General features: G+C 38.0%; 5 protein-coding genes and 1 long non-coding RNA gene across 10 annotated transcripts; 5 read left to right on the top strand and 1 right to left on the bottom strand.

Moving 5' to 3' along the window:
- The first annotated feature begins 408 nt into the window (after positions 1-408).
- On the top strand, positions 409-34,600 carry LOC145463209 (ATP-dependent chromatin remodeler CHD1-like). 2 transcript variants are annotated; one of them, XM_081446952.1, is made up of 34 exons: positions 409-494; positions 1,179-1,380; positions 9,608-9,824; positions 10,294-10,380; positions 11,336-11,433; positions 12,238-12,552; positions 12,798-13,160; positions 13,424-13,524; positions 14,369-14,907; positions 15,602-15,691; positions 16,050-16,240; positions 17,202-17,343; positions 17,851-17,903; positions 18,699-18,852; positions 19,379-19,531; positions 19,923-19,994; positions 21,232-21,381; positions 23,697-23,848; positions 24,990-25,086; positions 25,828-25,923; positions 26,447-26,641; positions 27,125-27,324; positions 27,443-27,484; positions 27,840-27,982; positions 28,964-29,090; positions 29,344-29,494; positions 29,777-29,893; positions 30,244-30,501; positions 31,341-31,526; positions 32,292-32,390; positions 32,693-32,772; positions 32,890-32,995; positions 33,310-33,623; positions 33,734-34,600. In XM_081446952.1, the coding sequence occupies exons 2-34, from the start codon at positions 1,187-1,189 to the stop codon at positions 34,110-34,112; spliced, it is 5,661 nt and encodes a 1,886-aa protein (XP_081303078.1). In that variant the 5' UTR covers positions 409-494; positions 1,179-1,186; the 3' UTR covers positions 34,113-34,600. The 2 variants fall into 2 exon arrangements, with proteins under 2 accessions (XP_081303078.1, XP_081303069.1); XM_081446943.1 differs by having other exon boundaries at positions 459-1,380.
- Positions 34,601-35,010: 410 nt separating this feature from the next.
- LOC145463224 (uncharacterized) lies at positions 35,011-45,108 on the top strand. Its single transcript, XM_081446962.1, has 9 exons — positions 35,011-35,825; positions 37,372-37,603; positions 38,521-38,690; positions 39,040-39,126; positions 39,602-39,649; positions 39,801-39,859; positions 40,011-40,079; positions 40,503-40,681; positions 42,598-45,108. Exons 1-9 carry the CDS (start codon positions 35,706-35,708, stop codon positions 42,804-42,806), a joined length of 1,173 nt encoding a protein of 390 aa, XP_081303088.1. The 5' UTR covers positions 35,011-35,705; the 3' UTR covers positions 42,807-45,108.
- Positions 45,109-48,514: 3,406 nt separating this feature from the next.
- On the top strand, positions 48,515-52,831 carry LOC145463234 (uncharacterized). Of its 3 annotated transcripts, none has more exons than XR_014041307.1 (4): positions 48,515-48,636; positions 49,850-49,909; positions 51,085-51,201; positions 51,998-52,831. It is a non-coding gene; the product is annotated as an uncharacterized LOC145463234 (long non-coding RNA). The 3 variants fall into 3 exon arrangements; XR_014041306.1 differs by lacking the exon at positions 48,515-48,636 and adding an exon at positions 48,748-49,115; XR_014041305.1 differs by lacking the exon at positions 48,515-48,636 and adding an exon at positions 49,127-49,740.
- A 5,509-nt stretch (positions 52,832-58,340) lies between these two features.
- LOC145463093 (uncharacterized) lies at positions 58,341-70,570 on the bottom strand. 2 transcript variants are annotated; one of them, XM_081446812.1, is made up of 5 exons: positions 69,419-70,570; positions 65,157-65,259; positions 64,663-64,719; positions 64,449-64,515; positions 58,341-62,806 (listed from the first exon to the last, which is right to left on the bottom strand). In XM_081446812.1, the coding sequence occupies exons 3-5, from the start codon at positions 64,688-64,690 to the stop codon at positions 62,530-62,532; spliced, it is 372 nt and encodes a 123-aa protein (XP_081302938.1). In that variant the 5' UTR covers positions 64,691-64,719; positions 65,157-65,259; positions 69,419-70,570; the 3' UTR covers positions 58,341-62,529. The 2 variants fall into 2 exon arrangements, with proteins under 2 accessions (XP_081302938.1, XP_081302935.1); XM_081446809.1 differs by having other exon boundaries at positions 64,663-64,734; positions 65,168-65,259.
- Positions 70,571-75,762: 5,192 nt separating this feature from the next.
- Positions 75,763-83,667, top strand: LOC145463084 (apoptosis regulator R1-like). Its single transcript, XM_081446801.1, has 2 exons — positions 75,763-76,389; positions 81,264-83,667. Exons 1-2 carry the CDS (start codon positions 75,943-75,945, stop codon positions 81,387-81,389), a joined length of 573 nt encoding a protein of 190 aa, XP_081302927.1. The 5' UTR covers positions 75,763-75,942; the 3' UTR covers positions 81,390-83,667.
- Positions 83,668-92,481: 8,814 nt separating this feature from the next.
- Positions 92,482-95,654, top strand: LOC145484721 (forkhead box protein B1-like). Its single transcript, XM_081463352.1, has one exon. It carries the CDS (start codon positions 92,869-92,871, stop codon positions 93,667-93,669), a length of 801 nt encoding a protein of 266 aa, XP_081319478.1. The 5' UTR covers positions 92,482-92,868; the 3' UTR covers positions 93,670-95,654.
- The last annotated feature ends 18,083 nt before the right edge of the window (positions 95,655-113,737 follow it).

Below are 113,737 nucleotides of genomic sequence, written 5' to 3'. Positions count from 1 at the left end.
TCCACACTGGGAGTGGATTCTTCGGTTCCTTTGACGCACCATGATACCAGAGATCTTGGATTGATCTGTTTAGTAAAGAAACGCAAAATCTGTTTTCGGATTCTTTCAGATTTAAGAATCCAATCTTGGATTTTCTTAAAGAAACGCACCCTTAGCATACAAAGGCCAAAGATTTCAGGTTGTTTTCGGGCTGGTAACACATGTGTCCCAAAAACTGGCAAGGATTTGAATCTAGACATCAGATTTCTTTGTGTGTATTTTTTCCTTGATGTGCACTCGCATAAAAATATGAAATAATGCAAATGCACTGAACTGAAGGAAATGAAAACGAGAACAATGACAAGAAAACTCATGCGATTGGCGCAAAACCATGTGATGGCAAAGCCGACATGCGCAAATGGATGGCAGCCCAGAATGCATTGCGTCGGCAGACAAAGACAAGCAGCGAGCAGGGAGCGGCACGTTTACCAAGATGGAGTCAGAGAGGGAACAAAGTAAGCGATTTGCTCGTGATAAATTCTTATTTTTGTGCTGTTGATCACGTTATTACATAAATGTTTTACTCTATCAAGTTTCTGTGTTGTTTAAGTCAAGTCTTAGCGGTGTAGAGGGAGTGTTAAGTCGCGTGGATCGAGCCTAATTTTGTCGTGGTTTTTTCATAGTCTTTCGTTTCTGGCCTTCGGTAGCCATCTTTTCCTTCCCCCACGATCCCGTTTTGAGGGCTGTTTTAAGGGAGAATTCGATTTTACGTTTGCTGATGTCGTTGTGTTGGTTTCATTGTTCGTAAATCACGCGGTATGCCCCAAGTAACATCTGTTCTCTTTTGTAGTTTTAGCCATCTTCCCGAAAGGTTTAATACAGTGAATTTTCGCTTCTTCGACAGTCCAGGCGTTGTAAGGGTATTCCCTGGTTCCTTTACCCCCCTTTTTGGGCAATGATGTCCTTCTCCAACCGTGGGCTCTTTGACATCAAAACACGTGTCCCTGAGATGAGCTCTTTGACCCATCTCTTAACAAATACAGCCTGGTTTCCATTTTGAACAATTTTCGAAGGCTCTCTCCTTCTTTTAGCTGTTTACTCTAAGCAATACCCCTTTTGAAACATGGGTACAGCCTCTCGATCCCAGCTCTGTGTTTGAAACCAGTTCACTGGAAAGGAGTGCTTCGAATTTTCCACAGCGAACTAAATGGCGGATAATGAGTCCGATAGCGACGAAGAAGTCGATATTCTTTCAAGTGTGGACGATCGAAGAAGGCCTGTGATGTTTGGAGAACATTTTACACACCATTTTCCTCAAGCTTCGTCCTTTTCGCTTGGACATATCGGAAGCCTTCGTGGAAGTACGGCAGTTTCGTTCCCTGATCAACAACACAACACGAGGTAAATTCCTCTTACAAATTAGATCCCATTTCAGCCGCCATATTTTCTTTGTCTTCCTGATCGAACTGTGCAACGTAGCATGTTTCTGTTCGAGCGAAGGTTCTGTAACTGAATTGTTGAATACTGGTGTGGCTCAAAGAAACAGCGGCATTTTGATGTCGAGGATTTCCGAGGGACGTGTGAAACTCAGTCCTGTTCAGGCTTGATCGGATTTTATATTTTTTTTTCACTTTCAATTCGTTGCGTGTCGCGAAGTGAAAAGCATTTGGCCAGGTTTTTAGGGCATTTTTCATTCGTGAAACATTTTCGCAATCTCTACACAATCCAGCCAACATTTTCCCTTCCTTTTGCCTTCTGTGTGTTCCCTCGCCAGTAGTTGAAATAAGTTTGTTTTCATGATTTTTTTCGCGTGAAATACATGTTCAAAACAACGCCCAGTTGGCTTCAGATTGTTTAATTTCAGGCTGTTGACTTTTTTTATTTCGTTGTATTGTGCCTTCGTCTCTTCGTCGTTCGAGTCAAGCTGAAGCGACCATGATTCATCAAAGGTAACCATAACTTGCTTTCACTGTTTCAGCTGAACCCATAGCTAGTACTTGCCATCATTTCGTTCTCAATCATTCGATATGTAGAAAGGATTTGTTGTCTTTCGATGTGGCAATTCTGAAGCCTTAGAAATCGACATGCTTGTTTCCTTGACCGTGTTGATTTCCTTATATCTTTGATGTTTATTTCTCGTGGGCGATTCCCATTGTCTGAAGGGGGATGTCTTCTCAAATCAACATTTTCCTTTTATGAAAAAAATTTATATATTTTCAAAGCTTTATATACTGTTTGGAAGTTGGATAAAATATATTTGCTTGGACCACTGAAGTGTATGGCGAAGACTGTGAAAAATAGTACTCGTTGCATTTCTCATATTTTTAATTTAATTACAAACACTGGAATTTGGGAATCGAAGGACGATTTTCCATCTAGCTTCTTTGTTTTGGGGATGTTGGCATTTGTTAGAGATATACACATTTTAGGATCCGAGAGCTTTATGTTCAGAGCAATTCTGTGTCTGCTTAACAAAGACTGTGTGGTGGTCAAAAGCTATTGAATATTTTTGTCATATATTTGTTGACCCGTGGAAAGAACCTTAGGCATAATTTGAAATATTTATGTTGTACAAATGTTCCACTGTTCTATTGACCTCTTCAAAGTAAGTTGAATAGTACCAAAATATTATTCTAAAAAATTGTAGCCAAAATTACCAAATAACAATGAATAAAATTTACTAGCTAAGACATCTAAGGTGGTGTCAAGCATGCAGGCATTTTGTATTTCCTGTTAATAATGTAATATTTTATGCTGGAAAATATAGCTTTGTTTGAAAGGAGAAAATTCATTTAGAAATTATGATCAATGGTGTATACAGTACAGATGACTTTTTTCTTCACACCCAATTAATCTAATTCAGTCTGGAAAACTTACAAAAATAATAATAAAGTCGTCATAGAGCTGCAGAAGTTTTGTTAGAGTTTTCAGCAGAGTCACAAGACATAAACAAATTTTGGTTCATTCCGTATTTGACAATAAATTTTTGAGAATTTTTCAGTCACATCATATGTTCAGCTGTGTTTTTCTCTTTACAGACCATTTGATTTGCTTTGAGTTTTATAGGCAGTGAAACTGTTTCGGTCAAATTGATGAGATTGAAATGTTACCAGCAATTGATATGTTGCCAGGAAATTAATTTTATTCTCTTAGCAAAGTATCTAGTAAGTCTTTTTTAGTGGCAATATAAGGAATTTTCTCTTGTTTCTTTTTCAACAACAGAAGGATACTAATTCGAAGTCGAGATTGAATTAATTATGGAAGCTACCCAAAGGCATTTGGCAAACACTGTAACAATCAATGGAATACCATAACTTTTTACTATGTCTTTTACTAAGCTGACCAGAAGTATCTTGCCCTCTTAAGAACAGTGTTTTCCCTAGTCCCTCACAAAAAAAAAAAATAGAAAGAAAGGAAAAAGAAAACGAAAAAAAAAAAAGAAAAGAAAAATAAAACAGTGTGGTGTTCAGGTCAGGTCAATAAATACTTCTGTTAATCAGACTCCACCAAAATAGCATGTAGACAGCCATATTTTTTCTTCATTTTAGCTTCAATCTTGTCTACATTAGACAACAGCAGACCTTGAGAAAACATCCACTAACAAATACCATTTACCAAAATACTTCAAACATTCTACATCTCCAAGGTTTGGAGACTACTGCCATTCCACAATGTGAGATTAAAAATACCAAGGTGCTCTCCGGATGATTGTACAAAACTGCAGTTAGACTGCAAAACCCAATTTTTTTTTCCGTGCTTTAAAATGAGCTGATCGAGAAAGATCATTTAAAGTGAAAAGTGAGGGAAGACCCAGACCCCCCCCCCCCTCAAACCCCCTCAAATGCTAAGAAAGGGTCATGTTTGCAACAAATATTAGTGGTACAAGATAACCAGCTAGTTTAAGGTGTTTGCCCAACGATAAACCTCGAAATGGTCAGAAACCATTGTCGTCATCATCATTATCATCAACCACTCCTCTCTCTTAAGGGGCATAAGGTTATCATGTTCTCAAATCAACACTCTGATTCCCCCCGTCCACCCTTCTCCCATCCACCGAGTGGTGGCAACAGCAATTGCATCAAAAATTGCCAGTAAAAATGGGCCTTTACTTAAATCTATTTGAGAGAAAACTATGGTGTACCTTTTTTTTCTAGCATATACTGTATGTACCGAAAAAACATCTGTACCCAGGTTTTTAACCAGAGTCCAAATACATTGGCAAGTTACATTTTATTAAGTGATGGTTGTGTTTTCACTAGGACAATTTTGGCTAGATAAAGTCGGAAAAGTCCGGAAATGCAGTGAAAACAGTTTGTCTCAAGTTTAGTGCGTTAAAAATGCACGCTGTTTTCACCAGAAAAAAGAAGCAATTATCTCGCCGATATGACCGGAAATTCACACCAAGTTATAGTACCTCGAGAGATGGTATAACTTGTCCCAGTAAATGCCACAGCCAATCACATTGTGCATAGTGACGGGCACCTGCAAAGAATTTGGCAATAATATTTACCAGACACTCGTATCGCGGTTCATTTTGCGAAACAGAACTTTAAGCGGCAGACGAGTTCAACACTCCTTCTCAATTATTTTGGTTTACCATTCCTATGGTCCCGCTAGATTCTCCAGTTCCTTGGCCAGGACACGGCGTCGCTCGACGTGTAGAACAAGTTCCTGCATTACAACATTTCGTCGCATCCTCTTCATTTCTGGGGACATAAACCGCATCCTCTGGGAAAAAAATGCCTTCTCGATCTCCTGCGCATAAATATAGCTAGAGTCAATACAAGAGAAGTCATCAAAAGTGCTTCCTCTCTCAGCCATTTTTGAAAGTTGTGCGGTTTTGTAATTTGAATCTTCTGAGTCAGCGGGTTAAATTCTTGGTTAAATTTCCAGTGAAAACAGATGTCATGTTTAACTAACAAATTTTTGTCTGTAAACAAACACCTAGAAAGAATGTTCAGCTAGTTAATTGGCCTAGTGAAAATGCTACCAATCACTCCACCCCTGGGCCAGTTATGTTTGGTAGACTTTGCCAGTGATAAACAGACCTGCCAACTCTCACGATTTTGCAATGAGTGTCACAATTTTTTCATCTTTTCTTATGGCCTCATGACAAGACTACCAATCCTGCGGTTTCTTGCGAAAAACTCTCAAATGAAATATAACCTCGTCAAATAAAAATGGAAAATTAACGGGGAAAGCTAGAGCCATAAAGTGGTAAACTAATAAAGGGGCACCTTGGATTTGTACTGTATTGTGTGATTTATGCTTGTGTTTACCGTTTTTTGGTGACAGAAATTAAAACGGATTCTGCGCAAAGTTTGAGCAATAAGTGCAAAAATTCTGTACTAATAATCTACTCAAAGCATGGTAACTTTTTGAATACTATTTAAAACATCTCGCTGTAATTCATTTCTCTAGGTGACCTCACAATTAAATCCCCAAGCTTGAGAAATTTAATGTCAAACCTCGTAAGAATGCTTAATGTGTGTGCTATTGTGTTTTCAACTAATGCGAAACGTCCGTTTTTATTGAAATATGGATAACTTCAAGTTCAATTTTCTCTCACGGGGTCAGCTTGAGAGCTTAAGTCTCGATAAGATCTTCTTACCTTTATTCAGAATATTACCATGCTGTGAGGGTTTTTTGGTAACTTTATTTTTGCCATTATTGCTCGAATATTCTTCAGAAATCATCTTAACCATTAACCAAATCTCTATTCCATGCTGAGTTTCCCAGTAGTCTTCACAAGTTCATTTGACATAAGCAATAGGCCATTTTACAGTTGCGTGCCTTGTTACCTGGCCTATGACTGGAAGCAAGGCTGGAGGTGACCTTGCTTTGATGCAGACCTCTCTGCTTTTCTGATGAAAATGCCAACTACAGTGGAACCCAGCCTTACGACCACCCCATTAATACGGCCACCTGGTTATTACGGCCACTTAATTCTGGCCTGAAAGAAAGCTCAGTCAGTCATTTTCTTATTTACAGACCCCCTTTAATATGACCACCCCATTAATACGGCCAGATTTTTGTGGCCCGTTGGTGTCCGGATTAATGGGGTTCCACTGTAGTTAGCATAAGAACAACTTATAATTAATTGCACATCAAAAACAGTGAGTTTTTTTTATTAAAACAAGGTCACCTACAGCCTCACTACCATTCAAAGGCTAGGACACTGAACAGACAACTGTAAAATGGTCTATAGCAATTGGATTAAACGGGTTGAACCTCCGGATCTTTTGTTCATGGGTCTCCCAATTTCCCTTTATCATGGGTTGGCAGGTCTGGATTTAAAGGTTAAGTCTAAAATGGGAGTGAAGGGTGAGAGCTAGGGGGTGAGCCTGAACACTACTGGTTAGCCTGAAGAGCACTCTGATTAGCCTGAATAATGCTCAGGTTAGTCTGTTTACAGTTAACTCTTAAATAATGGTAATGGTATCACCCCTCACCTGGCCTGGATTTTGGCCTGCTCATGATACGTGTAAATCCATTTCACCATAAATTAGTAATCAACTGAAAAACGAATGGCTGTTCACAATGTTTGGGAACAGTATCCTGTAGTATTCAAACATTGGGAAAAGAGAATGCACAAATGATTGTGTAGGGACACAGTCAGCTGGTGCACATACACATTAGATACCATTGTGCGGTTCCAGAAAATATCTATACTCCCCCCATAGAAGGGATTGGAATTTCCTGGGGGTGGGGGGTTCTGGAAGACCGAAAAATTTAAAGAAATGTATGAAACTTAACTGGAATTTCCAGAGAGCTGGGGAGGTGTTAGAAAAAATCCCTTCCCTAGGGGAGGTATAGATATTTTCTGGAACTACGCATTTCATAGCTAATTTGCATGTCACAGAGACACGACCCATACTGTTTTTAACCAAATCTGATAAAATAACATCACAAAATGAGCAAAAGCACACTCAAAAACAGGTTTTTCAGTAAACAATAGAAAATCAAGCAAAACACTGCAAAGATTGAAGCTGATTTCTAGATGTAGTTGACACGTATCTTTGATTTCAGGTTGAGGTGGACTTTTTCCAAAGTGAGAAAACCAGTGTCCAAAAAAGTGTCCCAAAGCTGACTGTGTCCCTTTAAGCCTGTACTTTCTTACAGGGTGTTGTCCATTTTCTAAAATACACACCTCAGTGTTTTGCCTGGCACTCAACTTTTTTGCCTCTGTTATGGGACTAGGAAAAATATAAGCGTTTTCAAGGTGCAAAGAAAACTAATTTTTGAGCTTAGCTTTCTGGCAAGGTGTAACATGATGCACTAGCCTGAAAGTTATTCTTACTAGCCCCCCCCCGCCCCCCCGCCCCCCCCCCCATCCAAAAAAAATTCTTACGAGCTTATCAAAATAATAATCTCTTTCTGCAGTACTACTGTGATTTGAATTTCTTTAACAATATAACCCCCCAAAAAGCTTTTTAAGCCTGTCTAGCAAGTAACGGACAGAATCTACTTGCCCAACTGTAAAATCCACCAACCGTGGGCTATCAAACATTACTTTTCTACATAATGTCTAATATGTTGGTGAACTGTAAGCAGTGAGGAATACTCCTGGTTAGCTTGAATAATGACTCCAGTTAGCCTCAAGGCACTGATTGGATGGTAGTTAGCTCATAACACTGGGATTCAAGTGTTACTGTTAACTAATGTATCATCTAGTACTTAAATCAAGGCTAACCAGAATGTTATTAAGTTTAGGCTAACTTAGATGCCTTTCAGGGTAACTTTGACTATTCAGCACTCTTTGCTATAATTCTCACTTTTCTGGTTTTCCGCAAAATTAAGAATTTTGTTGTTGTTGTTGAGGATGATGATGACAATTAGGGTTTTGGGGTCTTTGAGGCACTTTTCACAATTTATATTAAAACATTGACTAAAGTACCTATATATTATTATGTTATTTGCTGACTAGGAAGTCCGTATAGTGAAAAACTGACTGAGGTCTTGAAAATGCTGCCTGAGGCCACAGGCTAAGGGTAGCATTTTCAAGCCTGACGAGACAGTTTTTAACTATATTGACCGACCCTAAGCCGTTAAATAACTTGACATTTTTCCCTTTCTCTCAAATCACTTTTATAATATTATTGTTGACCTTTTCAATGCACACATCGTGCATGTATTACCGTGAATGTGGTCAGAGATAGGAAAATCCAGACTGCACTGAGAACTAATCAGATTGCAAGATTTGTTACTGTGTCCTCTTACAAACAATAAATGTATATATTTTTTCGCAGTTTTCCAGTGTTTGCAAGGAAAATCCTGTATTAGTCATCACACTCAAAAGTCCAGCCGGTATTTTACGTCAGTTACAGAACCTTCTAAAGTTTGGGCTTAAATCATGACCAGCAAGCTGTTGTTAAGTTGTTAAGATGTTAAGTGTTGCAAGCCAACGCTTAAGATAGTGTGTGGCACTTTACATGTACACATGATACAACATAAACACAGGACACAGTGCAGCTGATAATGCAATGAGACACAAAGTTGATCCAGGGCGGGGAACTCCCATCTGAAAAGGAAGGGTGCTTGTTGGATATTTTGAAAAGAACCCCTGAGAGGTAACAAAATCCTGTTCTGTGGGCGTGGATTGAAATTTTTTCATCCCTACAAGTCACCAATTCTAAAACAACGCACTAACTGACACTTCCGTAATTTTTACTAGTGACAAAGATGATTGCTTCAAATACCTTCTCGTTGATTTGCTTTATATATATATGGAAGTTCCCCCCCACCTCCCCCGGAGTTGATCATGTACTCTGACGTGAAGAGGTTTTATGGCAAGGTTTTGAATTTGGGTCATTTTATTGTTGTGTTAACTTTTTTGTAGGTCTTTAACATGCCAATCGTTTGCAATTGCAAAAAGTTGTAATAAATTAACTAATTCCCGTGAAAATAAGTAGCTATAATAACTACTAGTTAACTAGTTTTCTGAGCCAATCAAGGGACAAGTTGTTATGAGAATAGCGAGCATTTAGTATAAGACAAATCTTGTTAACTAAATTCCAGCCATTTTAATCCAATGTGAAAAGGTCCTTTCCATTAGAAAATGTCTGTGGAAGGAAGGTGACTTTTTGGGGTAAACTAAATTATTTGACCAATTGGACCAAAGACTTAATTTCGGACTGAATTTCAGACTCAGAAGACTTAATTCCAGTTAGTATTTAAATTCTAACTTCAGTTGGCTTCAAGGTTTAAAGAAATAAATCTAGCTTAATTTGAATTATTTCTTTAAGTTTTGGAGCCAACTGAATGAAGTTGCAGGAAGATTTATTAAAAAGTAATGTTGTAATGCTTTATTTAGTCCTATAATGTTCCGCATATGGTAAGTATATATTTTTTTTTGTTATACAAAATTGTGTCAATGTGTTGGCAAATGAGCGACATCCCATGTATTCTAATAATATGCTTTGTACAGCAATGTACAAAGCAATGTACAGGCTGAAGTTTCTCATGTCTTAAAAGCTTGTAGCATTAGAGAGTCAGAGATTCGATCGTAAAATTTCATATTGATGGTATAGCACTGTAGATTTGGCTTAATGTGTTAAATAGGTTACTGCTAAAAATAGTGAGGATTTCAATGACCTCAGTGAATTCTTGGACATGTGATCTTTGACAGACAGGACAGTGACTCTGGTTCTGAAGGTTCAGACAGCAGTCAGTCAGAATCTGAGTCTGATGATGATGGAAATGAACAGCATGAGATGCAGCGCCATCAGCCACCTCCATTATCACACTACCATCCAGCAAGCCAGATGTTGTCACCTGGACAACTGCAGCACACCTTTAACAACAATCCAACTACCCCAACGCAAAAGAAGAAGTTTGAAGAAAGGGTATGTATAAGATTATAAACATATGCAATCCATTCCACAATTGGTGCATGACATTTAATTTACAGACTGCAGACTGTAGAGTACTTTTAAGGCCTGAATAACACTCCAGTTAGCCTGGATGTCACTTAGGTGAGGAAGTTACTCTGTTTATGGTCAGCTCTTGGTTGTGGAAATGGGAAGAGGGTATTTGTTTACAGTTAGCTCTGATCTTGGTAATGGAAATGGGAATATGATATTTGTTTATGGTTGGCTCTAGATCTTGTTGATGGTAATGAGAATTCGAAATTACTGTTTGTGTAGTTGATAATTAGGCTGCAGTTTGCAAATGTCATACACCACTCCACAGCGACACCATAATTTTAATTAAGTATTGGAGCTCTGAGGATATACTTGCAATTATAGTAAAATATTTGGAAATATTTTTGCCTGCAGTTTTTTTTACACCCAACTTCTCTTTTGTTTGAAATAGTTTTGGGAAGAGGATCCAGAAACTTATGGAGTCAGAAGATCAGGAAGATCAAGAAAGGAACCAGAAAGATTTACTGTAATACAAGAGGTAGCAGTTTACCCTTGGTACAAGTTGGTATTTTCCTTTGTTCTCCTGTACATATAAGCAAAGGTTTTGTAATGCAGCACAAACAAGTAAAAAATTAGTGATAAAACGTCTTTCGCTTTTATCGTTCTGCTGTATGTTCAGATGTGTTGCAATGTAATATATAAAATGAAGGAAAATACGAAATTGTTTCAAGGGTAACGTTGAATCACAACATACACATAACTAGACTGGGTTTTGGCTAGTTCTTAGCCCTCAATATTTTGTTAAGGTTAATCTGTTGTTTAGAGTCATGTGGTCTGAGCAAAGAAAGCAAGGCTTTCCCTGGTTGTTTGTGACAGCTATGTCATTGAGTTAAATAAATACTTTATTTAAATCAATTATTGAACATTATTAAGAGGACTGCGAGAAAGCCATCACAAAGTAACCAGGCAAGGCTGGGTTGACTACATCTGTATTTCATACTAATAGATGAATTTTAGAACAAAGTAGGCTATTTCGTCATTACTAGTGCCTCAGCATTTAAGATTGGCATGACAATTTGCCTGTACCCATTTATAGAATATTGCTACTTTGAGTGACAAGAAGCACTGTGAGAATAAAAGGAAGAACACCACTCAATGTCCCCAGCTGTGCCTTGAATGTAGATGATTTGATCATTTGATATTATTGTAATTATTATCATGTTTGGTCTAACTACAGTTAACTAAAGATGGATTAATGATAGATGGGGTGGATCTATACCAGTTTCTACCATTTTGTAGAAATCAGTCAGATTTTTCAGAATTACTCAGGACCCATGCTAGAAATTTTCTAAAGGAGCATGGTCCCAGACTCCTCTAGACGCTTCAGCCTTTGAGACTCATTGTTTTGGAAATCAATCACCATAGATCCATGCCTGGATAGAAATGTTTCATAACCTCTCTAGTATTGATGTGTACCTTGTTTTGTTTTGTAGGGATCAGGAAGTGAGGATGGAGAGAGGAGTGAAGGAATGCCTAGAAAGAGGAAAGTGAGGTCCTCAGGAAGACAGAACAGAAGGATTTCATCCACAAGGTTAGAGGTTTGACGCTATACATTTATGGTAACTTATATTAATTTAGTGTGATAGCATAAATGATTGTTTGCTTGATGTTTGATAGTGCGTGTCAATATTAATATGTATAGTCTTGACCAGTGGCCTCTAGCTTCAAGGGCCATTAAAGCATGCAAGCAACTAGTAAATTGAATACAATAATGGCTAGGAAAAATAACTATTTTGAGGCGACCGTGTTGTGTGGTATATGGATAACATCTGTGGGATGTACATGTATTGCCCTTTCAAAGGTCCATTAAGAACATACGTTCTTACCTGAGGGAGATACCCTTACAATAATTAGACTTTCCTTGCTCTTTCTCTCTGTTCCTTCTTCCATTGCCCTCCACTCTTCCCATCTCTCCCTCTCTCTCCCACCCTGCCTCTCCCATGCTCCCTCTCTCCTCTCCTACCATCTTTTCTTCCTTTCCTTCCTTTTTCCTTCTTTCTCTCTCTCTCCCTTCCTTGCAACATTGCTTTCTTCCTTTCTCCGTCATTCCTTCTCTCCCTTACTCTTTCACTTCTTTCTTCCCCTTTCCTCCTTTGACCCTATCCCCTTCCACCCTCCTATAAGGTGCGAAAAAGGGAAACTTCTCCTGGTAGTTAAATTGAGCATTTACAGAAACCTTCATACTAACATTTAAGGTCAGGGCTAAAAGGGTAACTAAAGATATCTTAGTTTATGGTAAACTTTGGGCGTAAATGTTCTCTATTTGCCCTAGAAACATGCCATTGTAACAGGGATTGTATCTCACTTTTCTCTGCATCAAAATATCACATTTCAGTGAAGACTGGTCAGTGGCAGATGGCAATGGTAGTGAAAGTGAAAGTAGCGACAACTACACTCCTGAACAGGAGGTCAGGAACAGACCGAGACCTGTGCCACGCGCTAATGCAAGGGTGCCGCCAGTTGTACCCAAACCTAAGGATTTTGTTCCTCGCAAGAAAGCTCCTGCACCCTCGCCACAGAAAGTTCCCAGTAGGATAAAGAAGTTAGAGAGTGAGGAATCTGAAGAGGATGACGACAATGATTATGATGATGATGATGATGATGAAAACAGCAGGAACTCCGTCAGAAGAGCTGCAGTAACTATTTCAAGGTAGAAGAGCAATCTTGACTTTGCAATTGATAATGATAGCTAGCGGTGCAGAATCTGCATCACTAGTGTTCTTACTCAGAAACAATGTGAAAAATCATATTACTTCTTCAGCTATGCACAAGTTTTGTGACAACCACTACTTCTTGTGAATATCACACCTACCTGCCATTTCCTATACATTTTTCCTTGTTTCATTGTGTAGCCATGATAAATGAGGCAATCTTGTGTTGTTCATTCAAACATAGTTATAAAGAAGAGAGTGAAGATGGAACTGATTCTGATGACGTGATTGAACACGATTATGATGCCGCAGGAGAATATGTTGAAGATGACAGGGAGTGCATTGAGAAAGTACTGTACAGCCGTCTAGGCAGACTAGGAGAGATTGGAGCAATAACTACAGTCTACGCACCGGAGTACGAGGAAATGAAGAAACGAGGAGAGCCTGGGCCAGGTGAACCTAGTGAAGTACAGTTCTTGATTAAGTGGAAGGGCTGGTCACATTTACATAACACATGGGAAACAGAAAAAAGCCTTACAGATCAGAATGTGAAGGGAATGAAAAAACTGAGCAACTTAATCAAGAGGGAGCAGGATATTGCAGCCTGGTAAGAAATCTAGAAATTACAGATATGCAGGTGTTTCAACATCTAGTTTCTCCCTACAGCTTCAATACAATATCAAACAGTCAGGTGGGGAGAGTTAAGAAACTCATCAACTAGAAGGCAGTCTTTTAGCTTGGTGATCTATTAAATTCTCAGAACTGTATACAGAAGAAAATTATGCCATTTAGTAAGGAGAAATAATATTTTTAGTTTTTGAGACTTAATTAAAAATTGAATCACACTTCAGATATTTTTTTTTTTTTTAGGAAAAAGTTTGCTCTTCCAGAAGACATTGAGTATTTCAACATTCAGTTACAAATGAACTATGATCTCTTTGATGAATACAGAGAAGTTGAGAGAATAACAGGTATGTATGAATGATTATTGTATGCACAGTAGTTGTTAGTCTGGAGCCATGCTAATGTAGAAAGTGAGGCTCTTACAGGCCACAACCCACAAATTATTTAGGAGGAGATTGAATCACACTTTACAAAGTACACTGATTTTGTGTCTCAACTGTAGTTTCTTTCTTGTATATAGCTGACTCCCATCACTGTAAATAAATGTATCTTCTCTCCACAAGTTTTGTGGTGTGATGATACGGGGAGCTTAAGTAATGACAACGATGATGCCAAGAGCAATGTCTAGTGGAAATAATTGAACTTTGCAATTCTCTACATCTGTCCAGTATGACTGGTGTTCTAAAAACCTGCTTAAACTAAACAAATTACATGAATGAATAGAAAGAAAAGCTGTTAGTTTCTCTCATTCTCCAGAGAAGACAGAACATTTAGTCATTTTGCATTGCTGTTTTTGCAAAGGATGAATAAAATAATAGTAATAATAATAATAATAATAATAATAATAATAATAATAATAATAGATTTGTATAGCGCCATATCCAGGGCTCATGGCGCTTTACAGTAAAAAATGTTATTAAAAATAAAATTTACATTAAAAATTTACATCAGTGATAAAAAATTACTAACAAATAAAATAGCTAAGCTGTAAAAATGAAAGTAAAACTAGGAATCATTAAAACCTTTAAATAAAAACTGACTAACTTAACTAAGTGACTGACTAACTAACTAGCTAAACTATCTAATCTACTAATTAACTAACTAACCAAAAGTCTAAGTCTAAAGAGGATAATTCCTGGGACAATGTACACAATTGAGTTCGTAACAGGTGTAAATGTTCTTATGTTATAGCTCATACCATGGTGAAAAATCTCGACGAGAAAGGAAATGTTGTGAATCAAGTAGACTACCTATGCAAATGGCAGGGCTTACCATATGGCGAGAGCACATGGGAAGACGGAGGACTAATTTCCAGATTTCATCAACAGAAGGTTGATGCTTATCTCAACCGACAGCGATCCGAAAAAATCCCCATTAAGAGTGCAAAAGTGCATCGTCAGAGACCAAAGTTTGTTCCTATAAAAAGACAGCCATCCTTCCTTGGAAATGATGAACTTATGCTAAGAGATTATCAACTTGATGGGTTAAATTGGCTTGTTAATTCTTGGTGCAAAGGTCACTCGGTGATTTTGGCAGATGAAATGGGTCTTGGTAAAACAATTCAAGTTATTTCCTTTCTATCATATTTGTATAATGCTCAATCCCTTTATGGACCTTTCTTGTTGGTTGTGCCGTTGTCGACAATGGCTGCTTGGCAGAGGGAATTTGGCTTATGGGCTGCAGAAATGAATGTGGTGGTTTATTTAGGAGATGTAACAAGTAGAAATAAGGTAAGCTAGTTTGCTAAATTAACAGCAGCATTTTGTAAAATTAAAAAAAAAAACTGAAAGAAGAAGTTCTTAATCTCAGAATTAATTTGTTCGTTCATGTGTCTGTCTGTCTGTCTGTCTGTCCACCTATCTGTCTGTCTGTCTGTCCACTCTGTCCGCTCACTTGCTCGCTCTGGATCATGAGGTACATTAAGACTGCAACTCTCACTCTCCAACCAGCCCTGTCTTGTGCCACGCCCTGCTGGCCCACCCCTCCTAACCGCACTTCCTTCCCCGTTTGTAAAGTCTGAGTTTATTTCTCTTCTGTCATGCAATTGTACAGAATTTATTCTTCAGTAAAGTGCTAAGTATGTGTTACCTTGATGAGAACGACTGAGAAAACATACTGCCAATGCCGCATATTTTTGGGGAGATGTTTCCATCCTAGACTGTGCCAGAAGTGTAGGATGGTTATATATTTTTTTAATTACTGCAAAACTTATATCAAGTTGTTCTTTAGAGGCATGGAAAGGCAAGATATTGTCATCTTTACCAGTGTCCAATGTTTCCAAAGTCCAGAAACATTTTCAGTACATATTACCCTTTTTTGATCAACTAAAAATGTAATTTTCAGCATGTTTTTTTTATTATTTTGTTAAGTTTGATCATTATTTGATGGCATTCAGTTGATTTCAATGCAATTTTGCTCTTTCAGATCCGTGAATATGAATGGTACCGTGCTAACAGCAAGTCAATAAAATTCAATGCTCTTTTGACAACTTATGAAATCTTATTAAAAGACAAGGTATGAGTGAAGACTTACAGTGTAGCACAAGTTGATCATTACTACTTCCCTTACATGATTTAGGAATAATTTTGTGTTGATCTTTAAGAAAATAGCTCAAAGAAAATAATTTATTGACAGAACTAGGACATGCTGTTGACGTGATAATAGCGTGAGGAAAGGGAATTTACACTTTGATGATCAAAGCAAACAAGACTTTGTTTTTCTTTTTTTCTTTGCAGTGATTTCTAAAAGAAATAGAAAACATGTTCTATGTGTTTCTTTCAAGTTATACAAACACTCGTGACAGTTTAGGAAAACTCAAAAAACATTGAAACACTCACTTAATTAACACTTCTTTCCTCTTGAATTTCAAAAGCAAACCTTAGGAACTGTTAATTGGTGTTGTCTTGTTGTGGATGAAGCTCACAGACTGAAGAATGACGATTCCCTGTTGTACAAAGCTCTCATGGAATTCAATACCAATCACAGAGTGCTAATAACTGGCACTCCACTGCAGAACTCTCTTAAAGAACTCTGGGCATTACTACAGTTCATCATGCCCAACAGGTGAGCTGTGAAATCCAAGGGGAAAATAAAGCTTTTTGCTGTAATTTATTTAGAAATATTTCATGTATTTAAGGGTATTTTAAAAGCTGTTTGTTTATTTAGAAATTGGTAGAAATTAGCTTCAATGTGTTGGACATTGAGGAAGAACTAAGAATTCAGAGCAATGCAACTTTGGAACAAGCTGTCAGACAACATTAAGTGCTAGTGTATATTTGCAGTACGTTTTTTTTGTTAGTTAATTTTCAATTGCAACAGTTACTATAGTTGAATCTTGATTTTTCGAACCTCAGAGGAACCAAAAGTTGGTTTGAAAAATAGGGAAATTGGGGGAGAATGACAGTGTTCAACTGACGGGAGGGAAGCAACTTTTGATTTGAGTTATTGGGAGTTTTGAAAAGTTTAGGGTTTGAGAAATCAGAATTCCACTGTGTTGTTAAGTTTACCCAAATGTCTTTTTTTGACTATAGGTACTCAGTACATGTATTTTCTTTTCAGTGCAACTATAGTTATAAAATATAAGACTTTAAGGTAAAAAGCTGTTAAAATTAGGAGTCTAAACGTTTGCGATCTGTTTGATCATCATCAGAGATCATCTGATTGATCACGTAATGATCAATCAGATGATCTCTGATGATGATCAAACAGATTGCAAACGTTTAGACTCTTAATATTAACAGCTTTTTACCTCAACGTTTTATATTTTACTTTTATCAGCAAAATGTATATATATAACTGTAGTTATGTTCCATTTCTTTTTTTAACGTGTGTAGATTTTTTCTTATTATTTTTTATTTTCAATTCTCAAAGTTAATTATTTCTTTCCAATAAGTTATCTTTTTTCTTTATAATATGCTCGTAATAATGTTGTCTTTGAGGATAAGTTATATTTGTTAGACCAGGGGTGGGATCTAGTTGAAAATGTAAAAGTTGGCCAGGTTTGTCATCACTTGTTGTCATGTAGGTTTTATTCCTGGGATGAGTTTGAGAGGATGCATGCCACTCAAGAGGAAAAAGATAAAGGATTTTCAACTCTTCATAAAGAGCTGGAACCTTTCCTTTTAAGAAGAGTCAAGAAAGATGTGGAGAAGTCCTTGCCAGCCAAGGTACAGATTGCAGTCTTTCATAAGATTATTCTCAGTTGAACTATACTTACAGTGTATAGATCGGTCTGTTTATATGCATGCACTGTACATCATTTGTTAGTGGAGGTGTGGCGACCTCATGGTTAGTTAACCTTGCTGACATTGTTATCAGGAAAGTAGAAAAGGCAAGGTGGCAATTGGTCTACTTTACTCTCCTTCTTCAGCTTCATCTTTTTGTCACTGCCATCGAAGTAATTATGATATAATTATGAACGACAAAGGTATAATCTGTATAATTAATAGAACAAAATGCTGTTTATACTAGCCACAAAACATCATTAATTGCACCCTTGGGAAATGTCAAAAGTGCATAACTCACTAGTTAATCAGAGAAACAGAACCTTTCAAGAACATTCATGTTTACTCAGAATACTTCCCTGTAGAAAAGCACTGAGTCCTGTTTAATTTTAAGTGGTTGAATTATCAATATCGAGTTTGTGAATGTTTTTTTTTTTATTACACACATAGGTGGAACAGATTTTGAGAGTGGAAATGTCATCAATTCAGAAACAGTATTATAGGTAAGTTATCTGTGATGTAGCTATTTTGTGAGGGATAAACACCAGAGGGGGGGGGGGGGGGGATACTCCTTAAAGTTTGGTGGGGGTGTGTGGCCCAGACCTTGAAAGTTGTACCCTATTTCAAGCCAAAATGTGTGATTTTCCAAGCCACTCTGCCCCCCACCCCCTCTAAAAAAATATCCAATTTCAGACCTCCAGAATTAGTACATGGCTCTAATTTTATATACGACCTCAGCTAACCAGAAATGGCTTCCATTTGCATAAACATTCAAGAAGGGCACAGCTACAAATGAGCCAATGTTGATGCTGCAGAAAAAAAGTTCCTCGTAAACAAAATACCCAATGCCAAGTCAGAGTGAATAACATACCCTATTTCAGACCAAAACTGCACAAAAACCAATTACCCTTTGGGGCCGCACATACCTTGATATAGCCCATGTAAAGGAGTAAACCCCAACCTCCAGGATAAACATCTCTCTGAGAAACCGATGTTTATCACTAATGTATCAGCCTAGAAGGGAAGCTCAGTAGACCCCACATGCAATGCAGACGACCTTTTTGCAGTGTCTATTAATGGTAAAGTCATCACTGACACAGAGCTTGCTATACTGTAAGTAGTCCTCTAGCTAAGATCAAATCAGAATATTTGGAGAAGCAGATAGAAAAATTCTCATAGCAAAGTAGTAGCCAACAAGAAAAAAAAAATTCTATCCACGGGCTAAAAGACTCCATTCGCTCCACTCCCCAAGTCTTTAAATTGTAAAGTGGATTTACGTTCTGTTTCCTTTCTTTTAGGTGGATCCTCACAAAAAACTTTGCAGCTTTAAACAAAGGTTTAAAAGGAAATGCAAACAGCTTTTTAAACATTGTGATGGAGCTGAAGAAATGTTGTAATCATGCTCAGCTGATCAGGCCTGATAATTATCAAACAACCACCGACCCTTTGCAGGTACTGTGTATTATTTAATAGTTTGTCTTTCAAATCCAATTCCAGAAAAAATGTTCTGTAGTGTATAAGCTATTATGCCCTAACATGTACTTGTCATTAAGTCCCTTTCTTTCCTTACCTGTATAGTTGGTCTTTTAAACTGTTTGACTCAGGAGGTAGCTAGGGGGGGGGGGGGGGGCTGGGGTGTCCATGATGCCCCCTTTTGTAAGTCTTTTTTAAGCAAACAACCTATAACAGTTGGCAAAAATGACATGGCAATCTGGTGAGTACCCTCACTTTGACACAGTGTGATGCCCCCCCTTTGAAAAATCCTGGCTACACCTCTGTGACTTCTGATGTGATTCCATGCAGACACATTGTGAAACTTTACATTATGAAACATTTTTGCCTCCCAACCCCAGTATTAAAATCACACACTGTGTTTTACACTTACTCTGACCTGTGAATATGCATACAGGTTGATTAATACTTTTGAAATTAATAGTTTCCTATTATGTTTCAACTGGTTAATGTTGTGTTTTATTAGAACCTTATCAGAGGTAGTGGCAAGCTATTTTTGCTTGACAAGCTGCTGTGCAGGTTGAAGGAGACAGGCCACAGGGTCCTTATCTTCTCGCAGATGGTGCGTATGCTGGACATCTTAGCGGAGTATCTTCAACAACGCCGTTTCCTCTTTCAGGTAAATTCCTGCACAGGGCTTCCTTTGATTGGGATTCAACTGGTATAGGTAAATTACAATTGGTGGTAATCAAATTTGGCAGCCAAAATTAAAGCCAGAAGAAAAAACAAGAAGGGGTGGGAAACATATGTCAAACCTTAGCAAAATAATTACCTATCATTTTGTATTTCCTTGTTAATCTATCAATGAGCACAGAAAAGGTTCAAGATTATGATTGAAATCTCAAGTAAGGAACACATCGTGTTGCTAAATGTAACTATGCATTCAGTAGTTTCTATTAAGTCAAGGAGACTTTAATCTGAATGTTGCTTTTGTCATAGAATTTATTTCAAGTGAGCTGTTAACATCCTGAAATTTTTAAGTTGTTGTTCTTACCTTGTTGTTATTTTAGAGACTGGATGGCTCCATAAGAGGAGACTTGAGAAAGCAGGCTTTAGACCACTTTAATGCTGAAGGGTCCGAGGTACATTATAAATCAATAAAATATAACTTGTCTAGACTTCTCACTATCAAGCATGTACAGAAGATTGTTGCTAGAAGCCTTCAATTTTACGGGTGTATGCACAGTCTGTGCAATACCAATTTCTTGAACACTCAATTTTGTAACCTCCCAATAACTTGAACCAAAGGATGTTTGCTTATAATTTCCCCCCTGATTTCTCCAGCTAGTGGATTTTTCAGGCCAATTTTCATTTCCCTTGGAGGTTCAAAAAATCAGCATTCCACTCTATTGTATATAGTTAAATGAAATTTAGCATAGTTAGCGACTAGGAGCTAGTCTGGTCAGTAACGTTTTTGTTGGCAGTTGTTAGTTTCTTGGCTGTCTGTTAGCGTTTGTTTAGGGTTTGGTGCGTTCTGTAGCGTTTGATATAGTTCTCTGAAATTTTACATAGTTTATGACCAGGAGCTAGTCTGGTCAGTAGCGTTTTTTGTAGGCGTCTGTTAGTGTCTTGGCCATCTGTTAGCGTTTGTTAAACGTTTGGTGCATTCTGCAGCGTTAACAGCAGTCATGTGGTCATGGGAGCCCTGGGGCTGACATTGTCTAGTGGTATTCTTGGTTAGTACGTGTGTTGTCGTCCCATGTGCTTGCAGTGTGTTTGTTGCTCTGCGAGCATGGCGTTGTGGGTTGAATTATAGTAGTTTAGCGGTTCTTGGTGTTCCCTCCCTATCCCCCCCCCCCCCCCCCCTCTTTTCAGCAGTTTTTTTTTCTTTCCACTGAGCCATCTGGCTTGAGTGTGATGGGTGCCTGTAGGGGGCCTGGCATGGGGGGCTCGTGGCTTGGTTGCGGGTTGGGCAGGCCAGTCAGGTGTTCTAGCGCCTTGGGGATGTGACTGCAGTTGCAGCCCCCAGGCTTCATAGGCACCTTCCCTCCACTAGTGACTTGGGCGTTAACAATCATATGTCAAGTGTCTTTTGAAATAGTTGCTACAAGTTGTAAACTTGCAATTTACAGTGATAGCTGACTCAGCTGCACCTTGTTGAACTAAATAACTTAGGCTTAACCTTACCGTTCAGTGTAATATTATGATTAAAGAGGACTAATTGCATATGTGAGATTTGCAGTAGAAATCATAGTTTCTTGGAAAATCATTGAGCAGAATCAAGAACAAGTTGTATGGCATACAAAGTACAATGAATCACATAGTGAACTTCAATCTTTTACTGTTGAACTGACAGTTGGTTTTGTAATTTCCTTGAAGGATTTCTGTTTCCTGTTGTCCACTCGTGCTGGGGGCCTGGGTATTAACCTGGCCACAGCTGACACTGTCATCATTTTTGACTCAGACTGGAACCCCCAGAATGACTTGCAAGCACAGGCTCGTGCACACAGAATAGGACAGAGAAATCAGGTGTGTTTTTTAGTGTGTGTTTTTTAATTTGTTGCGAGACTGAGACATTTTGACTTTTAAAATTGCAAGACTGAAACCTCAAAGTGTTTTAATGCAAGCATGAGACATTCAGACTCTGTGACATTCAGATGTTATAATAGCAAACAAACAAATTGGTACTTGAAGACTTTCTTAGCTTTGCAATAAATCAAGAAACGAACACACACATAACTGCTAAGTAAAATTTGACAAACATTTTGCAAGTTCCATGGTTTTTGTGGACCATTTACCACCCCTGAAATTGAGCGCAGTTATTATTCTCAGCTGCCCTAACCTTTCAACAGTATGTCGATGCTATAGGAAAATTGAAAGATTAGTCATAAATGCAAGTCAAAATCTGTGTCGTTGGATCCACCCAAAATTGTCTAAAAAATTTATCAAAAAAAGTTTATTTCCTGTCTAAAAGTTCCTTTGTCATTTTCATAGTGGTCGATGTTAGAAAGCATTGTAATTTTGTTCTGAGTTGGAAATAAAATGAGAGGAACTAAATTAATCTTGATGTTTTCATTAAAGCTTTCAGCAGAACGGCAATAGGTTTTTACAGAAAGGCAAAACAACTGAGAACTTGTAAGAAAAACATTCCTCTAAATGCTTAAACCGGGCAGGCAAAATCATCCTCAGAGCCAGTCAATTTGCCTCCGGGGCCCAGCCCTTAATGAAACCCCTGTTAAATTTATTTTGAATTTGAGTATAAAAAATAGATAACAATAAAAAAAGGGAAATAAAAATAGTGGATAAAGTCAAGAAATTGTTGTGTTATAGGAGATACGTAAAGAAGACACTTCTCCAAGTTTTAGGTCTCTGCGTTTTCCCACACTTCAGATACAGGGTCCGAAATTGCGCTTTCCTGGTCACCAATGCGACTAAAAATTTTGCTCTGGCGACCAGAATTTCACAACTGGTCGCCAGCGGGTGATTAACTATTTCATGCCAATTATACAATAACTTCGATTTTCAGCCAAATCGATTAAAATAAAATTCAAAGCCGCCCGCCAATTGGGCACTTACTTTTTACCTTCCCGCTGCTTTTTAAGTATGAAACTGATTTTCCTCATTATAAATCTACCACAACGTTTCACAGCTATGATCAGTGTGAAGCTTCGCCGCCATGTTTTTTCAGCGGTTTCCCATAATATACGTATTGCAGGCGCAAGAGGCCACGTGCGTTCTTTCGCCATAAATATTTATTCAGGCAATTTGGTGTCCAAAGATGTTCTGAAATCTTTCCATAATTTATTACAAGGTGGAGACGGAACATCTGTGAAGAAATTAGTTAAAGATTTAGATCTTCTCTGGGCGTCAAAAGGTGGAAATGTAGATCTGTCAAAGTAGTCAAAAGACGATTTGCGTACTGGTTTGATTCCTGATTACATCAATTGCAAATATTTTGCCGGCAAGCCCATGGCGCCCAAAAATTTTGGTTTCTGTTTCGCTGCAAAGGAAAAATTTTATTGACACTTTTTGGCGACCACATTATTCCATATGGTGACTGAAAAAAAAATTTCAGTCGCCAGTTGGCGCCTGCCTTAAAAATTTAATTTCAGACCCTGAGATATTCATCGAAATGTGCTGTGCAAATTTAGAGAGCCTAGTATGGAGCCACCATGTTGGTGGAGCTCCTTGGTCCACCTATATGGCAGTCAGAAGATAGTGTAAACATCTGGAACTTACTTTGGCTATCTGGTCGACTGATGATCTAAACTGAACCAAAAAACACTTACACAAACACTAAGTAATGTATGTAAGTATGTATTTTTCGACAAATGCGATCCTAGCTTAATGTCACGCACCGCCATAACCGAAATTCAAAATTCGCCGGTTTCCAAATCAAGCACACTACTGAGTCGAAAAGTTGTAAACAGAGATAAATTTAGATCTCATTATGCCAGATGAGGATAAAAGCTTTCATGGCTCTTTAGTTTAGGATTTTGAAATGTGATGATGTCACATGGAAATGATCTATTGAACATAATAAATTATTTTGCTTTGAAAAAATGCCAGATTCCTAGACTTCGCTTAAGTTGCCATGCAGTCAAACAATTGTCTCAGTTTTGTATGTTTTTTTTAGGAACAAAATAAAATTTAACCAGGCGAAATTCTAAATGTGAGTTCTCTTAGACAATCTGATAGGGAAAGATCACACATACTTGTCTACCTGTAGTTGTATTGATGTATAGTTAGACAGAAGGTAAGTATTCTTTACAGTAGCACTGGTTAACCAAGTGGAAGCAGTTTTTTCCATTCTACAATGTAATTCTGACGTTTCATTTTACTAGGTGAATATTTATCGGCTTGTTGCGAAAGGCAGTATTGAAGAAGACATTTTGGAACGAGCTAAGCGCAAGATGGTTTTGGATCATCTTATTATCCAGAGAATGGACACGACCGGACGGAAGGTGTTGTCTAAGTCATCTGGAGCTCCCTCATCGTAAGTGCTTACACCAGTTTTTATATTTAATTCAACAACCAGATAACTAAATTGTCTCTTGGAACAACATACAGTTGTTCAGTTGATCAGAAGTAGAATTCTCTGTAGATTTACAAATGGAGGGGTTTCATTAATGTTACCAACTGGAGAACGACTGGATTTTACACTGGCAGGCAAAACTTTTCAAATGAAACTTATTAATTTGTAAGAAAGGCTTTCCTTTAGATGGTCAAACCAGAAAATTTGCAACCTCGGATTCATAGCAACCTTGATGGGGTTTAGAAATATATCTCTGAATAAATTAAACCTTGCAGTGACACAAGGTTTATTTTTATCCATGGGATTGTTTGAATACTGTTTTAACAGTTTCACAAGATGGCACATTTCAACTGGAAATAATTGCTTGGACATACAAGTTTGTTTTTCTCTGAGACTTTTCTTGGAGAAGTTCTCGATCCAATGACCTCTAATATTGTAATTCTATAAGTTTCAGGAATTTGTTTTATTTGTACAACAATATTCTGATGTCCCTTGTTCATACCTTTTATTACTCATGGCTCGAGTTAACAACAATGATGTTTGATACACCGGCTTGTTTCATTGTAAATGGAACTCAAATCAACTGAAGAATAGAAGGTTGTATTGGAAGTGCTTAAAATGCTGAATAGAAAGAGACATTTTACAAGCCACCAGAGAAACATGTAAAAGCAAGAATATTCTTGTTTGCGCTAAGCAGTTATTGTACGTTCACTTGGAACAAACTTTTAGCCAGGATTTGAAAAGTGGGTGTCCAAAATATACTAAGATGTTTCTCCAAGAACAATTAGCCTAGACACCCATCTGGCCGAGCGTACCTCAAAATTTGACACAGAGATGAAAGATAGCATACAAAGTCTTAGAATTACATTCACTGGTAATTGCCCTAACTCTTCTAGCAATTCTTCTCTACTCTGTTAGAAGGTAGAGGGAAGAAGCATCTTGGTGAAATCCAAACCCCTGTTTGTATTCTGCATTTTATGCACTTCCAATGCAATGCTTATGCCTTACCCTTGTTTCACTGTTTTCCTTAAGTTTAAGTGTTACATAAGTGTTTTTATGACTTTGATTAATTTAATTAGTAAAAATATTTTTCTCTTTAAAGGAGTACACCATTTAATAAAGAGGAGCTTGCAGCTATCTTGAAATTTGGAGCAGAAGAACTCTTTAAGGAAGGAGATGGAGAGGATACTCAACTTCAGGTCTGCATCATTCTGTCACTAATATGTCAATCTCCAGCGGTGATAAAATCCTATATGCTCTATTTAAAACAAATGCCACCACCTCAGAAAAACAGACAAACAAGCATGTTTAGATGGATAGGGACCCTCCTTTAAAAGGGGCAACACTGTCTGGGATTCCTTTTTCTCTGTACTTAAGTCTGCATATGAGTCAAGTGGCCCATCAGGCCAGAGCTTATCCTGGTTTCTGTAGCATGAAGCGACAAGGAGTATTTCTACTCCCCCCTGGATATGATGCTCATCCATTGCAGAGTTACCCTTCCCCCCTAGCATAAAGGTTGCCGGTTCCCATTTATACACCTGGGTGGTGAGAGGCACTGTAAGGGTGAAGTGTCTTGCCCAAGAACATAACACAATGTCTCTCGCAAGGACTCAAACTTGGACCTCTTGATCTGGAGACGAGCGCACTAACCACAAGGCCACCGTGCCTGGATAGGGACCCTGCTAATGGGGTAACAGTGCTTGGAAATCTTTTTTCTTTACACTAAGGTAAAGAATAATTCAACATGTGATGCTGAGGTAACTGCTGTAACCTATTTCATAAATGAAATTGGCCCTTTAGTAGAGTTAGGGTTGTTCCATACAGCGTTTGGGTTCCTATGCATATGTTTTGCGTAATTTTGGGAGTGTGTCATTGGTGATAGCAGTACTGTAAGTAAATTAAGGACTGAGCATTATTAAGCAACAGTGTGCTTCTTGTAGGAAATGGATATTGACGACATCCTCAGAGGAGCAGAAACCAGGGATTCAGATGACCACCCACACACTATAGGGGAAGAGCTACTGTCACAGTTCAAGGTATGTATGTGATTATACACTGTTGAACATGGACAACGGTCATTGAGGGGCAGAACAGCCCTTACAGTGTATTTCAACCCCAAAGAGTTGCTTGCATATTGTATTGTATGGATCAGTGCATGGTAAAGACATACTGTCCTTAAAACACCTTTTTGATTTCTTCAGTTTTTAACATTATCACTTTGGCTTGAGTTCAAGGGATAAAAGGGGTACATTTAGAAGAATCACACACAAAACCCGTCGGGTTTTTATAGGCTTTCATCACAGTTGCCAAGTTGCTTCACAACAGCAATTACTACTTACACTCATCAGCATCCGTTGATCTTGGCAGATCATGGATCTACGCTCTGGAGACTGTTATTCAGCTTGCACAGGAGCATCACTTACTATGGCTCTACAGGCCGATACTTACAATGATTCCATTATTTGATCAATTATAATAATTATACCTTTATAAAAATTATTATACAACTATAAATAATTAGCGTAATTATTATAATTTTCATAATATATTATTTGTTAGGTTGCTAGTATTGCCATGGATGCTGATGAAGATGAGGTTGCTGTTGTGAATCAAGAGAGCAAAACAACAGATGAAGGCAAAAGCTGGGCAGACATAATTCCTGAAACTGAGAGAAAAAAGCTGGAGGAGGAGGAAGAGCAGAAAAAACAGCTTGAGATGTATTTGCCACCACGAAACCGAAAAACTGTCAAAAAGGTATCATGGTATTTTGAGTTATGTTGGCCATGTGCAAAATTACCTTTAAACTGAAAGAAACCTGAAAATAATAGTTAAAAAAGATAGAAAAACACCAAAGAAATAGTAATAAATCATAAATGAACGAGGATGGTTTAGGATGGAGAAGATTAACACAGATTACAAACGACAAACTTGAAAAATTTAGGCTAAACTTTTCAGGATGCTAAAACATGTGCAAAATTACCTTTAAACTGAAAGAAACCTGAAAATAATAGTTAAAAAAGGTAGAAAAACACCAAAGAAATAGTAATAAATCATAAATGAACGAGGATGGTTTAGGATGGAGAAGATTAACACAGATTACAAACGACAAACTTGAAAAATTTAGGCTAAACTTTTCAAGATGCGCAAACTGTGAGTAGCTTTTGGATTATTATATTAAAACATAATACTTTTGTTTAGAATCAGTCTGTAACATGATAAACTTTTTTTTCCCAACAGATGAATTACGGCAAACCCAATCACAGTGACAGTGAACATGAGGAGAACTACAGGAAGAAAACAAGTCGAAAGAAAAAATCTGAATCGGAGAGTGACGACGATTCTGGCGGGGAAGGCAAAGAAACAAAGAGAAAGCGAGGAAGGCCTCGGACCATAAAGAGGGAAGATGTTGAAGGCTTCAATGACGCTGAAATAAGAAGGTTGGAGCAGCATTTCCACAGTCACTAGTTCAAAGTGTAAAGTATGATACAAAGAAATTTCAATTATTCAGTTTCAACCAGTGTACTCACAATGTTCCATGGGGTAATTAATCTTTAGGTTTGTGAAAAGTTACAAGAAGTTTGGTAGACCAAGAACAAGGTAATGACGTGTTTCAAGTATTTATTTTAGTTTGCTCTTGAGAAAAGGTTTGTTCAAGCAATGACTTGTACTTTGGTAAGACCTAATGAGTGTAATAAAAAAAAAAAAAGAAAAAATGAAACTGAAATGAAGTGTCAAATTTATTTAGCACCTGTAAATGTGCTAACTGGGGACCGTAAAGCGTACCGTAAAGGTATAATAGCGAATTAATTTTACCCCAGTTAGGTAAAAAAATCCCGCGATATCAGGTCTGCAACTTGATATCACAGGAAATCAAGTCAGCAGACGATTCCTCTCATTGGCTTATTGTGAGTATTGTCACATTAAGGACGTTAAATATGTAAATTTATCCTAGACTTGACGCAATCGCCGCTGATGCTGAGCTGGAGGACAGACCCCAAGAAGATCTGAGCAGACTGGCAGATATTCTGCACAATGGCTGTGTGAGAGCGGTGGCTGAATATGAAGAAAAGCTCAAAGAAGATCCCAACTTTGATGGTAAGCTGTATACTGTGTTTCCTCGTCTAACCACTCAGGGTGATTTCATGTGAAATCTTAAGCCCCGGCCAAACGATCGCAACATTTGAACGCAACATATCGCAGCATTGTTGGGCGTAACATGTTGCGCGCGTTTGGCCACCCTGTTGCGACGTATTGCGACATGTTGGGTGTTGTTGGCCAAATGCGCGCAACATGTTGCATAGACACATGTTGCAAAAACAAATGGGTCAAACCGGTGGAAACCAAATTATCACTTTATTGACAAATGACGTGCAACAGCGGTCAACATTTCGCGGGTAACAGTGAACTGTTTCCCGTTCGCAATGTTGCCCGCTCATGGCATTTGGCGGGAAACAGTTTCATTGTTAGATGTCATGTGACCATGAACTAGCCAATAAATGGGCGCGCTGTAGCGGGAAAAACGCCAGTTATTTAACAAATTGACGTCAGTTTTTTTATACGTCTGTCTTCCTATTGATGATAAATTGCATCATAACATTGTCAAAGTGGCTGTGGAACCACGAGCCGCAGTTCCTGCTCAAAAGCAGTCGTCCATATAGTACAGCAGTGTCTTTTTATCCAACTTCTTACATTCCTTTTAGTTCTTTTTTAAAAGAAGAGGTAGCTTTTTATTTCCAATGCCATATATTTATGTTTAGGTGCATTTCGACAGCAACTAAATTCTAACATTTCTAAATGCGCAGCATGGTCAATTTCAATCATTGCTTAGAAATGTACGCACATGTTTTTGCCACCACTCGATTTTCCCAGAGAATTATTGAGCTACTGCGTTCACTAGTTTGACAAGCCTTGATGTTATCGCGACAGGATCCTGGTTGGTAGGGGCGAGATGCTAAGTTCTATTTCATATGCGAACTTGAAAGTTCTTCAGCAAATTGTTTTGCTAAATTAAATGTAAATTCTTCAGATGCGAGTTGGCTGAGAAACGTTATATTTAAGTCACTGAACTTTCTTCAGGTAAAAAGCGTGGAGCCACTGTGCGACTCAGCAATGTGACAGTCAATGCGCCATCAGTGTTGAAACATGAAGAAGAACTTGAATCACTGGCTGCCCTCATGCCAGCGGACTATGACGCCAGGAGAAAGTGAGTAATAACTGATACGGCTCATGTTGATTAAATGGAAGGCGGTGTAGAGACGGTATTCCTAGGCACATTACCTTGAAGGAGCTACGCAAGGTTTGCGCATCGTGAGAAGCAAAGCCCAAATTTTTCAAATTTGTTGTTTGTAATCCGTGTTAATCTTCTCTATCCTTAACCATCCTTGTTCCTTTATGGTTTATCATTATCTATTTGGTGTTTTTCTCTCTTGGTGAACTACTATTTGTTTTTCCTTCAGATTCCGTCTGACAGCACCTGCCAAAAGTGTCCACTGGGGGGTCCCGTGGGATGTTCCAGATGATTCAATGTTACTCGTCGGCATATTTGAGTACGGATTAGGAAGCTGGGAGGCAATCAAAGCTGATCAGAGCTTGGAATTGTCATCTAAGGTAAAACAACTGCGGCAGTCATTTAGAGTTTGACATCTGAGGGTGGGGCGTTTATAAACTAGGCGGCATAAAAAAGTTGAAATTTTGGCTTTTAAGTACCCCTCCTTCATATTCTATTTTTGTACAATGGACGCCTCCCTTGTTTTAGTCCATTCTGCAAACTTTGGACAAGGGACCAAGTCACAAGATGAGTTCTACATTGGTTTCACAGCACTCAGTTTTGTATGGATCTTTCCCCTTTTAAAACTAATTTTGATGTTTATCTTTGTTTTTCCTTCAAAGATCCTCCCTCCTGGAACTTTGAAGCCGCAGGACAAACATCTGCAGACAAGAGTGGAATACTTGATCAAAATCCTGAAGCAAGCTGCTATAGAAGACAAGGCAGAACAGCTTAGAAAGGTCAGCAACCTGGTATAACGGAATTTCTGATTGGTCACCGTAGTATGTGACCATTCAAATGAAAGCTGTTGAGCAGTACTTTCATGTGGTACTGTTTATTATGCTGTACAAGGTGGTTCTGACGTTTGAGTCTGTGGATCAAATCCTAGTGTGTGGCCATACGACTGAGAGCTATTGAGCAGTTTTTTCATGTGGTACTGTTTATTATGCCGTACAAGGTGGTTCTAACTTTGAAGTCTTTTGATCAAACCGTAGTGTGTGACCATTCAAGTGAAAGCTATTGAGCAGTACTACCACATATGGTAGAGAAAATAATTAAATAATTTGAGTGTGTTTTTCTTATTTCTTAGTCATCACAAATGCTCAAGTCAAAAATTCGCCAACTTAAACAGAAAGAAACAAAGAAAGTTAAACAGCATTCAGATGAATCGCTGAATAATAGCGCTGCGCCATCGCCGATGGAGGTGTTGTCCCCCCCTGATGGAGTAGAGAATAAAGAAGATGGAGTCGCTCTTGAGGTGACTCAGGAGGGGCAGCAGGCAACAGAAGGGAAAAAGAAGAGAAAGGTTTCGAAAAAGAAGGAGGATACCAAAGATGAAGGAGAAAAGGTTTGCAATAACGTTCTATTGGTTCAATAGAATTATGTAGTAATTGTAAATATGCGAGTCATAATAATAAAAGTTGTTGTTGTTGTTGTTGTTGTTTAAGCCCTACTGTACGATTCGTATCTGGTAATGGTTTTCCTTTTGTAATCAACGTTTTAGAGTTATCGCTGTCCATTGCATCTGGCATCAAATAGAACTTAGTAAGGTCTACGGGAGATGTTAATAGAAATTCCGCCTTCCAAACTATATAGCACTTGGATTTATTTGCAGATATCCTTAACCCTCAAAAGGATTTTAAAAAACCTGCAAACTTTTGTGGTCATTTCAACACGTTTCCGCTTTCTGTTCTTTCTATTAAAAGTAATGTCAAGAAAACAAGGTGCTGTACTTTATAAAGTTAGTTACGATATTCTAATTTTTCTTCGTTTCAATCTATATATCAATTGGCGAATGTTTCCGTAATCTCCTGTACGGGAAGGTCGTGATCAGCTAGCTGAAGCGCGATGATCTTTCCTGAGAGTCCAATGTATAAGTGCGAAACAACTTGTTCTGAACTAATATTTTTTCTGAAACTTCCCGGAACCTCTCATGTTTACACATGAAATGAATCATGTAAATCTTGTTCTGCACGGGACTTTTCTGATATTAAAATGTTTTTAAAATGCGACGTTTCAGTAAGTTTTACTGCTCTTCTTCAGGCACCGTAGTTCCAGCTCAATATGGCGGATCTTGTAACTTCGCAACATCTTTAGTGTTTTTACTACCAGAGTAAACTATGATAGTCTTAATGTATTGCAAAGTGGTTTCAAATTGCATGACATGTTTCTGTTCTTCCATTGTAGCCAAAGAGACCCAAGAAAGAGAAGAAGGAAGTTTCCAAAGAGAAGAAACAGGAACCAAAAGAAACCATAGTTCCTGAAGAACCTTCTTCTCCTCAAATTGAAGAAGAGAGTAAAACAGTCAAGGAAGATCCCAAACCCAAGGGGTCTTATGCCTTGGCCGATATGGAGAAGGCAACATTTGACGCGGTATGTTAAATCATGTGTTCCTAGACTACGAGTAGTCCCTCTTTCGCTTAGTCCGTCGTGCGTGGCGCGAAAGAAAAGCTCGAGAAAAAATGGCCGCGCGTATTTCTGGGGGCGCGAAGCGCTACACTATATTTGCGGTCACGATCGACGGAAAGCGAAAAAGGGACTACTCGTAGTCAAATGTGTTCGCTACTGTGAAAGAACGCAAACAAGTAGTATAAAAAAAAGTCGCAGAAGGAAAAAGAAGGTTGTTAGAAACTGGTAGAAGTGAGACAATTTTTTGTGAGCTCGTTGACAGACGAATTCCTATGTTTGTTCGTCATTGTATCGATATCGCGGGAAAAACTAGATATTATGGAGTCTTTTTTATATTTCCTCATAAAAACAGTACACCTTTATTTGTACTCATGGTTTCCAAAAAACCTATATTTTAAAGACAGAATGAAGTTGAGTAATTATAAAGTACTGGTAACCTGGAACAACTATAGGGGTTAGCGGAAACAGGTATCCGATTAAAGTGTTTTATAGATAGATATACTGAAATCAAGGTCGATGGACTAAATTGTAGACCTCTTGGCTCGTAAAGACTTCTACTCATGGAAGTAAAGGTTAAATATTGAGACAAAACAGTAACAGCTGCTACACTATGACAGCAAATAGAATAACAAGCTTACAAGAGCTGCTACACTTGTAAAACGTTGAGAGACTAGCAGCACCATTGGAAGGCCCGGTTATTGTTGTTGATTGTTTTGCTTCATGTTGCAGTGCAAGGAAAAGATGCGCCCAGTGAAACGAGCGCTGAAAATGCTCGAGAATCCCGAAGAGAACACCAGTGAAAAGGATCAAGTAACACAAACGAAACAGGTAAAAAAAAAAATTTCCATTTTAAGTATACTGCTTGAACGCTCGATTTCCCGCCGTTCTCTCGAGTCCGGGGTTCCTTTCCCGAACAGTGGCTAGTAATCAAGCCCAACCCGATATTTCTTGCGGGAAAAAAAAAACGTTATATCATTAAGGGTTTTAAGCAATAGCTTATCCTCTTTCGACTTTTACTTCCTTCTTTGTTTTCAAAACTGTTAGTAATAACGTAAGAAATTACTGTGGTATCGGGTAGCGGCTGTATGATTTTTGCCTTCTATGTTGACTTTCATCTTAATTTCTTTCAGTGCTTGCTTAAAATTGGAGATCACATCATGGAAATTACGTCTCATTACAAAGACGCTGATGTTATTGCAGATTGGAGAAAGTAAGAACAAAGATTTATTTTACCTCCTTTTGTACAGTCGGTCGAACTGAAGTCAACGAGATATTTTGCTTTCAAATAGCCGCTAATTTTGTTTTTTCTTTTTTTGTGTTTATTAAGCAATCTTTGGACGTTTGTTTCAAAATTCACGTCATTTGAAGCTAAGAAACTCTTCAAGGTTTACAAGCACGCCGTGAAGAAAAGAGAGGAATCAAAATTACAAGAGGTACCAATAGGTTCCGTTAAGAATATAATCTTGTCCCTTCTGCACTAGGTGTTAAGAAAAAAAGGCAGAGAGATCTTGGGCAGCTGTATAATTCGACCCCGTTACATTAAGGTACTTAGTCGCATTTATGATTGAGTTACCGAAAGTAACGATAGCATTTCACGCTTGTTAGCAGATCTCGAAAGTAACGACCATCCGAAAGAAGTGACCTCAAAGAGAGTTCCTTAGGGGAATTAACAGTTACAACACGTTTTACCAAAGTGATATCATATTTATCGTAGTATTTAAGCCTGTTTATTTTTTTCTTTTTTCAGCGTTCCCAGCACAAGCCGGCTCCTCACTCACAGCGGCCACCTCAAGATTCTTCAGGAGGGCCCCTCTCCAAAAAGCATCCAGGCGATCATGCGCCTCAGCGGTCCAGCGAGCTGAAAAGACCAGCTGACGGCGTCGGCTCTTCTCACGTAGGGCCTGGGGGAAAGATAGCCCGGATGGACCGTACACACTCAGGGTCAAGTTCCCACAGTGGGGCACGGCATTCTGGGAGCGGGGATGGATACGATCCCCGTAGGTCCTCGTTCAGCCACTCGGAAAGAACTGGTGGATCAAACAAGGACAGATCACGTGACGGGTTCGTCAAATGTTTGTGATGAGTCTTCTTATTTCTGACGTTTCCCGGCAATTAGGCAAAATGCTTATGGTTGTTTACTTAAATGATTAAAACATTTCATTCTTTTGCAGACACGACCACAGTCACAGATACCACGATTCACACCGCGACAGGCCTTCGTATCACTCCTCCGACTACTCCCGGACACACGACAGATCCTCGGATCACAGTCGCTCCCATGACCAACACTCGCGATCTTCCTACGAGAGGAGCTCGGATCACCACTCCCGATCTTTCGAGAAAGGTCGAGACCGGAGAGACGACCATCACCGAAGTAGCGCTCGGGATTATTCGTCTGAAAGTCGGTACCATTCGCACCGCGATCGGAACAGCGATTCAACGTCTCGTCATGCAAATCCGTCGAGTTCGCCCAAGTCCGGCGTTGTACACGATAGCAAAAGACATGGAGAAGAGAAACGAGGCCTTGAGACTGACCGGGAGAAAAGATGACAGCTTCTGATTTCAAATTATTTTACTGAACTTCAGAGTAGATTTTTTAGCACATTCTTGATACAAAGCGTCAAAATTCAAACCCAGTACGCGGTCGAGATATTTCAGTGTTAAGTTGATTATTTATTTTCTAAAATAAAATTGGTTGTATTTGTTCGTAGACTATCGGGTGTATGTATGTAATATATTTTCATGAAAATGCTAACCTAGGAGTGTTTCGTAGAACTGACCCTTCCTGTTAAAAACTTTTGATTTGTTTACTTCAAAAGCAGAAGTGCAGTTTGAAGATTGTTTGTCTCGTTCACTGCTATGCAGGCATAGAACGTGAGTTTTGTTGTGGAAGTTTTGTAATGTAAGGTAGATTCGTATTTTTATCCTATTTTGCATCCGTGTGTAAAATATAAATTCCAAATGTATGTAGCTGTACAGTTTTGATGACAAAACGCCAACTTGAGAGGAAATAAAATGCGGGTTGTTTTCTATGTTTACTTTGAGTTTAAAGACAAGAAACGATACTATCGTTCCTATTTGTCCCATTCCTAAAGAAGCCGTATTTTGTCTTCCTGTCTCATTTGTTATTTCTAATTTCCGATCAAATTCTGTTACTAGTAGCTGTAGTGAAAGTGTGTTAAAAACAACGCAGATTTTTGAGACTTTTAAGCTAACAGTGGCTACTGAAACACAGGCGTATGAGCGTGCGTGGGTCGATGGGAAGAAAGCTCCCCACTCCACCGCGTGAACTACGCGTGATCAAAACCTCACTTGTGTGCTACAAAGAATATGCTTGCAGGAGCCTGAGTTTTGTACCATGCTAGCAGAGACCCATTCATCTTCCAGAAAAGTTTGATTGATCACTATAAAATTAGAATCCTATTGGCGAGATAGAGGGGGGGGGGGGGGGGAGGAATGGAAAGAAAAGTCCTTCGGACATCATTCTACCCTTCATATTATAGTCCTTATACTCCGGAGAAACCCTCCATGTGTAACAAAAGAAAAACTTTCATCTGAGAATCTAATCCCATAATATCCTTGGTCTTGTAAATTAGAGAACATTAGAGTCATATGGAGATCCTCTTTTCTGTGTCTTCTGAATACCCGGGATGGCGGGAGTCTTAAAATTAAACTTTCAGTCAGATTTTAGCGTACTGAAATAAGGTGGCGAGATGCTTTTTAAAAAAAACTCTCTCGAGTTAAACTCTGCCGATCGAGATTCCGAACCGTCGATTTTTCGAATCTTCCAATTATACGAAGTATTAATTCGCTCTCTAAGCAAAGCTTTAGTGGAGCATGGAGCCCAATACGTGAAATGCCCCTGGGTCGATGGTAACGGTTGCTCTTGACCGCGCAAGAGCCTGGCTTGGAATATTTTGGATCAGTACCACATCTATGATACCATGAAGTGTCCTTAATTTCCGGTTGTGCGGACTTGCCACGTCACCATTTCCAACATGTCAGAAAATTTCAATTCCTAACATGACGTTGTTACTAAAATTAGAACTCCCGGTTGACAATAAGTGAAATACTGTTTTATTCCACGTAGAAGCTGTAGTTGTTGGCAGGGTTTTGTACACTTGATACTCGTTATTCGACAAAATGGTGGTAGATATTTCTTCTTCCACGGTGACTTTGGATCACCTGTACGCCAAGAAAGATGTTTTGCTGGACGAAGATATATTTTCGAGCGCCTCGGATTTTCTCGACACATGGACTCAAGTAAGTTGGCACACTTCCGATCGTTAAATTCCACTAGTTTGTGAGATGAATCTTTCGTTTTCAGCGGATAAGTGTCTCTTGTTACAGACACATGAAGTTTGTTTATGTGAGCGATGTTTCACAGCCGACCATAGATCGACCATATAGTTCGTTCCACGTTCGATTCATTACATAACTTTTCCAAATTCCATCAAGTTCTTACTTTGTTGGACGACAGCTGAAAGTCTGTAAGCTCATGATCAAGCTTATAGATCTTCTCTATCAGCCTTATATAATAATGTTATTTAGGAAATCAAGGTTGCAAAATTGGGTCAACATGCAATGTAATGCTAACACAAGCTTGAGGAATTCTGGTTTGTATGCCGAAAAGACTGCAAAGATTGCAGCATACATAGCTCTTATCATCCACATACAAGGTGATTTAGACCTTAAGCTCTAGCAATATGTGAAGTGAGAGGTTGACATGGTTAATTACATTCCAGGGATGTCCTTCTTTGTATTGGCAAACCAAGCCATGTTTTTTGATATCCACTTCATTTAGCAGTGTTCCTGTCAAGGGAAGCTTTACAAGCACCAGCTGCTATTTGCTTGTGGTAATTTGTTGTCTTAAAACAAAATAACATCGGTTTGTTTGGGCTTATAAACCAAATTCTAAAAACATGTGAGCTGTGCACTGCAGTAGTCTGCAGATAAATATTTCTGCAAATGCAATCAAGTTTATCATACAGCTTTTGTTTATTTTGCCATTTGTTGAGTGTGGCCACATAGCTAATTCCTTTTTGTTGTGATTGTATTTGCAACCATGCAATAACAAAAAACATGGAATCCGATACAAATTATTGATGTGGAGCACGCGAAAAACAGCGCCAAAGTATCGAAGGAGGTATGATAATTGAACGAAAATGCAAAGACATGAAAATTGTTATGGAAATAATAGGATAAAGTTCAGCTTCAACTGATATCACTTATCCTGCTCTTGATAAATAAGCAATAGCCAGTCCATTTGGCATGAAAATATGCTCAGATATTTGTCCATGGACATTATCTGTTCTGAGAAGCGAACATGTTGTGTACAGTGTAAATACAGTGTTGGGATGTTCTTCTTTGTATTGGCAAACCAACCCATGTTTTATGATATAAAAGCTTGAGGAAAATTGTGATTTTTGAGGAACAGGGGTTAGGATAAATATCTGAGCATAATTTTAAAGTCAAATGGAGACTATTGTGTTTATTATCTGTCATATTTTTTTGTGACACGCACGATTGGGGAATATTACACAGATATTCTCCAGTTTTAGCTGGGGAATATTCAGGCACATAGTGCATTAAGACTAATCGTGTGTAAGCGAAAATATTTGACGGATTATATAATTTTTTGTAAATACCACAAAAAAACTAATCTTATTAATTTTCTGTTGTCTTTATCTTTTGTCACTGAACAGTCTTTGCTCTGACTGTGTTGTTTCTCCCTCTACATGGACATGTTCTTCCACAAACAATGAAGTAGACTTGTAATTATTGATGTTCATGTTCTAAATTTTCACAGGATAATTACACCAGTAACAGCGATGAAGATGGTCTTCTGGATCTTCTGTTTGGACAAGACTTTCCAGACTTTGGAAGTGTTTCTCCCCCTCACAGTGAGAGCACATCATCAGATTCAGACATGATGCCCAGTCCCAATACCATGGATGATGTCGAGTTGAGTGAAATCCTTAGCTCAACATCAGCATCACCTGGTCTACCACAAAATAGTGAGGATTTTACAATTGACCTTGGTAAGTGCAACAATGTTCTTGTTTCAAAAGTCTAACCTTGTAAGAGATCTATAAGAAGTGCAAAAAACAACAGTATTTCTAAATTGCATGTTTTAATTGTTATCTGGAAAAGTTCTTACACATACATCTGAATATTTTTAGCTGTCTTCTATATTTGATCAGTGTAAAACGCAGACTGCAGACTACAGACTTTTTGAGTGTTTATCATTACATAATATTTCCTCTATCAAGTGCTGACCATAAACAGGATTATTCAGGCTAATTGCAGTGAAAGTCTGCACTCCAGTTAGCCAGGGGGGTTAGCCTGAATAATGCTCCAGATAGTCTGTTTACGGTTAGCTCTCAATGATGGAAATGTTATTCAGTTTAAAAGTGTACAGTCTGCATTTTACCCCTGGACTGCAGTCTGCATTTTACCCCTGGACTGCAGTCTGCATTTTACCCCTGGACTGCAGTCTGCATTTTACCCCTGGACTACAGTCTGCATTTTACCCCAGGTCTGCAGTCTGCAGTCTGCAGTCTGCAGCGTACGTCTTACACTGACCACTTTTATATTGACAAAATATTTTATGATACATGTAGTGAGTGTGTTTATCATTACATAATATTGATGAGTGTTTATCATTACATAATATTTCCTCTATCAAGTGCTGACCACAAACAGGAATATTCAGGCTAATTGCAGTGAAAGTCTGCACTCCAGTTAGCCAGGGGGGTTAGCCTGAATAATGCTCCAGATAGTCTGTTTACGGTTAGCTCTCAATGATGGAAATGTTATTCAGTTTAAAAGTGTACAGTCTGCATTTTACCCCTGGACTGCAGTCTGCATTTTACCCCAGGTCTGCAGTCTGCAGTCTGCAGCGTACGTCTTACACTGACCACTTTTATATTGACAAAATATTTTATGATACATGTAGGTTGGAATGTTGATTTTGATTTACCTGACTTGGAAGACAGCATCAATACTGGTAATTCAGAGTTAACCACCATCACTTCCACCCTGCCAACAACAGCAACATCATCCATAGTCACAAACAGTCAATCCGTGATGTCTGTGTGTCCACCCACTTCCTCTCGCACTAGCAAGGTATGCAAAGCATATCAGGCAGACAGTTATATATATCTGTTAGGGTCAGATTGTTAAAGTTCGCTTCCAAGTAAAATTGATAAGACATTTATTTTTACATATATAATCAAGTACAGATGAATCCTGATTTTCCAAACCCTCAATCTTTCAAAGGTTGTTTCACTGCCCTTGGTATAATTTTTCACTGTGAGGTTTCCAATCTGTACCCGATTTTTCAAACCAATTTTCATTTCCTTTAGAGGTTTGAAAAATCAGGCTTTACTAAATACATCAATTTCCACTACTGCAAATGGATACAATTACGTCAGCTTTTTAACTGACCGTCACATCATTTTGTCTTACATTTCAGTCAAAGATTCTGATTCTTTCAAGCGAGGAACAGAGATTACTAGAGATGGAAGGTGTTTCATTACCCACAGATTTGCCACTCACTAAGGTATTTATAATATGATGAGAGTTGTCAGCTACAGTATGGGAAAGTGCCCTGATCTTAAAGGTCAAAGTTTTCAAAGTGCGTGCACATAACATGGGGAGCAGGGATGGCACAGTGTTGTTGGCTCTTGCCTTCAACTGGTACTCTCATGTTTTCGTCCCTCCACAAACACAAGCATCTCCAAATTCTATTTCAACCAGGATTGAGGACCTGCATGAAACCAGCTAAGGCTGATGTTGCTTCCTCCTTCTTTTGATAAATTATTGTAATTTATTTATTTTTCAATATATATATATTTATATTTTATTTTGTACAATGTACATGTAACATTAAAAGAAATATCTCTTGTTAATCATTAGTGAATATGTTGTTTGATTGAGATTGTCCATCATCTCAGACATCTCAGTAAATTACACAGTGTATTTTAATATTGGTGCCAGCAGTCCAAGTTTTCCATCATTATTTTTTCAAACTGTAGGCTGAGGAAAAAGTTCTAAAGAAAGTGAGGAGAAAGATAAAGAACAAAGTAAATAGTACTTTTGGTTTCTACATTTTTTGTTTTTTATTTTTGTTTTTAAGTATGTTGTTGTGGTGGGCAGCCATACCACATGGGTGTTGTGTGGTATATAATTTTTAAATTCAAATATTTGACATACACTTTATGTTTTTGGTTTTAGCAATCAGCACAAGAAAGTAGAAGAAAAAAGAAGGATTACGTTGATGGATTAGAGAAAAGGTTTGCATAAGTTAACCCAACTATAGTAACTCTTTTGTTCATTTTATAGGATGCTACAGAAAATGTCTGTACATGACTTTGCAATGAAGGCATTACTTTGTCTATGAATTTGCTCATTTGTTTGTTAATTTGTGGTGTTTTTGTTTGTTAGGGTCAAGGCCTGCACAGAGCTTAACCATAACTTGACAATGAAAGTGAACAACTTACAGAAACAAAACAAGTGAGTCTGATGCTGTTATTTACTACTTTTTACAGGAGGGGAACACACACTCTCTTTTTTACAGATAAGCGAATAGTAATCAATGATCAGTTATTTGAATGATGCAACAGAATCACTCTTATGAAGACATGACTGATCATCACAGTTATACAGTCACATGACTTAAGCAGCTGTGAAATTAAAGCCTGAAAGAAATTCAGGCATGAACAAGATTCAAACCCATGCCCTCTGCGACACCAGTGCAGTATTCTACCAACTGAGCTATCAAGCCAACTGGGAGCTGGTCACATTGCTCAAGTTCGTAATATACCTGTAGAATAAAATGATGAAGATTGCAAGTATATAAAAGATCATGTATTTGAACTGCGGAGAATCACTCTCGCTGGATTCTAGCAACTGATACAAATACGAATGACTCCCTAGGTCCCTTCTTGATCAGTTGAAAGAGCTCCAAGCTCTAGTATCATCAACCCACCCGACAAAGGCCCAAGCAGGAACATGTTTGATGGTGCTGTTTTTGGCCTTTGGCTTGGTTCTCTTTCCCATCAATAAAATGCCAGGAGAGCAGAAGACGTCTGTGACAAGTTATGCTCCAGCTATTGGTGAGTTGAACTGTTCTAGAACAAGAGGTTTTTTTACTTTAGATGCCTTCGGGGGTGACAATTCGCGGTCACCTGGTCGCGTCTGACACATGAAATTAATGAACTAAAGCTTAAGGTTGGTTGATCACCCGATATGTGAATATGATGCAAAAGGATTGCAATGTACCACAAAGAGCAAAGCTGAATAAAAATAAAATGACCACAAGTACTATAATTAATTACATGTAGACTGCCTTTTCTTCCAATTTCATCTACGGTATCTGTCAGTTGGTCGCTTACAAGAGGTTAGCAACAGAAGAAAATTTCAAACTTTTAGCTCTAAAAGTGGTTGTGGTCGCTTATGAGAGGTGGTCACTTACCAGAGGTTCCAACTATAGTGATTTGACTGGAAACTTTTGGTATTTTGGAAAACTGTTCGCTGAGGAGAGGTGGTCTCTTATGAGAGGTGGTCGCAACGGGAAGTTTGACTGTATGTTGACATTTCTGTAGCCTGCGTAGCAAGTGTTTCCATGGGGTTGGAGAGCAAAGAAGGGATTTTCAGCATTTTGCCCGCGCGAAAAATGGTGCGAGAGCCAAAAAGAGGAAAGACGGGGAGGGGAAGGGAAAGGAAGGAAACGCTTGCAGACAAACCCCTGGATTTTGAAAACCGCCCACTTGACCTTTCATGTCTGAGTGCGTACATGTTGTCATCGGCTGTCAGAACTTTCGAGGACTTGTCAAAATATGTCCGAAACAACGAGCTCACGGAAAAGAGAAATCTCGATGAATCCGAGCGACTAATGCAGTCTCTGAAATTGCAATTTCAAAATAAAATTCAACCCGTCTAAAAGGAAGAACTTCAAGGGTGAAGTTTTAGCACTAATCTGCCAGAGTGGTAATACGTGACAAGTATTTAATTGGCATTTGAAATCCTTGTGATCGCAAGAATCGGAATCTTGGTTCACTGCATATCGATACAAGGTAAAATTATCAAGTCAACTCCTACAATCCAGCAAAGGAGCGTTTGCTGGACATGCCAGAGAGAAAAAGCCCGATCTGCAAATCGGTTCGAGTGTTATCGCGGACTATCGCCTGTGACAAAATCAAACAACGGAAAGTTTTCTCGGAAAACGTTGGAATTTGACCGGGAAAGGCTTCAAACATCTGAGAGGTAAAATAACGATAATCTTGACAAGTATCTGAATATAGATAATCTTCCCGAAGGCACTTGCTTCTGAAATAATGTGCAGGCTTCGAAATCCCCAAGCGTCAGCTTTGCACTACAAGGTTTCTGCCGCACTGTTCCACAGCAGTGCAATTCACGAAAACCTCCTAAGACTGAATCGCTTGTGAGTCTCTCTCTCCAAATAAATGGTTTGCACACACAGCAAGAACATCTCCTTCTGTGAAGAGCTGTTTTACGGAAGACTTTGTCAGTCAATCCTCATTCGGTGAGAAAGTTAAAGCTTTTTGTAAACAACCTTCGAACGCTTCAGAAGTTTACGTTTGATTGACACATGTCAATAATATTCGACTAGCCCAGCCAATCATGAGCTCCATTCGCTGGCGAACGGAGGTTTTCAAAATCCAGGGGTTTGTCTGCAAGCGTTTCCTTCCTTCCCCTCCCCCACCCCTCTCTTTCGTTTTTTGGCCCTCGCCCCATTTCTCGCGCGGGAAAAACACCGAAAATCCTGTTCCTCGGTCTTTCTTTGCCCCCAAACCCCACGGAAACGCTTGCTACGCAGGCTAACATTTCTGTTGTTTTTCTGTTTCTTTACCTCAATAAAAACTCAAAGATGACACCAACTTGTCTCAACTTGTCCCAAGAGAATATTTTCCAGTCAAGACCAGAATAGTTTTTTTTATATTGACATGTAAATCTGTCACAGTCTTACATGTACTGTGTTTGACCTTGCATTTTTTATCACTCCTTGCAGTTCGATCACGCACACTTCTTCAAGTACAAGAGGAGTACACTGAGGAACTCCCAGACACAACACAATTTAATCTGAACAGCTCTGATTATCTGAAGGCAGCATCTCCCCTCCCATCACAAAACATGCCGTCACTCGGGGAAGTTACACTAGAGGTTTCTGAGATCGAGAGAAAGAGTCAAGAAAATAAAATAAAAACTCAAAAGCGGTAATTTTTGGCTATGGAACATGCAAAGCTGTGTAAATAAGACATAAAATGTAATTTAGATTAGTTGTTTGTATTATAAAATATTGTCCGTTGCAGCGATATGTCACTTGACATTCTGTGTGTGCAAGGCTTCTGGTTCATTTTTGACATCTCACTGACAGCATTTTGATGGGTTTTGTATGGTTTAACCAATTAAATTATAAGACTGATCAGAGTGAAGTTTATGTGACAAGTGTCATATTTCCTGCAAGAACATGTTACTATGGCAACTCTACCCCCACTAAGTGAATCAGGATTGGCTAATTCCAAAGGAACTCAACAGTTTTTTGGCAGAAGTCAAAAGTGAACCTTGTAGACAAGACTAATTCACTATAAAAACAATTTCTTGATAGCATTGCTATTTTGTCCATTCTTCTTCCTTTGACTTTACATAGTCTTGATTATTTTGAGTTTTGTTGTAAATATATTGCTCTTAGAGGAGACGGGGAAGTTGAGTAATTTTCAGTAGGAAGACATTTTGTAATAAATGGTATACAAAAACAAAAAGGATAATATTAAATTTATTTTCAGTAATGAAACACTGCCACAAAATTTTTTGGGAGCATAGCGTCATGTATTCTTTGTATAACAAAAACCTAATGCACAGCGTCTTGTTATCAAAATAACTGTGTTGTAAATATATACAATGTATGCACTGTCCTGGTAATTAATGAAGTAAGAGTACATGCACCATTCCACTCTTCTGTCTGTACTTCGTCAAAGTTCTTTGTTTATAAAGAGAAAAGGAAAAAAAATTGTAAAAAAAAATAAAGAAATTATGGTTGAGAAAGTCTTGTGAAAGTAGTTGTTGCCATGATGTAGCTGAAAGCTGTCTCTTTAAAAACCCTTTGGGGTTTAAGCAGGATGTAAATTCCCCCCTCCCATTAGAAAAGAAATATAATAAAGTGGACGGGGTTTGAAATCTTATAACACTGGCATGCCTGTACACGTTTCAACGAAGTAATTGCAAAATTTCTATTACAAGTTAACCAAGCCTTCTAGCACTACCCAGGGTGATTTCCAAGTCTTGTAAGAGCTGTGCTACACAAGGATTGGAGAACCATACGTAAGAAAAGCAAGGGCAACGAGAAGCGATATTCTTGTCTTTGGCAGACTTTTCATTCACATTTTGACAACAATCTAGGGAGAAAGAACCCCCCCCCCCCTCCCCCCTTCCTCCGAATCGATGATGGATTCCCGCTAAGATCAAAACCCCATTTGAAATTAGAAAAGGGATGGTTTTAAATTTTCATTTCAATCGTCCACGGTCCATGGCTTTCATGCTCAATACGCGCAACAGAAGGAGGAAACTTTCGACTTCAGGGGCCCGTTTCTCGAAGGTCCCGAAAAGTTTACGCACCCAGAGAGCCGTAGCAAAATCTCAAACCATACGATTACAGAGCTGTTTTATTTACATATTCTTAATATGAACATAGGTTCCATTCCGTACAAGTCTCAGGCGTATACACCTATCTGTCTTTAAATACCGGTTAGCTAAAAATGGCTTTTCGGGCCCGAAAATTTTGTGGGGCTTTCGGGAAACAGGGCCTTGGTTAACGTTCGTGACTCAAAACTCCTTAGTCAAACAATCCAGGAAAGGGAACCGGAACCGGAAACTCGCATTTAAATGTCCCGTGATTGTGGACACGCATCACGTCACACGTATGTTTAATTAATGACACGTCTGGTGAATTGCCACACGTTTAATTTCACTTTTTTACCATAAATACAATAAATAAAGCATTTTCAAATCCACTATGTGTCGTTTCACAATAAATTACTTTTTACAACATCAATTCCGATAAACATTTTAGGCAAAGCGGCCATTTCAGTACAAGCTTCTGTTTGCTTTTTTGTCCATGTTTCTGCTTTCAATGTTTGTAAAAATTCTGCTTGCTGCACCGCACTAGATCTTTCATCACTTGGTTTACTCAATACTGCAAAAGCTGGCGATAAAGGCCGCGAAGTATTTCCTTTTTAATCTATTTCCACTCGTCCACTAATCCACTACGTTGCAGTGTGAAGACTCAACGTGCTGTTGTTGAGACCATCGCCGATAGCTCGCAAAGCTTCGCCAACTTCTCTAGATCTCCTCTTCTCGGAGTTTGTTCGCTGCCGAACTGATAAAGTGTTTCCATTCTCTGTACTCTGTTCTTCTCTGCCATGACGGCTTCTTCGACGGAAACTAAAGCTTAAGGATCGTCTCCTCGGCTGGGGTTGGCTTGTGCTGTTAGTTCGCTTGAAAAACCTGAACCCCATAAATCCTGTGTGATAAAACTAACAGCAGATCAATGTCGATGTTGGTAGTAACTCATTTAAGCCTGTAATCTTATCTTCGTTAGAGAGAAGAAATATTGGCTAGTTTTAAGCTGAAAATCGAGCAAAATAACCCTGTAATTTCGGTGAGACAAATTAATTCCTTAATGGCAAAATGACCAAGTTCGAAGAAAAAAGATCAGATTCACGTCGAATGTCTTCACGACACCTTCATAATTTTTGCAAACAATTGTGCAAGTATATGCCAAAGTAATAACATCGATTCACTGACCTGAAAAAAGGCTTCTCGCTTCAGAGAGCTTCGTTTTGCCTCGATTGACTGTGTTTTGATAAGTTCTCAGTGCTTCTTGCCAAAGTATATTTCAGACGGTGTTAAACGTGACCTTTATATCTACTTTCCTTTTTGACGACCCTTACGTCATTTGACGGGACGCACGTATTACATGTAACCTTTGTTCTTTGCGAAAGAGTCAAGGGAAAACCCTTTTGAGCCTCTTTTGACGTCAAACTGGAAAGTAACGCTCACTGATTTGTTGCTAACACGGCCGGGCTGGTGTTGATTGGTCCTTTGTTTTGAACAGATAACTTTCCTTGAATAGCTTCGTTCTTAACAGGAAGTAAAAGATTTCTCAGAAAATTGTGTCACGCGTAGGAAGTTCTTTTTTGTGCTAAAACGATCGTGTACGCGTGACCAGACACGAATTTTGCTGCATTCCTATGTCAGGATTCTTCGTATGCTCAATGTAATATTCCTGGTGGTTAAGGTGGCCCTGGAAACTCGCGGGTTAATTATAATTTTGGCTACGGCTTTGAAAAACAGGCATACAACGTTGAAATGACCGCGTTTTGGTGAGACGAGTTCACGCTGTACTGATTCAAGTCACTTCATTTATTGTCTCCGCATATTGGTTACCAGCTTGATCAAAGGCCCATTGCTGTCCCGTGTCACTTGTATAAAGTGCGAAGAAATCCTCTACCAAACCAAACAAGTGTAATGCAAGCTTAACGCCAGCTAAGTAGACACGAGCGGATTTTGACTTCCGGTAATTTTGCAATAGCCAAGCGCGAGTGACGTCATAACTCAGACAAACTTAGACGAGATTTGACGCTTTTTCAAGCGCGTGAGCAAGTGTTCCTAAAACAACTTTTAAAACGAAAATTTGGCGTTCGTTTTCCTCCTATTTCTCTCGGAACACGCTTATGTTGTCTGACTCTCGCGGGGTTTCATTAATTTGCATTCTATTTTTAGACATCGCGCGCTTCGTTATTCGATCTGCCTCGATCTGGCCCTGAATTTGAACCTTTTGAAATTAATTTTTGTGACTTATAACTGTTTGCTTATTATCAGAAAGTACGCATTATATGTTAGTTTTTGTTATGAAGAGCAGAGGTGAATATGTAAGTTTCTGGAAACTTCTAGAGTGTCAAGTCACGCAATGTTTGTGCCAGAATCTTCTACTGTCACGCTATGGAACATTTTAGAACATTCTACCGCATGATGTAATTATAATGTAATGCTACATAAATAGAAGCTCCAAGAATGTTCTACAATATTAATTAAATGTATATAAAGAGTCAAGTAGGTAATACAGAGCCCGTTAGTAGTTCTGTAGAGTGCTATTGTTATTGTAAAAGCTATTGAGGAACTTTGTTCAAGGTCAAGTGGACCGTAAGGAGATTTCTTTGGAGACACAGAGATTTGTTGTGAGTTCGTGTCATTGGTGACTAAAGTTCAGCAGTAGGCTTAGCTTAGTTTGGTAGTAGATTGTATTGTTCAGAAATCGCTCCTTTGTAGCTAAGATTACATTACATATTGTTAAATAAATAAGTTGGGTTCATAGAAGAGTTTCGTCGCATATCTTTCTGTCGGTCAAGCGATACCGTAACAGTTTTAAATCGGCTCATTGCGGTCCCAAGAATTTTCTTATGTCGGGGTGGCATCGGCGTCGACAAAATCTGGATCGGACCGGACCGGATCACGGATCGGATCACGGATCGGATCACGGATCGGATCACGGATCGGATCACGGATCGGATCACGGATCGGATCACGGATCGGATCACGCATCGGATCACGGATCGGATCAAGGAAAAAAATTCAAAATTCAAAATTTTGTTGAGCAAATTACACTAGAGTGACTACTGTGAGCAGAACGTTTTATTTAATTCAGGTGTGATATTCCTTTATTCTTTTATAATATCAAGCCAACTGGGAGCTGGTCACAGATTAATTTTTTTCAGGCTGTTGGGTTTTGATTGCGATGATCAAACATGTCTTCATATCTTTCTCCGCAGTTCAGAGAAATGATATTTCGTATATTCGTTTGCATCAAAGGTAAACTGTCATAAAACGAGTCAGCATGGTAATAATAGGACGAACGTATGAATCGAAACACAAAAACTAAAAACACTAAAAAATTAAACACCTGATGATTTTAAACAATTTCCGTTTCTGAGACAAGTCTATACTTTTACAAGATGTGAGTTTGGAATACGATATTTCGTACTGGAATAAAACGAAACAGACCATTTGTATTTCAAGGAAATATAGCTGTTTTACAAAAAAATATAGGAATAACATCGATAGCGTGAACGATAACGCAACCGAGAATAAACAACATTTTAGGAGTTACGTCACGATTTTTAAAGTCATTTTTAGGGTCGTAAAGAATTGCCTTTATGTGGAATAAAACCTTAAAATGATCGTGTTCTAGGATAGAAAGCACTTAAGAGGCAACAACAAATCAAAACGGAATGAGGATCGTTAAGGATGGCAAAGATTAACGAGCACTGCAAATGAAGAACTTGAAAAACTAGGCTAGTTTTTTCAAGATGCGCAAATCGTGACGTAGCTCCTTTAAAGCAAGTCATGTCCTTAAGGTTTCGTGCGTAAGCTTTCTCATTAACTGTAACGCTAACTGTAACGCTCACATCTGACACGAAAAAGTAGCCGAGAATTAGCTACTGATACTAACAACAATTTCAAAAACGAGAATGAGAGGTTCACGCAAGCTTCAAGCCAACTAACGTTCAAATATAACTACATCTGCCTGTTCATTACAATTTAAATTCGTCGTAAATTAGGCGCTTATGTGGCTTTTTAAATGACCTCTTGTCATTCTCTGTAATTAACATGTCATTGCGTCAAATTCGGGATTCTTATTTTTATTTAACATATTTTAGTTTTCCACTTTTATTTTTTATTTTTTATTATCTTATAAACGATTTGATTTTTTTTTTCTTTAAAAGGTTTTTTTTTCTGTGATCCGATCCATGATCCGATCCGTGATTCGGTCCGTGATCCCATCCTGGTTTTGTCGACGCCGGGGTGGCATTTGGGTTTTAGGGGCTTCAGTATTTGCAAGCCTTCCTATTTTAACCATACCATAGAACATACAGTGGCTAACTTAATCAATGCGACGTACGCGCGGCGCATGATGGGAAGGTTGAAGGTAGTACTGTCAAATGTACCACGGCTTTCCTGTATTCTGATTGTCTATGGCATGGCATATTGTAAGGTAAGATATTGATCATATCACACATAACATTAACAATTCATTTTTGTAATTTATACCTGTTTGCTTATTCGCATGAAAATGTGCATGAGAGGTTAGTTTTAAGCCAGTCCGCGGTAGTAGATTCTATTGAATGCCGTTTTAAGCGGTTTTAAAATTACTCTTTGTGGACATTTCGTTAGACCGGATTTATCGGTTAGGGTATACCTGTAGTTTTGAAGCCAGTTTGGTCTGAATTTGCTCATTTTGGCCTGAAAAATGATTGCATATTCCGGTCAGCATTAGACCATATTTGTATTCGCAGTATTGGACTGAAACTGGCTTGCAACTGAGGCTAACGCGGGGAGCCTCCATTGTAAGCTAGTTCCATTCTGACACCGAGAATACGAGTGTGGAACTTTATAATATTTCTAACTTTAGCTAACTTTTTTTAAGTTCATGTGTCTCTTGTCTGAAGATCTCTTAACCGCGGCACTTGCTGGGTAAGGCTTTGTCTGAATATATTGTATGCCGATTTACATGTAAGGATCAGGTTTGATAAAGGGTAGGGAAAATAGCGAATTGTTTGGTTTTACAGTGTCGACGCGCCGCACATCGTCACCCAAATGTTCGTGGAACACCCCCTTCCGGAAGATAGCCCACTTTGTTAGCGCGAGGCAGCAAAACGCCATTACAACCAGGTTGAAGAGTTTTAGCAGTGCGATAGAATTCTTCGTTCTTGTAGCTTTCTTCAATTCACTGTTAGCCATGAGAGGAATATTCCCGCGCGTTTTGCCCTCGCGTGCTAACAAACTCAAGTTGTTATTATTTGTAAAAATGCCTAATGGCTGACTACCTAACTACCTATAAATTTCCTGCCAGAAGGTACGAAGAGGGAGGTTCGGTCCGGTCACAACAGATTTCACTAAAATATCAATCCGTGAAGGCATGAATGAATTCGCTACCCGGGCAAAATATGGATGTTGAAATATGGATATTGTCACGACACCAACTCGCGCGGGTAACGCGCGAGATGAGTGAACGCTCCCAGCATTCTCTGCAACAACAGTTCGTCCATGTTGTTCAACGGCGAAAGTTGAACGAGACTGAAAAAAGGCAGACTTAAAGGTTAATTTGTTCTTATTTACTGTGTATTTAGTATCTTTCCTTGTAGTGCTTTCATGCTTTGTTCGTATGAAGGACTTTCTCCTTATCAGTGTACCTGTTGTATACTCAGAGAAGAACTTCGCTTGGAGCTGGAGAGCTTTGTTGGTGAGCGATTGAACTCGGATTGCAGGTAAGCTTTTTGGACAAACAAAATATATTTGATTTATTTACATTGTTAACTGTAGTAATATGTATTTCTTCCCCTTTTGATCGGGTTCCAGCTTGCTTCTAAGTTAGCTTCGTTCTGCTGAAACATCATTCTCCCCCACCCCCCCCCCCCCACCCCCCCGCCATATGTGTATTTTCGTGAGTGTTGCCCACTCACCGGCGCTATCTTCAGTATTCTCGCGAGTGTTGCCACCCCACCCCCCCACCCCCCCACACACTCACACACACACACACACACACAGCAGACAAGATAAAATTAAACAGAATGGCTCTATCTGCCTTAGAAGGTGAATAATTTTATCTTAGCTGAATTATTTGTCTTTGTTTAATCAGACAACACATGGCAATTAAGCTTATGTGTAAACTGCTATATGTTTTGGAAATTAGTTTGTTTTAAATGAAAAAAAATAAATAAATCAGGGCTTCAATGGGATCCCGTTGAAGCCCTGATTTTTTCAGGCTTCTTCTTTCCAATTGCTTAAATTGGAAAATTAACTGCGATGATCATTCTTCGCTTTCATCTATAACTGCAGTTCATGTATGAATTATTTCATATAAACTTCACATCACATCGCTTTTACTTGTATTGTACATATTTGTATCAGTCAATTTGAAACCACCACATCTCCTCCCTATGCCCACAGGGGAGGAGGTACTCTCAAAAAGATTGGATGGGGGCACTTCCGAAAATCTTTACCCTATTAAGGAGCAAAATCGACTTCTTTCTGTTATGATTTCCCTTCCCCATTAATGCCCTGACCTTTAAATCAATGCTCTAGCTGTGTCAGACCTAGCAACATTTAAGAATGTTTTGTACACACAAGGTAAAGCTTGCAAGCGATGTTACCATTTCAGCCAATTTTTTATCAAGATAGGTTAACTTAAAGTAAGAAATTTTGTCAACTACCGTATGTATTCCACTAGTTTTCCCTAATTTTTTTAATAACACTTAAAATTTTTCACTAGTGGTAGAGTAAATTGCAACACATTTCACAAATCAGTTGATGCCAGAACTTGACAGAGAAATAAATGTAACCAAAGAGATGAAGGATAAAAGTGCTGGCACCTCACGTTGAATAATTGATGATCTGTGATATGGTGTTTATTAATTGTCACTTTATGTTTATTTTCCATCAGTGATCACATGTGATACACGTAGCTGACTACAGTGGGTGGCCCAACTGTGAAAACTTGCATCAACTTGCATGCATAGGTCATCTTGGCCACAGTGAGTGCAAGTCATCGCAGGTCAATGTAAGTTCAGCCGAGGCCTGGCCAAACGAAGTCACAAGTAGACCCAAGTTTTCAGCTTGCCTCTACTTGCAGGTCCATTTGGCCAGGGCTTTACTTTTGGAATGTCACTACTTTAGAAAAACCCTGTAAATGTAGCCAGCCCTTTAATACGGCCAACTGCCTCATCTTGAAATCCCAACCTGTATAATCCTTTACAATTTTACCCTGTTTAAATGGCCACTCGGCCAGTTATATAGTAAATGGCTTAAACCTAGGAGATTCAGTAGTTTGTATGGTGTGATTGTTTGGGTGAGGGTTATGTTCATCTTTCCAATCTAAATGTTGTATGAACTGATTGAAGTTTCAATTTTTTAAAAAAATTCTATCTGCATTCTGGATGTTTATGAAAGAACAGTGATTCAGAAGTACAACTGTGATATTTTAACCATCTGTTACTTCAGTTAAGATGTCACTCGATTTAGACCAGTCATGAAATTTGACCCAACCCCATCAATACGGTTAACCCATTAATACAGCCAAATTGTCATGGCCCATTGGTGACTGTATTAACGGGGTTCCACTGTAGGTTGCTGGTATCATTTATAATCCTTGGTGACGTAAGTTACTGTCTGAGTAAAGTCCTTTTTTCAAGATCATAACTCAAGGACTTTGCGAAGGCTTCTTAATCTGGGGACCATTTCACCTGGTGTTATGCCACTACACCATAAACATTTGTACAGTATCTAAATTATTATTATTAAATTGTACAGTATCTCAAAATAAATAAATAAATTTTTCTATTTCTTCTTTTGAACAGCTGAAGACAAAATACCTGAGGACAAGACAGGAGGAGAATGGATTATTCATAATCCATTTATTTTTATTATCCATAAGCTTATTCTAGAATGATATATATATATATTTTTGCAATCCAGGACCAGGTAAACACTTGTGTTGTTATGCAATGATCAAATCAAAACTTAACCTGGTTCCTTCAGGGGGAATCCCCCAAGGGTATCCCTACAGGGTACCCAAGTCATCAAATTCAACAACAGAAAAAAATTAAAATGCACCTTTTTTAATTGATGCACTATTATTGCAGGATCCAAAATAGTCAGGGAAATTTTCATTTTTCAAAATCAGGGAAAGTTCAGGGAATAAATGGAGAAAATGGGGAGGTTCCCTTTTGTACTGTACCTTTGAAAACAAAAATATAATGGCCAAACTACTGAACTACCTCCATTCAAACTAAAGCCTATAGTACAACACACTTTCAAAAAGTGACCATCGAACTAACTAAGAACAGACACTACTTAACTTATACCAACAACTACTTGCCCCTACAGTAGTCACTACAGTATTTCTTGACCTCAACAGAACTCACATGATGTTCTTCAACCAGCCTCAACACAAACTTCACCAAAAATAAACCAGGTGAACCAGACCATAACTGATCAGTCACTGATTACTATCCTTTCATAATGACTTGACAGGTTCTCAAAGCATCAGTCCTTTCACACTAGACGAACTACTTCATGAAACTTGTCCACTATTTTTCTTTGTGGTCGGCAGCTTGACAGTTGTTCCTTTGGGCACCTCAGAATGGGACATAATGACTTCTTCAATCCCCCTCCCATACACCCCCCCCCCCCCCCCCAAGCCAATCTCCAACCTTGTCATGATTCGCTATTATTTCCCAGGGTTTCCCAGATTAAGGATTAGTTTTGAGTTGATCATTGCATTCCTCGATGTAAACCAAGTTCTGCTTTTAATTTCAAAATACCACAGACATGTAAATAATTTAAAATGCTTTCATTGGCTCAGCAAGTAAATTAGTTTTTAAAGTGGATAACATTTCATTTGGTCATATTTTATGTTTTTGCTGTATTTCCTCCTTGAAACCCCTGTGGGACTTCCTGATTTTTGCCCATACATGTACATGTATAAGAAGGGGAAGCTCTTTGCAAGAAGGGCTTAATAGTAATATATATCAAAACTGCAATTTTGTAGGTTGAAAAGGAGATTTGGAAAGACTTGTTAGAATGGAGACTCAATATAATCAATACTTCTGATTCAAAGTTCTGGGATTGCACAAAACAATCAGATGATCTGTATAAATTTATCGTTGACAATTTATCGTTATCCTTTTTGACCTCAACTGGAAGGGCTTAGAAATTTATGGCTGAAAGAGTGCTGAGCTGCTGTTTCACCGCTACACTGTAATATGATCACCCATCATATGGATCAATACAGGAAAAAGAAAGACATTGGGGCTAATTATGAGGGATACTGGATAGAAGGAGGTGAAAGGAAATTCTGACTAAAATTCATCATTTAACACCCCCTCCCCCTTCCTTCTCCAAAAACATTCACGCAAACTGCAAGTTTTCATCATTGTTGAAAAATTGTACTGGACCAGGGACCGTTGGGTTGGTGCCCTTATAAAGATAGGCCTGAGGATCAGTGAAAGAGATTGGAGATCATTTAGATCATTAGAATCAAAAATAGATTGGCATAGGAGTAATTAGAGGGAGGGAGAAGAATACTACAACATCCATCATGGCAATCTTGCCAGTTCATAGGTACATGTAACAAAGTACACCTGGGGTTATGTACATTGTATGCTTTCTTGCCTTCAGAAAAAAAACTACAAAACTTCAATTTCTTATAGTTGAAGGGTTGCAGATAAACTTTAAGGCAGGTTGTCAAAGGAATTCCATGGATGGGTCAATAAATCTTCAACACAGAGACAGAGAGAATATTATTTTGGTGGGGGGGGGGGGGGGGTGAGGGTGGAGTGTATAATTCTGCTTTTATCCTTGAAAGGGGTACTGAGCAGCAAGTAAAAATGAATGGGCAGGTAGGACTCTTTACAGAGGGAAGGGACCAACTGAGGAAATACAGTAATTTTTCAGGAGAGTGAGAACACTTCTGAATGTGGATGACTTATCATTTCATTCATTCTTGTTCTACATGTGTATGTATATTTTAAATTGTAATCCATCAAATATTTTTGCCGTGCACGATTGGTCTTAACACATCACGTCTCTTTTAACCACTTCAAAACAACAAACAAGAGACTTCATTTTGTTGTCCAATGAATTTTTATTGACATGCTGAGCAAAAACTCCGCTGTAGTGGCCACAGTGTCTTGATAAATTAATTGCTAAGAAAGTGAATATAATTTGGCAAATTGATAATTGAGTAACTGCGAAATTGAAGACTCCTCATCAAAACATGTTAAGGACTGATTGATTTTAGCAGTGGTTTTTACAGTTGACAACTAGAATAACATTGAGTAATTAATATTATTACTCTTTGAAAAGCTGTTTTTTGAAGAATTCTTTGTTTATGTTTATTCACATTATTATTCACATTCTTCTCTGAGGTGTTATCCACTTTTAACAAATTTATTTAGAATGCATGTTATTGTTTGCGGTCTGTTAATTTTCATTTGACTTCTGTTTGGCTATGCATGTCTGTGGTATTGATAGTTACTGTACAGTGGCCCATTGGTACAAATGTGACTTCACCATTCAGTTATTTATTAACACTTATCCCTTCAGCATGAGTTTGAAAACAATACATTTCACAAGTTATTCAAATCTGTAAAATACGTGAAAAATATTACAACTGGCAATGAAAAAAGTTTGAAATATTTTGATTTGTCCAATCTGTTAATCACCAGTTACGTGCAGTGTGCAAGTGTTAAAATGAATTGTTGATGAAGTAAAAAAATATATATAATAATAGTAACTGCACTTTGGTCTTCAAAAGTTCTACAGGGTGTTTTCAAGTTCCAAAATGTCAATTGTGTATTACCTCAATCAAAGAGATTTAGTTTCGATTTCTACTGAATTCCAATTACTTTGACAATAAGGCTTTATGAAAACGAATTATTGATGAGAAGAAAATGAAAATCGTGATTCCACTTTGCTATTCAGTGGTTTTATCATTGGTTTTTTTTTTATGGAGTTTAAAAACATTGCAAGTTTTCAAAAAGATTTAATTTTCATTTCTGCCAAACTCTCATTTCTTTGACTATGCAGATTTATTACAATGCATTATTGATGAATTTAGAAATCAAAATTGGGATTTTACTGTGTGATTTAGATATTTTATTTATTTTTAAAACTAAACTCTCATAACTTTGTTTGAACTTTTGCTGAAGTGATAAGTACAAAATAAATGTCAATTACCTGTTCTATTTATTAATCCCTGTCAAATTAGGCTATGAAGTCTTGGTTGTTTTATGGTCCAGAACTTGCGGAAAATCCATGAAAATAATTACACCCCATTTCGGTTGTGTTTTAAGTGAAGTCTCTTGACAAAATGATATGGGCCACTGTAAAGTTAGTGATGTGAGGGTACAAGGAAATCGCTGCTGAAATGCAATGTATGTTATAAAGCTCTCAGAACCACAAAGACGCACTACTTGAGGATATAGCTGTCTCTACATTTCGATGCAATATAATCTCGAAGTCATATTTACAGATTCTCTTGAAATATTGCAAAATTCTTTATTATAAATTTACAATTACGGAGAAAAATTTAAAAAGGCACTTAATTTTGTTGAGGATTTAGCCGTCTCTAAACTTGGATACAATTTAATTTGTAATTCATGTTCAAAGATTTTCTTGAAATACTTGAAACTTTTTAAAAGTATTTGAAAATTTACAAGTACAAAGAAAGTTAAAAACATGCATTAATTTCCTTGAGGATGTAGTCGTCTCCAAAGTTGGATACTATTTTAATCTTTAATTCATATTTTACAAAATTAATTGTCTCGAAGTATTGTAAAATTCTTAAAATTATTTGGAAATTTACTATCACCATTTAAAATTGCATTTAATTATCCAGTCGGTGTTTTTGTAATCCCGTTTGTAGTGCGTCTTTGTGTTTAATACCTCATTTCATTGCTGTATTTATGAGGCGCAAAATGTGCTTAGTTGCTCAGTTTGGAAAATGGCTTTTGCGGATTATTAGTTTCTTTTGACGGCAACATCGGGCAAAAAAGTCGTTAGCGTTTTCTTTTACATGCTGAAATTTCATTGCAGGGTTTGTTGTTTATTTTCAAGGAGCTACAGTGAGGTACAGGTTCACATCTCGCAAACTCTAGGGGATTTTCAATCGCCCGTGCTTCTATTAAATTAGGACTGCCTAATTGGAAAGACTTGCGTCACGCTTACTAAAGGCGTTCTTTGACAGTTACGTAAAGTAGGGAAGGGCCAACTCATTTTAAAGTCGACTTCTTGAGCAACTAAGTACAGTTTGCAACTCGCAAATACTACAGGGAAAACACGATAGAGGTACAAAGAGAGTTTTATGACAGACATTATTTTTAGTAGTGGTTTTCTAATAAGCAGAACTTGGTTTGTGGTCCTGTTATTCAGTGCAATCTTTCACGCAACTAGTCTTGTAATGTTTCCGATGGCGGCGTGACAAGTGCGTTGTATGAAACACTGGGTCGTTTATCATACCGTGTAACGGACAGAATTTATGCGAAACAGTTGCTACAGCGATTGAAGAAAGTTGGAACTTAGTTCTACTTTTTGTAACTGTTGAAGCGTCTTGTTTTGCAAACGTTTTGTCCGTTGCGCATTGTGTTACACGGCTCGATGTTTCATTTACTTGTCACGCCGTTTTGGAGAAGATTGCGGAACAAGTTGCGTGACAGATTACACTGTATATCAGGACTTTGTCATAGACACAAGTGTTTACCTGGTTAGTTATGATGGATTGCGGGTAAAAACGACAACACACAAAACTATCTCTGTTTCTTTATTTGCGTTTTTATTATGTGAAAAAAAAATTTAGTAAAAAAAAATCTAGCCGATCTTGTCCCTGCTTGTTGGGTTGTTTTCACTCTGCTCTGAGTTAAAGTGTTTCTTCTGTTCCTCATTAATATTCCAACTTTAAAATCCTGGTTTGTTTATCTGCTCCGCCATCTTTGATGATGACACTTGACCACTTTAATGATATGGCCGTTTGCTCTCAAGTGGAGATGGCATAATGAGGGAAGTGAGAGTTTGCTCCCCATGCCTCCTCGGTTTCACTCAACTACGTCATAATACCACACCATTTGAATTGGAATTTTTATTAGCTTTGAGAGCCGTAAGTAATGCGCGAAAAGGTTAATGCCAAAATAGTAAAATTTAAGATGCGTGTTCCAAGCACTGTATCTAGAAATTTCCTTTGGGAGGACAAGAAAAACGGAAGTGCTAATGCACAAGTCATGTTTAGTAATTCCCATGGATGCCAAGAAAAAGAATCCAACGCAAAAAATCACTGATCTGACTCTCCGACCAAACCTCCTACCGACTGTTCTCCCACAAACTTCACCAAAAGAACACAAGTCACTGGAAACTCTACCGTCCAAGCTGATAAAAGTTTAGGGATCTTCGCTTATGTTCAAATAAGATCAAAGTTAAAGCGATGAAAGACTAGTAATTTGTTTTCAGGGTTAAGCGTATTTTGCTTAAGTAAATAAACACTAATGCTAAAGTAAGTAAACACTAATGCGAAAGCAAACGGGCGATTTTCGTCCGTTCATATCACCTAGAATTGCGTTAACTTTGTTTTGATATTTAATTTCAGTTATTTAAAATCGATCGAGTCTAATTTGTACAAAAAATCCAAATATTTTCCGAAAGAATCGTAGTTTAAATATTCATAGTAACCTTATTAAATATTCACAGCTAAATCGTCTAAAAAAAAAAGCAGACACGGTGGAATTTTGAAATCTATTTGTGCTTTTGTTATTGCTAATCTTGGCTTTGAATAACATTAAACAACGAAGGATCCTCGGAAACTTCGGGCAGTAAGTCGGAAGAATCGACGTAAACCGAGCGGAAAAACCGACCCGACGAAAGGTTTTACCGCTCGGTTTACTCCGTCTCGTCACGATTAACTGCCGCTGCATCCCCGACGATTACAACGAAGTTGAGCAGGTATTAGAGAAAAAACCATGAGAAACGTTTCCTAGGTTCGTAAAGATGAACAATTGACCTACGAAATTAAGAAAAAAAAAACGAAATATATGCTTGGTTTTAGAAGCTGTATTTATAGTATTGGAATGCAATATTTAACAATTAGACCGAAGGCGAAGCCTCATGGGCTATTGACCCGTAGCCCTTGCGGGCGAAGGGTCTAATTGTTTTAGTATCACCCAACTAGTCGGACAGAAAAGGCAATAATAAAGTTAGCAAATGCAAGTTGAAGAAATATTTATTTGGGAATAAAACGAAAAAAAGCGTCACGCTCGATTACGCCAATTTCGCTACTCGAGGACTATTACTAATAGTCCTCTAGTAGCGTAGCCAATTAAAATGAAGGATTTGCATTAGTCCACTAGTTGGGTGATACTAATGTTTATTAGCCTACAGTTATGTACTTCGTAAAATAATAAAGTTTCCGCCGTAAATCTCAGGTTTTTGAAATCAAAATGAGCAATTGGCCTAAGATTAAGTAATTTAAAGAAGACAAGATAAACAATAGGCGTACAAAATTCCTATCAAACTATGCTTGGTTACAAAAAATGTTTACGAGGTTAGTTAAACGTTTTGGAAGTCAAAATGAACAATTGGCCTACGCTTTGAACTTTGATCACGGAAAATGTACCTATATGTTTAGTAGCTAAGATTAAAATTTCCCAAAAAGGAGCCTCCTTCATAGGCGTTATTTGTATCGTCGCGCAACACTCCGGGAAGAAGTGTTGCGTGACAACTCAAGTAACGCCATCGCAGGAGACTGCTTTTGAGTTCTTTCAGGTTAACTAATTCCTAGAGTTAATCAGAAAAAAAAAAACCAAAATTGTAATTCCAGATAATTGTAATTTATATTTAGCGATCAATAATCTTAATTTTTCTTGGAGCTGTGGACTGATAGTGTTAATAAATTCTGTTCTTAAGATAATTGTGACTAATTTATTTTTATTCAATACCTAATTTGTTTTTTATTTTTAGAATTAAAACGAAAAGAAAATTATTATTTTTAATTAAGAAAAGCCCTAAACGAGAATCAGCTCTTTCAGGAGAATCCCAGATGATTATCAGCTCAATCTAGCGTCGCTTGTGAAATTCCAGTCAAGCCAGATCAGTGACCTTCATTGTTCAAAACTAACCCCAACATCCTAGAAATGTACTACCCATGATCTGCAGTAAAGCACAACTGTTTTACGTCCTCGACAACAGAAAAATACTAGAAACACTGATTGAAAACAAACATCTTTCAAGCCAATTGGAATAATGGTGTGGTTTTCTGACATAGTCAAGTAAAGCCGAAAAGACATGAAAAGCAAACTCTCACCTTCCCCCATGATGCCTTCTCCACTTGAGAGCAAACGACCACACCATCAAAGTTTCCAAGTGCCTCCATCAAAAATGAGCGGAACAGATAAACTCACCAGGATTTCTCAGTTGGAATATTGCAGAGGAACGTCAGAAACACCGTCCTCAGAATAAGAGTTTCCACAGCCCTGCAGGGACATCGATCGGCTAGATTTATATCTGACCATTTGTGTTGTGTGCGGGTGTATGGGCCATCTCAGTTCCTGAAAATAATCTAAAATATACTAAGTTAAGAGGAAAATATCACATCCGCAAAGAAAAAAACTAACAAGCTCATTAGCACAGTAAAAAAAAAAACTATTCACTTGAATTAAAAAAACTTATACCCTAACTAACAAGTTCTGATATTGAATTGATACTTAAGTAGTAATAATACTTAGACATACTCAATCTGCCTTATTTAACACTTTTTGGAGCAAAGTAGGATTGAAAAGCCTGATTCCCTCAGTGGTTTTGAACTACTGAAAACTACTGCATCGAAACCCTAACGAAAATAACCATATGGGTTAATCTTCTCTCTATTATACATGCACTATGATGCCAATATTATGGCTGACTAGGAACGCCCACTAGATCTGAAGGGTCTGTTCTACACCCCTGTTCTTCTAACTATCCCCACGTTTGGCCATCTTTAACACGTTAGTGTCAATGCTAATGTGAAGACTTTATGACACCAAAATTTGTGATGTTTTCTTAGCTGAGTACTTGTTTATTTCTGTGCTAATGAGCTTGCTGTGGCACCTTTAAACAAAGGAGGCAAAGAAATTATTTTAGAAAAACTAAGCTCAGAATTTGTCGTTTAAAACTGATCGAGTAAAACATAGCTTTTGATGACGTTGAATAAATTGAATAAAATTGCGAACTCCTACCGATTGTTATTGCAGTCAATTATTTCTCATTCAGACAATTGAAATAATTTGAATAAATTATTATAGCAAAACTTAAGTCAAAACATGTCATTTAAAACTGATCGTGTAAAAAATATTAATTTTGTATGACAAGGAAAACATAACATAAAGTTGCAAAATCCTAAGCATTGATTTATGATTTCTTAATTCAATAATTGAATCTACGATAAATAAATTATTTTGGAAAAACCTAGCTCAGTCTAATTTTTTTGACTGATCAAGTGAAGAATAACGATTTTGTATAAAACTAAATAAACTGAATAAATTTGTGAAAAGCTGCCAATTGGTATTGCATTCAATTTTAATTACTAATCTCTTGATCAGCCAATTGAATTTACTTGCATTACCACAAAAGGATAGTTTTTGGAAGCTTCCTTTGTTCAAAGGTGATAAAAAGCAATACTATAGTTCCAAGCAACATCATGCTACTGATCTAAATAAAACAAAATAATTCAATAAAAAAATTAAAATGTTGCCTGCCCAAAGAAAATAATTGTGATCAGTGTAAACTGACTTGGCCGATGATTTTAACGCATGATGAACATTGAAACTACAAAAAAAACAAGTAAAATATTGTCTTGAACACAAGTTTCCTAATGAGCAGCTTCTTTCCCAAAACAAAACAATTTGGATTACAAGAATGTTTTTTTTTTAACAGTAAAAACAGGAAAAATTCTTGTTAGGAAAGGTAATTAGCTTCGCACTGTGGCAATAGTATTTTAAATATGATATATTTTAAAAATCAGACATCAAAATGAAGAGAACATTCCAATCCCCCATCACCCCTTAAAAGGTTTCTTATGTTAATGTTGGCAAAAGATGTTGCTTTTCAAGTCTGAGGAAAACCAATGGAAGTGAACAATACAAAAAAGGTACAGATTTCACCATAAAGCTGCTCAATAGGAATCTTGTGAGGAGAAGGAACTAGGTTTTCAAGAGCAAATAAGTGGCTTCTGTAAAATCAAATTTACTGTAATGATTATATCCTGCCGTGTCTGACTGCCTCAGTGGTACACCAAAATGCCTGTACATAATTATGCCAAAAAAGTGTGAAATCAATTTCTTTTAGGAACAGAAATAAATCATCAGAAACAGATTTTCCAGTATTCGAGTTTCAATTAATTTGTAGTAATAATGATTGCTATTGGCAAAATTTTCCGGCTCTAGTATAATGAAAGGGAATATATTTTGGTTTCAAAATAATTATATAATTCATGGAACATGTGACAATAAAGTCTTAGAATACCCCTAGAGAGAATCTGCAAACAAGCCACTTATTTGCAGATGAACAACACCCACACAACACACTGGTCAGTTCAATACTCTGTTTATATGGGTACTAGTTACATGTGCATCAAAGTGGTATCGGAATTTATGTCTGTTAAAGATCTTCAAATTGCAACTAGATAAATTTAAAGGTCAGTAATTGCTATAAATTTTAGTTAGCTGCATATACTGGGCTTTTTATCTTAACTATTGAGTTATTGAGTGATTGTTTGATTGATTGAATGAGTTTGAATGATTGATTGATTGATTGACTTGGGAATTTCCCTTTACCTATGATTAAAATAGATATCTTTGAAAAAGACAGAAGATAAAGAAAGTGACTTCCCAATTTGCTCATTGACTTAAATAACAGCTGCAAAGGAGACTGTGAAACCACATGTGCACATGTAACTAGGAAATAAACAGAGAGAATTTTTCATCTCAATTGGCCCACAGCAATGTGTCGCCAATTCTGTTAAATTGGAATTTGGAAATATTGAATTTTAGGAGTGAGGGAAACCGGAGTACCCGGAGAAAAACCCTCAGGGCAAGGTGCACCTAATGTTTACCTTGAGTAATCAAAGAAATTTTCATCTCAATTGGCCCACAGCAATGTGTTTGCAATTTTGTTAAATTGAAATTTGGAAATATTGGTTTTTCAGGAGTGAGGGAGACCGGAGTACCCGGAGAAAAACCCTCAGGGCAAGGTGCACCGTGCCATCTCTGCTGCTAGTAATATCTCATGTACCTTAATATATATATAATTCAACTTATGAAAATTCATCATTCAAGGCTTGCTTTCATCCACTGTCCTTGATCCCCAGTTGTCAGCCCTCAGTCCTATCCTTGATCCTCTGTTCTGAGTCCTGGGTCCTCTGTCCTGGGTCCTCTGTCCTGGGTCCTCTGTCCTGGGTCCTCTGTCCTGGGTCCTCTGTCCTGGGTCCTCTGTCCTGGGTCCTCTGTCCTGGGTCCTCTGTCCTGGGTCCTCTGTCCTGGGTCCTCTGTCCTGGGTCCTCTGTCCTGGGTCCTCTGTCCTGGGTCTTCTGTCCTGGGTCCTCTGTCCTGGGACCTCTGTCCTGGGTCCTCTCTCTTTCATCCTTGAACCTTTAAGGTACAGAAAAGCTCCCGCTGTGAGACTGACCCTAAGAGGTTCCAAAACCGCTTTTTTAACACCTAAAAGGTACCACGAGTACCCCCGTCTTTTTTATATAGGAGTTCCCACAGGAAAAAACTTTTCAGCAAAAAAGTGAATTTCCTCATTTGAGAATACATAAAGAAAACGCTGCTTTTTTCCCTGATTTCAGTGAGCTACCAGTTGTTATTGTTAAAATTTGAGGTCATCAAGGATGCCAAGGCAGAATGATAGCATGATTGGTTGGTAAAATTTGGAGTCAATTGATAATTGTCAAAATGAATTCTCACATTAAAACATCATTTCTCAATTACAATTATTTGCAGACAACTATGAATTGTCAGAAAACACGTTGAGATAAAAACATGAACCATGTATCTTAAGGTGATTTCTCAAAAAACTTTCCTTCAACCTTTCCTACCAAGCATTGTTTAAAAAAAAATAGAATTAAAAAAAAACATTATGCTTGCAAAAGCGATACAATAGGGCAATCTTACCCCATTTATGCCTAATCACATGCATTATTTTGTTGGTTCATGTTACATTTTACAGTAGCTGGAAGCAAAGTGTTCTGAGGAAAAACTTGATAGGTAGAAAGTCTCAAGCACATGGTACAATGTAATAAATAGTTTCTACTACAATCACACAATTTGGAACCAAAAGACTCAAAACATTCCTCGAGTCTTTGTTTTCAAGGTCACATTAATATCTACACTGTACATCCTCAAGCAACGGTTTTGGACATGCTTTTAGCTAGATATTTTTTCCATCCAAGAATTTTCTTTAAAATTTGTAACTTAAAGAGGATGATTTTTACACCAAAATTATGCAATAAAAAACATAGGTCAACATGCTCATTTGAGAGAAAACAAGCATTTATTTCACTGCAGAGCTTAGCTTGAAGGAAATCTCTTGATTGTGTGTATGTACACGCTTTTGAGAGCATGCCATATTGTGTGAAAATCTTGCACAGTAAGGATGTGCAATGCACTTCTGAGGAATCACCTTAAAATTTGAACCAATCAGTCAGTTGTCAGTAAGGATGTTGTTATTGAGACAAGATTTGTCTGTTAAAATTTCAACAATGATGCTGAGATCAAAGGAGGACTTGCCCGTCAGTTACTCTCAGGCCATCTGTCAGGTCCCAGGAAGGATTTAGCAAATGAAATATGATTGGCCACTTAAATATTCAATTCATGTATCAGTGGTCAATACCATTACAGATCAGTGTCAAAAAATAATTTGGATCCATCTGTCAGTTGTCAGCAGGACAGGGAGATCACAACATAATTTTTCACTTACAACTTAGAATCATCTGTCAGTTGGCAATGTGCAGTTCCAGAAAATATCCATACACATGTACTGTACTCTGCCCACAGAAGGGATTGGAAATTCCTGGGGGGTGGTGGGTTCTCTAAGATCAAAACATTTAAAGAAATGTATCAAGCTTACCGGTAATTGGAATATCCAAAGGGGTGGGGCAGGGGGGTCTTGGAAAAAATCTCTTCCGTGGGTCATGGATATTTTCTGAAACTACACAATACGGAAGTTGAGATTAAAATTGCAGTGATACACTAGTCCACTGACTACAAGTAAAGAAAAACTTTGACTGACCTGCCATGTTTAATGTATTTCACTTCCTCCACTAATCTTCTGGTGTTTAATGTGTTTCTTGTTTGTCCTGATAAGAGATACAAACATATTGTTGAGTTAGTTACAATGTCTTACAATTTCTTACTGTTGGTATGCTTTAGCGTCGTACATTTGACTGATGTAGGTACACTGTCTTGTGAACAACATCGCAGATGTACCAGAAACATAAACTGACCTGATCTAGCTGTATCTGACTCCTCCATTGATCCTAGTTGCCCCACGTTGTTGTTTGCTTCTTGTTAGCCTGCTAAATGAATGAAAATGTTTCTAATCAGTGAAAGATCTAACAGTTGCTGTTTACTGTTGAGTAGAAGGTATTACATGCCACATTGAAAATTGCATTAAAAATGCTCTATTAATAAAAGTGATCAATTGAACAGCAGCTTTATTTACATTTTTCCAGCAACCCATGAGGTGTTGCATTCTCCAGATAAATTAGCTCATCGTTCAACCTTCTCAACAAACAAACAAAAAAATCCAGCGTTCTTTTGAATGAGGCCTTAAACTACAGTAATGAATCAAGCCAATTTTCTACCAAGCCCTTGCCGATCCATGGCATCATTGACTTGTCTACAGCATAGACTTAAATTCAGTAGTTTAAAATGAATACTACCTGTATTACTGTAGCTGCCATGTGGAGTTGTTAACTCCCATATACATTGTATACACAAAAAAATTACCTTTCTACTTCACATAACTTTATCTCACATCCACCACTGGCCTTTCAGTTCTCCAGGCCCATCACTTTATGTTCAGGTGCTTCATGTTTTACCTGATAAGTAATACAGACACTTTAATAAGTGATGTGCTGTCTATTTTTTTTTTAATACGTACATTTAACAATATGCCCACAACGTTCAAACAACCATAAATCAATCATGTCAATACAAACCAATGAAAGTGTACATTAAAATAAGAGTTAATCCATTACTAAGATTACTGTTCGGAGGGGGAGGAGGTGGCTGGAAAAATTCACAGAAAAGACAACCAAAACAGTTCAGGAGGAAAAATGTTGGACAGGCCTGGAAAAAATTTCCAGCTTACCCCTGGCCGGGGTAAGTGATAATCTCAGTTGTTCAGGTGTATGTAAGGCAAAGGTGACATGGAAGCTGTGAAAGGTTTAATTCAAGCCACGGAATGTTTGGCATATATCTGTCTGGCAATTAATATTTTGAGTTACTGCATTGGTAAAAAAGATTTTTAAATAGCCCTTCTGTTGTGGATAAAAAGTCTGGAGAAAAGATCTTTATAATTGTGAAAGTCTACTGCCAGAAACATTATTTTCAGTTAACCCATTAGCACCTGGAGATTTTTGGCAAAACTGCAGTTTTTAGACATTTTTGACATTTCCAGCGTGGACACAGGCTAAATTAGCTCCAATCTGCTCCCAAATTCATTTGCAACACAAAAGAATATCTTTCTCTCCACTAGCATTGCATTTTATGACATTTTTGCTCAGGCCAGAGCTTGACGTTGCGACCACTAGAATGGCCAATGCAAGCAGATTTTTTTCACTGGCAACTAACTTTTCACACTTGCAGGTTGCCAGGCTGGCCTGTGAGATATCTTGATTCTATTTTTTTTTTTTAATTTTCATACATGTACTCATTGATTGAGTGGAATAAATGTTGACTACCAAACTATACTTCTCCTTAGACGCGCATGTAGTCTGAAAATAAAGTAACAAAGAATTTCACTTGGCCATTTTCCTTGTAATTTTAGAAAAAAGTGACAAACTGGTTATACATGTACATGAAAATCATGTGTTTCACGCCATTTTAGCGTCTTTTCAATAGCAATAGGTGTTGTTGAGGGAAATATTCGTCCAAGTTTTCTATTCAAATTTCTAAGCATTTTCATGCATATATCAAGCTCAATTGACCCAATCACTCTAATCTGAGTATCATTGGAAAGATCTTTTCCTCCTGCAGAACTTGAGTATAAGCCATGCCAATTTTGGTCAAAGGTGATGACGTTAGAAGTGGAACAAAGGCCAACACCCATCACAAGCAGTTATGGGCGGCACAGGTGTCAATGGGTTAAAGAAACTTTGGTTATTGCTTATCGTAAGTTTTCCTCTTTAAGAGATTAGTGGGGTGTTTTATGAAAAGAGAAACTTCATATAAAGCAAAGATTACACTATGTCAATCATGATTTAATGGGAAATTCACAGTTTTGCTCATAGAGCACTTTTAACATTTTACTGCTATAACTGAAAAGAACTGAAAATAGTTATTTAAATTAATAATTTCCAAAATCTAAAAGGGAACATTCAATATTCTGCATTACACGCTCCTGATCCACCTTTACAAATAAATTAATCAAGGCTACTGCCTAACGATTTCCCGGTCTCATGAGGCACCTAAGTTAGGAGTGCGGGAGAGAGTGGGTGTCTAAACATGGAGTGTTCATTTCCACCTAATCTGTCACATGACTTTATTCCTTGTATCTGGGAATTACAAGCAATTCCTGACTGTAACTTTATTCCACCGGCTTAAAAATTCCCATTAAAAAGCCTTTCAACCATCACCGGTCATCATCATCGATCGTACAAAGCTACCGTTCATTCTGAGCAGCTGGGATGTTTCTCTTAAAATTGTTCAAAACATCAGTCACACAATAAATTAAATTGAAAACAACAGTTGCCCTGGTCTTATTTCGATTTTGTCACCAGAAATATGGGCCAAGTCACAACAACAAAGTCTCTCTCCACTCACAAAACAGCCGAAAACAGCTATTTTTGAAAATCACCCTAATATATACATGTAGATTTAGCAAAGCCTAAAAGTGGAGTTCCTGGGCCAGGTTGTTCAAAGCTCGATTAAGGTAACCTAGGATAAGTGAGAAATTTGATTTGAGTTTTGTAACTTTAGGCAATACTCCATTTTATTGTAATCACACATCATTTACATTTTTATCTCTTACATGTAGCTCTTTTCCCACGTCTTTTGTCTTCTAGTTTTATAAACTTTTTGCACCACTTTTCATATAAATTTCCATTCGTGTGCCAACATTTTCATTCGTTTAAGGCTACAGACTGATAGCCAAACGCTCTTGTTTTATTCTTTTTAACCAGAGAATGTTTTTCACTACTTTTTGATTACAAATAGTGTCAAGCATTGCACACTCATAGCGAGCTTTGTCGTGACAGTGTTTGTCATGATTTTCTTTTTTTCATATGTTTTCTGTGTGTTTACTGTAATTATGGAAGAATCTATGTAGATAACTTGAAGTGTATCATGAAAGAAAGATATACATGTAACTGAAAGATTTCAACTTTTTTCAGATTTACATGAGAGAGCACTCAATTGTCACGTGTCACACATCTATAAGTTTGAGGTTACACTTGGTTGGAAATGATCCAGGAAGAAGACATTTTCAGGTTCAAACCCCTTTCTGCCTGGATTTCCAGGACCTTTGACCCCCCCTCCCCTCTCCCCCCTCCCTCCCTCCTGAGAGAATTTCCAGAAACCAATCCACTAGGGAGGTGTGGATTTTTTCTGGAATAAGCCTATGCCAATAAAAGTACTATTTACATGATGTTGGTTGTCATTTAATTACAGCAAAAATTCCAATGCTTAGCTGATGTCACTGGTACAAAAAAATCTTGTGATATAAATCAACGAAATCGGCAACAATAAAAATGAATCGATAAACAAAACAAGTGTGACATCAATTTCTACCAATTGATTGATACAATCAATATCATTAATCAATCAAGTCTGATTTACTGATTTTTATTGATTGACCACTCCAGGTATTGTACTAAATGTGTCATGAATTTTGCTTTGTATGATTGTTCGTGAGACACTAGTTATAAGAAGTCCAAAAGCTGTTCATCATCAAATTAAGTTGACTGTGACATCATAAATTATGAACTGAAACCATCTCAAGTGAACTGTAATAAAGCGGTGAGCTACATTGGGGGAGTGCAGTGTAAATCTTTGGGTAAGTGTGTGCTGCCTGGACAACAAAACCCTTACCCCATACTAGACCATGATCAGCTTGATTTTACAGCAAACTGCCTGAAAACCATACGCTTCACAGTGGCACATACCCATATAGCTTATTTTGGGAGTCCCCCTCCCCCCTCCTGAACTACATAAACCTTGCCTGAAACCACAATATGGGCTAAGATTTAATTTTGCCGAGATTTTAATTCAGGAATATATTTATAAAAACATATAAAAACAGATCACCTATGAATTAATATAAATATGCAAAAAATAATAAATTCGAAGAATACATTGAGATATGGAAAAAAAAAAGAAAAAAAAATAAGTACTTAAATATCGCTAAGAAATTTCTAAACTCTAGACTTAAAAATATTTACATTATCAAAGCAACAAATATCTAACAGTAGTTGATTCCACATGTCAGTTATTCCATGGAAAAAACTATACTTCAAGACATAAATCTGGCATATTTCTTATTCAAAGTTAAAAAGTACTTAGACCTAAGTGAAAAGCGGTCAGCTTCTGAGTAGAAGTCTATAATTTTACTGACATCAATTTGTTTTTTACAATAACAAGCCCTCAAAATGGTCAAAAGCCGGGAATAAATGAGGGGAAAACATGCCGTAAACTTGCTGTAAACAAAGATAAGTGAATTTTATTCAAATGATGCGAACATTGTCATTAGCTTTTCTCTCTTTTTGATTGGCTACTTAAAAAAGTCCATAAAATCTCATTGGTTAAAAAGTTTACAGTTTGACAGCTGAACGTTGAACTTGAAAGCTTGCATAAATTAAAATTTTATCCGTCTGTACTCTCATTGATGATAAAAATGAGCCAATCAGCGCGCGAGAAATTAGACAGTTATTGTAAAAATTAATGTTGCCATTGAATGTTGATTTATTTGGCTAAATAAATGTCTCAAAGCATGTAAAAGTCTTTTCAACCATTTAAGTAACCAAAAGTAGCAATACATACCGAAGTCAACTGACAACACTGCTCATCTTGAGCTCGCTTGCTGTTTCTCTGTGTTTCTGGCAGTTTGAGCGAATTTCCCTCCAGTTTGTTCCACCACCAAAAGTTTGTGTCTGGGACACGTTTGGGAACATTTCTTGTAATGTAGACAATTTAAGCCATTAGGCAAAGGTTTGAAGGAAGAAGTAGCCTGCAGCGCAGGCGTATTTTGGGCACGCAAGTGCACATTCTCGTATTTTCGTATTAGGCCGCCATCTTGGATTTGGTAACTGTGGAGAATTGGGGCGAGGAAATATTTGCCGAGGGAGTAGGTGTTAAGTGGAAAAAAGTGCCCCAACCCCCCCCCCCCCTCCCCCCACCGCCGCCGCTGCCTCCTCACCCTCTGCACCAACCCACTACCGGTCCTGGGGCCCGTTTCTCGAAAGTCCCGAAACTTTACGGGCTATTTTCGGGTGTCACGATTCCCTCTATATCTCAAGAACGGAGGGGATTTAAGTCGTCAAACTTTACGGTCAGTTTGCTTTTTGTTATCTTCAAAACATGTTTTAAAAATCGGCTTTCCTGAACAAGCGGTTGGTAGGTTCACAAATGGCTTTTCGGGCCCGAAAAGTTTTCGGGACTTTCGAGAAACGGGCCCCAGCATCGAAAACCCGATTTATCTAGCGTTCCGCTCCAAAATAACGCCTGCACTGCAGACTAATGAAGAAGCTTCCAAGAACCTCGTGGAAAGGAGCGGGTTAGTTGTAATGCAAATTCAAGTTAAGTCCCAGGGCCGCCTGTCTTTCTTAGCCGATGGGGCCTTGGCGCTAAGAAAAGGACGCTGTGAAGACACATCACTTGTTATTCTCTGACATAAACCTTTGCAACCACGCTGATTTGAAATGGAAGGTGATCAAACTATTTGCGCATAGTAAAAACTGGACACTTTAAATGTACGTTACTAGCTTACTGCATGATTCGATCAAGCCTATTCAGTTAAGAGTGTATTCATAGTCATTCATAGCGCAGATGCTTTCTGCACCCTCGGTGGTCTTTTTGTTAGGCTGGGTTTAAGTTTGCTCAGTACTCGTTTGGGGGTGTAAGAAATCAGAGCTTCTCGAAAACGCTGTTCAAACCGGCAGAGGAATTTGAAAACGCCGGCTTTGCGCTTTAGTTTGGACGGAAAACAATTTGAATACGGAGCGATGACGTTACGATAATTATAATATTCCGCCGCCGGAGTTTTTTACTCAAACGCAAATGCAAAATGACCGGTGATTATTGCGATTTCAAATATTTCTAGCGCTGTGTGGACGGGAAACATTTGATGCGCGTTTGCCGAATGAAAACGCCGTTTTCAAATTTCTCCGGCGAAGGGTGGATGGGGCAAAAGCAAACCACAAAGGCAACCTCGACGGCAACGGCAACGAATACAATGGCTGTGCACGTGCGTTATAATTCTTGGTACATTTCTTTGCCGTTCTCTACAAACCGGACCATGTTCTGCATGCAGTATTCCAGAGAGCGTGAACTAGGACGGAAAATTTCTTTTTCAAATGTTGACGCTGTCTTACACATTCAGTTTGGGATAGTTCTGACAGTGATGGACGGACTGAATGAGTTGAAATTGTTGCGAGATTCGAAGGAATATAAAGTCATTTTTTAATTGATGTTGTCCTTGGCGTTGCTGTTGTCGTTGTTTAACTCCTATTTGCGTCTTTCTGCACTTAAGATCATCTGTTCAGGTTTGGTTGCGCTCTTTGGCGAGTCATTTCTTTGCCGTTCATTAGTTTTTTATTGTTTGGTCAGGGGACATCTGCCTTTTATTTAACCTCCTATTAAAGTTCCGAAATCTATTAAAACACAGCGAGGGCCGAGGTTCCTTTGCTTCTTTGCCTTCTTTGATATCGAAAGCCTAGAAGGCATCCCCGCAGCGGCGTCGGAGGTTTAACAGCTCTCCTGCTTTGGCCACAACACACGAAGTCGCAGTTCGAGCAGTTTGTATCGACAAATTTTCAACACACAAAATTATGTTCTTTTCAAAATCTCAGCCTCAGGTTTATGCTCATAAAATATATTCTTATAGAAGAACAAATTGTGTATTTGGTCTGCACTGAGATCAAAGTTCGTATTTGCTAGATAGCTTGTTGTTGTTTTTTAGATGAGTTCAGGGTAAACCATTGTTTTATTGCTGGTTTCGAAACTGTTTTTGTTGCAGCTGGCTTCATGGATGTTGTGCAATTATAGCTTATCATTGTGTGTGTCCCCTGCAGTTGTACATCTCAATCAAATTTCCTTTGAGCTCAAATTATTCTGGCTGCTTGTTTCCATCTGCATTGAAATTTGAATGTGGTTGGCAGCCAATAAAAAATATGATGTCTCTTCTGAACAGTTAACAATCAACGTATCTGATCATGCGTGTACATGGCAAACAAAAAGTCAGTATCAAATCTCAAAGTCAGATCTCAGCATGAGTTACTCCTGCCAAGATTTGTTGAAAACTCTTGGTCGTCAAGGTTGGAGTAGCTTGACTTCAAGATTATACCAGGCGGGATATCCGGGGGATACTCCAAAAAGCATCGGGTGGAGGTGTGGGGCCCACTTTCCAGAACCCTTACCCTATTTAAGACCAAACTCTGCGATTTTCCCTACCCTATTTATGACCTGACCAAAACTTGGAGACTCCATTTAAGACCTGATCCTTAACTGAATCAATACCCTGTTTCAGACCTGCGTTACAATTAGTTCCCTAATTCAGACCTATGTTAAAGGCCATGATGATCATAATAATAATAATAACAACAACAACAACAATAATAATAATAATAATAATAATAATAATAATAATAATAATGGCATCAAGGTACATTGTACACAAAATAGGCTACAACTTTAATATTACTCACTTCAAAAGGTTCACACTGTGTTTTTCCACTTCTATCAAATCAAATGTCCTGTTGAAGTGAACCTAGCTGAAATAAAGGGAGCCACACACTAAATTTTACCATGTGAGACTAACTGTAGATTTTAACTTTATCCACCCCTCGTAGAAAAGAATGAAGTCATTTGTAAAATAAAATATCAATGACTTTGTGACTTTCACTGAAAAGTACCATCCTCTTTTACCTTTCATATCTATCTGATATACTTTTCATTTTTCATGATCAAATGTACCCATCATCAGTCACCACTATACTGCAACCAGCGCATGTAATTTAGACTTATTTTCTCTAATTCTATTTCTTTTAACTCAGATTGGTTTAACAGTAAAGCAAAGCCATCACTTCTATTGCTTCAACCAGGATAATTTTTCTATAACCTTTTGGTATAAATCTACAAGCGTTCTATCATGAATGCTGTTCCCTTATTGCCTACTCTACTCCCTAGCGGTGTGCGCTTGTTGACGAAATAGCGGCCGCTTCTTTGCGTTTTCGAAGTGTCTGTCAAGAGGATTTAGATAAAGTTCTGAACGACTAATAGATTTAAACTAAAACAATTAGATTATGAGCCCAAGATTGCTATGCGTGATGGCTGAAGAGGGCGCAGCCGGAGTCAGCTATCACGCGATAGAAATCTCGAGCTCATAATCTAATTGTTTAGTAGACAGTGAGTAGCGTAGTAGCGTGCGCTTGTTAAAAAAAAAAAATGGCGGCCCCTTTTTCGCATTTTTGAAGCGTAAGAGGATTTAGATAAAGAACCACTAGTAGATTTATACTAAAACAATTAGATTATTCGTTCTCGATTCCTTTGCGTGATAGTCGACTCGGGCTGCGCCCTCAACAACTATCACGCGATAGAAATCTCGAGCTCATAATCTAATTCTTTAGTAGATAGTGAGTAGCGTAGCAGTGTGCGCTTTATTTTCATGCGTGATAGTTGACTAAGGCTTCTCCTTTTGTCAACTATTACGCAACTGAAATCTCGAGCTAGAAATCTAATTGTTAAATATAAAATGCTAAAGGTATTCATATAAGCCATAATTGGTCAGTTTAAGTTCATGTATTTAAAGACCTTCATAAAACATGTGAACTGCTGTGACTTGCATGCGCACTAATTCAATTGACTTTGTCAAAAGTTTGATCGCACGCATTTTCTCAAAAATTACTTTTTATAAATTTATTGCTCATAATTGTTGAGTGATAATATTATAAGAACTTGGTCTGCTACAAATAGGTCACTTTTTTGATAAGCATTACTTCGTATGAAGTTTGAAATAAATAAATGGATAAATTTCTATTGAAGTTATAAATTTATGGAAACTGATGCTGACACGCAATCATTCTCAACTCCACTCTGAACAAGAGAAGTTTATTGAGGAGACCTCTTCTTGTTAACCATATAAAAGGAAGTACTGTACAGACGAACCCCTACTAAGCGGTCCCGTCGGGGAAATGGAAGAACGTGGCCGCTTAAGTGTTTATAGCGGTTGGCCGCTTATTAGAGGTTCGTTAAGAATTATCACGAAACTTAGTTGAAATGTCAATTTATTCAATTACAAACATGCCTGAAGGCTTGTCGCCACTTTTAAACATAATAAAGACTGTATATCACTGTTTTGATTCACTTGACACGAAAATATCATATCATTTAAGTGAACATGGAATCACGTCAAAACAATCATAATAAACGTATGTTTGAATGTTTTATTCAGTCGTCGCTTTCAATTGCGGACTGATATCTGCTATCGATTTTTCCAAAACAAGGCCAAACTACGTGTACTGCATTAAATTTTGAGTGGCCGCTTAATAGCGGAAAGGACAATAGCAAACCCTCATCGGGACAACCAGAAGGTGGCCGCGGCCGCTTCAGAGAGGTGGCCGGTCAGTAGGAGTTTTATTTACAGTACTTTATTGACAATAATTTCGGGACTAAATGGCCGCGTAATAGGAGGTGGTCGCTTAGCAGGTGGCCGGTTAATAGGGGTTCGACCGTAATTGAGTTTTGCAAATAAACGGGCGGAATGTAGCGCCCCCTTCCCCACCCCACTTCCCCCGCCCAAAAAGAAAACTTATTTCTCAAATGTATTGAAGGTACCGATCGCACTCTAAGAATTTTTCATTACTGCTCGTTCCACCGAGGTAAGCTTTTTTTATCTTTGAAGTTTGCCACTATTTGAAGACAACTCAAACTCAAAAATTACTCATTTTTCCATGACAGGCTCCTTACACCCTTACGCGTACTGCCAGTTTATACGAAGGTGTTATTAACCCGAGATTATTAACCCTTGTCACTCGGGCAATATTGTGCAAGTTGTTTGCATCCAACTGGATTCCAGACTACGCTCAAGGCTGGCATAGATTTCTCAGCACGAAAGGTTTTCATCGCCATTCAGTAACTAATCGTTTTTCACTATAGTGATTCTTTATGCAAACAATCTCTACAGCAAGCTATATATGGCGCCCCATGTAAAAATCGCCCTTTTCATGACCTTGGAAAAATAAAGGACTTTGCCTCCCCCAGAATCGTCAAGTGCAAATGCTTCCTGTCGCGTGCCATTTGCGTGAATTCCAAATGCTAATTTTGCGATCGATATTTCGCAACTATAAGGTCTGGCTCAAGAATGGTTTTTTAAACAACTGACCAGCAAAGACTATTCATGCGTTTTAAGAACCACTTTGCACATGAATACGTTAAGCAAAAAAGTACTTAATATTCAGTTTAAATTGCATTATTTTCTTTTTTCACAGCATGCTTGAAAGAGCTTCCACGAATGCTCTCCCGTTTCCGTGCAAAAGAAACCCGATTAATTTTCATGAATGGAGCAGCCTTGACTCGAAGTAACGTTACCCAAGGAACGGGCAATTGTCTCAATCGCATTAGTCTTTGTAACAGTTGAAGTTTCTAGTCGTTTACTTTTCCACAGTAAAGAGTTAAAACAAACAAAACAAACACGATTTTAGTTTGCGTGGTAAGTTTTTTCTCTTCTATACCTGAGCGAGTTTTGGAGGTGGGCGGATTTTAATCTCGCGCCAACGCTGACATTTTCCCTAATTTGAATTTTTATCGATTGTCTCAAAAGATGCTTTTTTGTCCGCCGCTTAAAATCTACCAAGGACGGGATAAAATAGTACATGAAAATTTTACCCGCGAGAAGGTTTTTATTTCGCTAATAATTTCTTACAGAACTCGCAAGACGAATGATTCCACTCAAAGAATTTGCGCAATTAAAAATCGCGCAAGCCAATAAGACGACAGGTCATTCGAGTCCATGTCAGTCAAAAAAAAAATTGAATGAATTTATATTTACCTACTTCATCAGTGTATTTTAACATGAATACTGCCCACAAGAAAAGTGATTTACACATCTATCAGCCGTGAACCAATCACGTTCGTTGATTCCATGGAAAGAACCAGTTAGAATTGGGAAACCCGTTCAGTGCATGTAACAGGTGGCGAGTTAAGGGTTTACCTCGCAAGATAATAATTCTACGAATCATTCTTAATGAAAGCGAGCGTACAGCTTTAACAAGAGTAAAATCGAATGACTGATTTTTTGTAACGCGAAGAAAAAGCACAGCAAAGTACATTTGAAGAGGTCATTCTGAGGTATGAGTTGCTCGCAGAAAAGCAGATTGTCGCATCAAGATTCGGACAGCGAGGAGATACGACGGGTAAGCCTGGAAGCACACAGCTTAGCACACGACCTCGTTAAGTATCGTATAGGCAAGGGAAGTCCTCCACCGACACGAAGCGCTGCAATTTTACGGAAACTTTCCGACGAGCTCGAAGAACGTCATGCAGGGGTTCTCGCCAACATGTGCGGCAGATTAAATGTTCTAAGTGGCTCGGCGCACTCGAAATTCGTGCAGGTTGCAGACGAGGTGTTCCGCGATGGAGTGAACTGGGGTAGAATTGTGGCTATCTTTGCGTTCGGAGCGAAACTGGCGCAGTACTGTATGGGCAACGGCTTGCAACAAGATGTAGACCAGATAGTCGACTGGGTTGGAAATTATATTTCAAGCTTATCAGAATGGATCTGTGCCCATGGCGGTTGGGTAAGTTACCCGTAACAGGGTCTGACTCACAGACGCCAAAAAGCGCTATCTTTAGCAAAATTATAAAATATTTAGAAAATATTATAATTTTAGAGCTGTTAAGAAAATATTTCAACATTTTATTCGCAGCCTTGCCAAAGTTACATTTCTAGATTTTTGAATTACTTCTAGCTTGAGAGAAATTTCCTTACGGAGATATTTAAAGAAACTGCTCTCAGAGTTTTTACAATCTCTATAGCGAGCGCGGAAAAATTACTATTTACAAGGTCCTGCCTAACAGAATCATCTCTGCTTTTATTTAATTGCTTGTTACCACTTTATCGAACTTAAAGGTCACCTTTCCAAGACGCGTTTACTTGCTCTAAAAATTAGCAATCAGTGGGGATATTAAAAAGCAAACTTTTTCCATCAATGAGCTTAAAACTTCCTGTTTTATATTGAGCATAAGTTATGCTTGCAATATTCCGGCAATATTGATTTTTCAACGAAAATTCGGCCATACAATACAAAATGCAAATTAGTATCCAAAATGCTTATTAGTAGGAGCAGGGGACGCTGTTCATATTAGACAAGAGTTTTCTGCAATTCGGAACTGTTGCTTTAGTTTCAAATATTTTAAAAACTGACAAAATCATTTTATTTGTCGAGCCAAAAAAAACGCGGAAGGCCTCAAACGGCGAAAACTCTACCACTGAGGGAAATAACAAACCATCTCAGAGTTCTTACTATATCAAGCTCCTTTAGAAAATCACTATTCAAAAGGCTACGTGCATAAATATTTTTTCCTGAACATGAAGGAAAGTGACAATATTTAAACAGTTGGAATTTATTGATTCGAGGTTGTTTTAGTTTAATTCGCCCGTTCACTCACTTCGTTCCCAGAAACTCCATTTCTTAAACCTAGCGCTTAAGGCGAAACGCCTCGAAGATATCCTCGGTTTAACCTGGTATAAATATGGAAAAGCGTTGGAGCAAAATGTAGTGGTACGTAAGGTTTAATTTTGTATTGCGAATTAAGATTGCAAAGCACGTTCTGGCTTGTAGGCTAAAGATTATCAGTTACATAAATAGCTTTACCACACTGTTTATATTAACAAGTTGTCATATACGAAAAGTGCTTGGGCCGGTAAAAACCCAAACAGTTTAAGAATACAATACATTTGCATTGAGCGCAGACACTAGTACTCGACAAAGGCCAATTTTGCGCCATAAATCTTGCATTTCAGGAAGGAAAATGTAACCTCAAGATAGACAACTTGCTTCTTGCCTTTTTTTTGTGCAAGTCTCATATGAATGAGAAAAAAATCACCCACACACAAAAGTGGATCGCTCGACCGTTGCTAGGTTACCGGTTCAAAGTTAAAGCAAAAAATTTGTACGGTTAATTATTTCATGGCAGTATAAGACAAACTGGATACAAGGCCGAAAAAAGTGACAAAAGTAACGACATTAGTGGTGGGTATCCGGCATAGGGGAGCTGCGTGCAATAATTGGTTTTAACTTGCTCGTTTGCAAAATTTTTAGACTGAAACTGGATCAGTTATTATTCACTGGAGGGCGGCAAACAAGCTATGAGATAATGGCTTATTTGGAGAAAAAATGCAAATAAGAAATTTCCATTTTAGTTTCTTTGGTATGGAGAGCCATAATTTTCGTCGCCAGTCCGTTTTCCAACAAATGGACATCTTTTCGTTTTCCATGATTTTCATTGTGATAGATGAGTTTAGTTTGTACGTTTTGTTGCCCCATTTAAGAGCATTTGATGATACTCTTGAAAATTACTGCTTTCAAATTTTCAAAAAATCGTTCGCCTCGTATACGAATGAATAATGTTTAGATGGATAAAAGAACAGTTCTCCAGAGAATATCACGTGGTGTGTAATGGAAGAACAAGCTAAAAAGGTCTATTGGGTCTTAAACCTGAATCCAAAAAATTGAAAAGTAAAATAAAATAATAATAAAAATAATAATAATAATAAAAAAAGATAAAGACAAAATCAAGATTCCAACGGTTCGTTGAAATCATTTTTCGAGCAAAATTGCGTTCTCAAAGTAGCGTATTTTTTTCTGGAAGAAAATAAAATTAACACAGAATTACGTACAGAATTGCATAAAAGGCTCAGTGAACTCAGAATTGAGAAACGTGAGTAGAGTCACACTTTATCGACGTCTCGACGAAACGTGATATCGTAATTATCAGTTCAGTTCACCAGAAAGATAGAGAATAAACGTGTAACGAAAAGTTTCATGAAAAAAAAATCTTAATAAAATGCTGACACGGCAAAAATGTCGCGTGAGGGAGATTTTGAATTGATAAAACAGGTCTCCAATGGCGAGAAAATAAAAGACGTAAGCATGTATAGATGTCAACGATTTAAATCAAAGTAAACAAGAAAGGAGTTATTTTGCATGTCGACTTGCTTTTAGTAAATATTGACCCAGAAGGGTTTGTTCTGTCTTAAGGAGGCAACTGTCACGGACTGGGTACAATGAAAAATTAGCTTAGTCTTTTTTTCCAATTTTTTTATCGTTACCTTCTTGGTTGTTACTTGTATCTACGTGAACTAGCATGTTGTGGGTTTCACTGTTTACTGAAAGCAACACTGTGACTTGTTGTTTGTTTGTTTTAATTTAACTCATTACGCTATAGACCTGCCCAGTACGTGCCTTGAATACAGATACAAACGCCTTTTTATAGCAAATGTCGCAACGCATATCGCAAGCGCACGAAAACGCCAACGATATTGATCTCGCACGCTCCGAGTAACACGTTTAATGTGAAAATGATAGAGAGGAAGGCTTGATCAGGGAACTGAAGCTTGCAATAGCGTCTTATAACACCAATTCGATTAAAATTGGTTATATAAGAATGATGCAATCATCCGAAACATAGTACATCTATCCCTTGAAAAAGTACTTTTTTAACAGAGAATTTGTAACTGAAAACCTTGTTCAATCTGTAAAACAAACATACAAGTTTGCCATTGTGTTTCGCGGAAATATGCAGAATTAAGATATTGCATCAATGCTCTTTTCTCAAATATTTCGTTGAACATTCCCGTTGCTATAATGTCATTGCGGTTTTCTCAGAATAAATTAATAAACGAAGATGCGAAGATATAAAAATGGCAAACTCAACATCAATGATTAACATACCGTTCGTCTCAATTTCAGCTAAAAGTAATTGCTGACTATGCAAAAATAAGACTAAACCATTCCGTGAAGACAAGATATCGTCGATTTTGGCTTAAAAGCAAAAGCTAATTAAAACTAACAATGGCAAGTTAGTGCCTAAAAGAATAAATATAATCTGTTGATACTTATATGTAAATGTGTAACATACACGCGATTTCAGAATTTTTTCTCTCTTAAGTGAAGACACAAAAAAATGCTCGGAGCACAACGATAATCTTTGGGTTAAAACTTCTCTCTTTTATGGATAATAAAATATTTGTCAGCTCTTCGGAGACTAATCATAACGGTTAAGATAAAATTTTATTGTCCTGGCATGAGGTACAATTTGGTAAAACCAGCTAGTGGTAATTATGACCTTGTGAAAAGCAATTAACTTTGCGAGGGGTATATACCTCAAAGAACTTTCGTTTAGCGCTATAAAAAGATAGAGCATTAATTAACAATTACACTAAGAACTCAAGTTGAATATTTGCTCAGAGAAAACGAGAGCGAGTAGTCTAATTGTCTTAGTACACAGTCTAACGGATTACAGCACAAAGGCTACAACTTTTGTAATTTCAAACTTAAAATTAAGAATAATTTTCAGTTTCAAAACCAGCGCGCGCGATCATTATCTTTCAGCGATTAGTATAAATCTACCAGCGTTCTGTCACGAATGCCGTTCTCTGATTGGCTACGCTACTCACTATCTATTCTGTTGAAGATAGTGAGTAGCGTAGCTGTGTGCGCTTGTTAAAAAAAAGACAGCCGCTTCTTTTCGTTTTTGAGGCGTCTGTGAAGAGGATTTAGATCAAGTTTTGAACAGCTAGTAGATTTATACTAAAACAATTAGATTATTCGCTATCGATTTCCAAGCGTGATAGCTGACGAGGACGCAGCCAGAATCAACTATAACGCGATAGAAATCTCGAGTTCCTAATCTAACATTGTTAACTGATAGCACAGAAGATTCAAAAGTTTGGAGACAGACTAGGCCTTGTTGTTCCCGTCTCACCGATGTAAGGCACTGCAAGACCAATACAAGGCATTGCATTGCAATATATTCGTATTTGCACGATTGGGCTGGATGAAGCGAGTTAACAAAGATGATAAATTGCTCTTTACAAGTAACGCTAAGCCGAAACCGCATTTCCTTTTCGTCTTCATGATTAAGTTCTAGAACAGTATTAAATCGTTTTACATATATTTGTAATTTTTAAATGAAGAAAATACACATGTCTGGATTTATGAAAACAGTGCAAAGTAAATCTCGCCCCTTGCGTATTTTTTTCTCGCAAGAGACTCTCCAAAGCAGACGATGTAAAAATTCAATGCCGGAATGTCAATCTTTTTTTTCCCTCCACTCTCTTATATCATGTTCTTTTTCGTATTTTTCTCTATTTTTTATATCTTGGAGTGATTTTTAGGCCGGCCTTTAGGAGTCGTGAAATCAGAATGAGTATACATTTGGTGCAAAGGAACGCAAATTTTTCGTAGACACAGTTTTCTAAATCCAGTCATACATATGAAACGGTTTTCAATTCAATGTCGCAAAACCTAAACCAAACCAATTACTTACCAATTAGACAACTCAGCCAATCTTAAACCGTAATAAAACCGAAACCAAAACCAAAATAATTGCCTGATTACTTTCGCTCTAATGCGACAGAAATTTACTCTTCCTTTTTTCTCTTCAACAGGAAGCATTTAATCAGATCTTTGGAGAGGCCTGCGAGGAAAGAGAGAAAACATGGTGGAAAAAGCTCTGTCTTGCAGCAGTGGGCGTCGGTGCAATTGCAACACTGGTCTACCAACAATCAAGTTAACTGGCATACCAAAAACATCGCCGCGATATTTTTGCAACTTATTCCACGGTGGTACAGTTCCTATAGTTAACAACAGTTTGGCTAGTATTCAAATTTAGAGAACTGATACTCTAAAGGGACACTTTTTAGGCAGTGAGCGGGGTTAGAGATCTTACAAGCTGGTTCAAGCTGGTAGGAAGAGTGATATTTCCCGCTGTGTTAGCGATCACGTCATTTTGGCGGGAAAAAACACTTGGTAAGCGTCGTTAGTGAAACTATGAGGTTTTGCAAAAATTAGGTGGGGGTGAAAACAGTTCTTAAATTATACGCAAGCTTATACCTTAACAACCACGAAACGGCATATCGAGTTTGTGAACTGAAACTCAGTTTCATCGGCTACGTTGATCTCAAAGAGTAAAAGTTACAAAGACAGATAACACAACAGCCGAAAAAATCGATAAAATATTTAGATATATCTGATAAATTTGGAGCGTGATTTTTAGCAAGTTTCTACTTCAATGCGTTCAAAAGTCACTTGTTCAAAAACGATTTAATTGCAGAATAGTTTAATCACTTTCTTGGAGCAATCAGAAACATATAGCTTTTCTTGATGCGATTATTTGTGTGGTGAGCTAACATTATTTATTAGAAGAACTTATTCAAAATCTAGAAAACTGAAACAAGAAAAGAATTCCAGGGGATATAAAAAGCTTTATTACCGGGCAAGAGGTATTCTACTACGACCAAAGTTAATTTTTTATACTGAACTGTTCATATCAAATGTACCAGTATTTAACCAAAGAACATTGAGACAGGAGCCAATCATTAGGAGCGAGCAACTCCCATACTAAGCGTATCTCACGGTTTTTTTTACAGATCGGTCTATTTTTAGGCTTCTTTTCCCTCGAAATAGGTCAATTCTGGTCTACACGAGCGCGCATCGGTAAGGAACTTCAGGTAGACATATCGACTTAATCTTCCGGTAGAATGATGACGTCAGTTAAAAATTGAGACCGTGCTTGTGATTGGTCACTAAGGTTCCTGCGTGGGTCTAAATTCGCGTTAAATTTAAACTAAAAATAGATCGGTCTGTGAAAACGCCGTTACAGGAATATGGGGTAGTTGCACGCTCTAGTGATGGACTTCTGACTGAGCACAATAATTATCTTATTGATCTGGCTTTTCGGCAAAATTTGATGCTATTTCTCATGCAACATGCAATTGTCATCGGAGTTATAAGCAAAAGTACTTCAACGAATTATTGCTTAATTGGACGAAATTACTAGATGTTATTAAATGTTACTTTTTTGAAGCTAGAGTTCATAAGCATAATTTCGTAATCTAATTCGCTGCCATTATTGTGGCGTCACGTGATTTGTCTCTATTACGTGACGACCCAAATATGGTCTGCGAAGGTGACTTTATTTGGTAATGCATTGTTCTTAAATCATAGGTCACCTATAAAATCATAATTAGCGATTGCGTTAGAATTTAAAAAGACTTACATTTTAGTTTTCGTTGAAACATGTCTCAAAACAGTACAGTAACTCCAGAAGAAATAAATGATCGAAAACTGGGCAGCAAAAGAACCCAGGAGTACATAAAATAATGTACGATAACTTTTTACCAAAGCGTTTAGTATATGCAATTTGGCTTTTAATATATTGTAATACGATTGTATAATCTTAATTGTGTAATTAGACAAATACGCGAGGTCTGGTACTTTCGTACTCTATATTTCTACAAGGAATTTGATCATGATTTATGCAGACAACAATACAAAAGACATACTTATGTACAATGTATATAGTACAGTCTGGGATTGCCGCATATTTCCAAAGGTGATTTTAAAGACAGGGCCCTTATTTTGTAATTTACTTCACATAACACGAAGAAAAATGAGAAATGCTGCTAGTAAAATATCATTGCATACTTATGATTTGAAAATATGTCTTTGTTTTGATTTCTTTGAGACGACATTCCCTCCTTCACCCCACAGTGTCGTGCACCCCTCTTCACTAGAAAACAGCCGCGGATTTTACTCACGTGGTGCAGCCCAAGCGACTTCGCGCGCATTTTCATTCTCCGCTAAAGCATCTACGCAACACTTTTGATAACATCATTCTCGGAAGGACTGTGGATACCATATTTAAAAATAACTTGATATGGGTGAATCAACTCCCTCACTCTTCATCCAATCTTGCAATATATCGTCTTCTACGACCCTTGCATGCTGATCAAGGCTCTATAAGAAGACGATTCATGCTTTCCCTAGTTTCCTGTCCACTTACGCTGGTTAAGCCGGATTTTCAGCCTCGCGACGCAAGCACAGGCGCGAGCATGGAAGTTTATGCCAAGTGAATTAAAACGAACGTCGACATAAGCAAATCACAAGCTATAAGAACACGATGTTTACTACTTGCAACGCTCCGTTCTCGACTCGGCCAGTAAGGCAACAGAAACTCTCAAGTGTCGGGTGTTGTTTTTTCTTCTACTCTTGCGACGAAGAATGCGGATGCGACTGCTAAAAAGTAAAACGACACGTTTTTGAATGAAGGATATTTTGTTAACAAAGAAGAAACGATGGTGATTTTTCCAACCTCGTACAGGAGTTATGACTTAGAGATCGTGAATTTTACTTCATACTTAATAGCGCTATTACATTCTGAACTTAGATTTCCCACACTCTTTGTCATAAGATATTCTAAAGTTCCAAACAACCTCGGAAAACCTTTCATCAAAATCAACCGCGGCCTCCGCCATTTTGTTCAAATGCTCAGGCGAGGGGGAATCTGGAACGAGTGTTTTAATTGGCCAGACGCAGTAAATTTCCTTGTGCTCATGTGGTGTTTGCTTTCCACGCGGCATAAAGCGGGCGCAAGCATAGGCGCAAGCGCAAGAAACAGAAAACTTTTGATCCTTGTGTTTGTGCTTACGTCTGTGCTTATACTTGCGTCGAGGGCGTTACACGGTTAAATAAGAGCTGTTATGCTTGCGCTCGTGTTTGCGCTTGTGCTTGAATCGCTAGTGAAAACCAGGCTTTAGAGACTTCGGTTGTCAACACACTGACACGAACAGAATTAAAAGCTTACGAGAGCTGATACACTCTGGTTAGATTTTTGCATGACGTGACACTAAACTGATACACAAAGACTGGTTTTCACTAACTCATAAGCGAAAGCTCGGTCAAGTATAAGCATAAGCGAGCGACAAGTATAAAACATTAGCATATGGGCATACATAAAAATAGAAATAAAAAATTAAAATGTTCGAAACTGGGAATGAGAAAGGTTGCCAATCGTAGAATCTTCAATCAATCTTTAAATACAAGCATAAGCATAAACATCTGTTCCTTACCCCCTTGATACAGCAAAACAAGATGGCGGACGACGTCTATGCCGGCTTATATTTATGCTTACAGCAGCGCGTTCTCACTTCACATAAGCATAAGCACATGCTCAAGGACAACTAAGTTTTTTGTTATACTTGTGCACTTGCTTGTACTTATGTTTGTGTTGTGGGTATCCTCACTACGGTTGTGATAATGTTTGTGTTTGGCTTATGTCGTAGTGATAGCCAGGCTTTGCGGTTTTGCCAGAACACAAGCACATGCCCAAGCATAGACATAAGGATAACGTTTCGTTCCTTTTATGTTTTATGCTGTACATAGTCACAGTGATAACATCGGCGACATTTTCTTGCCGGACAAGCATTAGCCAATCATGACTCATTTTCGCCCAGACCTCTACGAAAACGTCACAAACAATAGCGCGACCGCCGAACGATCTGAGACCACACTCAGCACTGTTAATGAGCTGCACGCAGGGGCACTAAGGACATTTGGTGTTAGTTTACCTCAAGTAATCATCTGAAGAGCCAGCCAAACTCGCGCAAGGTTTGATAATATCCTACCCTTGCGAGGAGCTACGCAACCAGCAATGCAAAGAGGAAGATCGCAGGTTCATCCGCCATTTTGTTTACTAATCGAGGAGGGTTGGTAACCATTCTCATATCTAGAGACGGACTTTTCTTTCTTTTGAAGTGAATGAGCTGGTATCGAGAATCCAGTTTATTTTGCGCTTACCTACGTCCTTTATTATAACTATGTTCAACCTTTCAGTCGATCTTTCTTTTTCGTTCCTATTTATATTTTTACAGTTAGACTGGCTCGCGGATAGCCAGTTTTAGTGTAGGTGGGCCCCCTGTTCGTTCTCTGACGAACTAGCCTTGTGTGATTTAGATTATAGGTCGTACACACAGCTGGGCGTTTGGAACGCAAAAATCATGATCGCAAGAACTTTTAGCAGCACTTCTGATTACAAGACAATTACAGAAATTAAGCTGCATTTTTAATCAACAGTGTGTATAAATTAAAGCAAGGACTGTGTCATTGAGACCAACAACGAAATCATTCTACTTAGTTAGTCAATGTAAGGGGTGGCGAATGGTAAATGCGAGACCTTGCGAGATGACGAGATTAGCGTTTTTCTTTGCGAGCCCGAGACATTTTGATTTCTTCAATTCCGAGACCGAGACTTTGAAGTGTTTTAAATGCGAACTGAAGACGTTCAGGTTCTAACCAAACAACAAATCAACAAATCGGTACTTCGCGACTTTCTTAGCCTTAAAAAAATTGAGACTGCGAGACAGCTTTGTGAGAAAAACCGAGACTGCGAGACACACATAACTGCTAAAAAACGAGACTGCGAGTCCCGTGAAATTTAGCGAAAATTTTGCGAGACCCATGGTTTTTGAAGGACCATTCGCCACCCCTGATGTATAGACCGTGATTGTTATTCACAATGGCGCTATTGTTGTTACGGAGTACTACTTCTTTAGTCAGGAGATCGAGTTTATGCAAGAGCGAGCGCTAAAACTCACCATGAGAAGATAGAGGACTTATATGAGACAAAAATTGGTCGATGAGCCGTGCAGTATTATTCTATCTCAGTCTATCCAAGAAAACACTACAGAAGAGAAGTTTTAGTCGAAGAAATTAAGAATAACAAAATGCTTAATGTGGGAAGTGGTAATTGCATTCAGAACAGCTATTAGTGAATATAGATTTGATCGCGTAAAAAATTTCTAACAGGGCTTTAACAATTGAAATCGCTGAGATGTAATGCAGATAATTGTGGTCTAAAATATCGAGAACCATGTATGCAATCTAGAATCTCCTGTAAATGATTTTAAAACGCGTCAAAGTTTGCGTGAATCAATTACATCAATCGTGTAGTAAGATTAAAGAGGCTCAACCAAAACTAGCTGACCAAGTACTCCGTGATCTTCACATCGCGTGATCTGTAATCGCAATTATTTGACCTTGCCCATTGTGGTTTCGCATTGTTTCCTTGCGGACAAAAGCTTAATAAAAATAGAATGCGGTAAGAACTTTGAATGTCAGTTCTAGATACGCATCATAAAGAGAACGTGAGTGAACTATAAATCAGTTGGGCGGTGACGGCACGTGACGGCAGACACAAATTAAGATCCCCGGACAGTTCAATGGTTTCAGCTAAAAGCAATTTGTGCGCGTCAACGATTCTTTAAGGACGTTCGCGCTAATTGTTTCTGCACATCCGTACTGCGCACGCAAATTCACACGCCACGTCATGCATGAGCGCGCGCTAAGTAATAAAATGAACAATGATAGGGCAGATGGCCACTGCTACAGCTTTGCCTGGATTTAACGATCTTGGACGTTCGGTGACCCCTATCTTTCTTTCTAGATTTTATGTACAATTATCTCCACTTTGTCCAAAAATGAACAAAAAATTAATGTGGAAAGTTAAAAAAATTTTCAAGATTTCTGTCCACGGGACATCGAATCCTGCCATCTTGCGGCTGCAAGGCGCGTGAAACTATGCTCGCTGAATGCGAACTTGTTCTTTAAGGAACCTCTCCAGTTGACTAAATTCACTTAATAGGTCCACTTAAACAATATTGGGCAGAGAAAATTTCACTTCAAAGTTCTAATTGCAATATTTTTGGGCTTACAGACACTGTGGCCTTATTCGCTAACCAAGCCCGAATTTTTCAGATTTACGGTGTTCTTCCGGGCATGTTCTCTCCAAAACGAAGTCGGTGACCCCCATTTTTTTTACATTTCTGACATAAACAACTCATTATCTAACAGTGGTAAAAGTCTCAGAAAAAAAGAAAACAATGTTGAAAAATTTTTGCGCGAACGTCCTTAAGCGTAAATTATGCCCTTCTACAGTGAGTTTACAACAAAAAGAGGTTATCCTCTGCTTTTTTTGGGCATTTTCAGCCGTCAAAACGAGGGACACAGTGCTTGTGAATGACTACTGAATGAATTCCTTTCTGGCGATCTACCGATACCATTCAGTTGCTAGCACCGTTTTAAATTGACAAACAAATGGAGCTACGCAAAACCGCAAAAGCGGCATATAAATTGTACTATCTAAAACACGTGTATTTTAACTTCAATCTATTCGTGACTTTCTGATGTCTTTTTGTTAACGTTTATTGCCACCTTGTTAGATCGATCGGGAAGTAACAAAAGTTGTCATTTCTAGCTAATAGTTTATATTTTAATTTCGTCTTCGTTTGTATGTATCAAAATAACGTATTTTGTATTTTTTTCGCTTTTTTCTGTTTACCTTTTTGTAAAGTAAGTTCAGTTCTATTTATATCAACTCTTAGCCTTTTTTTGTAGGTATGCCTTATGAAATATGGTGAAATAAGTTAAATAGTTAAATAAACCAATAAACTATATAAGTTTCCAAACTACAATTACACTGTCTTAATAAAACAACTCTATGAACAAAAAAAATGTAGGCGACATGCAATGAATAAATGATGCAATACTAAAATGTCCATTGTAAAACTTTGAAATCTTTGGCAAAAACTTATCCAACGAAACGAACTGTTGAATAACATGTTGATGGAACCATTCGTTTTTATTTAATACCTTCAAATAAAACTAAAAATAATAGTCTATTATTAACCGTGTTTATCGTGACGGGCGACGACATAGGGCGTCTGCGACGACTAAGTTATAACTAAGAAAATGTCATGAAATTAAGACTAGTTTAACATCATAGGGCATCACTGTAAAGACAAGACTGATGAAACAGATATTATTATCAGGGTTAGGGTTATTATTATTATTATTTGAAAAAATATCTATTATTATTATTATTATTATTATTATTATTATTGTTATTATCATCACTATTAAACAGACTCCAGTTCGTCAGACAAACAGAGTAAGACACGATACTCTAATGGGACGCACAAAATTACACCTTTTTCTAAAAGTTCTCAACCAAAGTTAGTATAACACGTGATTGTGTTGCATATTTTCACCATAATTGTTTCATCCTCAAGTTGGGGCCGGTAGCAAAGAAATCCGAGAAACGAAAAGGTATAAAATTGAAAAAGTCGATACGGCTTGGAAGCGGATGAAAGTGGACACAACATGTACCGTTTACAACGAGAGCAAATTTTTAACCATCGCAGTAGTGAGGAAATCTTCAAACGGTAAATTTCGTTCATAAAAGAAAACTTTCAACGTAGCAGGCCTGGCGTGAATTGTTGTCTTAAAAATTGCAGGAGATTTAAAATCTTCCACCATACTCTCTGTTCTTAATAGCATTGGAGTACAACACGCGCGCTCTGATTGGTTGAAAACAGTTGACATTCAAAGGTGGGTTGAAATGTATTTATAGAGACACGTGAGGTGTTTATAAAGAAATAGAATATATTTATAACTGCAAGCTGACTCAATATGACGGAAAAACACGCGGAAAAAGTTGGATGTTGAAGTAGACTTAAAAGATACACTTACTTAGAACGAAATTCTTCTTCTTTCAATCTCTTTTTAAAAAATCTTTAATTTCACTCCTTTGCAATTGCAGTGCTTTCACTCTTTCACGCCCAAAGGTTGATATATGAATTCTCCACACCTAATGCCAAGAATTCCTTGCAATATTAGGTTTACCAAAATAATATCCCTTAGTCGAGAGTTGTCTTTATTTTCATCACCTGTTTGCCTGAGGGATTTCGCTGACCTTCGGTTGTCCAAGTGCATAAAAAGCGAGTACTTATTGCAAATGGTACAACATGCATATGTATTTATAGAATCTTGCTTTGTGTTTAGAAGTAATCTCAAACAGACGAGCCATTAAAACGGGGCGACAGACGTTTCAAGATTTTGAATTTTGAATACGCGATAAGTTCACCCATTGTAATGGAAAAGTACAAACACTTAAACCCACCATGTTTATACTCGGTGGACCCATCAATCAATTTTGTCTTCACTATCAAAAGATCAGCACATATAAAGCTATATATGACTGAAAAACCACCAAGATCAGTAAATTCAAATAAACTTGGAAAGAAATAAAGACCTGTCTCTCAAAAAATCAACAATTTTAAATGGGGCTTCTAATTGCAGGGATACAGTGGTTGTTTAATCGGAGGTCGCACGAGATCTTGAGAAACTTTGACTACAGTGGCAGTATCATGCAAAAACAGTTCTAACTGAAGGGAAACTGTTTCTTAGCATTTAAGTTGTTAGACAATGGCTGATCTAAGGCAATTTCAGCAAGATCTATTGGCAAACTTCTCAATTTTGCTAATAACTTGATAGATGTGACAATCACTATGCACAGTTCTGAAAGACTGTGTAGCGCTTTCATAGGTTTTAAAATCACGACATCGTTTCAAAAAACCTCGGATAGGTACGTAATACGAGCACACACATCCGAACCCATTCATTCTTGGTCAATTTTTCAGCAATTCTCTCCCAAACTCGGCCATTATTCATCGTAAAATGCAGATTCATAGTCTGCACCGAAAAGAAAAACCTTTTCAGATTACTGTAGCTTCAGAGCTGTATTAAACATGTGTATTTTGTTAAACAAGCGCACTTATTATTGACCGCAAGCAAGTGTGGTTTACAAACTGGCAAAGTAAAACTAGTTACAATGACTTGACCATAAATGATAGATAGTACACGAGACATTTTTAAGGTTGAACTAGTAACATATATTTATTTTAATTCAGAAATGTACTCGCTATCGTGTTTGATCAAATCTGCAATAGAATAAACCCAGTTGGTGATGTTTTAAAATCGAAAGCGTACATAATAGCATTCTCTACAGAACCTCTTCAAATGTCATGGTTTCTCCGTTTACTTTTGTGTTCTTTTTCCAAAATGTTCAATATATTTTAAGAATCGTGATATCTTTTATTGTGTTATGATAAAGCTTGCCACCCGCCTTTTACGTCTTCAAAAACGTGCTGTTATTACAAATCAAAGAGATTCTTTTTCGACTTAACGCCGATCTTATAAATGAACTTTTCTTCATTTCAATTTTCTGCAAAGTGATAAATTGCTTAGTGTTGGAAGGTGCAATAAACGTGTTTATTCTTTTCATCTTTTTTAATATGTAAGTTAAAGGTTGTTTACTTTGATGCTCCACTATTCTTTGCTTTGTGAGTGTTTTTTATGAGTCCCATTCATTAATGACGAGTCCCCAAGCCCCTCCGCTATTGATTTCCTCTCAAAACAAAGCACTTCGGTCTCACAACACAATACGCGCGAACTATGAAAAAAAATATTGTTTACATTTTAAATCTAAACAACAAACGTGCTTTGCACAATTGTTTTGGGAATAGATCTTTTCATTTTGGGTTTCATATATGCTGGCACCTGCGAGACCAAAACAGAATTGTCGGCAAATTCAAGAGGTTTTTCATTCAATAATAGCACTGATTACTAAACAAGGTAGTGACTTAGCCAACAGCCACAGAGGAACAATATTACGCCGAAACAGACAGCAATTTATAACAATGTTAACGTCGTGTTTAGCTTAAGATTATGAAACGTCGTGGGAACACGTTTGTTGCACGCACTTGTGTTTTTTTCATTAAGTTCTTCTTGGGGAAGTCTCTAAATTATAAATACTCTTCGTATAAGTGAATAAAATGTTAACGCTAAAACTCTCTTGAAAAATCATCAGAGGTATTGACACTTTAAATTGACATTAGATATTAAAGTGATTATGTAAGTTTCTCGTTGCGGAATTTGTTCAAAATATTTACTCTCAGAAACGCCATGTTTAATGACAGGTTGAGCGCTTTTAAAGAAAGAAATTAAACGAAAAACCATTAAGGCGAAACCACTGTCGTTTTTTAACGAGTGCCGGGTAGCCTCTATGCTTTTGTTAAAGTAATTGTTACAAAACCTTAACAAAATAAAACCTTTACAAATAGAAAACGTTTTCGTTATCTCAAATTTGTAAAGAGCGGACATTTAGGGCCGTTCACATCGGCGAGAACAATTCAGATTATTACATCTTAGAATACAGAGGTAATAACAGCCGAGCCGCGAAACATTTTTCAATTTCTCAGACTTTGAAAATTAGTTTAATTTTTGCCGGGGTCTTTGCCGCAGCCCGCCTTTCAAGTTATTAAGCATGCCCGAAATGGCCAAAAGAAAACTTTAATAAAGTCTACATAGACGTTTCTTTGCGCTTTACAAAATGAGCCCTCAATTTAGTGCACGCTAATATGAAAAAAGTAATAAGGCAAAAAACGTATAATGTACTTTAGGACTGGTGTTCAATTTTTCGTTAGACAATGATACAACTGCAAGCAGAAAAACGTCCGGCCACAGTTATTAAACAAAGAGTGTTATTGCCTAAAGGAAAGGAATCTAAGCGGCGTTCGGTGTCCGGAAAGCTAGAGGGCAGATCAACAATGGAAAGAAAAGCTCACATGTATTGTAATAAAAGTGCAGTGAACTGCCTTTGAACGATAAACTGATTCATATTTTTATCAATGACTCAGTTGTAAGCTGAAATACTACAACGTTCTCTCTCTGCTTTTAATTAGCCTTGTCAACAATACAAAATGACCACAACTAGCAAGCGGCACGCTAAATCAGAACGAACTCAACGGTCCGTGTTACGAGAATTTTATTACTTCACAAGGCCGACGAATGACAAACTTCCTGCCTCGGAGAATGAGCCGACGGTGCCTTTGTGAGCTGCTGTGGTCGGTGACACGTGAGAGAAGTTCAAACCAAATTTGAATATTTTATTTAAACTATTATAAAAGCCGGCCTTTTGTTGTGGGCCAAACTTCAATAAGAAAATTAACGAGTAATTTGGATAAGTTTCGGTTTGATAGGCATGTGCTAATTAGTTATTCTGTATTTAATAGAAATGTTCAGGTCCGCCGACCTGTTGTGTCAACATTGAATGACATCGAAACCTGGAGCACGGCGAGCCCTCAAATCGGCGACGAACAAAGGAAATTTTTGAAGTTTTGTCGGTGTGTTTAGTCAGTGCCATTTATTTCGATAACTTAAGTACACAGTAAACTGCGTACAAAAACCCGACATCTGTCCCAAAGCTTATTCAGAACGTGTCGAGGTTGTTTTTAAAGATTAAGAAGTACTCGTCCGCCGGTTAAGACCAACCAACGTCTGTGTCAGCGATCGTTTAAGGACGGGAAAGATCTCGCGATGCCGAGGCCTCTACGGAATAGCTACGGCAGTGCAAAGCCACCTTATTCGTACATCTCGCTTACGGCCATGGCTATCCAAAGCTCTCCTCAGAAAATGCTGTCATTGAGCGAGATCTACCAGTTTATTATGGATCACTTTCCATTCTACAGGGAAAACACGCAACGCTGGCAGAACTCCCTGCGACACAATCTAAGCTTCAACGACTGCTTTCTGAAGATTCCCCGAAGACCTGATCAGCCTGGGAAAGGCAGCCTCTGGGCGTTGCATCCAGACTGCGGAGCAATGTTTGAGAACGGAAGCTTCCTGCGCCGAAGAAAGCGCTTCAAATCCGAGAAGGAGAGGACGACAAAGTTGGCCAAGCTAATCACAGACGAGACCAAAGATCCCGCACATAGCGCAGTTCACATGACAGATGACAGTGCGGTTCGCGGCTGTGTCTCGCCCGTTGAAGTCAGTCAGTCAGGCTTTAAGCATCCTTTTAACATAGAAAATCTCATTGGATCTGACATCAAGAGTGTACAGTCGTTCCCAGCCATGACTACCCCCATCCCTTCTCTTCCGACATGTCCCTCTTGTATGAACACGCCTCCGAGCGCAGCTCTACCAGGCTATCAAGGAAACCTCTGGTCTGCAGTTCCAAGCGCGTATTTCGCCAAACCGTGCACTCACCACGAGCGTTTAAAGGAATACGAGATCGCAAGATTTGGACAACAGTTTTATCACGCCGGCGAACTCGCGCCGTTTTACGGAGCAGTTCCTGTGTCGACGGCAGTTCTTCCTCAAGCCATATTCCGGTGACCGAGACGATGGACATTTTGCCTGCAACATCGCACTAAAAGGAACTTTATTTGCCACGAAACATTTAGTGTAACACGGCATGGTTAGAACAGCTCACATGCTAAATTAAAGGGGTGTTGTGAGCATCAATGACCTCGAATAGTTAAAACCTTGCAGGTATATTTTCAGTGATAATGGTTAAGTTTTATTGAAAATTACTATCAAATGAACTGAAAATGTAAAAGAAAAGTCATTGCGGGTTACGTAACTCAAGCTTGCCTTCAGATTGTGAAAATGTCTGGCAATTTTTCTAAACCCGACGTCGTGTCTTGGAGAAAATCACAAGAAACTTATTACAATTTACTGGTCTTTCAACAATTCACTTGATATCTTCACTTTGGTCAGTTCTGGGAGCGTTTGCGATCGTACTCAATTATAACTGAAGCACTATTTCGCCTAAAAAATCCAGCGAAATGGTATCTCTTTGTAAGCTAAGAGGCTCATAAAGCCAGGTTTGAGAAGAAGTGCCTTAACTGCCAAAATGTTCGAAACACAAAGGTACCAGTGAAAATGCGAAATATGAAGGTGACAGTTTTAAATTGGTCCTTACTACAAAACAATTAGGTGACAAGGTCTCTTTTAATTTTATTTCGCCGAGAAATAACTTAAATAAGCCTTCCTTAGCCGAGATTACAACTCCAGAGGCCTATTTTTGCTACAACACGAGATTTTTTTCAGATTCAGAAGCTAAAACATATGGAAGGCAAGCTTGTAATGTGCGTAATTCTAAAAAGCCAAACAAATTCATCTTCCAAATCACAGTGTATAAAAAATCATATTTTTATCGTGTAAAAATTTTGATTCGTGGAGAAAGAAATTATATACGACTTAAGCGAAACATTGAATCAAAAATTGTATGTATATAAATTGATGTGTTTGAAATGAAGATAGCTTTCCGAGTTAAATGATTTTAGTTGAGTTTTAACATACGATATAGCTTTTAGCTTTAGCAGCTTCAGAGTTACTTAAATTCACGAACATTTACGTAAGTATAGATGTCGAATAAACATTTTATTCTATTTTTTCGTTCATTTTACAGACCACCGAAGGCTAAGTGTTTATTGTACACGTTCTAAAAGATCTAAATAGTATTTGAATTATTAGATTATACCGTATATTTAACTAGTTTCGAATTGTAAACATTTGTGCAAGGTTTTCTTAGCATGTATGCATTTTCCATCTCTGTTGGTTTTTAACGAGAACGCTGTTTAACCTTGAGTAAATAAATCTAAAAGGTATTTGAAAAGTGTCCTCGCGTTTCTTTATCGGAACTGTCAAAACGAACTCGAAGGGTTAAGCTAACTGCCAAGCGTTTAACGTCATGAAACTTGATTACTTATGCACATTGGTTTGCTTTCGGAACCTCTTTGGAAACTGGAGGGGGTATGCTTAAACAGGAGCTCTTTTACACATCTATAGATCGTTTAAGCACTGGCTCTTCCCACTCAAACACAGAACATCTTCTCTAAAGCCTTTTGTCGATCAGCTTCTGTCAGGAATTAAACGGCTTCGAAACTTGTTTACCTTATTGATTGTTTAAAAAGTCGGAAAAGACTAAAGAAGAAAGCTGCATATGAATTAAGTGCGGTAAAACTGTTTGGCCACCCGGCGGCGAAAGAATAAACTATTTTCCCCCTGTATGAAGCGGTTATTATGAAAGAAATACTTGCTCCAAAACATTGGATTTCCAAAGAACTGTTTGAGTTTCCGCGCGCGCCAGCGTAAGAAAACCTCAAATTCTCAGACCGAGAAAATTACTACAAAAAACCCAAGGTAACTTAATAATTTTGTGACTGTGTTGTTAGTGACAGAATAGTAGCGGGAGACTAGTTGTCTTGGCGTCAAATTGAAAGTCTTCTAGGATTATCATGCACTTAATCCAAATTCATTGCCTGAAATTTCAGAGAGCCATTTGATCTCTTAATTTTCGCGCGCTTTCATCAAGATATCTTCCTGTTTGTTCTTTCTTTTTGCATCTCGCGAGAAATTTTACACAATTCTTATTCAAACGCCTCGCCTCTTTGTGGGGAAAATTCATTCGTCTTTGCACCTATTTATTGTAATATAGAAAGAGCATTTCTCTTTTGAGTTTGTGCCTTTATATAATTAACCTTGATTATAAGATCAAAGCACGCTTAGTTTAAAACAAGGTTTCTACAGTCAGAAAGAATTTTCAGTCAATGTAAAACCCTCCTAGACGATGTATTAAACTTGGCATCTTCGCACTTGACGAAATTGTTTCTTATTAAAACGAGCGTTTCAACGAACGAGGGCACAATGGCGCAATAAGTATTTTTAAATCTTCAAAGCTACCCCGCTACGACCGAGCATCCAACGCGAAAAATACGAGTCGTATTGCAAAACTTGCATACACAGAGTTGCTAAGAGAAAAGTTAGACCCGAAGAGAATCTCAATTGATTTCGATTATCAAAGCCAAGTCGACGAGGTTGCCTCAACAACCCAGTGGAGTTAGGAATCATGAAAACACTTAACTTGTCATTAAAACGTTCATCTTCGACGCTAAACACGCGGAGAACAATTTATAAGCGCGCCGGCGTCGCTACGGAAAATATACACGCGACCCTGATTTAAGCCTTCGGTTTAATTCTTTGACTTTTTTTTTGCCGCGAAAATTCTGCCGTTGCAAGAAAACTGAACGTTTTCCGCTTATCTCATATGCTTAAATCGAGTGCTAGCAGACAGAATTTTCATAATGGCCGCTAGATGCGTGTTCTTGTCTAAAAACATAAAATTCTGAACAAGGCGCCAATGAAATGATTTATTTATCGGCGGTGTGTCAACCTTAAATTGACAAGACGCGCGGACGTCACATTAGTTTCCTCATATATTGCTCAGAAATTAACTTGTATTTTATCTTGGGAAGCTGTTCAGTTCGAAAATATTGATATCCAACCCAATTTCAGAAGATGGAACTAGTAGCAAATCCCATCTAGTGGGGAAAACTTAATTCGTGTCGTGGAATTAAACAAAACTAATATTGATTTAGTCACAAATTTTGCCCTATCTTGGTTGCACGTGATTTATGGACATTTTACTTTGCAACTTATAACCGTTGTAAGTGCGCGATATATGAGAATATTGTCAAAACCGACTAAAAGGTAAATAAGTTTTAAGTATTAAGACGTTATTTTTGAGCGATGAGCAATATCGATATTTCAGTTGAATAAAAGATATTTAATTAGAAGGAAAACGTTTAATATGACAATATTAAAACTATGCAGCGACTGTCAGCTCTTATATTTTTACCAGAACAAAGCCAGTGAAGTGAAAATAAGACAACTGTAAGCCATTCATCCAAGTTTTCGAGTGCTCATTTTCCCCCTAGTATACAAATCAACATTCTGTCAGCTTGCCTTGCATTTTTGCAAGCAGAAATCATACTTAAAGACGGAAAATCAGCTTAAAAACTCGATATCAGAAAACGTTTGTGCAATTTTTCCATTGGCACCGTATTCACTACGTTCAGCTTTATAAACTCCAGTCATGTGCACTCCCGCAGGCCTGAAAATTCATGTTTAGTTTGTAAACATAAATTCTTGAAGATTTAAGAGTTTACGGGTTTTTTTTTTTTTTTTCAAACCACCTCAAATTGGACCAAGTATCTTCCATTGTTGCATTCATTATATCGTTTCTATAGCTTTTTCGAACTGTTTATTCAAGTTTTCACAATTGTTGTGACTAACTTCTACAGTCTGTCGTTTAAAAAGTCCACATTACATATTATAAAAGTCTTATTTCACTGCAGCTTTTATGATGTTTTGTCCTCAGAAGTTCTTTATAAACTGCCAGACAGAACTGCACATTCCTCACATTTGTCTTTAAAAACATTAGCTTAGGAGTTCAGCGAATAAAACTATAATAGAAGACAAGACAGTTGAGATTTTGGGCAGGAAAAGATTTTAATTCAAACTAAACAAAACCAAACGCGGATGAAATAACGGTTGTTGTAGCTTGCTACATTGTGTTGACATCCACTGAGGTCAGTTTCCCACTTTCTTGTTTGCAAAGCAAGTGAAAATATGACAAGCAGACAGTAATCGTGTTGATCTTAAACTAAACTTCTTCTTCACTTTTACAGGGAAGAAAATAAAAATTCCTGGCTGTCTATTAATAAAATAGGAAGGTTCACCTGTCATGAGAAATTAAAATGTTTTAATATTGTCAACGATGCTCCAACATTTATAAAAAAGCAACCGGGAGATTTCATATCTCAATGCCCGAAGGGCTGAAGACAACGGATGTCATTTGTCCTGCTACGAGGCGAATAAAATGCCACAACTGGCCAATTCCGTCCATACATTTTCTTAACGTATGAAAATTAACCCTACTGACAGTTTCAGCTGCACAGAGTGGATTTAAAAAGGCGCCCTTTGTTTGATGTTTCAAGGACTGCCGAACAATACAAACACCTGAAGCGAGTGAGTCAGAAATCTTGAATAACCTTTATTTGCCGTGGATGTTTTGTCTATGAGCTCCCCTCCTTAGCAGCTGGGCTTTCTATTCCGGAATACGGATCAATGTGTTCACCAGATAAACGAAACCCTTTCGATCTGCCTATCTATTCAGTGGAACAAGTTGCGCGCGCAGTAAATTGGGTTTAAATACATTTATAGTAGAAACTCGAGTTGTTATGGCTTCTGAGAAGTTGTGTATAATATGTCAACAGATGTATAGTGGAAAAACGGGATTTTATATTTCATGTACTCCTCTTTGTGAAGACAGCTGGGGAAGTTTATAAGAAAACAAAGCCGACAGCCAGAAAAAAAGCAAGGAAATCAAAGTTGTGGACAAAGGATTTATTATGAGCAAACTTACGAGTGTAAAGAAATTATTGCTTTTAAAGATGAATCACAAGTACATACAAAGAGGCATCACTAAAATCCAGTCGTGCAAGAGACGGAAACAAACTTCAAAAAACAATCCTCTTAGTCTAAGTCTTCAGTACAAATAGGCGCGTTTACATTTATCCTTTTCTTACAATTGCTTCTAAATTCTGGTAAAAAAAAAAAAAAAAACCTTAGAGATAATAGCAAAAGTACAACAAACTGTTCGAGTTACACGATAAATGTAATCACTTTTTCGGAGGTAATTTGAAGTAACGGGTCAAACATAACTTGGCAAAATACAGCGCTGGTAAACATTTTTTCTAATAATAATTACCTTAGAAACTGACTGTACGACGACTTCTTGAAGCAAAACTTGCGGGAAGAAACCTATTGGAGCTCACTTTCTATAAACCAAACATTTGTTTAACTGCCCGAATAATCATCAAAGCACAACAGAACTAGACGAACCTTCCAATACTCGAACAACAGTGAAGCACTTAAGTGGTACCCAGTTTTGGAAGAACTGAAGACTTTTGTGAAGCGCAAATATCAAGTCCATTCTTTCATTAACCGTTTTCGCCATAAACCGAGGCGGCGACGCTAACCCCAATCAAGATCTTGAAGTAATAAGCGAACACTTGATTAAAAAAAAGCGGTCGCAATCTTTTGTAGCTTCGCGCTTCGGGGCACATGAAAATACCCGACAAAATTTAATCAATTCTCCCCGTTCTGGTCGTTATTCCTTCAGCTTTAGTAACCACACAACCACTATAAAATATTATCGTGATCGCTAGATACGCACGGAGAACGTGCACGCGTTTTGAAACGTGTTTGTTTCGTTAGAGTCGTGAAAATTTTAAATGGGATTTTTGGCAGACGTGCAGTGTAGACCGACCAGGGGACAACCTAATAATAGCTATCTTTGTCCCTGCCTACCAGCGGCTTACTTTGAAGTATAGCTTGCTCTCTCGCCGACTGTAATCTTAATAACCCTTGCAGGGCCTCAAACCCATATGGGCTTTTGTTTTGTGAGCTGCGTAAGGGCTCGAAAGCCACCGATGTTATTGAGCGAAAGGAAGTTGTTCTTGTGAACTTTGTTTCTGAGAGAGAAAGAAAACAAACACACATTCTGTGTTAGACACACCTTCTTCGACCATGAGTGATCTTCAGGAAGACCGATAGAACTTGAAATTGTTAAAATGCTCGTTACATAGTGTCACTCAACCAACTAAACGTGGCCGAAATATTCCTGTCATTGGTTGTAATTAAGCACTATTGAGATTTTGATCAAGCACGTACATGCACTACAGATTAGAACGAACTAATTTCATTCAACCGAAAAATCAACTTGGTAGCAAACATAAACAGCAGACATTTACAATACGAGAGGAAAACGTCAATCATTTATTTTTCAGAAAAGGCAACATTGCTTTTTTCTTCCTTTTCGGGAAAAATATTCAAATTATTTTCCGGTTAGTGAAAAAAGAACATGTTATCGACCACCCGTCTGGTGGCCCGATGTAAAAAACCCAAATGCCGCCAACTTTACTGCGAGGAAGGCATCGGTGACCGGTTTAGAAGTGAAAGAATACGTCTAAATTATCACAGAAATACACCGAATTAGGAAAGAACCCCTCGAGGTACTGTAATAAAGCGACATGAAAAGTCTCATAAACGAAACCGTTATTGCCAACATTAAAACTGAACTTAGTTTGTTTTAAAGCTCTCTTAAACAAAGTAGCAATTAAGTTCGCGGCAGGTCACGTTATTTGCAGTACAGTCCTACAGCGCATGCGTTGAGTCGACGAGTATTTCATATATACTTTTTGCGTCTGTGTTGCTTCAATTCTGGAGAAATAGGTTCGCGTTTTCCAGGCATATTCGACTTTAAAATGGAAATACTTATGTTCGATAGTAGGTGGAGTAATCTTACATGGCATTTCTTCGGTCTGCTTATGAAAAGTACGATTTGATAATCGATTTGGTTTGCAGCAATTAAACAAGGGTCAATATGACACGGATATGATCGTAAATGTTTAATTTCTCCTTTCAACAGGCTTTTAAGTTTAATGAATGTCTTACAACTGGCGTGAATGGACCTGAATTGAGAGCTCGCTTGTCACAGAGAAAAGGATTATCAAAGTTTGGCACTATGAAGTTCTTATAAACAATGACAATGAGTCTGTCTTGTGACAACAGGAAAGCTAGACCAGTCATTAAATTTCAAAGAGATTATTTGTCTTAGAATTACGAAAAACAAGCCTTGAAAGATGAGAGATGAGGCGTTTAGCTCTCTAAAGCTGTCGTTTGTAAAACAATATATTCATCTCGATCGCTCGATCTGGTCGCTAAAAAAGGGCCGATTAAAGAATATGAAAAGCGAAAAAATAAATGCACAGTTCAAACGAGGGGAAAGTTTGGATTTCGAGAGTAAAGCCTCATATATATAATAACTACAACGCCATTCAACGTCGTATTCACTTTAATTTGCATTCAGAGGAACCGTTCAAAAATGTTCGAAAATTCCTCTTTGGAAAAAGAAAGCATACATCAAGAGTTTTTTGCTAATGGATAATCTATAAAACGACCACAAATTAAACATTTGGTTAGAAAATATACCTGCTTTTGTAAGAATCGAAACCGGTACGCGGTTAAAGTGGATTGCCGCTCGAGCTACAAAGCTGACCGAAACTAAAAAAACCAACAAGTCTTGAAAAATCAACAGCTAAAATTCAGGTCACAGTTTAATTAAAAAGGCCTTAATCATGTGGGGGCGGTAATTGACAATACGGCAACCGACCAATCTTTGTGAGAAGCCGTCATGTTTAGAAGATTTATTTCTTCCCTCGAGCTTAACGGCAGTCTTAAGCCGCGTTGGTTTTGTGTTCACACCAGCCGGAAAACGCTGCCAGGAACGATTTAACTATGAATTTGCAATCAAATAGTGCTTTTTTCAACTCGGTTTCCCGTATTGAACAAACGGCGTAGACCGAGGTTTTAAACGACAATACTTGTCTGATAATATCAAGACTTTTTCCCCAAAATGATAACGGAAAACTTGTTTTGACAATGTTTGACGCTTTATTTGTCGGCAAGATTCCTAGGGAAAATATTTACTTAATAAAAATCAATATCGGCTCTTTATGGGGCGCGCTCTTTAATTCCAAAAATCTACACCACCCCACGTTAATTAAAATAAGGATGTTGAAATTGATTATTAGAAAAGCTAATAAAAGTGCCTTGTGTGGATGGCCGGCGCGCGGAAAAAAATCAACATTTTAAAGAGACACCGGCTTAGGCTTATTCAAACTAATTTGCCGAAGATTGTGAATAAGTTTTCCCTATCGCAGGTATATCAAAGTATTCGGTAAACATGTTATTTGGTTAACAGTTTTTCGCAGCGGGAAAGTTTGTTTTTAGAACTTTTCGTACTGTCGGCTGACATCTTCATTGTGCAGGCTTTGTTTGCTTAAGTGAAAGACGATTTTATTTGCCTCTTCTGTGCGTCTATTGCATGCAGAGCGGCGGGTTTTGTTGCGTTATTAAACGGTGATAGAAAGACTCCTTTGAACGTGCCGCTTCTAATCGAACCCTGTTGGAAATTTCATAATACAAATTTTCATCTTGTAAAAGCCGCGCCGAAAACACTTGCTGTAAAAAGAAACCCTTCTTTAGATCTTATTCATTTATTGCTCCGGTTTTACGTATTATAGAATTAGAATCAAACTCAATTCACTCAAACTTTGCTGCTGAAAAAAGCATAGATATATGTTACAAAGTTATTTCAAATACTAATAAACTTGTGCTTAATTACACTATGCTACAGCGCTTCGCTTTTATTCCATAGTTATGAGAATTATAGAAGTGTGAAATAACATACTTGTTACTTGCCACTCGTGCGTTACATAATACAATTCGGAAAACAGAAGGAACACACTTCACAAAGTCTGTTGATGGCCTGTGGCAATTTCTTGCCGCCAAATATTGGTAATAAAAATTAGTTTAAATTTTCATAAGATCTATAGTCCGCTTTCTTAGCCGCAAGGCTACAGACAAGATTAACGTTCTTGAGATGTTTAGTCAAAGCAATTTGTATTCAAAATGTCAAAATTAATTAAGTTCAAACAAGTCTTTTGAATTTGAAAGGGGCAGGTTGATTTTGAGCTTACGCATTAAGCAGAAGGTATCAATAACTAACATAGCTGCCGAAAACTACCGAGGACTGCCGAAGTTTACCCGAGCAACGAAGTTTAGCCGAAAATCACTGCGCGTTTAAGTGTCTTCGAAACATGCATTTGCAAGAACAATTTCAGAATAATTGAGTGTTTTAAAGTTTCAGAATAATTGTAAATGTGTAAAATAATTAGTAAATAAAATAAAATAAAACGGTAAAACAAATAGAAGAAGAAGAAAAAAAAAAACATTCAACATTATTGCTTAATCATAGCGGTAATTATTAAAAACAATATAATAATTTAAACTTTAAAAATTAATAGTTCAAGTCCAGGTATCAATTGGAAAGAAAAAAGAAAAACATGCTGATATCATGTTTATTAACAATCTGCTGTTATACCCTTGTACAAGAGAGGATGAGATTAAGAGAGTCATTGTCCCATACAGGCCTTACTCCCTAGATAAGTCCTCTTAAGCTATTTTAAGAGACAGTATCCAGTCCTCCCGTTGCGTGGACGTCCTCGAGGAGGGTGAAAATGCGTGTAAAGCCGCCTTGGGTTGTCCACGTGATCAGAATCCTCGTCACATGATTGGCTTCCTGGGATTTCAAGTGATCTAAAAATAACTCTGTATAAAGGTCTGTATGGGGATCAACCCTCTCACCCATCATCCTCTCTAGCCTCGAGTAAGTATTTTGATTTGCGGTCTACGTTTTAACCTTCTAAAAGGGAACACTTTTCAATTACTCCAATTGTAATTTTTCTTAGAATATATTTAATCCATTGTTTAAATATCGCAATATTCCCGGTATTGGACTGTAACTAGCTTGAAAATGGAGGGTCGTGTGGGTGAATGTCATTAAAAAGAGATTAATGTCATTTAATACTCTTTTTCTTTGGCCATCGTAGCTTAATAAGAAATAACACGCAATAATAAGGCAATTAAAACCGGCCCAAAATGATAATGTAAGCAGCGAAGGCTTTATCTTTATTAGTTTGCATTGTTCATATGCAAATTTTTCTCAGCTTCTGTCATTGTTATTGTTAATTAGTTTCTTATTTTAAATTGAAATTTAGTTGTTACTTCTATTCCTAACGGTCACTTCTGAAGATGTATGTTGAAACATACGAAACGTCAAGTAAATGAACTTTGTTTTTTAACATGCGTTTTATTGCCATGTTTATAAATAAATAAATAATAAATAAATATACATTTATATAGCGCCATTTTCCACTAATTGTCCATGGCGCTTTACAATACTTTAAAATTAAAATCCTAATTCTTTAAAAACCTAAAATCCTAAATCCTAAAAGTTAAAATCCTAAGAATTAAATACGCTATATAATACAATTAGGCTACAAATAAAAAGTAAAAACTACAAATCAAATGCACGCTTAAAAAGATAAGTCTTAAGATTAGCCTTAAAAACTGCCTCTGATGATGAAAGTCTGATCTGGAGGGGTAGTTTATTCCAGAGCCTTGGTGCCGCCACGGAAAAAGCCCTTTCACCATACGTTTTAAGATTTGCTCTAGGCTCATCAAGCAACCTGTTGTTTGAAGATCGTAGTGTCCGACCAGAAATGTTAAATCGCAGTAGGTCTCTAATGTAATCAGGGGCCAGTCCATTCAGAGCTTTGTAAGTTAACAACAATATTTTGAAAATAATCCTAAAATGAACTGGCAACCAATGTAAGCTCCTTAGTATTGGTGTGATGTGTTCCTGCCTTCTAGTCAAGGTAACAAGGCGAGCTGCTGAGTTCTGTACAAGCTGAAGTCTATTAATCAGATACTTTGGGAGACCGTACAGTAGGGCGTTACAATAGTCCAAACGCGATGTTATGTAAGCGTGAACAATGGTCTCAGTAGTACTCTGGGATAGGTATCGCCTAATTTTAGCTATACTACGAATGCGGAAAAATGCGCTCTTGCAGGTTATTTTAACGTGTTCTTTGAAATCCAAACATTGATCGAATGCAACTCCTAAATTCTTGGCCTGTTTACTAGACTTGATTACTTCATCACCAACTCGTATATAGTCGAGGGGTGGTCGTGGACGATATTTAGAACTAATAACCAAAAGTTCAGTCTTATCCCGATTTAACTTAAGTTTGTTGCGCAGCATCCAGTCCCCAATGTCCTTAACACATAATTCTACTGCTATCTTTGAGCTTGATAGATGATTAGGGCAATTGGACGTAAACGACAAGTACAACTGTGTGTCATCTGCATAGAGATGAAACGGTATGCTATGCTTTCTGGCTATGTCACCCAGCGGACTTGTATAAAGGGAATACAACAAGGGTCCCAGTACAGAACCCTGTGGTACCCGCAGTTTGCGTGTCATTTCTTATTAATGTCATTTGTAATATGAAAAGACTCCTCGCATTAGCCTGAGTTGCAAGCTAGGTCCAACCCAATACCGAGAACACGAATAAGGTGTATTATTATATGGCCTGTTCCGTCGCTCAAATCCTGCGCTGTGATTGGCTACCCGAGCGGGCAAGATGGAGCAATCTTGCCCGCTCGGGACTAACCTCTGTGTCCCGCAAGAAAAATTTCCCCGAAAGCCGTATAATAAATCCTTTATTGAGCAAGCTTTTTCGGTCAAGATGACTGGATATTGGCCTCGTTCTTTTTTTGCATGTTTATGGAGCTCGACTCCGTCTCGGTCAATAAACACGCAAGAAAAGAACTTGGCCAATATCCAGCTATCTTGACCTCACACTTGGTCAATAACCCATATTTATCGGTATTACCAATCTTCATTTTTGACGTGGCTACAATGAACTCACAGTCTTTATAGCAAACAATTCCAACAAGAGGTAGACTGATATTCGAGACCATCAAATGTAGAACCAGCCGGCGGATAATATAGATTTAAACTAGGAATTCTGGGCTCTAACCACGTGACCACATCGCCTCTTGATGTTATTGTTGTTACTAGTTTTTAATCATTATTGTCAAAGCAATTGCTGCTTTTCATGTGACGTCATCACTTTCCAAATTAAAGAAATTACCAATCCTTCTGAAGTTTTAGTTTCATCAGATGTAAGACCCTTTAATAACTTGATGTTTTGCAGCGTTTAAGCTCGACAGGGTTCGTCATTTTGAAATAGGGCACGTTTGAATTTCCAAGTTTATGCGTTGTGTGACACTAAAATGGCGGCCCGATAAGGCTGTCGAATGGTCAAAAAGATGAGTTATTGCCCAAGTTTTTGCTAACCAAACAGTTGTTGCTCTAGAAAAAGTATTAATAGGCCCTTTGCAGCTGGGGTCACGTGACCAAATTTTTCCTAAAAATGTTTTGTATTATGGGCTATAACTAAAAGAATGCCAGAAATGGAAAGAGCGCATCGAAAATACCAAAATGGCCAAGTTTGAGGCCCCAGGAAAAAACGAGTAAGTTTATACCATAGTTTGAATTTTCGGAAAATTTACTGGATTCGTATGGAAAATGTTGCTGGAGAGCAAGGTCTTGCTCTCCAGCAACATTTTTCCATACAAATCTTCTTATTCTTTCAAAAATTCAGACCATCATAAAATCTCATTCTCTGATGATGGGGGCCTCAAACTTGGCCATTTTGATATTTTCGACATGCTTTTTCCATTTCTGGCATTCTTTAAGTTATAGCCCATAATTTTATGAAAAGTAGGTCACGTGATGGCTTAGCTGCAAAGGGCCTATTTCAATGTGTCGGAGCTCTAGAGTAATAACTTTTCGTTTCAATGGCAAAACTCAATGACAGATGTTTCTGTTACTTTACGGCCGCCATGTTTGTGTCCCTCCGAGGGGCACAAACATGGCGACTCCATACAAAGCTCTGTAAATTTGCGTGAAACACTTCTCCGAATAACGGGAAAATGAAAAACGGCACAGACCTAAATCTTGGCGAGGTTGTTTATATATCAATCGTCTTTCATATCCCAGCTTCTTGACCTAATTTATTGAACGGTTATGATTTTTATTTTTGATGGCGTGACACTGCAAACCAGCCATTGTTTGATGAGTTTTTTGTCATATTCGGAATAACCCGAAAGGTTGTGGTCTACGTGGTATCAGCGTAAAAGGTCGTTGAGACTTTCACTTGCTCCCTGCTGAACATTCACCGGAAGTTTGAGAGGAGGTTGATCCATTTAAGTAAAGTTTACTTCACGTTTAGAACGGAACATAGCAAACAAAAACAGGAAGTTTTCACTTGCGTGGGCGAAGGACAGAGAGTTGGAAACGACCTTTAAAGAAAAGAAAGACTTACATACTTGAAGTACGTTGGAACTGACTGGAATGCAGTTGTCCACTACTACCACTACGTTAAGGCGTTTGAAATCATGGCGGCCTTTCGACGCTTCATACAGACTATTGTGGTTTTCCGTTGTGAAAACTGTAGAAAACGTAAATAGGAAAAACAAGACACGCGTGTCTCAGCAGGGCAGGTAGGAGAAAGTTGTAGTTGCTTTTTTTTCCTATGTTATGATATCTTCACGTCAGTTGTGACTGGAATGCAGTGAATATTGGTGCACCCATATACCTTACATGGACTGGTTATTCGGTAATTAAAGAACTTAAACCTTAAAGTGCCTGGAAAGTTGTTTTGCAAAATCTTCTAACATGAGCGTATTCTGTACCATGCAGGCGTCGTTCAAAGTCGCTAATAGGTCGTTAATTAATTTATATTTATTTTTGGCTCAGTTGTTTTCAAATGTACAACTGATTAGACTCGATGACTGCTGAAGGAAATTTGAGAGACATTTGGTTTCGGGCAAAACAAAAACGAAAAATAAACAGTTCAAACTGAGTAGTGTAGTTTAACCACCACGGTGTTTTACAATTTGAAAACGGCAGGCATGGAAGATTTTCTAAACAACAACACGAACAGTGAACTCACTAAAACTAAATTTTATCGGCTAAATCAAACGAACACTCACCTTTCTGAAGAATTGCAAGCCATTTGATCCCGATACATGTTTCTCCAGTCACATAACAACGGCAACAGAGCGATAAACTGGTGAAAACTTCTGAACTTCTTCGCGTCGACCTTGGCACGATCAACCCGGGCGCAACTGTGGTGTGAGCGGGCAAGAGGTCAATTTCCGTCCTCTCCTAGAACCAATCAGATTGGAAGGTTCAGAGAATTCGGCAAGCTCATTGAAGCTCTGAGAAAAAAAAGAGAAAAAAGAAAAGAAATTCAGCTTATCCAAAAGCCTACACGAATTACACAAAGTTCATTAGCTCTAATTGATCTCTTTCTCACCAACGATCCTGAGGGTTTGCCATATTGAATTTAGTGATCAGTCGCTAATTATCTCTTGCAACATGAGCAGGCAATTTTTAAATCGTGCCCACAAGTTTTTAAGTTTGGACAGTTTGTGATCGAGAATTTTACTAGAGATATCGAGCTAATCCAATACATCCAATATCCGTTGGCAAAGCAAAATCATAGTCCTTAAAGAGGCCTACGACATATTTGTTCCCGGCCGCTCAACTTCAACTGCTGTTTAGGTTTTGCTTTTCTGGTATCGAAAGCCATTTAAATGCTTTCGGTGAACAAAACTTGAACACGACAGCTTTAACAAATCTCTGTTTGCGAAGTCTTACATACGAAATCCTGTTTCAAAAATGTTAAAGGTAATATTTTTGAGCTTTAATAAAGGAAGTTTTTCAAATATTGGTAGCCTCTGATGAATTATCTGGTTTTAGTTTCCCTCGAATGCTTGACGCTCGATCATGAATTGAACTCTTGAAGAAACAGCCGCTCGAAGGAAAGACTGCATCGTGCACAAATATAAGCTCACATTTTTGACATTTTCCTTTAGGCCTCAGTCTTTTGTTTATTCAAGCTTATTTTACAAAATAACGAAAGTGACAGAAATCAGTTTTAAAAGCCACTCATGTGTTCAAGGTCAGCCGTAGACGCGCAACTTATCAATTTAAAACGAACTGGAAAGAAAAACCCACAAACCTGCTATTGAATAAGAACATCTCAAAAAGCTCTAAGCCAGGGGTGTTTGTTCGCTTTCTTCTCCACTCTCGCTTGTAAGAAATGTCTGGTCCCATATTGTTCTTTCCTTTTGCCGACGAGTCGGAGAGCTCAACCATCAAAAGCTTCAACCATGTGCAGTTTGTTTTCAATTCTTCGGAAAACTGATCCAAATTTAAGCTCAACCAATCTTTGAAAAACGCTTTTACCGACTGCAATTTTCGTTTGTTTTCAGCTTGATATTTAGATTACCTGATCCGATTAAGATTGTCTGTTTGCCCGAGAACTACAACCTCGGCGCGATCCAAGAGAAATTTTGATGTGTCGCTTTGTCAGAGTTTTGAATGAACATTTTCGCGCGGTTTATCGCGCTTTTGACTTCATGTAAGCCGATTCAAACAAACAATTTCAAAATGTTGAGTTAACCTAAATGTCAAGCTGACAGTAAACGAAAATTACAGTCGGTATAAGCATTTCTCAAAAATTGGTTAAGCTTAAATTTGGATCAGTCTTCCGAAGAATTGAAAACAAACTGCACATGGTTGAAGCTTTTGGTGGTTGAGCTCTCTGTCCTTCACGGCCTCTTCGACAAAAGGAAAGAACAATATGGAACCAGACATTTCTTGAAAGCGAGAGTGGGGAAGAAAGGGAACAATCACCCTTGGTTTTGAGCTGTTTGAGATGTCAGTTATTCAATAGCAGGTTTGTAGGTTACGTTTTCTTTTCCACTCCATTTTAAATATTTGATGAGTTTCGCGTCTAAGGCTGAACTTGAACACATAAATGGCTTTTAAAAATGATCTCTGTCATTTTCGTGATTTGGTAAAATAAGCTTTAAATGAACAGAAGACTGGGACCTTAGGAAAATGTCAGAAATGTAAGCTTATATTTGTACACAATGTAGTCTTTTCTTCGAGCGGCTGTTTCTTCAAGAGTTCAATTTACGATCGAGCAACGTGCTTTCGAGCAGAACTAAAACCCGGGAACTGAAATAATTCATGCATCAGAGGCCACTAATATTTGATAAAACTTCCTCTATTAAAGCTCAGAAAAACTCTTACCTTTATAACGTTTTTGGAACAGAAGGATTTGGTATGTAAGACTTCAAAAACAGAGATTTGTTAATAAAGCTCTCATGTTCAAGTTTTGTTTGCCGAAAGCATTTAAGTGGCTTTCGATGCCAGGAAAGCTTTACAGTGAAAGCTTGTGCTGAATTTTATTGTCGTAAAATCGCTAGAAAATTCTGTCTAAAATTTTCGCAATGCATTGCTAACTTCGAAAGGCTGATACAGACCAGTTTGTTGTTTTTGTGGTCCGTCTCCGAGTACGGAGTGCCTTTGTTCAACAAGTTGAGCAAGAAGTCAAAAACAAGCAAAAAACTTAAGCTCGAAATTTGGTAGCTTACAGGAATAATATTCCTCATCTCCGGAAGAATTATTAGATTTTTCCATATTTTAGGAGAAGAAAAATAGGAATTATGTTTTACAAAGTGTCAACATCGATGAAAAAATTTACCGAGAAAAAGTACAAATAAACAAACTGGTGTCAGCGTGCAACCCACGGGCAAATGGATCGAGCGTAATAGCCAAATCAGAACGCGCGCTTCGCTAATGTCAAAGTAGTTGTGGATCCACTCGGCTATCGCCTCGTGGATCCGCAGACTACTTTGACAATGTTATGACGAAATTCATTGTCAATAACAGGACAGACGCATTAAAAACTGACGTCAGTTTGTTTTTTCAAAAGCATATCACTAGGTGATATGCTTCTGGTTTTTTACAATACACAAATTGTCAAATTGTCCGCTCTCGCTCGTTGACGCATCGCACAAATTACAAATTCATTTGTCTGTCTGCTTATTGACAATGCCGGGAAATTAGCCAATGAGCGCGCGAGAATTTTTTCAGGTATCGTAAAAGGTCGATAGTTGCCCACTGCACGCTTACCATTTATCAATGATTAAGCGTTTTCTATGTTCATTGGGATCGGGCAGAAAATTACCGACGTACCCGACATTAGTTTTCCCAAACATCAAATCAAAAGGGTCATGACGAGCCCATCGTCATGAGATCCTGTTTTAGGAACCTTGCATCTCTGATTTCACGAGTGTGTTTTCCATAGACACCTTGTCCATCAGGGAAATGATTAATCAGGACACAATAATAGACCATTAGTGAAAAGGCCAATTCTTGTCGCAGTAAGAAGGGACAAATATTTTTCACGTTAATGCACGGGAGGGAGGGGTGGGTGAGTAAACCTCCATCCACTCGTGCATTCAACACCTGCGCTCGGCGCTTAATCACAAGTCCCTCATTGAATCCCTTTACTATCGCCTGTGGAATTGATCGAGGAGAAGCAGGCTAAAAAAGGTTCAGCTTAAAATTTACTTTCAGTTACACTGATACTGGTTTGGATCTCTTGGCACGCGGCGTATTTCAATAGGGAGTTAAAGAAAACCACTACGGCAACGGAAACGGGAACGTCGCTAAACTAAAGGTTTAATGTGCAGAACAATGGCGCTGTGCGTGCGTTATAATTTTTGATAAATTTCTTTGCCGTTCTCTGCAAAACAACAACTTGAAATGACCAAATTCTGCTTTGACTTTTTTTATTTCAGATTTATCGCAGTGTTCCAGACTGGTTCTAGACTCCAGTATCGCGAAACTTGCAGGCAAAGTATAAATTCATTTTTTCAATCAACGTTGTCTTCGGCCCCGTCTACACGTATCCGGATATTTTTGAATCCGCAACTTTTTCTTTCTGGATACGGCTTCCGTCCACAAGCATCCGGCGAATTCGGCAGCGAATCCGGATATTTTTGCTTCGTGTGGACGGAGAAAAATTTTGAATCCGGGAAGAAGAAGTTGCAGATTCAAAAATATCTGGATACGTGTGGACGAGGCCTTGAACTCCCTAATAGACCATTTTACAGTTGTTTGCTCAGTGACCTGGCCTCTGAATGGCAGCGAACTTGTTTTGATACAGGCATCGCCATCACCTCACCACTTTTGTTGTGTAAATCAAGTTGCTCTCATGCTAGCTAGCTGGCATTTGAATGAGAAAAGCAGAGAGGTCTGTATCAAAGCAAGGTCACCTCCAGCCTCGCTTGCATTCAAAGGCCAGGTAACTGAGCACACAACTGCAAAATGGCCTATTTGCGGTTCAAGTTTTGAAAGAAAACGGAAGGTTAAAAAGACCGAAGTTTTAGCAATTTCTGATATTCTGTTTAATTTTGATATTCTGTTTATTTTTGTCTTTTTACTTAATTTACAGTATTTATAAATGTTTTAATGTGAGGCGAGGTGACCTCTAGAAACCATCAGGCTTTTAGTTGAGGCCACCTCGTACGTAACAATATGGTTACATAGATAGTGCTACAGTGTGCGGCTTTGCCAGTTCAGTAATTATTTTACTAAAAGCTCTTGCAGTTTTTTCTTAAAATTCTTTTTCATGAGAGCATATAATGTCTATAATGCGTGTGAGCAACAGTTTATACTTGCGTTTTAACCAGATTGTGATAGCAAAAGCTTCGTGGCGAGAACTCGATGAATGTCCGCCATTTTGGCCGCCATGTTGAAGGCTTGGGCGCCAAGCATGACGTCACTGAATAAAAAATGACTCAAGTTGATATGAAAAATAATTTGCATTGCATAGCACTAACGTTGAACTAAAGCAGATTATTCCTCAAGTTAGAAATCGTTCGAAATTACGTCCGATACTCGGCAAGTATTTTGTATACTTTACATGGCGCTGTCATCCAACGCAATTGATATAACCTCTCCCCCTCCAGAAGGTACTACCATATATAACATACGTGGGTATATGCCACTGTAAAATGTATGGTTTTTGGACAGTTTAGTCTGGGATAGGACTAAAACCAGGCAGTTTTTATCTAGAGTAGGATATAATTTACCTGAAAGGTAACATAATTTAGTGTAAAATAGGGTTCTTTAACCAGGGTTCTATGATAGAAATTGAAACTCGAAAGTGACTTTGTATGATGTTTGTTTAGTTAGTGTATGTTGGACTTGGATAGTGATTAAGTGTCTACTTGGAAAATATCTAGTCTGGGATAGGGGAGGGGTTTCAGTGTCTAGTCTTGAATAGGTTCGCTAAATCAAGCTGATCATGATCATAGTCAGGTATAGGGTAAGGACTTCAGTGTCCCATCGGCACACCCCTACCCAAAGATTTACAGGGACCTCCCCTGGTGTAAAATCCATGATGGCAATCCAAACCTTCCTTTCTAAAGAGGCCGTTCAAAAGCTATGGTGGTGTATTGTTCATGGAATGGGTTGATGTCTCTGTATGCCTGGGGAGATGCTGAAGTTATACATCGTTTTGAAGAAACATGCACAATCGGGACATATTTGCTTCACTCTGTGATTGCTTACAAGATTCGCAATGCGTGCAAACTCCCAAAAATTACGCATTCCTTCCCGGCATGCATTTACAAATTTAGTGAATACTGGGATGCATGATTACCACGGTGAACTGTGGACTGTTGGTCAATGGGAAAAGAGAAAGCGGTCACCACAGCGTCTGATAATAAGAACATCAATCCACTTTCTTTAAGGAGGCTCGACCCATTACAGTGGCCCTATTACACTTTAAAAGCTAAATATAAAACGACGAAAAAGATATTACAATATGTAAAAGATACAAGAAAACAAATGTATTTTAAACGAATCAATGCAACTTTATTGCAATCATACAAATGTCGTCGACAGCAAATTAACAATGCCGGACAAAAAGTGTACTGTTCTAATATATGCGTTTACTCTTCCTAAAACTACCTATTGTAAACCAAGTGATTGTTACATACTGTAAATGAAGACCACATGGGGGGAATCCCAACTGACAAGAGAAACACCGGTTGGCTATTTACAAGTGCGGCTGAAGAGCTGAACTTTTTTTACACTTCTTAGATTTTTTTTACAACTGTTTATTAAAACATTTTATTGGGAATGAAGTAACTGTAAACAAATAAACATGAACTGAAGCACTGAGCCTTTTACAATGAGGAAAGCTCT

This window comes from Orbicella franksi, chromosome 1, assembly GCF_964199315.1.
Source record: "Orbicella franksi chromosome 1, jaOrbFran1.1, whole genome shotgun sequence".
Taxonomy (NCBI): domain Eukaryota; kingdom Metazoa; phylum Cnidaria; class Anthozoa; order Scleractinia; family Merulinidae; genus Orbicella; species Orbicella franksi.
This window is presented reverse-complemented; position numbering and strand designations above follow the sequence as displayed.

What these genes read in the sequence shown, in the direction of transcription:
- LOC145463209 (XM_081446952.1), top strand. Translation starts at nt 1,187, where the DNA reads ATGGCGGATAATGAGTCCGATAGCGACGAAGAAGTCGATATTCTTTCA. An exon ending in TTAATGCTGAAGGGTCCGAG is followed by an intron (nt 19,995 to 21,231) that starts GTACATTATAAA and finishes ATTTCCTTGAAG; the next exon opens with GATTTCTGTTTCCTGTTGTC. An exon ending in GAGAGGATACTCAACTTCAG is followed by an intron (nt 25,087 to 25,827) that starts GTCTGCATCATT and finishes TGCTTCTTGTAG; the next exon opens with GAAATGGATATTGACGACAT.
- LOC145484721 (XM_081463352.1), top strand. Translation starts at nt 92,869, where the DNA reads ATGCCGAGGCCTCTACGGAATAGCTACGGCAGTGCAAAGCCACCTTAT.
- LOC145463093 (XM_081446812.1), bottom strand. Translation starts at nt 64,690, where the DNA reads ATGGAGGAGTCAGATACAGCTAGATCAG. An exon ending in GTCAGATACAGCTAGATCAG is followed by an intron (nt 64,516 to 64,662) that starts GTCAGTTTATGT and finishes ATCTCTTATCAG; the next exon opens with GACAAACAAGAAACACATTA. An exon ending in AAATACATTAAACATGGCAG is followed by an intron (nt 62,807 to 64,448) that starts GTCAGTCAAAGT and finishes TGTACCTTAAAG; the next exon opens with GTTCAAGGATGAAAGAGAGA.
- LOC145463224 (XM_081446962.1), top strand. Translation starts at nt 35,706, where the DNA reads ATGGTGGTAGATATTTCTTCTTCCACGGTGACTTTGGATCACCTGTAC. An exon ending in CAGATTTGCCACTCACTAAG is followed by an intron (nt 39,127 to 39,601) that starts GTATTTATAATA and finishes TTCAAACTGTAG; the next exon opens with GCTGAGGAAAAAGTTCTAAA. An exon ending in GTTGATGGATTAGAGAAAAG is followed by an intron (nt 39,860 to 40,010) that starts GTTTGCATAAGT and finishes TTTGTTTGTTAG; the next exon opens with GGTCAAGGCCTGCACAGAGC.
- LOC145463084 (XM_081446801.1), top strand. Translation starts at nt 75,943, where the DNA reads ATGAGTTGCTCGCAGAAAAGCAGATTGTCGCATCAAGATTCGGACAGC. An exon ending in TCTGTGCCCATGGCGGTTGG is followed by an intron (nt 76,390 to 81,263) that starts GTAAGTTACCCG and finishes TCTCTTCAACAG; the next exon opens with GAAGCATTTAATCAGATCTT.